The sequence below is a fragment of the Peromyscus eremicus genome, chromosome 5 (genome assembly GCF_949786415.1).
Source record: "Peromyscus eremicus chromosome 5, PerEre_H2_v1, whole genome shotgun sequence".
In the NCBI taxonomy this organism is placed as follows: domain Eukaryota; kingdom Metazoa; phylum Chordata; class Mammalia; order Rodentia; family Cricetidae; genus Peromyscus; species Peromyscus eremicus.
This window is the reverse complement of record NC_081420.1, coordinates 7,891,445-8,012,672: the sequence shown is the minus strand read 5'-3', so window position 1 is coordinate 8,012,672 and position 121,228 is coordinate 7,891,445. Positions and strand designations below refer to the sequence as shown.

The 121,228-nt window shown below is 48.0% G+C and overlaps 1 protein-coding gene across 4 annotated transcripts; it reads right to left on the bottom strand.

Annotated features, from left to right (window-relative positions):
• Positions 1 to 39,209: 39,209 nt before the first annotated feature.
• Positions 39,210 to 103,894, bottom strand: LOC131910903 (core histone macro-H2A.1). 4 transcript variants are annotated; one of them, XM_059262830.1, is made up of 9 exons: positions 103,718 to 103,894; positions 94,891 to 95,095; positions 70,443 to 70,549; positions 69,823 to 70,020; positions 62,566 to 62,676; positions 54,425 to 54,515; positions 50,073 to 50,162; positions 47,812 to 47,986; positions 39,210 to 39,375 (listed from the first exon to the last, which is right to left on the bottom strand). In XM_059262830.1, the coding sequence occupies exons 2-9, from the start codon at positions 95,060 to 95,062 to the stop codon at positions 39,210 to 39,212; spliced, it is 1,110 nt and encodes a 369-aa protein (XP_059118813.1). In that variant the 5' UTR covers positions 95,063 to 95,095; positions 103,718 to 103,894. The 4 variants fall into 4 exon arrangements, with proteins under 4 accessions (XP_059118813.1, XP_059118814.1, XP_059118811.1 ...); XM_059262831.1 differs by having other exon boundaries at positions 62,566 to 62,673; positions 103,718 to 103,893; XM_059262828.1 differs by lacking the exon at positions 54,425 to 54,515 and adding an exon at positions 56,115 to 56,214 and having other exon boundaries at positions 103,718 to 103,892.
• Positions 103,895 to 121,228: the final 17,334 nt, after the last annotated feature.

Below are 121,228 nucleotides of genomic sequence, written 5' to 3'. Positions count from 1 at the left end.
GGTCTTACAGTACATTTAATGTGATAGAACTCTGCCCGTTTAAAGCTTCTTTAGTTTCTGTCATCATTATAATTCTAATTTTCCATACACAAGCCTTTCATATCTTCTGATAGATTTCTAGGTATTTTGTGTTTTGTGTTGTAAGTTGTATTATTTTTCCCACTCAGTGTTTACTATATGTTATATACATACATAAAGTACTATAAATGATAACATGATAACATAAAGTATTATGTTTTAAATATCTTTAATTGCTTGCTATCAGGATGTAGCAATGTAACAGATTTTTGCGTTTTGATTTTTATTCTGTACTAGAAAATTTCCCTTCTTAGTACTAGGAGCGGAGGGTGGGTATTTGGTATGTGTGCATTCTTTAGAATTTGTCATATAAACCATTTTGTCCTCAGGGCAGAGAGAAACAGTTTACCTTTTGCTTGCTGGCCTTCATGTCTTGTTTATTGTCTGTTGCACTGTAGAGTCCCTCCAAAACGGAGCCGGGGAGAGTTTGTGTCTTCTTGCTGTTCCCTGCCTTGGGGAGGGGCACTCTCATTATGCAGCTATTAAACATAACATCAGCGCCATTAGCTATAGTTTCCTGCATGTGCCCGTGGTAGCAGGCAGTAGCTAAGGTAGCTCCCAGAGGCCTACCTTCCTGTTTGCTTGCTGCTGTATGAGTTCTTTTCCTTTGCTGTTGGATAGACTTCCTGTCCTGCCTCAATGAACAGAATACAGCAAAAGTGATGGGGTATCAATATCAAGTCAAAACTCAGTTTATTCAAAGATTGAGACTTCCATCTTGGGGCTCGAGCTCTTTCGCTAGCTTGCTCTGTGGGAAGCTGTCCACATTGCAAAACAACTGAGAGTTCCTGTCAATGGTCAGTGGAGCTCAGGAGCTTACAGGGAACTAATCCAGTGACATCACGAAATGACTCAGAATGGCGCCCACTGCTCCTTTAATCTTCAGAGGTGGTTGAAAGCAGCTTCCACTCACTGCTAACATGACACTTGCGTCTCATCCACCACTAAAGCCACACTCAGATTCCTGACTGGAAACTGTGACAATATTTGTTCCTTGTTTCTTTTCTTTCCAGATGTGTTGTATAGTTGTTGTTTTTTTTTTTTTCATGGCAACTAGCATTGAATCTTGTCAATATGAGTCCATTGAGATGATTAAGCAGTTGCTAGCCTTTATTCTGTTGATATGGTATATTATATTGGTTTTCATGTAAACCTACACGGGCTTCTTATATAGTATTGTGTTCCATTTGCTAATATTTTAAAATATGACTATTATGTTTTTATGACAAATATTGGTCTGTGGTTTTCATTTTATTATTAAGATAGTTCATATACCATAAAATTCACATCTCCTAAGTTATACGTGGGAGTAGGATTTTTTGGTTGTGTGATAATTTTGTATTTAACTTTCTTTGCAACTACTGAATTGTTTCCACAGTGGCTCTGCCATTTTCATTCTTTGTCTCCATCCACCTTAACATGTGTTATGTCTGTCTGTGTTTGTTTGTTTGTTTTGTGTTTTGTTTTGAAACAGGGTTTGTCTGTATAGCCCTGGCTGTCCTGGAACTCATTCTGTATATCAGGCTGGCCTCAAACTCACAGAGATCCTCCTGCCTCTGCCTGCAAAGTGCTGGGATTAAAGGTGGGCACCGCCACCCTGTCTTTTTTTATTGCATCTGTCCCAGTGGGACTAAGAAACTTGTCATTGCTTAGAGTTGCTTTTCTCTAATAGCTAATTGTAGTAAGCATCTTTTCACATGTGTGTTGGCCATCTATCTATCTGTCTATCTATCTATCTGTCTATCTATCTATCTATCTATCTATCTATCTATCTATCTATCTTCTCTGGAGTTATTTATTTACATATTTGGTCTGTTTTTAAAAATTGGGTTATTTATTTTATTATCGAGTTGGCATAGTTCTTTGTGTCTTCTGATATATGATTTGCAAAATTTCTTCTCAAATCTGTGGGTTGACTTTTAATTTCTTGGTAATATTCTTTAAAGTATGAATTAAACATTTTGGTGGTACCTAATTTATTCATTTTTTTGTATCTATAGAGTCATATTTAAGAAACAAGAAACCATCATCCAAACAAAGGTCATAGGGATGTATGTTGAAAGTTTCTTTCAAGGGCTGTGCAGTTTTTAGTCTTACATTTAGATTTTTGACCCATTTCAAGTTAAGTTTGGTGCATAATATGAAGAAGGGATTCAAATTTATTATTTTGTATATAGCACTCATCCTCTAAAAAAGCTCTGCTTTTCACCCAGGGAGTTGACTTGACACCCTTGCTAGCTTTGGCAATTGCATCAATCTATTCTTTGTTACTGTAGTTAGTACCCAAGGGCAAGCTAATTTCATACAGACCAGAGGCCCCAAGGCATCCCACTGGCATGGGCTTCTATCTGGCCAGAGCCCTCTTGGTGCATCCCTCATGGTGGCAGCATGTGTGTGAGGAATAGATCACATCTCAAAACTGGATGCCAGAGGGAGACTGCCGAGCTCCCTTCACCTAAGCAACCCAAGTGTTTCCCTGTGTGTGCTACTTCTTAAAGGCACATCATGCCAAGGCTGCCTTTGGGGACCAGTCTTCCAACACAGGAATCTTTGGAAGACACATTTAGATATGTCCAAACCATAGCATCCTGCCCAAGATTCATGTCCTTCTCTCAATGCAAAATATATCCCATCCACATAGTCCAAAGTCTTAGCCATTCCAGTATTATCAAGAGTCCAATTCCAGGGCTGGGGGAGATAGCTCACACAGTGATGTGCTTGCCGCATGAGCACGGAGAGCTGAGTTTGAGCCAAGTGAAAACCTAAATATGATAGCAAGTGCTTGTAACTCTAGTGCTGTTGAAGCAGAGGCTCACTGACCAGCCAACCTAGTCTGTAACTGTAACTCCATCTCCAGGGGATAAAGTGCCCTCTTCTGGCCTCTGTAGGCACTGCACTCATGTGCACATATACACACCTATACATGCATGTAATTAAATATAAACTTTAAAATAAGTAACTTAGACTTACAAGAAAGTTGTAGAGTTGGTACTGACACTGTCTCCCTTACTGACATCATCCCCCGTGGCCATAGTACAATTCTTAGAAGTGGGGAACTAGTATTGCTCCAATACCATGAACTTAACAACAGACTTTATTCTGACTGTACAGGCTTTCCCAGGCAAGTCAGGAGAATTTTTGCTGTCACACTTCCTTAGTCTCCTCCTGTCTACTTGAGTTCTTCACTTGGCTTTTATGACATTAGATGGGCTATTCTGTGGCTCGTCTCTTGAGCTGGGGCTGTTTTCTCATGATTAGGTGGAAATTGAACATTCGGGGCAAGGGTTCCCTTTAAGTGCTAGGCCCCTCTTAGTTATCTACCTGTTAGTCTCATTGCTTGTAGCATTTAACACGCTCCACCCACTTGCGTGGTCTTGACAGCATTCTCTGCTGAAAGTTTCCATCTGTAATAAGTACCTTGGAGGAGTTATTTCGAGATTAGGCAAATCCCCACTGTTTTTAAGCATTTCTCTAATCCTGGTATTGTGGATCGAGTCTGCAGCAGTCACTGTGATGGGCCTCTGATACCTTGTTCCTTTTGATTGTAGTGATTGCAATTACTCTGTAAGGAAGACTTGTCCCTCTACCTCACTTTCTCACGTTCTCCTCTTATTATGTCAGTATTGACCCACATATGTTTATTCTATAGTTTATCTATTTATATGTGTTTTGATGCTCAAATTGTGTTTGCTTTGGCCATTGAGAATTCTTTGAGGTTGGTTTTTGTGACCCTGTGACCCTTACATGGATTTATCTTTTATTTATTTATTCATTTCAGGAGAGGGGTGTTGGAGATTGTGGTAACTGGTGTTTTGTCAACTTGACACAAACTAGGGTTGTCTGGGAAGAAGAAACCTCAATTGAGAAAATGCCTCCATCAGATTACCTGTAGGCAAGTCTGTGGTGCATTTTCTTAATGATTGATATGGGAAGATCCCGCCCACTGAGAGCAATGCCATTCCTGGGCATGTGGTCCTGGGTGGTATAAGAAATCAGAATGGGTGGTCATGGGGCACAAGAGCCAGCAGCTGAGGCCTTCACCCTGCCGGGCCTCTACCTACTGGGGGCTGGGATGATGGCTGTGGCACATGTTACCACTGAGGGCCAGTCAGATGTCTGAGGTCTGTGCTGCTGCTGGGGGCCATATTGATGCACTGCCACCTGAGGCAATGGTGATATCTGGGTCTTTGCTGCCACCAAGGATCATGTCTGGGCCCAAGGCCCTACTGTATCCAGGGTCTGCGTTGATGTTACCACCAAGGCCATGCAGATATCCGTGGGCTGTGCTGCAGCGGAGGCCATACTGATCTGAGTGGCCAGCACTGCTGCATGAAGCTATGTTGATGGCCATAGGCCATACTGCTGCTAAGGTCCTGGTCTGGGTCTGTGGTCTTACTGCAACAGGGGATCTGTGATCTGTGCTGTCACCAATGACCATGTGGAGGCCCATGATCCTGCTGACTCTGAAGAGCAAGGAGGCTGCTTTTGCTGTGATATGGAGATGGTTGCAGATGCACAGTTGAGAGGGAGGGATTTGGAAGGCTTTTGTGACAACCCCTACCACCTCCCCCAACACCCCCAAAAGGAACAACCTAACAGGAAGCCACCAAAGAGAACTCTTTAAAAGTGTGACAGAGGTACTGAAGAGTAGCTCGCCACAGCTGATGGCTTCTGGCAGAGGTGTGGGAGGGGAAGGACTCGGTTCTATTTGAGGAGCGCGCCACTAAGAATCTGACCATGCTCCAGGGAGTGTATAGATAACACAAAGTAGACTCTTTTATTGCTGTTATCATCATCATCATCATCATCATCATCATCATCATCTTGTGGGGGATCACAAGGTGGGGTACACATACAAGAACTGGGAAGGGATTGTGATCAGGGTGCATGATGTGATACTCTCAATAAAAATATTATGTGGGGGGAAAAAGAAATCATAATGAGCAGGCCACAGGGAGCAAGCCAGTAAGCAGTGTTCCTCCATATAATCTCCGCTTCAGTCCCTGCCTCTAGATTTCTGCCTTGAGTTAACACCCTAACTTTCCTTCATGATAGATTGTGAGCTGTGAGGTGAAATAAACACTTTCCTCGTCAAGTTGCTTTCAGCCAGTGTTTTATCACCACAGTGGAGAGCAGGCTGGACTAGGGATCAAATGCAGCCACTTGAGCTGACACAGGCCAGCATCCCCAGCCCCAGTCATTTAATGCTTCTTTACATTTTGGTACCACAAAATGCTCCAGGATCCTTTTTCCTTTTAAAATGCATGCTCTGTCCTAGCCCTAGAATGAATCCTCTCCTCATTTATTGTCTATGCTTGCTTATTTTAAATTGGAGAATGTACTTACAAACTAAGATCTGGTTAACCTATGTCCTGGTGGCTATTGCGATACTATTGTCTCCCAGTCAGTGCACAGAGCTTGGAATTACACGTGTGTACTAACCCATGCACACAGTGTTTGTATATTCTTATTTGCTTGTCTAATGGAATGTATTTCAATATTTGGTTCATACTGATGTTTCAAATTCCAATTCCATTCCACAGTATTCACTCTGACCACCTCATTTCCTCATTTGTGAAGAACCTGCTTTCCAATATTTACGATTTGTTCACCTCTAGTGTACATACAAAGTTCCTTCAAAACTGCCCATTTTTTCAAAACTTACAATTGGGAGATGCAAATTTGCTAATGATGGCACAGTATTTGATTTCATTTTGTTTTCTTTAGTTCCATAGCACTTGGTTAAAATGTGATTTTTTTTAGTAACTTGAGGTAGCTCCTTTCTCGCCTGTCTCCTTCATTATACTTATGCCTTCATTTCCAACACATTAACATCCATCACTTAGAATCTGTATTCCTTGCCGGCTGTCTTCATGCTCAGGTTGGTGTTGTGATAGAGATTGACATTGGGTGTCTTATTAGATAGTTCTCTACCTTTTTTTAAAGATTTATTTTAATTGTATGTGTGTACACACACTTGCATTCTCTCTCTCTCTCTCTCTCTCTCTCTCTCTCTCTCTCTCTCTCTCTCTCTGTTTCTTTCTCCCATGTACTTATGTACTCATGAGCGCAGGTACCTGCAAAGGCCAGAGCTGTAAGTCCCCCTGGAGCTGCCATTACAGGTTATTGTGAGCCCCTGATGTGGTGCTGGGAAATAGAATTGGGTTCTCTGAAATAATAATATATGCTCTTAACTGCCGAGCCATCTCTCCAGCTCCTCCGCCTTGTTTTTTGAGACAAGGACTCTCACTGAAACCTGGTGTACCTTAATTCGACTAGGGTGACTGCTAATGAGCTCCAGGGGTCCACCTGTCTCCACACTCCCATGCTGGAGTTACAGATGTGTGCTGCCATGTCTGGCTTTTTGTTTGTTTGTTTTATGTTTTCATGTGTGATGGATCTGCAAACTCAGGTTCTCATGGTCATACAGCAAACATTTTACCAGCGCAGTCATCTTCTAGCCCCTCAAAACCTATTTCTTATTTATCTGAAGCACTGTGCCTTTTTAAAATCAAACTCTCTCCATCCATCCCTTCCCAGGTCCAACCTCTGGTATGCATCATTCTACTTTCAGAGACCAGCTTCTTAGTGTCACACACATGGAGTGTTTGACTTTCTATGTTTAGTTTGTCTAACTTGGCACGGTCGTCTAGGTTCACCTTTGCTGCCGCAATGGCAGGGTCCCCCACGCCTTTTAAAACTGACTGCTTTCTATTGCATATATAACACACCACTTTTTTTATCCCTTCATCCATTGACAGACACTTAGGTTGACTCCATATTTTGGCAATTGTCTCATTGCTGTTTTAATTTAAATCATCAATCCCTGGTGATTAGTAAACACTGATAGGGAAAGGAGCCCCTCTTCCAACATAGAACTTTCTGACAGCCAGCTTGTTCAAGCTGTGAGGGCAAAGGAGGTGCTCAGAGCCAACTGCAGAACACATGGGAACCGAGCAAATGTCTCTTTCCCTGCCACTGCAGAGGCAGAAAGCACAAAGCCAGACCTGATCGTGAACTCCTGGCTATTCCTGGCCATTCCTGGCCTACTGAGAGTTCTCTCTCCTTCCTTTAAACCAGGTTTGACAGCTCTTTCCTGATTGGTCTCATTTTTTTCACCTTATTTGCATACTCACACTCAACCAATCAGGGCCTAGCTGGCCCCCTATACATTCAGATGCAGTGGACTTCAGAGCACAGAACCACCACAGAGCTTGAAGGGGAAGGAGTAGAAGGACCACCCTCAAGACCTGCCAGGGTCAGATTCATCAGTGTCTCCCCGCACCTGAGGCTTCCACCCTGGACAGAGAGCTGGTTTGAGCTAGCCTCCAGGATTTGACCTGAGGCTGCGAGAGCTGCTTCCACTCTCCTGTCTTCCTGACCTGCAGCTTCAGAGACCCTCGAGAGCTATGGTACTATTGGAGCTGTAGTGGCTCTCGACTGTTGTCCCACTGCTGACTGGGGTTCAAATCTGTTCAGCTGCATTGTCACATCCCACATGGTAACTGTTTAAAGTTTGTTTTTATCATTTAAAGTTGTTAATCCCAAACTGACAATAAAGTACTTCCTGTCTGTACGCTCTCTTCACCGTCTATCCACTTCATTTTTAGAGAGGGTAAGGCAAGGACCTAGTTGGGAGGAGAGCTAACTGTCTCAATGCTGAGCAGTTTGCACATACTTATTGGTCATTTGCGTGCCTTCGTTTGAGAAATATCTGCTCAGGTCTTTGCCAATTTTTTTTTTTTTTAAAAAAAAACAAGTTCTCTCTCTGTTTTTGTTTGTTTTTTCAAGACAGGATTTCTCTGTGTAGTTCTGGCTGTCCTGGAACTTGCTCTGTAGACCAGGCTGGCCTTGAACTCACAGAGATCCACCTGCCTCTGTGTCCTGAGTGCTGAGATTGAAGACGTGTGCCACCACTGTCCCGCTCAAGTTCTGAATGTATGTTATAGTGCTCTGTCCCAGGCATGATGTGGTTATTGCCATTTGAGCAAGAGCATCTGTGAGTACCCACATCAGACCCTCCGAACTGAACCCACTAACGTTCCCTGTGGAAATGGGGAGGACTCACAAGATGGCTCACAAGCCCCTCCCTGAGGAGGTGCGAATGATTCACAACTCCTCGGGGTGCAGGGAGACCGCTCTAGCCTCTGGGTTGTCCTTGCTCCTGTCCGTCATTCCTCACTTCCGTCCTGTCAGTCACCCCATTAGTCACTGGTTCATCAGGCTGGACGGGTGGGGCTGTTTCCTTGGTCTGTGGTGAGTGTCCTATCTGGGGTGGAGACATTTGTTTACATGGCTCCAGGGAAAAAAATCACGCAGTATTGTGGTGTGTGTGTATGTGTGTGTGTGTGTGTGTGTGTGTGTGTGTGTGTGTGTGTGTCTTAGTCCCTTATTAGAAGTGTTTACAAAGGTTTTCTCCCATTCTGTGGGTTATCTCTTCATTTTGTAAATTGCTTCTTTTGCTGTGTAGGGTTTTTGCTTGTTTTGATGTTATTTGATTTCCTGTCCTTGCTTTTGAGATCATAGCCAAAAGATGATCCTGACCACCATTGTGGAGCTTCTGCCTGAAGTTTTCCTCTAGTTGTTTTAGAGTTTCATGCTTTCTAATCCATTTTGAGTTGGTTTTGGATCTGATGTGGGAGAAGGGCCCATTTTCATTCTTCTGCATGTGGTCATTCAGCTTTCCAACACCATCTATTGAAGAGTCGGTCTTTTCCCAACTGTCAAAAACCAGTTGAGTGGACGCACACGGGTTTGCAATAGTCTTCTAATACTTGTTCTCACAGACCATGCACTGTCTACCTGTCCTTAGGGTTTGAACAGTTTGGTTTTTGTGTGTCTGGATGTGATATTCTTTAACTTTACTCAACTTGAAGTCTGTTTAGCTTGTTTATTCATAGCTTTATATTCTTTACCAAAGTTTCAAACTGAAAATACTTCAAGTATTTTTCCCTCTTGTACTATTGTCTTTTCTCTCAGGGACTCGAAATGACATGGGTGTTAGACCTTCTGGAATTACCACAGATCTCTGAAATCCTGTTCATATGTCCTTAAACTTTCCATTGTTTAACTTGGATAATTCTTTTAAAACTCCATGTTCATTTGTCCATTCCTGCTTCTATAATCTGCATGCTATTGAACCTATCCTGTGATCTGTAATCTCAGATGTTCAGTTTACCAGTTCTGAAGTCTGCATTTTCTTCTTCATTGTCGTTTTTATATATTTACACATCTGTTTTCCGTTCAGTCTGAGACTGTTTATGTTTATTTTATGGTGGGTGATTCTGTAGCTACATTTAAAAATCTTAGTTTGAGAAACTAAGCATCTGAGTCATCTTGGGGTTGATGCCCATTGATGGTCTTTACCCTTTGATAATTGCCAGATTTTTCTAGATATTTGCTATGTTGGGTAGTTTTGAACTCGGGATACTTTATAGTAAGTTGTGAAACCATGGGTTCTGTAAAATATTCTAGGTAACGTTAATTGTTTAGCAGACCATTACCAGTTAGGTTCAAGCTGCAGGTTCAGCCTTGCATTCTGTGACCAGCTCTTGGTCTGAGTAGGTTCTGTGCATGTGTAGCATGGGTCATGCTTAGGGGGTTGTTGGCTTATACATGGGATAATGGGTTGGTTTTTCTGATCGCTCCAGCTTCCAAGGCCCCCTCTTTTGTGGTCCTCAGACCTGGAGAATTCTGTTCTCTGTTTATTCATTTGTTTTACCTACTGATCCTCTTGTATGATGGGACCTATTCCAGTGGCCACAGAGAGAGAAGGACAACCTAAAAGGACTGGATCCTTTAGGGCTTTAGTGCCCTTGTTGCTGCTGCTGTCGGACTGGCCAATGCTCAGCACATGCTCCTCCTTGGGCATGGGATTCCATGGCACATTCCTCATGGTTCAGATGTTCTTTGGCATTGCTGAGGACCAGTGGCAAGAATTTAAAATGTGCCGAAAATCTGGTCTAAAATATGTTTTCATTTCTATGACCACCCAAGTTATGATCACATTAAACCAATGCTTGCCAGACACCACTGGCTACGAACTCAGGCTCTTTTCCAGGCAGGGCAGATGTGGGAGAGGTGAGGTTCAGCTTACAAAGACAGGTCATAATTAGGGCTGCAGATTGCGAGGCTGGAGAGAGCCCTGGCTCTACTTCTAGATGACCTTGATTCCCAGCACCCATATGGCAGCTCACAACCATCTGTAACTCCAGTTCCAGGAGATCTGATGCCCACTTCTGGCCTTCATGAGCACCAGGTATGCAAATGGCACACACACACACACACACACACACACACACACACACACGCATGTAGGCAAAACATCTACAGCCATTTTTTTTTTTTAATTAAAATCACAGACCACAAGGAATGCTGAGTGCTTTGTAAAGACTCTGACTTTGTTCTTGCGGCCATTACAATTGTCACCAACTTTCCTATGATACATCTGCCTGTGAGTCATCCATGTTCCTCTAAGTAGCTCTTACCCTTACTGCCTTTAAGTCACCCCAGTAAACTCATGGGTTCACTAAGGTAAATTTAGGTGAGGTCAAGTATTTGATCTGTCGCTGGAGCCATTTTTGAGTGAACAAATGTCTTAAGGAAAAGCCACACAGGAAGACTGCAGAAAGGGGGGTGGGGAGGAGGGGCAGGAAGAGGGAAAAGAAGATGAAGACGGTGCTAATGCTTCTAAGAGCAAATGCTTCTGGACCACGTGGTGTGTCCAAGGCCGTTCACAGTTTCTTAATCATAGATGACCAGGATGAAGGGCACTCTCCCAGCTGTATTTCAGAAAAGCCCAATGCCAGCTGGTTAGTGGTGGGGATAGGGCTAGGCTCCACGTCCTGAGGGGTAATCTTGCCACTCTCTTCGGACTCTGTCTAAGGATGGGCAGAATCTGGGTCCTGTTGGTGGTGTGGGTCAGCAATCTACCAGAACACTATCTAGGCAAGTGCCATCCAGGAAGGTACTAAGCCCTCTTCCCTCCTTCCCACCTCAGCTCGTTCTGTTTGGGGCATAGACAGGTTCCTAATAAAAGGTCCTGTGGGACGTGTTTCTTGGGCAATGACCTCCCCCACATGCTCTATGGATGAATGTACACCTTACATAAGCTGGTGAACGTCCTGGAAAGTTTCCGCTAGGCACTTTGGCATGACTAGTTAGTGGTGCCATTCAGGGGCCAGGCATGGTATGAGTGGATGGTTTTAGCTCTGGAACATTTCTGCTGGTCTGAGACTGTGTGCTGGAGTTGCTAAGATCTATACTTCAGTAACATATTTTGAAGGGGGAGGCCATATTCATATAACCCTATTCTAATGTACCGTCTTGTTTCATTTTATTATTGGCTGTCATTGTTGATCTTTTCTGTGCCTAATTTATAAATTAAACTTCATGTATGTATGCATGCATGCATGTATGTATGTATAGGAAAATATAGTACATACAATGTTGGGCACTATTGCGATTCTGGCATCTACTGGGGGTCTTGGAACATAACCTTCCCAGAGAAGGCAGGCCGACTGTATCTTCTCCCAGTGTATTTTTAATCATGTGGACAGTATCATTTGCAGAACAGCGGAGGTGTTCTGTAAGAGGCGGAGTGTGGTTAGAGAAACTTAGGTTTCGCTGGAGTCTGCTCTTACGTGGGAATGTTGGGTTGGCCACCCTTTTCTTCGTCTTCACTTCCCGGTCATTATGGGATGGTGAGTTTCCTCTGTCCTGGGCTCTCTTGAGGATGCACTGCCCTGCCACAAGCCTGGAAGCAACAGGCTGAGCAGCTGTGCCTCCAGACCCGTGAAGCCATGTGCCCAGGTAAACTTTCCCTTTTCTTCAAGTTGATACTATTGTTTGGAATAAATGGTGTTTCCCGCAGGCTCATAGCTTGGACAGGTCGTCCCCAGATGGAGGAGGCACTTCTCAGGGAGGTTGTGGAAGTCTACAGAGACAGACAGAGCCTAGCTGGAGGCAGTGGGTCCCTGGGGGCTCTTGGGGACACCTTCCTGCCTCGTTCCTCCATCTCCTGCCTGCCACCAGGTGAAAAGCACCCCCACCAAATGCTCCTGCCATGTTTCTCAGGCAACATGGGGCCCGAGTAGCCATGAACTACACTCTGAAACCACCTCTCCCATGTAAGGTGTCAGGTGTTTGGTCCCGTGGACAAGAAAAGCAACTTACATTTTTAAAGTGGCACCAGGACGGGGGTTGCCGCTGGGATGGAGCTGACAGTGTGGTTCCTAGGCCTTTGGAACTGATTTATGGGGCCAGTTTGGAGACGTTTGGAGCTGCAAACTGGAGAAGTTCTAGAATGCTGTAAGCAAAGCTTAATGGGTGAGAGTTCAGGAAACCGGAATGCTGGGAGGAACACAGACCATAAATAACCATGAGGCTCAGAGGGGAACAAAGACTCTCCTGGGAATCTTTCTTTACCCAGGGATAATGAAAAAGACTCATATAGCCTTACAAGCATTATTTATAAGAGTTCTAAGCTGGGAACAGCACAGTGACCACCCAGTGACAAAGAGATAAACAAATGGTGATGGACCTATACTGTCAAATAGTGACTGATAAAAGAAATAGTCCTGCACACAACAAAACGGCTGGATCTCAAAAAACGGCCTGGGAGGAGGGGACTGGACCTGCCTGGACTGAGTCCTACCAGGTTGATCTCAGTCCGCGGGGGAGGCTTTGCCCTGGAGGAGGTGGAATGGGGGGTGGGCTGGGGAGAAGGTGAGGAGGGCTAGAGGAGAGAGAACAAGGGAATCCGTGGCTGATATGTAGAACTGAATTGTATTGCAAAATAAAAATAAAAATTAAAAAAAAAATGCTGAGTGAAAAACCCACTCATTGTATGGCCCCATTTATGTGAAATTCTGTGAAAGGAAGATTATAGGGGATTGGTGCGGGTGGGGGAGCGGAGGGAGAGCAGGGGCAGGGTCAAAGGCCATTAGACTTCCCTAACTGCAGACAGCATGCAGAGGAAACTTTTGGGGGACAGTGGAAAGGCTGACTGTGTATCTGTATATTAATTGTGGTTATGGTTACATAACTATATACAAGTACTGAAGTTAATCAAACTGTGTCCTTAAAACCAGCAAATGTTATTGCCTGTGATTTATACCTCAATAAATCTGTGGGAGAATATGTTTCAAACGTAAAAAAAAATAAAACAAAAGCTAGTGATTCCAAGTGCTGGTGGGTGGAGTAATTGGGACTGTCACACATTGTTTGTTGAAGTGTAAAATTGGGCGGCCCCTCTGGGAAAGGAGCTGGCAGTCCCTCAGAGTAAAGCACACGCTTGCCATATTCCATTCCCGGGTATTTATTCAAGAGAAATGGAAACATATGTTCACCGAGAGACTTTTACGTGAATATTAATAGCAGCTTCATTCATCAGAGCCTCAAACTTGGAATGACCCGAGTTTCATCAGTCAGTGAATGGATGGATTGTGGTACAGTTGCACAGTGAAATACCACTTAGCAATAAAATAACAAAACAAAACGCCCACACACCAACGAACTACTGACAAACACAGCATCCAGGGTACATCTCACCCGCATGCTGAGCAGAAGAAGGATGCTTCCACATGAGTCTCTGGAACAGACAGAACCATTGTCTGGAGTGAAGGAATTGGTTGTGGAGGGCACGAGGAAATTTGTGGAAACAGAGTGTTCCTGCTCCTGTCTGATTGTGTTGGATTCCAGGTATGTCTGTGTTTATCAAAAAAAAAAAAAAAAAAAAAAAAAAAAAAAAAAATACTGGAGACAAAGTGGGAACATTTCACTTTATATTTGAAAGAGAATTCTACCAACCAAGACCTGTCAGCAAGAAGTTTTAGTACATTATTAGAATGAGTTTATAACTTGGCATTATAGTTTTAGATATTCTGCACTAGAAACTGGAAACGTAAGCCAATTTTGAAAAGCCTCTTCAGTTTACTCTTTTTTAAAATTTTTTAAAATTTTTTAAAAATTTACTTTATGTGTATGTGTGTTTTGCATGTATGTGTGTGTATGTTTGTATGTGTGCCAGTGTGTGTGCATGCATGTGCCACATGTGTGCCTGGTTCTGACAGAGACCAGAAGAGAACGTGGATCCCATGGGACTGGAGTTACAGGTAGTGGTGAACCACCATGTAGGTGCTGGGAATCAAAGCCGGGTCCTCTGGAAGAGAAGCCAGTGCTCTTAAGCGCTGGACTGTGTCTCCAGCCCCAAAGCCTCTCGTTTGAAAAGTGAAAGACACAGCATTCATGAAGGATTTATGTCTCCTTCCACTTTAACACGAACTTTGCACCTTTCCATGGATTTTTCCATGTGGTTTTCCCTGTAAGGAACAGTGACTGTGAGACAGAAAATAGCAAGAGCAGGAGCACCCTTCCACCTTCTGGAAACAAGGCCAGGGCTTAAGTTCTCATCCAGGGCCTCTAGGCTCCGTGCTTATCTGTTTATTGCACACACAGGGAACTTGAAGCTTATTTAGATAATATCCGTGGAAGCTTTTTTTAAAATCCCTGTTATCTTAATGATCTAGTAATAGTAATTTTAAAAATGGTTTCGCTCTATCTAGATAATGGATTCACTGGCCTACTTTGGGGATGAGGGTGGCTCAGCTGTGCTGTCTTCTGCAATGGACACTTGTGGAAGGGAAGGAACAGATATTTATGGCGTGCTGGGCACAGGCTCAGCTGTCATATTTAGTTCTCTTCTTACAGCTGGTAGAGCCCCAGTTTAACCCTGTAGCTGAGGGTCAGATCAAGGAAGCCTTGTGGATTTTTAAGTGGTAAAAAGGGGGTTGCAGTCTGGGATCTTCCTGGCCGGTGGTGTCTCTGCTGCACAGCGAGGCAGATGCACTGTGATCCAGAGGCAAGCAGGAGCGCAGCCTCTTTCTTCCCTTAGATCTGAGGTGATGTCCAGCCTGCCTGTGACCGTGACATATGGCAGCTGATGGGAGCCCTGGAAACCCCACGCCTCCATCCACCATGCGGTCAGCAGGGTAACTCTCTGTAGCCGCCGTGGAGAGTCTGGGTGAATCTGCCCTCGTCCGGACACACTCTGCAAAATATGAGCCTCCCAGCCCACCTGAAAGACCCCACAATTTCCTTGTGAAAAGGCCAACAGAAAGTTCCCAGCGTGTGAAAAGCTTGTGTTACCCTGTCTCCTATGAAGCATATTTTACACTGGATTGAATTTCCCTTCTTCATGCAGGAGTCAGCACCAAGCACAAAAAATACCACCAAAAGTAATGAGTATGAAGAACACGTTGTTTTAGCCTTAAACGTTTGGGCCAGGCAGCAACCCCAGGCAGGTGTGCCACTCTGTCAGGATCTGCCCAGGTCCCTGGGCTCCTGGTGGGGCAGGGAGTTAGGGCTGAGCAGGACATTTGTAAGACAAAGCAATGGCTTTTGTGTGTGTGTGAGGCTGGGGGAGGTTCATGGCCAGGTCACAGCGCCAGCCTTCTTTCCTGGGCCACAGCAGCAAGGGCCCCCCGAGCTGGAGCAGCCAGGGCAGGGGGGTGTAGGTCTTAGAAGGCAGGGCTGCAGCTGCTGTGTTTGGTTTCCGCTTAGACCCGGGGATTTAGATAAAAGGGTTGCTTTTATTGATTGAGAGGACTGGGGGAGGGAAGGGCCCCTAGAATCAGCCTTCGCCTTTTTGTTTTTCTGAGCAAACATTTATTGAGCATTTACTATGTGCCAGGCACCCTGCCAAATACTTTTCATGCATTATCAAGTTTAAGCCTCACGACAGGTCTGCTGTTATGGTCTCTTTTCAACTCAGCAGACGAAAACCTCAGAAAGGTTAAGTATTCTACCCAAGGCCGCACAGCTTATAAAGGGTAAGGAGAGTGGATCCAAGAGCTCGCTCTCTTGGATGGATGGCTCCCTTCTTTCTGCCCCACCCCAGTCCACCTGCTGCTCTGTCACCACAGTGACCTGGGAACTCAGCCCTGTTGCCATCAACGGCTCCCTTTCCTTAGCTGCACAGCAGTATCATCTGAATTTGGCCTCTCTTAAAACGTCCCACCCAGCCACACTCTTTCTTTGTCCTCTGAGTTGAGTTGATGAGTGGCATTCTTGTGACCAGGGTTTGTCTCACCACTGCCAGGGGAATTGGGTGTGCAACTAGCTTTCATGGAGACATCTTCCTCTTTGCCTCCTTTGCTCTTAATGCCAAGCTACTGCCTGACTCTTCTCTGCCCCCTCCCCTTCCCTGCCTCATGACAGAGTCAGGACTGTCTCAGACCCTCTCCCATTAGCTTGGTCCCCATCCCTATGGGGAGGGCCTAGCTCAGTTGCTATTCCTTGCCTGGCCATAAAAACACATGAAGAAGCTGGCCAGTGACTAGAGGTGAAGATGTTGCCTATGCCTTCTGCAAGCTGAGTGGACTGTGGAGACTGAGGCAACAGATGACCCAAACAACTACAGGCTGGGAGACGGGGTGGGTTAGATCCTGAGCTGAGAATTTGGTTCACTCTGCACAGTCTACCGTATGGACAGCTGAAGTTATCAGAACCACATCACACACAAGCACAGGGCTTGCTGTGACATGCCAGGTGTTACTCTGGCCAATAGAAAGCCAGTAGGGCAAGGATTAGCCAAATTGAGATCACAGAGACAGAAACACATTTGATGCCACTTGCTGAAATGAATTAGGACCCTGGCTGGGTGTTCAGGTTGCAAAATCTCTCAGAGGTATTAGGAGAGATCAGTGTTACCCACTCTAGTTAATGAGCTGACAGTGTTGCCATGGAAACCCCTCAGGTGCATCCTAAGGGAAGAGCTGTCTAATTTCCTTGATGGGTTCTTCTGGAGCCTCAGTTTCCTCATCTGTGACCTGAAGCCCTAGCAGAGCATCAGAGCAGCTCACAGGTATTCAGAACAGTGATCCCCCAATCCTCATCCCAGTACATAAGCATCTCCCCAAGTACGAGGTAGAGAGCAATCCTCCTGTGTATTGCTGCTAGCCGCTTGCTTTAGATAAATAGTTTTGGTAGTTGAGGAATGTGATCTGCATCCCAGGCACAGGTTGATCTTACCCTTAGAAGCCCTCAGAGAACAAGGCAGGGGTAAGGGCTGGTCCTCGAATTGGCGATGGCGATGAAGCAGCTTGGGTGGTGTTAGAATGTCATCTGAGCCACAGACAAGGCCCACAGTTGGCTAGCTGACCCCAGCTCTGTGACCACCAAGGGCAAAATGGGAATGTGGACAGGAGCTTGGGCTTCTGTCAAACGGACAAGCTGGCTCCAGATTCCCTATTCCTCACGTGACCTTGAGTGAGTTGCTCAGGCTGGGCAACCTTTCTGTGTGTAACGGGAACTTGCACACTTATACTGTGGTGCCCTCAAGCCCCAGGAGGGACCCTGGTGGTTAGGTTAGAGCTGACACCCTATAGGAAGTGGATCCTCCCAAACCTCTCACCTGTACAGTGCTGACCCCAAAGGACAGGTTCCTCCACTAGGTGGGTCCTGGGCTCTTGGAGCCTCTTCTGCACCAGAGACACATGGAGACCCTGTTAAGACATCTCGTCCATTGTTCAATCAGTCAGGCTAATCTGCCTGCCCCTCGATAAGGAGAGCGATCAGGTTTCAGGGAGATTTTCCTGGGATTACTTCTAGTAGCCGCTCAGTCTAGACAGGCCTCTCAGTTACAGGGGTGTAGACAAAGGAGAGAACTGGGAATGCATGGGCATGAGGTAGCCACAGATCCCTTCGGACGCCTCCTCCTTCCCCTCCTCCTTCTATCTTGATCTTCTCTTCCTGGGAGGCCAGGCAGGGAGGAAACTGGTTCACTAGCCTGGGGACTCTGGTCAATCTAGTGTAGAGTCCTGAACCCACACAGTGTGCCAGCCCAGCTGCCTAGAAACATCCTAAAATGTTCTGTGGAGCATGCACTCTGTCTGGTCACTGGAGTCTTCTTGGTGATGTGGTGATGCTTGCTTTGCCCAGTGTGCAAATGAGGTTGGTTAGGCACACAGCGAAGGACCAGAGCTGGAAGGGGGCAGCAGTAGTGTTGTAGCAGTGTAAGGCTAGGAGGGGCACCCTGACCACCGACGCCCTGCAGGACGTATGTTGGAGAGAAATGCTTCTTCTGGTGGTGGTTCGGAGTCAGGCTGATGTTGAACTCACAATCCTCCTTCCTGCCTTAGCTTTCAGAGTGCTGGGATTGTAGATGTGTATGGCCACGAAATATTTCTGATATACTGCACTTTAGCACAACTATCTTGTCCCAAGAGGATCTAGGTCTCTAGATGGCATGTGTAGTTCATCTGCATACCTCCATCCTCGGTTTTAGCATGACTTGGCCACTTCCTTGTTCAGGGCAAATCATTCCTGACATCGGGATGCTCACGTGGGGAACTGGCAGAATATTAACCCTGCTTTGATGTCGTGAGAGTCACCAAAGAGAAGTAACTAAAATGAGTTTGGAAACTGTAAAGTGCTGTGCCAATGCTTGTAGTCCGGTCTTTGTACCACCAGCCCCAAAATCATGACACAGAGACTTATTATTAATTATGAAAGCTTGGCCTTAGCTTAGGCTTGTTTCTAACTAGCTCTTATAACTTAATTAACCCATTTCTATTCATCTCTGTGCTGCCACTTGGCCCATGGCTTTTACCTCCCTCCCACCCCCGCATGTCCTGCTTTCTCTGTGTCTGGCTGGTGACTCCCCCTTTCTTCTTCCCAGCTCTCTCTGTCCAGAGGTCCCTGCTACACCTCCTGCCTAGCTATTGGCCATTAAGCTTTTTGTTAAACCCATCACAGTGACATATCTTGACACAGTGTAATTAAATATCTCACAACAAATGCTAGTCACCAATTCCTACCTGGCTGCTGTCACAGAATAGGCTACAAAGGAATGAATGAATGAATGAGTGAATGAACGAATGAATGAGGCTGGCTGTCCTTCAAAAATGGGATTGGAATATTTGTCTACTCCCTTTTTCAACCTCCCTGCTTTTCCTGGCCCTGAGGAATGTGGGGAGCAGCCCTGATTGCCAAGTACCCCTAGGGATGTCATTCTGTGATTATAGGAGACAGTTTCTTGAAGTCATGAGCAGGGCACACATCCTAGCCCTCCCTTGTGTCCTGGGGACATGCTCTCTGCTTGAGGTACTGCTGTGACCAGAGAGCTGGGGAGGGGCCTGCTCTTCCCACTATTTGTAGCACAGCTGGGAGAAGGGCCTTGAGAGGGCATTGTCTCGGTACTTCCACTCAACTTTGTGAGGCCTGGGGGCAGGAAAGGAGGGGTCATGAGATAGACAGGTAGACATGGCTATTCATGTTGGGTTTGAAACAGGGTCTGATGTGATTTTGCATTGCTTCCATGTTCTCTCCACATCCCCTTCCCTCTGCCATGCCCTCTCAGAGTTTAGAGGCGTGGCTCAGGAGAACAGGTATGGCTCATTTAATGGATTGGATTTCTCCAGAGTAGCAGCACCCCAAACTGTAACAGAGTGAACCACCCTTGCTTTTCAGTAAAGGTGACTTCCATGTCAACATCAGCTTGGTTTTGAGGGCCTCAGATCAGAGTCTTGGTGGGCGGAGACTGTCTGGTTCTGCACACCCCTCCCCTGGACGACACAGGCACTAGCCTGTGCACCGCCCACCCCTCCCCTGGACGACACAGGCACTAGCCTGTGCACCGCCCACCCCTCCCCTGGACGACACAGGCACTAGCCTGTGCTTGGCACACTTTGTGTCAGGTGGAGCAGAGCAAGGCTAAGCTGGGGGGGTCTCCATGGCAAAGGCTGCTGTGCAGATGAATGAGGCATTCAAAGAGTCTTGCGTCTCAGTATACTGGGTTTAGGGCCTGGAGAGATGGCTCAGTGGTTAAGAGCACTGACTGTTCTTCAAAAGGACCCAGGTTCAATTCCCAGAACCCACATGGCAGCTCACAACTGTCTGTAACTCTAGTTCCAGGGGATCAGCTGCCCTAATATAGACATACATACAGGCAAAACAGCAATGCAAATGAAATGAACATAAAATAAATATTTAAAAAGACCTGGGCTTACCTGCCAGTTACGTGACAGGCAAGCCAGCCCACCTCACATTGCTGCTTCCTCGTGGTGGAATGGAGGAAAGTAACAGGGCCTTGAGCTATGAGGCCACTAGAGACTCTTCTGACTTGGGGAGGATGTGGGAGGAGGCCACCCCTCAGGAAGGGTTTGTCTTGGCAAGGTTGAGGACAGGAGCTTTGGGCAGGACTGTGAATCCATGGGCAAGGCCTTCACTGTGAGCTGGGGGCAGGAAACAAGGAGAGGTGCATTGACCTTGGATACCTTGACTTATTTCATTTTTACAAAAGCATTAAAATCACCGCTGGGCTCAGAACAGATGCCAGTTTAGCCTAAGCATGCCTTCCTTTCTGTGGTGGAAAATCAACTCTTTACCAAGCCACGCATAGCTGTGCCCAGTAAGGTGAGCAGTAGGGTAATGAATTCTGCATGTGCTTGTGGCTGTTGAAGACCTTAGGAACACCTCCGGATTAGATGAACCATAGCCTTTCCACGGTCAGTGGGTGAAGACAGGTGGAAACCATGCCTATGGGTGACAAGCAGTGACACTGTAAAAGGAAATGCATGAGGACCTGAGTTCAGATCCCCAGCACCCACATGAAAAGCTGGGCATGGCAGCACCTGCTTGTAATCACAGCACAGGAGTGGTGGAGACAAGAGGAGGGGGCTTGCCTCAGGCCTCCACTGTGCATGCACGTACACACAGGTGGGTGAACACCTGCACACACATGAACATGTACATACTTATTCACACAAAATAGACAATGTTAGCAGCAGTTTTATCACTTTCTTCTGTAGAGCCATGAGTCAGCCACCTGGCGACTTTGGGCCTCAGTTTCCCCAGTCTTCCAGGTAGCGTGATTCTCAGTCCATCTCCCAGGGGCCTGATTGGAGACTGTGGAAGTGTGTGCTGACTGTGGTCAAGTCTGCAGTCCCAGCCTGATGAAGAAAGATGGTGTCATGTGGCTTTCACTGGCAAGGTGGGATTTGTGGGATTCAGTGCTTAGCTTTTAGGTTTCTGCACTTTAAGGTGTGGGCACAGACAATGACTTTCTCAGGAAGACTCCAGTGGCTCAGGAAATAATAGCAAGACAGGTCAAGTGGGATTGCAACCAGTTAAAACGGAAACAACAGGAGAGAGGCAGCCTTCAGAATGAGAGGAAACCTTGTCATCTGGCAGAGGACTGGTATCTAAAATATATAAGGAACTTCAAACATCAAGCTCCCAATGAGTGAATATGCCAGCTAATGAATGGGCAAATGGGCTGAACACATGATTTTCAAAAGATGTACATGTGGGTGGCTCATTTGTATGTGAAAGACTGGTTCAGTGTCTTTAGCTGTGAGGAAAATGTGTATCCGAGGTAGGTTGGCATTCTGTGTCATCCAGGGAGGATATAAGGAAAGCAATAACAAATGTTGGGGTGCATGATGGGAAAGGGCCACTTTTACACTATTAGTCCAGGCACTATGGAAACCAGTATAAACATTCCTCAAAAAAATAGAAATATCATATAACCCAGCTATGCTCTTCCTAGGTACATTCCTAAAGGAAATAGTCGTGTACCAGATACAGCAGCATCTACACTTATTGCAACATTAGGCACAATAGCAAATTGAGGGAATCAGTCCATGTGTTCATCAATGAAAAATGTGGGATATCTACACAATGGGGAACTATTCTTCCATAACAAAGAATAAAATCATATTGTTGATGAAACTAGATAGAACTGAAAGTTACCATGTTAAATGAAATAAACTGGACTCAGAGAGACAGATGTCACATGCTTCTCTTATGTAGCTCTAGGTGGTAGGGAAGGGAGAAACGTGCATATAAAAGGCAACTTTTAGGGTAAAGGATTTGGAAAGGGAAAATAAGAGAGAGTCATGGGCCGGGCGGTGGTGGCGCACGCCTTTAATCCCAGCACTCGGGAGGCAGAGCCAGGCGGATCTCTGTGAGTTCAAGGCCAGCCTGGTCTCCAAAGCAAGTTCCAGGAAAGGCGCAAAGCTACACAGAGAAACCCTGTCTCGAAAAACCACAAAAAAAAAAAAAAAAGAGAGAGAGTGTCATGGGGGTAAATATGAGTTAAGTACATTATATACATGCATGATGGGGTCACAACAAAACTCATTTTGAAAATTAATATACAAAATAATGTACATGTCAAATAAGACAAGCGTTTAAATGTTTCAAGAACCCAAGCTCTTTATAATCCATCGGCCCTCCCTCCTCTGTCCCCTTAGGTGGGTCGGAGCTGGCAGAAGTTCGTTTGTTCTCTCTGAGCTGCCCATCATGACTGCTCTGTGTACAGTTAACGGCTTTGGCCCCTGTACTGTCCATCACCTTATCTCCAGCACACAGCTAGGAGGCAAATCCTGAAATTAACACTGTTTTATAGTGAATAAGCAGAAGAAAGTGAGATAATTTACTCCAAATCACCAGCTGGAGATAGATCCCCAGAGTCTCTCACCTTCCAACAGCGCCTGTAAATCAGTAAGAAACATTTGGCCTTTCTTTGAGTCTTTCCTTTCTCAATGACTCAGTCAACAAACCATTCTGCCCTGGGACGGTGGGATGAGAAGCTTGGAAACTTCTCTCCCCTGACACTCAATAATAAAACTAACAAAACAGTAAAACACAATTGTCCCAAGGCTCTAGAAGGAGCTAAACACACACTTTTCTGGTAAGACTGTGAAATGGTCCAGCCACTTTAAAAAGTTTATTTCTGAAAAAGTTAAACCTAAATTTCCAGTCTAATCCACCATCCACCCTTAGATACCTACCTGTGTTGATTTTCTCAATTCTTACTATTACAAATTACCACCAAGAGGGTGGCTTTAGGCAATAAAAATGTATTATCTTACAGTTGTGACCTGGAAGGTCCTATAGGGTCTTCTTGGATCAATGTGAGTGAGCAGGCTACATTCCTTTCCAAGGCTTCAGGGAAGATCTTTTTCATTTTCTCTGCCAGCTTCTAGAAGCCACCCTGAGTCCTTTGGCTCCTGGCCACCCTTTCCAACTTCAAAGCCAGCCCCGGTAGGTCGAGGTCTCCTTATGCCCCATCACACTGCCTTTCTCTTCTCCACTCCCCCTTTAAGGATCCTTGTGATTATACTGGGCCTCCTCACATAATCCAGATAATCTCACTTCCTTACAGGCAGCTGATTAGTAACCTCCAGTATATGTGGATCTTAATTCCTTCTTTCCTTACAGTATGATGTTCACAGGTTCTGGGGATTAGAGCATGAGCATAATATAAAACAATCCAGATCATCTTGCTTTCTTAAGGCCAATCAATGAGCAGCCAACACATGCCCATTACTTTGCCAACCACATTACCCAAGATAAACAAGAATGTTTCCTCTGTGAAGGCTTGTATGAGATTGTTCATAGCAGTGATATATATATATATATAATAGCCACCAACTGACAATAACCCAAGTGTCCATCAGCTGATTCCTGGATAAATGAAGCATGACATCCATTAAGCACAGTGTGATGTCATAGTAAAAATGAAGGGGCTACTTACAAGTGTCACAATATGGATGAACTTTGAAAACATACTGCATGAATTACATCAGAGAGAAAGCACAGCTAATGCACAGTGTCTTTTATGTGGGATTTCCCACAAAGGCAGGTCTACAGACACGGTGAGGGGACCTGTGACTGTCTGAGGTGGAGAAGGTTGTGGAAGAACACTCGGGACAATGTGGAGGAGATAGAAGGCGTCCAGAGCTAACCTGGGATAAAGGCTACACAACTCAATGCATTCAGTTACAATTTTCATGTTTGTTAATACCATAGTAAACAATTTATAATTCACTTGAGCTTTAAAACTTTGGTTCTCAACCTGTGGGTCATGACCCCTTACCCCTTTGGGCACTCAAATGACTCTTTTACAGGGGTTGCCTAAGACTATCTGAAAACAGATATTTACATTATGATTCATAACAGTAGCAAACCCACAGTTTTGAAGTAGTGATGAAAATAATTTTATGGTTGGAGTCACCACAACATGAGGAACTGTACTAAAGGGTCGCAGCATTAGGAAGGTTGAGAACCATTACTTTAAGAAACTGCATTTAAGCAATCCAACCACACAGTAAGGCCAGGCTGTAGGTGGCTGTGTGGGGCAGCAGCCTGGTGCAATTAAGAATCTAGTTAGGAGCAGGGATATGACATTGTGAGTAGAGTGCTTGCCATGCAAGTGTGGGGACCTGAGGTTGAATCATTAGCACCCATGTGAAAAGCTGGGCACAGTGCTTTTGAGTAATCATAGGGCGGGGACGTAGAGCAGGGGCAGCCTGGAGCTCACTGGTCAGGTAGCCTTGCTGAATCAGAGAGCTCTAGTTTAGAAAGACTCTGCCTGGAGACCTGGTGTTCACCTTTGATCCCAGCACTCAGGAGGCAGAGGCAGCTTGATCTCTATGACAGCCTGGTCTGTGTAGGAGAGAGAGAGAGAGAGAGAGAGAGAGAGAGAGAGAGAGAGAGAGAGAGAGAGAGAGAGAGAGAGAGAGAGAGGAGAGCGAGAGCATTTTCCACAAAAGCAACACACTCTTTGGAGAAGCACTGGTTCCAAGGCTGGGCAGGAACAGTTGAACCCTCATTATTAACAGTTCAAGGCATCTCATTATGGAAGGCGTGAAGGAAGGGCTTAAAGATGAATGAGGTTTTGTAAAAAGGCGAGTTGAGTGACTTGAAGAGCTTCTCCCTGGTCCAACCTGGGATGTCTGAGCATCAAAACGTGTTGTCATGGTGATGGGTTAAGGGCCGTTAACTATCAGTCCCTCATGCTGTGCTGTATAAACTTTTATACACTGTTTCTACACTGGTTAGTCACACATGGCCAGAGTTTCTCCATTTGTGCATGGGTCCAGCTCTCATAAGACCCTAGCCTGTCCAGCCTTCTCAGGACCTGGGAGCAAGGTGTGATGAGGGACAAAATCCTGGAATAACTATCAGTGGGGAACACTTTCCCTGTGATGTCCCTGGGCTTAGGACGGATGACCCTGGTCTGGGAAGTTGCTCTGTGAAGTTTGGCCCACCACCCACAAATACATACTTACCATCCTAAAGCTGAGAGTTAAGTTCCTTATCTCATTTTTCGTGTGGTATTTGTGTTGGCCATTATCTTCAGAGAAGCCTTGGACAGCCATGGAAAAAGGGGGAGATTTTTTGTATCTACTTTCAAAGGCCATTCCAATAGTGAAAAGGGGTTAGGGAGCTTGGGCAGAATCAGGTGTGCCCTTTCTTGGTGGACCTGGTTTGGGGTTTAGGCTGAGTGTTCTCTTGGGAATGATAGCAAGGGCCTGTGCTTCCAGGAGAGGCCCAGAAGCAAGCCTACATCACCGAGTGGCAGTTTTTGTTCTTTCCCCAAAGCACAGCTGTTGTAAGCCCAGGAGGCTCGGCTTGCACGTCCTGTGCTGGACTTCCAGAGGCTCCCTTGCCTTCCTCGTCCTCAGTCAAATGGGCTTGAAGAGCAACCTGCTCCCTGTGAATCCATCTGCACCAGGCCCTGTGGTAGGAAGCCAGGCTAAGGGGTAAGTGATCTGGTCTTTTTTGTGAAGAGAATTAGCTGATATATTCAGAAATTGTTCCTTCTTTTTCAGGCCAGTTGGAGCCCCCAAAGTTTCCTCTGATAGGATAATACTCACAAAGCCACCTGCCTTGCAGCTGTCTTCAATAAACAATGTATTGGTCTCCATGTATAGCCCTAGAGAGGGAGCTCATTCCAGGCCCAGCTCAGAGCTCATCTTCCCTGGCACCTTTATATATATAAAATCTTATTAGGTCTTTGGGTATTTTCATAAATGTGTGCAATGTATTTTCAACACGTTCACTCCTGCCTTCTTTCTAACTCTTCCCAGATCCACCCTCATCCTTCCCACTCTTCAAATTTCATATCCTTATTTTCTTATAACCCACTGAGTCCAGTTTCAGGGCTGTTATCAAGGAGGGGGAAGAAAAACTGAAAAGCGGAGGGGTTGAGAAGCCACCTGCCTCCCTGGCATTGCCAGGAGTCTGGTGACTGCTTAGGAGCATCCCTCTGTCCTCTGCATCTCTGTTTCCCTCCTTTCCCCAGACAGTCTCTGTGACTCCATTTATGTCTGACTGGTACACTGGTTTGGACTGGACTCAGCCTTTAACTTTTTTTTCTTGTATTTGTGTGTGCATGTAAGCACATGCATACATGTGTGTGGAGGCCAAAGGTCAACACGAGATGTCTTACTCTATTGCTTTCCACCTGTTTGCTGATTGGCTGGACTGCCTGGCCAGTGGACTCCTGTGACCCACCTGTCTCCACCCACCCTGGGAACTGGGTTTGCAGAGATGTGCCACTGTACATGGCATTTTATGTGGGTGGTGATGATTGCGCTTGTAGGGTAAGAACTTCACTGACAGGGCTATCTCTGCAGTTCCTATCCCAGCTTGTTTATATGGCTAACATTGATGGGTTTTTGCTTCATTCAGAAACAAGATGAAACTATTTCACAGACTCCCTTAGGATATATGAATTTCACAAAGATGACTAGCAGATAATTCTTAGAATTTGAAAAGGGATATCAGCTTCCCAGAGATTTCCAGGTTGGGATACAGCAGAGAGATGCTAGCTTTCAAGAGGGATGCTAGGTGGCCCTGTCTGGGATGCCTACCACCCCTGGCCCTCCCTAGCCAGACAGCTTTGGGTGCCCTGGCCTCTAGGGAGCTGGTATAGCTAACTATCCAGGTAAGAGGGTGTTTATCTTCTGGAGCAGATGAAAAAGCAGTAGACTGACTCCCTCGAGGCCTAAGATCATCATAGTGACCCTGCCTCCTCAGGAGAACCAGCACTAAATCGTGACGCAAGCTAAGATGCCCCACACTTTCTCATTTGCTTAGGAGCGCGGCTCTTTCTCAAGCCAGGGAACCTTTCCATTGGTGTAACCAACGCCTGCGGCGGCGGCGGCTAACTGAGGAGGAGAAGGCTTTATTTTGGGTGCCAGCTCTGGAGGTTTCAGTCTGTGTTTGTTAATCTCATTGCCTGTGTGCCTACGCTGAGGCTGCACCTCGCAGTGGGGCAGAACCCTTACTCACAGGGGGCACTGGGAAGCAAAAGAGAGGAAGAGATCAAGATACTATAGCTTGCTCCCCAGTGACCCGAAGACCCCCCCCCCCCCCGCCGTTAACATTATCATCCACTACTAACCGCTTCATGCTGGGGGAGCCCTCGGTGTGTGGGCTTTTGGAGAACAAAATCTAAACCATGGTGCTTCCTTAGAGAGGTGTTGGTGCTCTGAGCTACTGTGTATTAAGGACTCATTTCATTCCAGGCACATCTATCATGTCATTTAATCTTTACAGCTATTTCACAGTGGCTGGGTGTGTCTCTGTGTATAGGTAAGTTATAGACTCCGAGAAACTAAGAAATGTACCCCAAATCACAGTTAGTAGAGCACAGAGCTGGAAGCCAAGCATGGCTACCACTGACGTGATGACATCATTCTTGTGACTTGCACATGGGAGCTGCCTAGGACAGATGAGTGAGTGGATGGCTGTGCACTAACAGCTACAACCCACCCCTGAGGTGTTCCTAGGTCTCAGCCATCAAATCCTGACTCCGATGGGCTGCCAGGAAGGCAGGTTGCGTCCTCCAGGACTCCCCCCAAGGTGAACAGTGCCCCAAGCAGTCTCCCTGTCCCTCCCAGGCAGGTAGGCAAGCATCTTTGGAGGTGGACCCCCAACCTGAAGGGCGAGCACAGGGCTGCTTCGATTTAAGGGGTAAGTTCAAAGCAAAAAGGAAGCTCTCTTTAAACGGAAGGGCAGCGTGCGTGCTGGGGCCGAAGGAGGATGGTGGAGAATTCCTAGTAAAACTTTACAGCTTCCTGCTCTCCCCTCCTCTCCATCTTTAAGTCATGAAAGCCATGCATCTGGGGGGCCGTCTTGCTCAGTGAGGGCAGGAATCACCCAACCCCCCACTTTTACCAAGCCAGGGTAGGGCCTCCAACTTCATCAGTGCCCATCCTCTACTTTCCGAAGTATAGGCCATCTTCCAGCCTGGGGTGACAAAGAGCTGCCTTGAGGTGCCCACAGGAACTGATGGCACCTACTGCCCTTGGCTGGCTGGGCTGCGAGTGGGCAGAGGAAGCTCAGCTGTTATCCTTTTTATGTGTATTGACTTAGTAGAGTGCAAACATGTTAAAAGTTCACTTTCTCCTTTATAGGAGTCTATAAAAAGGCTCTTAAACCGGAGTCCTAGGGCTTCCGCAAGACAAATGTAGGATGAGGCCTCGGGGAGGTGCTGTGCCTCCCTCTGCCCTTTGCAGAGCTGTGGGCTGTTCCAGTGTGCTGATTCAGGCCAGAGCCTGGGTGCATGCCTGGGCCTTTCCATCACAATGGGTTCATGCCAGTGGCCAGAGGAGCCCAGCTGGGAGACTGCCTGAGGCTGGCAGGCTGTTCCTGGTGAGTCCTTGGTGACTCCCTGGGTGTGAGTGGGAGCTCTGTGGTCCAGGACTATTTCCTAGACCCATTACAGGGCCAGTGGTTCTGAGTCGCTAAACAAGCTGGTGTCTGTGGGAGAGGAAATGTCTTCTAACAGAGCGACAGTCCTCAGCAGTCATCCTGCGGGCGACTGGGACCCCCGGGCGGCCTACAGTAAGAAGGGACACTGAGGCGCCTGGAATGGAGAAGAGGGCTCCTTGTTTGGCTTTGGGAGCCATGGGGCACCAGGTGCCTTGTTCTTCGACAGCGGAGGGAGCAGGTGAGAAGCCCCAAGGTAGCACAGAGGGTTGGCAACTGCCAGAGCTCTTCCGGCCTTGGTTTCTCCACCTGACATCTTGGGAGTGGTCACTTCTCTGAGTGCTGGACTCGAGTTTGTTACAAGGAGACAATCAAATCAGAGGAAGGGAGCTGGAGTGGAGGAAGTTTCCATGGCCCCGAGGAAGTGGCCGCTGACAGTCTCCTCAGGACTACCCGGCATACACAGCCCTGAAGCCAGTGAATAGCACTCACTCTGCTTAGTAAACAGCTAAGATGGCTAACAATTGAGGCACTGGGTCCCTAGGGAGTCTGGCCAGGCCCCTGCCCTGCCTTCTTCCCTGCTGTGTGCCCTGGCTGTGGCTTGAAACAGGAACACGAGGCACCCCTAACCTCAGACACATGCACTGGCATCACCTGAAACTTTATGCCCCTCCCAGCTCCACGAACCTGACCCCTGAAGAGGGCTGTAGCAGAGAGCTGAGTCCACTGTCTCTGCAGGGGGACTGACCCAGGTGAACTGCAGAGGAGCAGGTCGTCTGGGGACCTGGGGGACCTGGGTGAGCATTGACTCAGGGCGCCCCCTCACAGCTCCAAGGCACGGATGGTATCTATACGAAGAACTTGAGGAGACCGTGGCTCCAGAGGAGTGGGATAATGCAGAGAAGGAAACACATTCACACTGTGCAAATCCATTCAGAACGCCTGCCAGCTTTGCAGCCAGGCCTGGTCACTCCACCTGGGTCCTGTGGCCTCCTGGGTCTGGACAGTAGAGGTGTGTCACTAACAGGGAAGCCCTTTTCAGGAGTTGGACGTGATGGTGGGTGTCTGGCATTTCTGTGTTCCTGGAGCACAGCAATGTTGTGTGAGCATTGCTGTTTCCTCTGTTCTGGTTCTCACTATTGTCACGTTTAGTGGCTCAGCATCATTTGCTCATGGAGATGCCCTGACTGGGACATTTGTTCCATTTTCTGAATCAAATGACACAGAAAACTCAGGATGTTATTCTGGTAGGCGCTGTGGACTTGGTGTTCTAGAATGGAGCTGCTCAGAATAACTCTGTCATACTAGAGATGCTCTGTCCTCAGTGCCATCAAACTGTGGCACCCACTGACTATGCGTGGCCATCACATGCTTGAAATGTGGCTAGCGTGGGGGAGGAAATGAATTAATGACTTCATTTAATCTTAATTAGTTTAAATTTAACCACATGTGATTAGCGTCTGCCATATTAGCCAATACTATTTTAGAATGTTCTTTTTCAAGCTGGATATTGCTTGGCTGCTCTGAGCCATGACAGTGCCACATGGAGTGGGGCTCCAAAGTGTTCAGTCCCTTTGGCATCATACAACAAAGGTGGCTCCTAATTAGCCCGTGGTTGGAATAACCACATGGATGAGGTAGCTGCTCCCAACAGCCTGGTCATGGCTAGTCCGGGTGTGAGCCTTGACCAGCACACAGCTTCTATCCTATGGGTGATTAAGGAATGAAAGCAGTTCTTACTTCTAGGCCATTTGTGACCAGCACTGGACCACCAACCCTACACAAGAGGGGAGGTGACTTTTCACAAGATCTCACAGTGGTGGCTTAGGTCTTCACTCTCCTAGGAGTTCCTCGGAACACAAACCGAAAGATCAGCCAGGCCTCCCCTGCAGCAAAGCCAGGACATGGGGACTGGAGGTCACAGGCCACAGGACACCATCCCTCTTACTTAGGGCTGCTATGTGTCCATCCACCTTCCCAGGCTTCCCAGTGAGGAGACGCGTGTCCTTGTCCAGTCATCTGTTTACTGCAGGGTCCCCTGGTGAGGAGTGGCCAAGGTGGGAAAGAGCTTCCTGTTTGTAGCCATGGCGATGGTGGCTTCGAGGAGCTGATGACCTGCAGAGTGGGCCAGTCCCCCGAGAGTCAGGGCAGCTTTGGAAGCTTTCCATCTCTGAGCCTTGATCTCTGCCACTGTGTTGTCTCTGACTCTCAGTGACATCCTGTGGCATTTGTTGAGAGCACAGGCCACACCCCTGGGCGCATCTCCGTGAACCGGCTTCCCGAAGCGCAGCGCTACCCTGAGTTGGGCAGGGTGCAGAGTGGGGTGGTCCTGCTCCGTGGGGCGGGAGCTGAAAAGGCCTTAATAGGCACATTGTCCCCGTGTTTCCAGAGTGCCGCCCGGCCACTTCCTCACACGCTGCGTGCTGGATGAGCTCATGTCTGAGCCTGTGAGCAGCACAGAGAGCTGGGCCTGGCTGCCGGGAGGCCCTATGGCCTGAGAAGCCCTTGCAGGCTGAGGCTGGCGGAGTCCTGAAGCGGAACGTTGTAATGAGCGACGCCGACTGGATTTATGGGGCTGCGCACATGGGTCTGGCCTTCCTGCGAGGGCCTCCACATGGGAACAAAAACAAGTGCTGGCCCAAGTGTGGCGCGACTGGGTCTTAACAAGAGTCTACTAATTACGGGAAGGCCCCAGCCAGATCCCCAACCTGAGGAGGAGCAGAGCACAGGGGCAGTTCCTGTCAGCCTGGGCTCTGCTGGAGTATCCTGTCTCTCTCTACCCAGGAGACCCAGAGCATGCAGACCATGGTGCTTATTCACTCGCTCTGCAGCCTCAGACATGGTACTGAGCTCACCTTCTTCTCCTCATTTGTCCTCATCTGTAAAATGGGATCCCAGCTTTTCAAGGCCAATGGAACGTATTGTCTCAGAACAAATAAGAGCTAATTTCAGAATTTGTCATTCCTGCCTTGAATTCTGGTTAGGCCAGGTCCCTGTTCTGTGGCCTGCACAAATTGTTTTACCTCTCTGATCCAAATGCGTTACCTAGAAGACAGAAATATAAGGAATGGCATGCAGACTGGTTAGGAGGCTGGGGCGTTGTCTGTGGGCTCTGCCTACACACAGTGTTCACACAGTGTATAGTCATGTCCCTATGCTGTTGATGTTGTTTCCAACCTAGGAATAGAGGTGGCAACTGAGTCCTGTGGTGGGCTCTGAAAGGCCCTGCTGCCATGGTGACAGTGCTCAGTGGTGTGATGGTTAGGGAAGCAGAGGTGGGACACACTTCCTGCCAAGAGCCCATGGAGACCTACCTGGCCAATCTTGCTATACTGAGGGCCACAGGCCCCTCTTTTGGATGAGAAAACAAAAATAGAAACAGAACAAAACAAAAGCAAACAAACAAAAAATATGAGGAGCCAGGTACTGTGAGGCAAGCTGCAGGACTGGACCCTCCTGTCACATGGTGACCTCTGAAGAGCCTCCTGACACAAACATGTATACAGTCACCAGGATAGGCTGCAAGTGGCCCAGCAAGGACAGCTGTCTGAGGCCAGGGCCCTGTCTTGTAAAATGGATCTACCCAGCTCATTGGCACACGAGCAAAGGCTCTCTCTGCTGCCACGGTGCCAAGTCCTTTCTGCAAGCATTCCCCGTCATCTTCCCTGTTAGGGCTGTGCTCAAATCCTTTCCAAATCTGGGGCCAGATCAAGCAGAGGCACCAGAGGCTGGGAGATCAAGGCTGTAGTATGTAGTACGGCCAGAGGGGCTAGCCTCCACCACGAGTGCACTGAAGCTCGAGTGTCAGAACTGGGCTGGAGTGTCAGGAATGTCCTTAGGTATAAGCCTGAGGGAGTCCACATTCACCCAAGCTACCCTGGCATTCTCTGAGGCAGGCTCTGTGCCCACTGCTCCGCCTTTGCATACTGGCAGTGATTTAGATAGCCCCATCATGCTCAGGCCCTTTGGACAAGGCACGGAGGGTGTGTCATGTGCAGGGCCCTGTCTCTGTGGAGGGCAGAGTCTCCTTGCTTACTCAGTATTGTGTCCCCAAAGCCTAGTACCAGGCATGGCCCACAGAAGTCAGGGACCGTGTGCACAGACATAGTTGAGAGTCCAGTGGAGGAGGCAGATGCACAGGAAAGGGACGGGCTGTCTGGCAAACAGGCTGCTGCGGCCAGTGGGTGTGTAGGGTGGACTGAGAAAAGGCATCCTTCCAGAAGGGAAGCATTCCTGGAGGATGCAGGCAATGTCCAAGGAGTGGAGACATGCAGGGTTGAGCAGGACTATAAATAAGCAAAGGTCATGGTATTCCTTGAAGAGCTGGTGCATGCAAAAGGCTGGATGAGCAAGACATGCGGCCCTTCTGGAGTCAGGTCAGGCACAGAGTGGTATGGTATCTCTGGAGAGATCTGGAGAGAGGTGGGGAGAGATGCAGCCCTTTTCCTTGGTAGGCCTCAGGTGAAGGCAGCTCCCTACTTCTATGTCTCAGTTTATGTAATTATGAAACAGACCCTGAGCCTACGTCTTGGGACCCTGTGAGGACTTCAGTGGCAGTGTGTGTACATGTGTGCTGTGTGCTGGAGGGCCCAGTGAACATGATGGTTTGTGCACTGGAGACACACTAGGAGGCAGAAGAGAGTTCCAGAGTTGGCCTTTGGGAAGTGATGTCCCTTGGATGTGATACTAACGGAATCATTAGCACTCTCTCATTCATTTGGACTGGCCCACCATTAACTCCTAGAGCACTCTTAGGGACAGTGGGTCAACAGTACAAACACTTGAACTGAGTGGAAGTCCTTAAGTTCACACGGCACTTGTCCCTGTGGTGTTTCCTTTAGTGTATGCAACCAGAGGACCTCAAGGTGAGACCTTACAGCCAAGACCTCTGTGGGACCTAATGAGGAGCTGCTCTGTTTCAATTATGCGAAGGGCCTTGCCTTGGACCGTTTGACTGACAGCTCATTACCCTGCGGCCGTTTTTTGGGTAGTGGAATTTAATCTCCCAGCTGAGAAGCAAATCAATTTGCCCATCTGCCACAGCTGAGCCTACTTTAACTCAACTCTAATTTATTCTCCTAAGCTTAGGAAGCCTTGTTGTCTCAAAGTGCAGCAATATTAAGTTTCCCAGGCAGCTTGGGCTGGGGTGCACAGGCAAATGTTCCAGAGTGTCTCATCTGGGGTCTGGCTGGGCAAGCCATGATGGCCAGCTGGGGATGTACCACCAGCGAGGGTCTGAAGGAAATGGATCTCTTGCCCATTAAGCCTTTATGGTGTGTGGGGAGTGTGGGGGGGGACAACATATCATCTGATGGTGCTGAGATAAAAGTCACCTGCCCAACGGCTCAGGGGAAGAGAGGACTCCTGTCAGCAAGGCACACTGGCTTTCTGCTTTCTGCATGTTCGAAGCCGCGGTATTCTGTACTGTAATCAGTACAGATTTGGAGAGCGTCGTTCTGGTACCCTCACAGCACAGATATAAACCTGAAGACAAGTAATGACTTTTGACCTCTGACATTGGGGCAGCTTCCCCTTTGCTCAGGAAGGCAATCAGAGGACCTCTTGGCCAGGATGCATGGCACCTACCGTGTATATACTAGGACATAGCCAGGTTGACATCAAATGCATGGGAGTCATCACAATGCATGGCTGCTGTGGGCCGAGGAACCCAGCCGACTCTGTTTAGAGTCTCAGGAGACTTGTTTGAAGTTTTTCAAGGGATTCTGATGACAAATCTGCAGACAGTTGTGGCCACTTCACAGAGCAAAATAGGTCCAGAAGGGCACCTCAGAAATCGTAGCTGTTTGGTGGGAGGTTGCTCCCACTGCTGCTCCTCTCGTTCTGAAGATGGTTGTGTGCATGTCCCCCAATTCTGTCCTTGTCCAACCAGAAGGCTCCGGAACCTCCTATGTATGTATGCACACAAGTATGTGTAGGCATGTGTGTGCATGCACACATGCACACACATGAGCATAGGATGGGGATGCTGAGTGGCAGCAGAGGAGCCACGTCTTCTGCGGAGGGAAGCAGTGTTTCTGAAACAGTTCCTGAGTCCGACAGTACAGCCCCTGCTGGGTTGCTTTCCAGGGGTCAGGGAGAGGCCAGTCTATTTACATGCCTTTGCCAGGAGTGCAAGGGGTGTCGGGGCCTGGGATTAATGAGCAGTGTATTGCCTCACCTGTTGGGAGGGTCATGTGATATGATTTTGATATGAGGGGCCCCCAGAAGCAAACATGACAGGTCACGTTATACACCGAAGAAAAGCCCAAGCAAAGGTGGTCCCACCCCTGGCCATTGAACATGTCCCTTTCTTCTCATTGGGGGGGGGGGTCAGGCCCCCTCCTGCCCCAGCACCCTCAGGCAGATTGTACCCTCCCTGCAAGGTGGCCCCAAGGCCAGCTTCTAAGATAAGGTTGGCCAGCGGTGCCTCAGGGAAAATTAAACATCATGGTTGCTAATGAGGATATGGGCCAGGCTTTGCCTCCAGGACCCCGGGGTGACTGCCAAGCAGCCTGGATGGCAAACAAGGAATGGAGAAGCTTGCTGGGCCCCACCTTCTGAGGAAGGCTGAGCAGACAGTCTAGGAGCCCTGGGACCAGAAGGTGTAGGCTCTGGGTGAAGCAGGGAGATTGGTACCCATGTCGCTGCCCCCCCTCCCCCCGCCTTAGTGTATAAGCTGATTTGTCTGTCAGGGCTGGTTGCAGCTGTGACCCAGCAGTCACCTGACCCTGAATGGAAAGGAATTTGCCAAATGCTGAGACTAGGGTGCAGAGGTTGGGGAGGCGTGGCTACCATGTTGGGAGTAGGCACAGGTCTGGGTCTTCAGCAGAGGGGCCCAGGGTGCCTCCTGCCTGGAGCTGAGGGAGCTGCCCATGTCCCACTTCGCTCTCTTGACCGAGATTCCAACCTTTCCTACCAAGTCTAGGGCTAGGTTACATGTTCCGAGAAACTCTTCTTGAGCCTCCCTTATCAGAAAGCAAAGCTCACTTCTTCATATCCATTGCTGGACAGAGGCACTGCCTGACTTGCCTGTGTGACAGGCCACCCAGCAGAGGCCTCCATCATAGAAAGTATTCAGTAAATCCATGTCAAGCACTAGCTTGCTCAAATACACATTTTTAAAGTTTTATATGTATATGGGTGCTTTTGCATGCATGTGTCTGTGAACCAAGTGTGCCTGGTACCCAGAGGCCAGAAGGGTGTTGGTACCTCTGGAACTAGAGTTATGGACAGTGGTGAGCTGCCATGCAGATGCTGGGGATGAAACCTAGGTCCTACCCAGTGGCCACTAGAAGAGCATCCAGTGTTCTTGACCACTGGGCATCTCTCCAGCTCCTTCAGTACACATTTTGACTCATCTTCCATGTAGCAGGCTGTTTCCGGCCCTAAGGCTGACCACCCAGGTCCTTCCAGTGAACAGAGAAGCCATGCCTAAGTGCAGAGCAAAATAATGGGCTGATACCAATGGAGAGTCCACCTGGAGCAGCTCTGGTACAGTCAGGCAGAGCTGGGTTCAAATTCGAGTTCCCTTCATAGCCATGTGGTCTTGTGGGAATATGCTTCACCTCTATTTCCCTGTGCGTGTAAAGACCCTTATCGTCCTCACAGGCATGCTATGAGAAGCAGGATGTGTATGGAGGGATGTCCACTGCTGTTGTGGTTAGTTCAGTCCCCGCTGGAGCAGTGGGATCTACTAGACCCCAGGGGCCATTGGAGGGCTCGTGGAAGAGGCTGCTAAGAAAACCATGGATTTTTCAGGGTAGCCTTCCACCACCAAGGGCAAGTGAGGGGGCAAATTTATTTTCTGGGGCCACTTTGGAGTACAAGAGTATATGGCCCTGAAGTCTGGATGGAGATGGGGACTCTGTTCTGTGGCATTCACTGTCACTTACCTGTAGCTCATGGCAGAAGGATAGCCTGGGCTGCAGGGCACATCGAGTGCCCACACGTGTCCCCTCATAGTAATTTATATGCACATTGTACTAACTCAAGCTTGGTCTTCTGAGTGGAGGCAAATGTGTGTTTTAAGAGGTTCCTTGTAGATACATTTCTTGTATTTTTGGTTGTAAGCCTAGCCTTTAACAGCTAGCCATCTATGCAGCCCCAATAGATGCATTTCTTAAAAGCAGCGAGTCTCCCCCTACCCCCACCTTCAAACAAGAGGCTGGTGGCAGAGAGCACATTTTGACCCATTTTTAGAAACCAACTAGCTGGTTTACAGCTGATGGGAATCTCGGGTGGCCAGCTAGGCCTTCCCCGTTTCCCTGCAGTTTCTTTAGTGCACACAATCCCAGGAATCATTGTACATTGGATATTCAAAGTTTAGAACCATTTAGGTGATTTTGTTAATTCAGGCAAACCTTGCTAAATGCAGTGGATTCTTTTGTGCTGTTACCATAAAGGACAGAAACTGCCTGCCCTTTTCTCTGGTCCCTTCCCAATCCTTTGGGCGACATCTAGTGGAGGGTCTTCAAAAACTCTGCATGGCTTCATTGGTATTGCTCCCAAGGTTAACAAACCTAAGTCTCAAAGAAGGCACTTAAACCTTGGCTCCCACCAAATAGCTACGATTTCTGAGGTGCCCTTCTGGACCTGTTTTGCTCTGTGAAGTGGCCACAACCGTCTGCAGATTTGTCATCAGAATCCCTTGAAAAACTTCAAACAAGTCTCCTGAGACTCTAAACAGAGTCGGCTGGGTTCCTCAGCCCACAGCAGCCATGCGTTGTGATGACTCCCATGCATTTGATGTCAATCTGGCTATGTTCTAGTGTATACACAGTAGGTCCCATGCATCCTGGCCAAGAGGTCCTCTGATTGCCTTCCTGAGCAAAGGGGAAGCTGCCCCAATGTCAGAGGTCAAAAGCCTGTGTTCCCAGCTGGGAAGTGGCCAGCAGCAGGCCCCGCCTTCTGATGTGATAGCAAGCAGCATGTGCAATGTTGCCCATGAAGGACTCACAACAGTGCCTGGCACACAGCAAATGCCAAGACTACCAGCAAAGAGCGTCTCTACTTGTGCCCCTGCAGTGGCTACATGTAGGATTGATGCTCTCGAGGATGGAGCGGCTCCTGGAAAGTCCAAGCTCCTGTTTTAAGATACATCCCCTTGGAAAATCAGTGCCAACCCAAGTCCCACTCTAATCAAGAGACAAGACAAGCTAAACCCAGCAACGATCTGGTTAAAAAAAAAAAAGATTCCGAAGAGTAGAGTTGGGAATGTATTGTTCAGGTCAGAGTTAGAAGTGGATGTGTCTACTGCTCAGCCTGTCTGTGAGACTCCCCTTTTCTTGAGACATAGTCTGTACAGCTCCAGCTAGCCCCTATTCACAGCGCTCTGCCAGCCCTTGCCTCCACACTGTGATTCAAGGCATGTGCCACCACACCTGGCAGAAGAGGTCTTATGTACGTCCACGCTCTGTAGGGTGCTTCATATTTCTTCATGGTTCTACCTGCTCTTCTGGACGGACACTTCCAAAAGAAATGTGAGACAGCATCTGTGCTTTTAGGCAAATTAAGTCACAAGCACCCATGAAGCAGAAAGTGTCTTGTGTTTCGCTAAGGCATTTTAGACCCTTGAGTGGTGGGACATCCTGGAACCTTGGGAGTGGCAGAATGTCTTTGGGGACCCTCTTGCCAGGGACCCTCTTCGGGGGTGTGACCAAATGCAAACCAGCAGAGGGCTTGAGGCTTCAGTTCTAACCACAGAGTCCAGGCATAAGTCAGACAGACGGGCCAGAAGGGTAGGAGGGAGTTGGCCCAGAGTCCGAGGCCATGGGCTCTGTATCTGCCACTTCCGTGTCTGTGTGGCTTTGGGGACACTCCCTTCCTTTTCTGTGAAATGGGGCTGACACCTCGACCACACTCAGGAGATGTGAAGCTTTCTACATGAGTTCTCTACTCACCCCTCGGGCCAGCAGATGTCCAACCTACTGGCCAAGGTACAGGGGCTAGCAAGGGGCCTTCTGGGCTACAGGCTGCCTGGGGAGACCCACATCCTAGGGGGACTGGCCTGGGGCTCACAGGCACAAGAATGCAAAGCATGCCAGTCACAACAGTTTAACGTTTTACTAAATCAAGTCACACAAATTTCAAATTGCAAATATAATTAAGGACAACAGATTCAGTTCTGTTTTTAACATTTTTCATTTTCAAATCTATCATTAAGACAAAAAGTAAACAAAAGTTAGGTCTGTTGCAAATTTTATGATTTTTCTTGAGGGAAAAAAAAACATTATAGTAAAAAGAACGCCACTGGGTATACAGTAAAGCACCACAACACACGTTACAAACGGGCTTCCTGCTGCTGGGACACAGGAGAGGGACCGTCCTCCCCACTGCTGTGTTAATCGGGATTTCATTAAAGTCAAACTATAAAATCCCCTAGGTTAACTAAGTCAGACACGGTCTGGATCGCAGTGCTTAACAAGGACAATGCCGACTATCAGTGCTAACAGAGAACATTTTAGAAGGCCCAAAACAATCAAACTGGAAACCAAAACCTTATTTTCCCTAGATGAGTGAAACAAAACGAAAGGAGTCCCACCTCCCAGTAGAGCAAAGGGGGTTTTTTTCTTTCCAGTTGGAGGCAGGGGACATGGTCGGTGCTGGCTCTAGGGGTCGCTGGCCTAGTTGGCATCCAGCTTGGCCATTTCCTGCACGTAGATGCCTATACTCTCACTGTCAAAAAGCACAAAGTACACAGTTTTGATGGAGGAGGACATAGTGGACACGAAGTAATTGGAGATGGCCTTCAGAATGAGCTGGGCCGCTGTCTGCTTCGGGAACCCATTCCTGCAGGCGAGAAGAGAGCGGTCAGCACTCAGAGCATCCACAATGAGCCCACCTCAGGCTTGCCCTGCACCTCAGGCTTGCCCTGCACCTCAGGCTTGCCCTGCACCTCAGGCTTGCCCTGCACCTCAGGCTTGCCCTGCACCTCAGGCTTGCCCTGCAGGGTCCTCACTCTGGGATGGTGTTTACTGAGCCCTGGAGGTGTTCATGCAGGAGTGTTAGAAAGTCCCTGTGGGATACATTGAATAGGAAACTGTCATGTACTGTTTGCACTTGGGAGTGAACTCTTGACCAGTGTGTGACCTCCCTCATCTCAGAGCATGGTCAGCTCAGGTGTCCTTGTCCTGAGGAAGACTGGCTCTGACACAAGGACAAAGAAGAGCAAACAGCCCAATGACATTAAAAACAGAGATCTTGAGCACAACCAGAAGCCAAACCATTTCTAACCAAGGTTACTGTTATCCCATGCTATAAAAATGGCTGTGGTGGGAATGAGACACCAGAAGCTCACCCATGGACACTGCTCAGAACTCTGGACTCAATGGGGAGCTACAGCTAGGCTGCTTTCGTGGGCTCCTCAGCAGATCACTGCTGACTCCTTTGATATCTGTGCTGCTTGCTATGAACTCGGTTACATTTGCTTGCTCTGTGAGGCTTCCAGAGTAGATTTCTGCTGGATGTTGCAAGCACCTGGTTTGATGTTTGCTGTCTACCTGCTGCTGGCTGTGTCTTCTACTCCTGCTTGCTGCGTGCTTAATAAGCAACTCATTCAAAACCAAAAGTATGGCTCTTATAGATCATCATCCAGACAGAACCATCCACTCACAAGATAACGGGCAATAACCAGGCATCCGTGGGCACAGGAAGAATGTGATATAATCTTCACAGGGAGGCATGACCCAGAGAACATTCTAGGAAGGTGGCCAGTAAGAAGTAGGAAGCTGAATGTGCATGAAGTGGTCGAGGTGCCTAAGCTTGTTTCTTTTTTCCACTGTCCCTAGAACCACCATTAGAGTCCCACTGCTGAGTATCAGTGTCAGCCCATCATGGCGAGGGGTTCTCTGAGTGGCTCTGGCCTCCAGTTGTATGGCACTCTTATGGGGTTTCATGGCACCAAGGGCTGTTGGTCCAGAGACCATCTCCAAACTGTATCAGCTAATGTCACAGCAAAGGACATGGCAGTCACTATCATGCAGAACAGAACTCTGGGCCAAGTAGCCTCTTGACTTCAGGATATCACTGAAGTCTCCAAGTCAGTACTATCCTGTCACTGATGTGTAGTTCTACTGAAAACGTCATGCGGAGCTTGGAACTTAGACTATGAACTCAGAACTTGGAAGCTCAGCACCGATGGGTCCCTGTGTGCCCGAGGCTGTCCTGGTCAATACTGCATGCGCACCTATGGGAGTTGCAGTGCACGGGGCATGAGGGGTGGTGTGCACGGGGCGGGGGCTGGCCTGACCTGGTGGAAATAGCCTAATGCTTTAGGGCAGCTTTCATGTCCATGCTTCTGTTCACTGTTCCTCTCTGGGGGGGGTACCTGCTGCTAGGTGGGGTGCCCTGCACACTTGAGATGAGAATGTGTTCACAGCACTCCCGTCCTGCACTGTGTGCCCCTGACACCAACCCACCTGGAGAGCCATATTCTCCACAGCTGTTTGTGCTCAAGGTGTCACATGGCCATAGGAAAAAGCTCTCTTGGGACCTATCACCTAGGAGACCAGGGCAGTTCCACAGACTTCAGGAATGCAGCTCATTCTCAGAGGGCACCTCAGGGTATCTTCCCAGCCTCTGGGAAATAGTGAGGTGTGATAGGGCTCAGGGACCCTCTACACAGCACAGCTCAGAGCTCCAGAGACAGTCTGGTTTCCTCCCAGAGTGGCCCTGGTGCTCTAGCTAGGGTGGAGGATGGCAGGGACAGGACAGAAATAAGGACTACAGCGAGGCACCCACGGCGGCTGGCTGCCTCAGATCTGAGTCAGCTGGGCACAGAGGGTATGCTGATTGGGACCGCTGGAGGAGGCAAGTTTGACTTTCAGTTGTGGAGAGCCTGTTCTAACAGTGCAGGCCACAACTAACTTTGTGTGTCCCTGTGTCCTGTTGGAGCCTGCACTCAGGCCCTGCGAACAGAGTTTGCTGGAACAGGCAGACCTCAGTGCATGGGCATGACCTGGAGAGATGGGAACTGAGAGCTGGGGGGAGCTGTTCTCTGCATGTGAGGCTGCCTGCCTGTGTCTGTATACCTGCTCAGGTGAGCAGAGCGGGAGGGTCTAGGAACTGCCTGCAACAATTCCCTAGCTGGGTCACAAGCTGACCCTGTGTGCTCCGCCAGCTGGGGTGCTTGGCTTCCAGCTCAACCTTAGCTCCACCCAGTGCATGCCAAGTGGAAGTGCTGTGATGCAGATAGATGTTGAGGTCCCAGCCTCTACCTGATTGCAAGGTCAGTCTACTAGGTGCACTACTGGTCACTCCTCACTGGTTCAGTGTTTACTGACAGACCCTCAAGTGCTTTCTAGTTCTCGCCTGTGGCCCTTGAAAGGGGTATGTAACTGTAGGAAGGGTCCTTCCTGTTCCTGTGTCCTATGTCTGAACCTGTGGCTGGTGCTGGCATCATTGACACCTTGTCATGTACTCCTGGCTGGGCTCCACCTGGAGCTTTCCCTCCCTCAGGTCTGCGGCCACTCTTTGGGAAGCATGCTCTACATGCAGGGAGCAGGGCAGGACTCGAAGAGGTTCACACCAGCAGCATCCACCCCAGCATACTCTTCTGCCGCTTGGTGCATGTGAACCTGTGTGTCCTAGGAAGCCACACCCTAAAGGAGCAGCCCTGCTGAGGCCATGGAGACACAGTAGGAGGCAGCAGCAAGGTAGGCCCCTTCCCTGTGCTGCCAGCACAGGGGACAGAGTGGATGTGTGAGATGCTGACATTCCACACACCATCCCTGCAAAAGGTGAGAGTAGCCGTAACCACACAGTGCCTTGGCTAGCTCCTCCAACAGCACATAGGTGATCTGACTATACGCTGTTACCTCAGGGCAGAGGCAGGGCAGCTGAGAGCTGCAGACTTCTTGGCCGCACAATGATCCCCGTCTCTGTGACTTGCCCAGCCTCTGAAGGCAGAGCGCAGCACAAGATAATGTGTTATGCATCGGGGGATGGGGGTGGGGGGGTTGGCCCAGGCTCCCACTAGGGATAACTGGTCTCCCAGGATCATCCTAAAGGTTCCTGTGGTGAACTACTACCCCAAACCCTCAGACAGCTATGACCGGATGCCCGCTGTTGGCATCATAGTCACTGTAAACACTGCTGGCCTCAGCCTGCCAGAGACATGCCAAGCATGAGCTTCTCGGTACAAGTACTGCCTGAGTTCCCATCTGAATGGCCACTCCAGTCTCGCCAGGTCTCTGCCTTCTTCTCTAACTCAGGCGAGCTATACAGACTTGAGAGGGTTCAAGGCTTCTGCTGTGGATGTAGATTCGGGCTTCAACGGCTCTTGAGCAGCAGGATGGGGGCACTGGTTTCCTCAGGTGTGATGAAGATGAGGAGATGCCGCTAAGGTCACCTGTGGTTCCCTTCCAGACTTCCCCTAGCTCACTTGGGCCTTGTGTTCATAGCACCTCAAGCTCCTCATGCAGGGCTGACCTGTTTTGCCCGTCTTGGGCCTCGTTGGCATACACTAGAGCCATGTGAGCTCCCCTTGGGTCACTACTGCCATGTCTGAAGCACCCTTTCTCCACATCTGGCCCCAGTCTCCCTAGGCTAGTGCAAAGGGATCAGGTTAGGCAGACATGGGATGCTTGTCCCAAATGGGTCCATGGGAAGCTGGATTCAGAAGGGCCATATCTGGGGGTGAGTTCCAGCTCCCCAGTCTGCTGTGAGCCTCACTAAGCCTCATCACCTCCAAGGGTGTAAGGGCCATTGTGAGAGCAGGTCAATCGGAGACCCCCCAAAATATAAGTCATCAGCCACATCTCAAAGACAGAGGAGACCAAACAGGTATCTTGGAGGAGAGAGAAGTAGGGCGCTCTGGGTACTGTGGGGACATGGCTGCCACCTACATGACCATTCTGCTAGGGTTAGGTTTCTTGTACCATGCTGCTGTCTCCAGGGCTTTCCCACTTTCCCACATTCTCTGTGGCTTGAGTGGCTGCCTGTGAAGCTGCCCCAGGCTACTTCTTGCCGAGAAGCCAAGAGCACTGAAATCCAAGATGTTCAGAGGATGGCAGCAGCTCCTTTATCACAGCTAGAGGCCAGCAGGGGAAGAGCCTCTCCCTCCCAGCCTTCCAAGCAGGCCAGGGAACTTCATGGTGGGCTCTGGTTTTTCTTTCTAAAGCCATGCCTGGGTACCGGACACTGCTGTGCCCTGGCAGCCCAGGCAATACACAGTGGGCATGTGGGCAGGGGTCCTGGGCATGCAGAAAACATATCGGCATGCAAGGGGTCCAGCCTGCTTGACAGCAAACTCCAGCTCCACCAAGGATGAGCTGTGTGACCTCAGGTGCATGCCTTAACCTCTAAGTTCGCTCTTTGACCGGTGCATGGATTTAACAGTAGAGATAAAGCGGCTAGCAGCGCCTGGGGCTCTGTGAATACCCATAAATGGTGTTTGAAAGGCACGAGCTTTCCTTCCACGCTCATAAATCTAAGGGAGGAGTAGAGCAGCCCCACCCCCAACTAGTGAGTCCCTGTGTGCTGCCCCAAGAGGGGTCCCTTCCACGTGTCTAACAGCGCAAGGTGTGACCAAGACCAGGGTTACAAGAATGGGATCTCCACTGGCTCCAGTCAAAGCCGGGAGGTGGCAGAAGCAGGCCAGCACCTCGGGGGGGGGGGGGGGGGGCGCCTATCAGCAGCCTCTCCGGGAAAGTTCTCCCAGCACGTCACTGTGCTTGCATTCCACCTTGACTTCTATGCCAGAGACACTGGATGCCACAGACAAGCCATTTTATTTCCCCTCTTAACCCCTGTGATTTACTGGCTGGCCTGATAGAATCCCATTCTTTCCCATGAAAGCAAGGGCAGCTGTCTGGTGGCTGTGGACGAGGTCTGCCTGACAGATGTGGCCAGGGAAGCCGGCACATGTGCTGCCCTTGGCATTCCGCCCTTTAAAAGCTTCCCATTGATTATTTTTAAAAACTTTTACTCCATGAAAAATGTAAATAAGTTTGTAATAACAGATGTTCTTTTATGAGAATTACTTTTATGCTTCAATTAAGAATTTCCCAATAGCCATATGAAAGAGCGTGAAATTATTACCTCCAAAAAAGGTTGCTATTGCCTTGCTCTTCAGAAGCACCTTTCATCAGGGCAGATCAAAGCGCATCCGAAGCATTAATTAACTGAGCCTCAGAGCCATCTGTGAAGAAGGGTAGACCCCATGGCCTCGCTTATTAAGGAAGGCCCAGAACAGAGAGATTGATTCATTTACCAGAGGTCACACAGCACAGTAACATAATGCCAAAGAACATTCTATGGGAGGTAGAAGCAATAGCATGGCTGTTTAAGCTCTGATCCAGAAGCACTTTTAAAATGAAAAACCAAGATCTTGACTCTGCTTTGGGAGGGGTGGGCACCTGTAGCACATGCAATTCTGTGACGTGACTAGACACTTGTGTTTGCAGACACCTGCACAGCAAATGGAGCGGCCACTGGGAAGGTTCAGCCCTGTTGTGTTCTGAGACAGGGTAGGGGCTCACTCTACAGCCAGGCTGGCCATAAACCTGTAGCGATCCTCCCTTTCCAGTCCTCCAAGAGCAGGTATTACAGGTCGGCCATCACACTCAGCTTTCTGGTGCTGACTTAAAATGACATCTACATATGGTGTCAACAGAAACTGCAGTGGGATGTGCAGTCAGGGGGCCCAGCCACGCACTGCACTTCCCAGGGACTCCCAGCTCTGCTAGGCTGAGCTCCTCTTCTGTGTGGCACCTGCAGAGCATGCTAGCAGGTGTGAGCAAGCTGCAGACACAGGTGTGAGTTTTCACTCTCTTCTGCCCGGGGGGCCTTCAAGCTCATCTACACTGCAGGTTCCTAGTTCTGGTCCTTCATCCAGAGGTCCAAGAAAGACTACCCGTGTAGACAACACTGTAGGCTGGGGGGAGAGAGAATCTGCCACAGCTCCTGGCCTGGGAGGGGTGGCTGGGATGGGCTCCGTCTGCCATCACAGTGGGAGCACCAAAGGCTCCAGAGAAACAGGGTCAGCAACAGCCAGAGACTGACCATGGTGGAGTTTAAGGTGTGAGATCTCAGTGCTACCCAGAAAGGGGAGCAGGCCCCTCTGCCCTCCACAGTTCATGTGAGGGCAGAAGGGAACGTTTGGTAAGAGCTGCGTTTAACCTGCAGGGCAGAGGTTGCCTGGAAGGACAGCACACTATGGGGCCCAGCCAGTCACTGCCCTTATCCCATCCTGCCTCGGGTAGAGGAGGGACAGGAGCCTCAAAACTGGGATGGCCTTCCCAGTGAAGGCAGGTGCCCCATCCGGACACACCACTGGCCAGTACAGACACCCAGCTGGGGCTTCTTGAGATCTCAGCTCCCAGCAGCTAGAGCCTCTGAAGTGCTTTCCCAAGCTGGTAGCCGAGAGGATTCAATGTCTGAGGTTCTGAGGCAGCCCTGCCCCTCTCCACAGTGGAGTCTTGAGATGCTGCAACAGGAGTTTCTATGCCTACTTTTCAGAGTGAGGGCTTGTTTCTATACCATTAGTCAGCTGGTGCATGGTGGATCCAAGACCTGACCTCAGTTAAGGAGAGGTGTATAGCTAAGTCCGACCTCTACACTCAGCTGCAGAAGGCCAGGACTGTCCCAGTACTGGTCCTCTCATTTTGAAAGTGGGTCTCCTAAGTTCACCTGGGGTACATGATGAGCAGGAGCTGGTGCAGGGCCTAGCCCCAAGTGCTTGTCTTTTGATATTTTCATTCAGCCCCACCTTGTATCCACCTCCCCCACAGCCAAGAGGCCAGGCATGTGTCAGGGGTATCCATGAACAGAGGCCTAGAGAGGCCACTGTGTGAAGCTGTAAAGGTGAATGAAGCCTGGACTGCCTTTGGAGACCCTAATGTGTTGGAGATGTCAGAGTTGTAGGATACCTGTCTAGGACAGCTGCTAATAGGGAGTGGAACCAGCCCAGGAGAAAGAAGTGTGTTGTGGTAAGAAGGCTAAAAGGAGTTGGAGATCTGAAGAGCAATTAGACATCCGACACAGAGTTTGGAGTGTGCCCTGCTGGTTTTTGGTTTTGCATTGGTTTAGTATTTCCTCACTATGGTCCCTTTCCTCCCTTTCGGGATGGTAATGTATATCCTGTGCCATTACATGTTAAAAGTATGCGATCTGCTTTTTGATTTTGATTTTACAGGGGGTTACAGTTAAGAGAGTGCCATGTGGCTCAGAAGAGACTTTGGACTTTTAAACTGGGTTGAGACTGAAGGACTACAGGGACGTTTGAAGTTGGACTAAATCCATGTCTGCATTATGATATGGCTACAAACCTACAGGGGCCAGGGAGTGGGATGCGGGAGTTTGGAAATGGCCCCCATAGGCTCATGAAGAATGGCACTATTAGGAGGTGTGGCCTTCTTAGAGGAGGCGTGTCACTGGGGATGGGCTTTGAGGTTTTAGATGCTCAAGCCAGGCCCAGTGGCTCTCTCTCTTCCTGCTGCCTGTTTATTCAGATGTAGAACTCTCAGCTACCTCTCCAGCACCATGTCTGCCTGCATGCCACCATGCTTCCCACAATGATGACAATGGACTGAACCTCTGAACTGCAAGCCAGCCCCAATGAAATGTTTTCCTTTATGAGCTGCCGTGATCAAGGTGTGTCTTTGCAACAGCAGAACATTTACTAAGACGGGGCTTTGCCCAAAAGTCTGTATGGCAATCCAAAGCTGAACTATCATATAGTTACAGGTTTCTGCTGGAAAGTTCCTTCTCTCTCTCTCTGCATTCCCACTCCTGATTGAATCCACCTGAGTCTTAGTGCCCCTCAAGACCCTGTGAGGTCTATCTGTAGACTTCTCTGTGATGACACTTGCTGTCACAGAGTTTTAGATCTTTCTAAGTCTTCATCAGCACACCATATTTTTTAATGATTTTTTTTAAATGTATGTGTATGTATATCTGTGTATGCTACCTGCATATAGGGGCCTGCAGAGGCCAAAAGTGTGTTACTCTGAAGCTTGAGTTATAGGCAGTTGTAAGCCACTGCAGGCGGATGCTGGGAACCGGTACCCTGCAAGAGCAGGAAGTGCTATAAGAGCCAAGCAGACTCTCTAGCCCCAGCACCCCACTGTTTACCTTGGCATTCTTTTGACTGTGCTTCAGGCGGAAGCAAGGCTTGGAGGCAGCCTCAGCAGACCTTGCCTCAGGTGACAGCTCTATGCTCAGGGGCCATGATCGCAGAGCAGAAAACACACCATGACTGACATGGTTGCACTCCTGTGCCCATACCTGCCACTGCCAATGGATGGGAAGGCGATGGATTTCAGCTTCCTGTCATCAGCTAGGGCCAAGCAGTTTTTCACTGTCTTTTCCAGAAGTTCTTCACACTTGTCTGCACCCCAGACTGGACTATTACAGTGAATCACAAACTTGGCGGGCAGGCCATGGCCTGCACTAACAGCAGCTGGAAGGGATAAGAAGAAGCACATGTCACAGGAGGCCAAACCCACACCTGCTCACCTGCTCTCTTGCTCTAGTGATCCCCTAGCTGCCTCTGTGGGCCTGTGTCCAAGGAAGACTGCAGTCACTTCCATTCTCCAGCTCCTACACCAGCTTGAGCTGGGAACCCTCCTCAGGCATCTCCCTACTCAGACAGCAGCACTTGACTTACTGCTACCAGGAGCTGTAGAAGAATGTCAGTGAGTCCCTCTGCCTCAGAAGCAAGGCGTGGGCTTTACCCATCAGTTCCACTGCATGTCAGTGAGTAACTGTGTCGGCCCTCTAACTTCCTACACACGGGTCACGCAGCCTGGGGTTGGAGGCTTTGAAGCAGCAGCAGCCTGGTTGTGTGACCTGATCCTGGCCCCAATGACAGAACAAGATGGGCTCTTTAGGATGCAACTCTTCCCTTTCTTGAGGAGGGGCCAGTTTCCAGACACAAATCTCCATGACTGTCTCCTCCCCTTTGTGACATCTAAGGGTACAGCCTCAAGGTTTTGCCACATGCATGAGCTATAAACAGCCTGATGTCTCCTGGAGCAGCTCTGGAGCCAGCACACTTCAGGGGCTGCTACAGGAAGACACTCAAGTTCTTGGTTTGCTTGAGTGTCAAAGCCTGTTTTGTTGAATCATCAGCATTGTCCCCAGGGCCCTGTTAAGGCCACTCTGTAGGGTCTCATGGTGCCATTAATAGTTTTGTAGGGCTGTGCTCACTAGGTGCACATGCTCTGGGCTAAAGGGCTGACATGAGCCCTATGGTTAGGAGCATTTGAAGTTGGTGCTAAACTGAGTTGGAAAGGGCTAGAATACAACACATAACAGATTAGCTCTGGGCAGAGGGAGGTTTTGCTCTCCTGACACTTTCCTAAGCCAGGTATAATCCCAGCACTTGAGAGGCTGGGATAAAAACATCACCTGAGTCCAAGTTTGAGACCAGCTTGGATAACAACAACAAAATCCTAATAGCTTAGAATCAAGACCAAAAAATGTTATTAAAACAAGCAAGAGTAACCTGAACCATTCTAAATCTAACAGCCTTCCCACAGTCACAGCTCTGGTTGTGACTGCCTCCCATCGGACCACATCAAGGGCCAAGGGGCACTGGTGGGCCTGCAATGGGAGTACTGGGAGGAGCAGCCAGCAGCCCCTGCTGCAGTCACCTTCGTCCGTGGCCACCCTTGTTCAAGGCTGGCCTAGGTGGGGCTGCCTACAGGAGCTTTCCACTGGTGCTCTGCACATCGTGCCCCTTACAGGACAACAGAAGAGGCATGGCGCGGATCAAAGTTCCTCCTTCATTGCTACAGGACCATGACACTAGTCCAGGATGCATATGACAGTGCATCGCTGGGCAAGGCCGGCTGCCTCTCCTGAGAGGACTTCTGCAGACATTATATATAATTACTAATGTCCACATTTAGTCAAGATTTACTTTTGAAACAGAAGGCCTTGATAAAATAGGCATCCAGGATTGCATAGTAAGAAATGAGGAAGAGGAGAGTCTGTCTTCATGCACAGCAGGTGCCCCTCCCCTTTGATGGACCTAGGAAGCCCTGTTCTTCAGACCTGCTAACCCTCTAAGATCCCCAAACTCGAGCCCTACTCCAGATTTCAGCCCATCCCCCATGGATGTCCCCAGCTTTTTTCTTCCCTCTCCAACCAAGAGTGGTGGTTACGGCACATGAGCAACAGGTGTTTGTGGTTCCCGTTAAAAGCCCAGTGGCCGAAGAGGATGGCTCACTAGCGGCCTTGCAGGTGGCTCAGTCTCACCCTCGATTGTTCCCAGCTCTCAGATCTGTCAAACTTGGCTGCTGTAATTCCTTTGCGTTTGAGATGGAGACGCCAGACAGGAGCTACTAAATAATTTTTAAATATGAAGGTGGTTTTCAGGAGGCTTCAGCTGCTGACTATGCACAGGCTGCGTTCTGAGTGGTCAAGCTCACAGGTCTTCCAGCTTGTAGACAGAGCGGCACTACTATATACCCTCAACTCTCAGCTCTTCCCTAGTACTATGCAAGTCACACTGGATGAGCAAAGGGCCCTTCCCACCTTACCTCCAGCTACTTCCAAGGGCCCGTTCTTTTTCCGAAGTTCCAGAACAGCTTCTACAAACTCCTTGCCACCCTTCTTCTCCAGTGTGTTTCCTAGGCAAGGGCAGGGCAGGGTCAGAGTGCCACCCCTGTCTGTGGCACACAGACACTCAACAGGTCACTTGATTACATTCTTTAAGTGGTCTGAGCAGCTACATTTTCACAAAGCTGCAAAACAGGACCTACGCTTTGGCTGGTCAGAGTGTGAAAAACCTAGAAAGGATTTGTCCTTGGACAGTGGCCACTAGGCACCACAGTTCTTTCTGGCTTCTTTTGCTGCCCCTCTCTCGGGGTGACTGAGGTGGGGACACCAGAGATATGAAGGCGGCGGCGGCATCTGTACTTGGCAAACATGATTGGCAAACACGCCTGGCCTGCACGACTCCCACTGGCATGAGAAACCAGGTGGCACTGGCTTCCGACGGGTCTGCTGAGGCCTCTTTTGGGGAGAAGCCCCAAATAAGGCGGCCTGTGAAACAGTAGCACACACTCCTCCTATCAGGCAGCCAGGACTCCCGGGAGGAGGCCAGGGAGAAAGTGTTCCCATTTGGCTACCTCTGGGTCAGCACTACATGCTTAGTTCCTGTTTTGCAGCTTTGGTGACATATGTGAATTAAATAAATAGAAAAAAGAAAGAAAGAAAAAATGGTCTCAGACAATATTTTCTTAATTACATTAATGATTCAGAATAGCTTTAGGGAAAGGAGAAAACATCAGAAGCAGAGCTTAAAGATGAACTGGTACTGCACAACGCTTGGGAAAGGATGACTTGGCTGCTTAGGACCCAACTTTAAAAAGGCCTTTCTGAAGCCTGGACACTTGCTATGAAAGCCACGATGACCAGCACCTGTGAGAACTTAGGCTCCACAGCTCATGTGGGCCACCTGCAGCAATCTCAGCTGTGGCAACAGCAGCTTGTCAGGTTCGTCCTGAACCGAGTCCTAGTCTTCCTTAAGCTCTGGTTCCTCAGTTTTGTGCATTTCAAAGTCCTTTTCCTTGAAGAGGATGAAATACTCCCCTTAAGATTCACCACTTATCTTGGAAAGCCTAAGTGCACCTGGGCTGGTCAAGGTCTACTGGAAAGTACCAGCCCAGAACAAACTGTCTTAACAAAACCTGTCTTGTGTACATGCATGTTCCTCGGATGTTCCTAACCCTAGGAAGTGTCTGGAAGCACTGTCACAGGTGAGACAGACCAGGGCTACTGGCAGGGACTGAACCATCACTGTACTGCAGAAGTCAAGGTGCATGGATGAGAGCGGTGGGCAGTCCACAGCCCGCAAGGAGTCCTCAGCTAAGACAGGACGGGGCTTGAGATTCTCGTGGTGAGATCCTGTGTCTGTCCTCAGCAGCTCAGAATGCTCTCATGCCTTTTACCTTCCTGAAAGCACCCTGAACTTTATGTGGCTCAAAGTCATTCCAAAGACTTTCACCTGCTGCTACTCCACGTTTATAGGAACCTTCAGCACCAGAGTGGCAACTGAATGTGCCATGTGTCTCAGGGGACCACTCCAGGCCTCATGTCCCCACTCTACCACTCAAAAGTAGATACGGCCCAGATGGGAGACCCCCATAGAGGGTCAGTTCCTCATGTGGCTGAGGAAAAGGAGTGTGGGGTCCAAGCCCATCCGTTCATTAATCTAGTCTTTCTTTTAACCTGTGTCGAGTGTGAAGAGGGACGGATACTCTGTGGTTACTGTCTAAGGCTCACATTCCCTCACGTCTCCTCTGAGGTGAGGACTGAGCAAGGTGGGAAATAAAGTCAGTACTTCACTTATGAAGACCACTGATTCCCTTTAAGATATAAAACATTTCCTAAGAAAATAGGCTGCTGATAATTAAAGGTGTTTTATCTTAGGAAGAGTGTTTACTTTAAAACTTTTACTTATGGTTAAATATTGCTTTAATTAGAAGTGCAACTGCAAGCTGGAAATACACTTAATGCATTTCTCAAACTTAAAAACTGAACCCTAGGTCACAGGCAATCAACCCAGTCAGGACTCGACTCCTACACACACATATGTATGCACATGTTCATGTAGACACACGTGTACTTTTTAACAAGAAACAGGCCCATTTTCAACCATATTGTCAACACTCTTAATGTGAGGCTCTTGATTTTTAGGATCCACTTCAGGGTTAATCATAAAGCAATCGCTGATTTGCCCCCAAGCATAAACATGTGTTACTCCCATGAGAACAAGAACATTATTTCATGCTTAGAAAGCAGGCATAAGTATCAGTGTTCAAAACAGCCTAAGCAAAAATTTAGGCTTGGACAAATGTCAGGCTCAGCCTGTGGTCTATTTCACTGTTAGAAAGAACTTTTGATGGGTAAAGTTAATCACAGGGCTAAGCATTCCTGCACTCGAATCCCTTCTTCCAGCAGTCTCAGGACTCAGGAACTCACACCCAAAGTGCCAAGTGCAGCCATTTCCTCCCAGCTTCTTCCTCTCTTCCCTTCTCTCACATCAAGGTGGGAGCTGGAACCAATTGAGGCCATGCATGAATCTGGATTATTATTGTTTTGCGATTGTACAAGGTCTCTGAGGTCAGTACTAGTTTGGACTGGATCTCTAGGCAGAGAACAGAGGTGGGTGGGCTTTGGAAGACTGGATTCCCGTCTGGTAGTCTTTCCTCCTGCTGAGGTTTTCCTAGCTGTGACAGTGATGGTTCCATGACCTTGTTCACGCTGTCTGACGAGCCACAGAAGACAGCAATCTCTGTGTATGTCAGGGTGGAGTGTCGGTACTGGCACTACCCAACAAGACCAGTCCCAATCGGGGAGGCCACAGCTCGCTCTGCATGTCACTCCCTCACCGGCTGCAACCCTGTCTCAAAACTTCTATCTCTTCCCCTATGGCCAGTTCTGCCGACTAGGAGCCAGCCGTCCCTCGGGCCTGAGTGAGACACTCTGCCCGGGGTCTTCAGAGTCTCCACTGAGTCCAACACCCTGGATGACAGGATGATCAGGCTTTAGGCATTCCCAGCTAACAGGACCAAACCTGTGCCATTCACTTATTGACTTTTCTCCAAATAAGTACTTCCTCCCCATCAAGTTTTTATTGAGTTGAGAAAGGAAACATCTTTCTTTAAGCCGCCTTCTTAGGAGGGGATTTAACTGCCTGCAGCCTGGTTTCATTCTGGCCTGGCACACTTGCCAACTATTCACTTTTCCATCCATGTCTGAAATCCAAATTCCCAGGAGAATCATCAGTGCAAACTGCAATGTCTGAAGCGAGTGTGAGAGCAGACTGTGCTGGTGGCACTGGGCCAAGTGGGGCAGTCCAGTCCTAACCTCTCTGCACCTAGTGCCCAGGACTCCGCAGGCCACCCTCCAACACCACAGGACTTGGTGCTGACTAGGAATGGCATCGTTCTCTTTGGAAGCAGCCTTGGGGGCCACACTCAGAACACTGCTTAGGCCCTGCACACCTACGTTAGATCACAGATGCACATAACAGTGAGGCTACCAGCAAGCACAATCCAGGAGCAAGACACCAGACACGGTGCTCTGCCTACTCTTCACATAATCCTCATTACCAAGTAGAGACAATGAGGCATGGAGGCTTACAGGACTTGGCCAGGTCTTCAAACTGGTAGAGACTGAAGCTAGGAGTCCAGTTCCTCCTGGGTAGGGAATGCCTCCTCATGACATACCCTCAGGGCAGAGCTGAGTCCTGAGCCCACACAGGGAGTCTGCATCCCTCTTGCTCTCACCTCAGCCACACTGAGGAACAGCTGCAGGGGAGACCCAAGTGCTTTCTGTGTCTAGCACAGTGCTTCTCAAGTGCTGACCAAGAACAGCTTATTAAATACACCTTCAATCTGAAACCCTCCATGTGGGAACACATTTAGAAAGGGTGACGACCCCTCTGTGTGTCTGAGCTGTGAGGCCATTCACAAGAATGAGCATGCTTCTGACATAAGAAAGCGGGGTGGGCACAGAGCCCTGTGCACAGGAGTTTGCCTCTCTATTCTGATGAGGGCACAGAAGTGGCCCTACCTGCCTGGAACTGAAACCTCCGGGAACCCAGTCTCCAACAAAGCTATACCTCGGGAGGTGGAGAAAGAAACGCTGCTGCCGAGCCAGTTTCCAAACCAGAAGTGCCCACGGGGCAGCTGCATGATGCGCTGGCTGGAGGCCAGCTGTATTTCTCCAGTTCACAACCCAGGGACGAAGGCCCCGGGAAGGTCAGGACGGCTGGAAGTGTGAAATGAATGCAGCCTGCGTAGCTGTCAAAGGATCAAGCTGTCTGCGCGGCCGCCGACTGCCCATGCACACACACACTCGGCAGCACCCAGCTCGGCATTACCTACTTCACCACCGATGTAGAAGTCAGTGTTTGTCGGGTGAACGACAGCATCACTGTCGATGGAGGCAATGTCAGCCTGAACAACTTGCAACTATAACAGGTAAACAGATGTAGATCAACTGTGTTGGACCGAGACCCACGCACAGGCACATTTACTAATGCCCCAATGGCAGGGCTGGCCTACCTGGTCGATTCCAACATATGAGCCCAAGGGGCAATCAGTCCACGCAGTGTGCGCACATGTGGATGGGAGTGAGGACAGGAGGAGGAATATCAAATGTGACATGTTTAAATTAAACATTTGAATGACAAGTCAAAAAAAAAAAAAGAGAGATAAACACACATGAGATCATTTCCAAAGATCAAAAGAAATAAAACAACGGATGCCCCACTTCACCCTGCAGAAGCCTGTCCAATGCTGGCCCCCCACTGAGTAGGCTACAGAAACATGGCATCTGCTTTGAAAACAGGTGGACTGTCAGGCCAACCACAACAATGAGTTTCTCCATTGCTCTGTAGCAGTCAACTTGGAGGCTTTGATTTTTCCTCTGGCATTTACCAGCTTTGCCTCCCTTCAAGTAACAGCAAGAAACCAGCCCAGATATATGTACAGGGTTGCCTGTTTTTTTCCCCCTGAATGGGTGGAAGTATTTTTCCAGGCTCTTCTCTTTTCCCAGCGAGTCCTTCCAGCATACTTTGGACAGACTGTTGGCATTTACGGCCTCTGCCCTTTTGTTTCACAGATGGCATCTGCTGAAGCACGTGGAAAACAAATCCCAACCCGGGCACTTCGCTCCTGTCTGTGTGGGTGGGAGCGGCCCTTGATGAGAACCCCATCAGGTTAGGACAAAGGCAGCTGCAGCTGGGAGCAGAGGGCACGGAGAACAGCCTGTGGTCAGTGTTGGAGGGCACTGACCCCGGAGGCATCCGACGAGCCAGTGTGCCCTGGCAAGGCTATACCCAGAAGGGTACTGACCATGCCTTGAGCTGACAGTTCCTCTCATGAGTGAAACCACAGAGTGGGGACACCTGAGGAAACCTTTCAGCTTGTGCTGAACGTCTGCTCTCCTTGCATGGGGATAAACTCAGAGTCTGCCCTTCTGAGTAATCTCCTCCAGCCACAGTGAATGCGGGTGGCAGTCAGTCACACACTGCACGGAAGCAAAGGCTGAGTGAGGACAAGAGCTTCTGATTTGCTTTTGAATAAAGGACAGCTCCACGACAAAAATCTAGCTTGCTTTCCTTCACACACTCTGAGTGTCATTCTAGCCAAAGCTGAAATGGAGAAACTATTGTTTTGTAGTTACCTGAGATTTTTCAGCTTAAAAAATAAATAAACAAAAAGGAACGAAAACGAACAACAAAAACAAACCAAAAAAAAAAAAAAAAACACAATTTAAAATCCCTCCCAAGAAACCAGCAGCCAGTCTGATCATTATGGAAGAGAATTTAGATGGTGATGTATTTGCAATCCAGGGGAAGTAGCCAATCACAATCGATGAGACATGAAACCATCTCCATTTGGAGTGGCCTAGATAGAGTCAGTATTTAAGGTCTACAACCAAATGCTAATCAAGGATTGGGGATTTGCCTTGACCATGCTTAAGTCTAGGCAAATTAAAAGCCTAAATTCTGGGTTCCATAAATTCTCATCTGACAGCTGGTGGTGCCAAACCCCATCCCCAATTACCTAGGTCATCTTTAAGGTCAATGTCAGCATTGGTAGGATTGATTATGGCCTCCACCTCAAAGCCGGCTAAATTACTGATTTCACTGTGAATAAGGTTCAGCTGAAAAGAAAAGCATGAGGTGGGAAATAACAGGAGAGCCGGCAAGTTGCAGAGCAGTGAACCCTGGACACGGGTGAGGCGGTGATGCTCACAGTGCACCGGGCACAGAGAGAAACAGGAGCCGCTGGAATTGTGGATCTACTTCAAACAGAAGACTCCAGTGCCACAGACTGCTAGAAGCAAGCTAGGCGGGGCATTCAGAACCTGCAGATGTTGCTTAGGGTGAAAGGGAAGCACAAGCCGCGTGGGCCTGGGAAAGAGCTGGCAGTTTTCCTGTAGAGGAACCAGGGTGCTCAGTGTGGGAGGAGGAGGGGTCCTTGTCCTTGGGCACTAAGGCAGTGGAGAAACCCTACCTGGCGGTGTGTACACCTACAAAGTGCCACTGTCTTGCAAGCGTTTGCAGATCTTTAAGGCTTCTTCACCACTGTAGCTGCTGGCTGTCCCTCCCTCCTTCCATCTTGCTCAGGAATAGCAAAGAGCAAGAATGGTCTGTTGCTTGGGGACATTTAATTTTATGCGCCCATTAGTCACACAATGTTGGAGTTCTGGGGACACCTGGCGAGAAACCCAGTAGTTCTCCAGAAAGACAATGTGTCTTCTTAAAAATAATGTCACCACACTGGTCAGGTTGCACTGAGGCTGATGGCTGGCTTGCAAATACCTTGCGTTGTGTCTGCCCCATCAACTGGGTCTTTCTGAAGGGCCACTGACCTTTCTCCCACTGCTGCTCTGTTGCCATGGCAACCCTTGGTCACTAACTAAGAGCAGTGGGTGCTGGATTCGGCTGTCCTGGCCCTGCTCCCGCTTTTCTGTAGGTTCAGGTGTGGCTAAGCTTGCATGTTCACAGTCTCTGTCTTGTCATCACTTGTCTTCACTGATGTCAACTGTAGCATCTGCAGCCCACAGACCTGCCAAGACCTAGGCTTAGGGAGTGCCTGAGCCTGCAGGGGGCAGCAGGACTGAAGCCCTGTCCTGAAGTTCACTATGGAGGGTATAGATGGAGTGCAAGCCAGGGTGGCTCCTGGCTATTGAGCCCCAAGGTGTTGAACTTCTGGGGCCAAACATTTTGTTTTAAAGAAAAAAAAGGTTGGTAAACTATATGCAAGAGAAATACACCCCCAAATTTCTGATCCCTAAAAGCTGCTAGATTCTCAAAGTCTAAAAGTCCTTTGGGAGAAAGCAATGGTAGAAATGAATGTGGTTGTTCGGCCAAAGAAAGATACAAAGAAGAAAGGCCCAATTTCTACACCGGGGCTTTCTCTTCCTAGCACCTTATGGTGATTTGGGGGCTAGTCGCATCCCCAAAGCAGCAGAAGAAAGTCATCAGGTTTCCTTATCAAGCTGCCTATCAGGGGCTCTTGGTCCTAGAGGCAGATGCACTAGGCCCTGGCTGCTCCTTCCTGATGGGAGGAGGGCAGGGTGGGCACAGACTCCAAGGAAATGCTACTCATAACAACAAACTAAGCCAATATCCCATGCCTCCACCAACCAACCAACCAAATCACACTGTGAAAAGGCAAGAGGTTGGTAAAGGATAAAACGGGAAAGGAATCCTTTGCTCGGTGTGGCATGAAGGTGCACACATTTAAGTATCTACTGGATGATACGTTGAAAAGTCATGCAGGTTTAACCCTTAAAACTTTTTTTTTCTAATTGTATGGTTATATTCAGTGGAGAAGCAACTGTTTTCACAGGCTCTGATTCTACTAGCCAGGAAGCATCATCCTGAGACCATCAGTGGCCAGCCCTTGACTGTTCTGGGGAGCAACACCTATGTCCAGGGAAATGGGCTCTCTGGGGAAACCTTTGCTGAAGGTAGGAAGCAGCTGCAAACAGAACTCAGTTCCTTGGAGAATTCCTAGTCCTTTCTGGCCTCATCACTGATGGAAAGCGTTCTTGAAAGTAAGGACCAGTGCACCTCAGGAGGCCTGTTACTTAGTGCTGGTAATTTCCAGCTAATGGAGGGCTGACAGTCTCACTCACATCTAAGCATGAGGCTAATGTTGGGACTGTCCATCTGTGCTTATGTGTCAGGGCACAGCATGGATGTTCAGACCATGGCACTGGGCTACAAGACTCTGCTGCTGTTATAGAATGTACACAAGCATGAAAAAATTAAAAATCCTCTGGTCTACAGCGTTTGGCAGAGACTGGTAGGGAAAGAAGAACTGGCTCACTCTTTGTAAAGAAGAACAGGTAATTACCTTGGCTTGGGCAGGCTGAACCAATGGCAAAGGTCATTAGTGAGATGACCATCAACAGAAAAAAAGACACTAGATAAGAGAAGAAAACCCAGGAACACAGTGCATATGGGCTATGTGTGCATAAGCCCCGAAAGGACCACAAGGTCTAGTTATCCACACCTGAACCACCATGTCCTGGGCCAAAACAAGAATCAGTCAGGATAGGTCTCCTCTCAGTCAAAGAGCATGTGAGTACAGATCATATGGCAGAGGAGAGGGACTTGTATTACAAATCAGACTGCCAGAGAATTGTGGAAATTCCCAATAGTCCGGTTTCCCGGGAAGGAGGAGATCGTTAGTGGTTTCAGTGCCTGTGTAAAGTGAAGATTAAACACTTGGGTTTTACACCATGGCATGAGAACTTCAGTGCGGCTGTGTATCCTCGTGGCTGCTGCAGACAGAGTACTGGGTGTTGTCAATAAGAGAGCAGGAGTGTGTCCTTTTGGCTACAGCTGGAACAAAGGGACTTAGCCTAGAAAACTGCAAGGTCCCTTCCCCCACAGGTGACTGATCATTCAGCTCTCAACCCTGTGGTACCTCTCCCTGACATCTATACCCAGACCTCTCCTAGGGTGGTTCTGTCCCATTTAGCAATGAACATCAAACACCATCAGATGTAACTCTTGGGGTGAAATGAACATCTCCTCTACTGTAAGGTAGGATTAAAGGAAATGCAGGCTCAGTAACTGGGCCCTCGGCCAGGCTTGCACTCCAGCAGCTGGAAGCCCGTCTGGCCTTCCCTAGGTGGGGAGGTCGGGAGAGTGTTGGCCAATGATGGAGAGAAGCAAGCAGCCTGTTCTATACCCTGACCTGACCTAGCTGGCTGAAGGAAATGGTACAATCCCTTTTAAAATCGGATTGGAAATTCAATTTTAAGACATGTGGGTAGTTATTACAGATCTTTTGATTGGTGTGTTGGGTCTACCTGTAACTGTCAAACTTTGGTGTCATTCACAACAACAACGAGGGACGCCTGGGCTGGCCTCACTTTCCTAACTTACATCTAGAGCAATTCTTTTCCTGCCCTCAGAGTCCACTTTCCCGTGAAGGGGAATGGGAGGGAGTTGTCTTCAATAGAACATCTTTCCCAGAGGCCACAGCAGGCCACTCCTGTCTTCACATCTGTGCTGTCCCTTATCACCCATGTTTCTAGCCTGAACCTTCCCAGAGCCTTGGGCCTAGGGACACCATGTGGTGGGCTTCTGGCCAAGCAGTACTCCAGAAAGACATGGACGTCCAGAAAGTGCCAGAGGCCAGGGTGGGCCGTGCCGCATGACCCCATCAGCATTCCCTGCTCTGCTCAGAGGCTGGGCGGTGGTCTGAATGGAGGGATGGAGATGAGAACTCCCTCTCTTGTCAACTTCCCGCCCTCAGAAGAAGCAGCATGGGTCAAAGGGAATTCCCAGACCTGCTGCCCGGGCCTATAGCACCTGCTACCATGAGTCTGATCAGGGACTCAATTACACTCCGCCTAGCCTGATCTCCCAACTGCCTCGAATACAGCTTCTACCACAAAACCACCACCACTGACAGAGACAGGGATGTACGCACTGCAAGTGGGTTTTGTTGCTGCTGTTGTTTTGTCTGAAATAAACCATGAGGTCCTCAAACGGCTAAGGAAAAGCCAGGTCTCAATGGAACCACACGGCAAAACATTCGTGGATTCGGGCTCACAGCACTGTTTTCTTAAAAAAAGGAAAAATATTCAACCATGTGTGTGAACATGGAAATCACAGTCACAGGTTCTCCTGAGACTTCAGTCTGTGAAATGCATCATTAACAACAATTAGAGCCCAGGCTCCTAAGCCCTGGACTGGTTCCTTCTGTGAGCAGCTTAGCAACCAGGCTCACAGGGCTGGGGTGGCCCAGGGTCACCTTTCTCACCTGCTTGCTGTATTCGAGTGTGCTTTCACCGTCACAGATGGGACATGAGGGGCAGAGAGCAGGTTACCACAACCATATTCTAAAGAACACTTTCAGAAACGTTCAATGAAACCCAAACTAAAGCCCGAGCCAGGCTCCAGCGTGCTTTGTGTGACATGGACTCCCACCCACGACACTACATGCTAGCCTGCTGCCTGACAGTCAAAGCCAGTAAGTGGCCTGGAAGTGCTGCTTCGGAGTGTGTCCTGGATTGCACTTACTCTGCCTCTGGCTACAGGAGTCGAGAGCTCTTGAAAGGATAGAGCACCCTAATTTCTCATGTGGGTGCCCAGGCTGACCTGAGATGATGGAGGTTACTCAGCCTCTGTTTGCTGATTCTGGGGACCTCTTCCGGGGAGCGTGAGTGTCAGCACATCCTGCTGTACACACACTCAGCAAGAAGGGCGGTTTCATGATATCCAAAGACTGAAGTGTTTAAATGTGCAGAAAGTGGATCAGCATTCGGTGCCTCTGCTTAGGGCTGCCCATTCTACTCTGGGTTCTGTCTCAGTAAGTCTTTATCAGAAGTCCAGATCTCAAACAGGCACACTAGCTTCATGATCTAGCCTGATGCCTTCATTCTACTCATCAGACCATCTGCAAATTATTGGAGCATCGATACTTTTCTGTGGCTTTCTGAACCCCTGCCAGCCCTGAGAGGGACAGTTAGTATTAAGAGATTTACAGTGTTTACCCTGAGGTACTCCCTCTGCAATCAGAGCAGAAGGATCTGAGAGCAGAGCTGCACAGAGCAGCCACCTACGGCCCTGCAGACACAAGCAAGGTATCCTTAGCGAGGCTCCAGGCAACACCCCAAATGTGGACGGGACCCCTCTTTCTGAATCAACAGAGCAACAGAAGGGCGTCTGTGTTGGCACATGGGACTTCCACGGCTGGGTACTCTCATACTGTTTGCAAGTGTGTCTTTTGTAGTGAGGCGAATGTGAGTTCCGGCTGTGGCTGCCTCTGGGATGGCAGCAGAGGGAAGCAGAACCAGGAGAGGCCGGGGTGGAGGTGACTAAGAGCAGGGTGGGTGAGGAAAAAGCTGGCTGTCCCCAGAAACTGAGCCGTGCTCCCTGCTCACTAGGCCTCCCGGCCCTAGCTAATCATTCCTTAGGGAAGGAGAAGATAAGTGACTAGTCTTAAACAGCAGAGGGATTTCACATGTCAGTGGCAACTGAGGCAATGTGATGGGCATTAAAGGTGTGGAAGTAGACCCAGGTGTTTGCCTTTAGTGCTGAGTAGAAGTTAAACTTTCAAAGCCCCAGACCTTAAGATGACAACTAGAGCTGCTGCTTTAGAAAAATGCACACAAAATACAGATAATGGTTACACAACGTAAACAGCGATGGTTAGATTCCGGAACAGTCACCGCAGGAATTGCATCATGAGAGCCTGAGTGCAATTAGTGACAGAAGAGGGAAGGGCTGGGGACAACTGGCAATGAGTGAGCAAGAAAATGGTGTCATTGTGACGCAAAATAAAACTGACAGTGAGGACCTAAAAATGATGCAGCTTCTAAACCATTTACACCACCTTTAAGCAAACGGACCTGCAAGGTCAAATTCAGTCCTTAAAGATTTTTTTTAACATATTTTAAAAAAAACTGAGACAAGTCCCACCCCTCTTTTAATCAACTCTCATTTTCAGGTCTTAAAAGCCTTTGCATCATTTTTATTTTCAATAAAAGTGAATCAACTTTTACAAAACCATGGCGTCCTGGCAAAGCTGCATCACTGGGACGGCTGAAAATATATTTATTGCCCATGGTTAAAACAAACAACTGGCTCGAGGAGTCGCCTGGTGGGTCAGTGAAGAAGCCCCTGGTAGGAACAACCCAGCTCCCTGGACCAGATCAGTGCCCACCAGAACCTGCTGGACAGGACTTCTCCCCCTGTACAACCCATGCTACCTGAGGACTAGCCTCCTCCAGAGCACCTCCTCACCTAGGCTGAGCCCAAGGGTCCTCTTGCCTTCTTGCACTACCCTCTCCCCTTCCTGGAACCTGCCAGAATCCCCTGACCCAGCTTGGTGATTCTATCAGAATTCACCCCTCCCTGGGGCTACTTCCAAAGCCACTCCCCCGAAAGTTGGTCTGTCCACCCTCTGAGCTGAGTGGCACCCAGGAATCTCAGCCTATGGCCTCTCCCAGGGCCCTGGAGCAGACTGAGGGCTGTCTGCCTACCTTCTGGCCAAGGAAGAGGCTCTTGGTGGAGAGGACGGTGAAGCCATCCGCAGGAGCGCCCTCTGTCGTACTGTCTGCGCTGGCCGCCTTGCTGACTTCTCCCTGCTTCTTCTTGTACAAATCAGAGAGTTAGAACATGGACCATCGGGCAGGGGCCACACAACTCTGTCCTTCCTAGTAAGGAGGCAGCCCCAGGCCTCACCCACTACCAATTCAGAGGGCACAGGAAACAAAACCACTGGCATGTCCCACAGTAGAGGTTATGACTTATTTTGATAGCCCTGAGTTTTATGAAAACATCTTAAATTGTATTTTATTACTTCTAGTCTTGAAAATGACCTTAAAAGCAAACCTAAATTTCCAATTATTTAGAAGAGAATCATTTCATAAATTCAGAATAATATCTCTTCACTAACGGTTTTTAGGTATCTCCCCTTTTTAGATATGTGCACGTGACTCAATTTGTACGTGACTTATTGCTAGAGGCTCACCCTTGTAATCCAGTGCTCAGAAGGCTGAGGCAGGAGGACTGCTGTTAGTTTAAGGCAACCTGGGCTACATAGCTGAGTTCTTAGCAAGCTTTAACTACGTGTGAGATGGCGCCTTAAAACAAAAAAGAAGAAAGCAAACCGTTTCAGGTGACAGTAGTGGAGGTCCTTTCCCATCTTCCTCCCTAGAGCTCGCTGTGGAGAAGGTCATGGGGGCCACTGTGTCCCCACCCCACAGTGCCAAACTTTAACACACTCCCAGCATCATGCAGACTAAACTATGTGTGCCTGGAGATCCTGAGGAACTTCCAAGAGGTACAGGGCCTTCCTTCCATTCTCGGCTTTCTAATGTACTTCCTTCTACCCTCGGTCCCCCTTCAAAACCCTCTCCTTTCACTGCCCAAGGAAGCGGTAAAAAGGACACATGGCTCTGGGAACACATACTTTAAGGTGAAAGGTAATAGAAATGGATATTTAGCTTGTATGTGGATTGTCGACATTCAGATATTTTATAAGATGAGGACAGTGGGAATGAGGGGGACTTTTAATTAGACGGTTCATCTTTTTTCTTTTCCCTTCCCCCAGATTATCAGAGTACACTGATCCTGAGAAAGGTCCAGTGGGAGAAAATCAAGAAGATGTGGCTGAGGCAGAGCTCAGTGACAGACACCTGCCTAGATGATGAAGAAGGGTGATCTTGGACAGTATGCTCAGGACAGGGCCCGTGTCCTGGTTAGTAGCAGCCTCCCGTGCATTAGAAAAATCATCTACTTTTGCCGACTGCTTTAGCAGTGAAGACGGCTTTGGCAATGATATAGCTGACTTTCCATAAACTAAGTAAACTAAACCCACAGCTCCGGGGTTTTGAGACTGGACAAAAGCACTTATCAAGAAAGAGAGCCAGCAGAGTTATACTCCGATTCTCACCGGTTCATTTTCCTAATACTTGGAATTCAACTGACCTGATTCATGGAAGAGAGCCAGGTAATCAAGAACCGCGTGGGAAGCCGCGGCCTCTGGTGACAGACTTTTGGAGAGTGAGGAAAGAAAGGCCGACAGAGCATCCACAGGTCTGCTGTTTTCAGCCCCATGGTTTCAGCAAAACTGAAAGAACGTCTGAGTTCACAGCTGGAGACCACTGAAAAGCCCTGCAGTTTGTCAATGTCCCAATGTCAGCTGCAACTCAGCAGTGAGTGAGGCAGGCTGACAGCAGGGAAACCTGGTGAGGGAGGGTGCTTAGGAACACCATGCTGTCTTGTAACTCACTTGTAAATTTGATGGGAGACTGCTAACCTGACCATTTGTACCAGGAAAAGAGAGGACAGAGCGACAGAGTTGCTGTAACAAACCTCTCTGCTCTCATTTTATCATTCTAGGGAGCAAGATTTTCAGAGTTTTTACAGCTTGTGCTACAGAACAGGATGCTGACCTTCATCTCATCTGAGCAATTCATACATCTTAGGATCCTTCAACCAGCTGGGGAGGAATCATTCATCCTACTAGGAGATGCTTTTCCAATAAAATTTCATTTTTTCTCTAAAACCTTTAATGCATATTTGGTTTGATTAAATCTATATTATTAAGTTATCTTGAGAAATGTACATCATTTAGTATAAGATCACAAAAACTATTTCAAATGAATTGAAATATACAGTGTTCTGCTACGAACGTCACTAAAACACTAAGCATAAAGATACATCACATGAGGTCAGTGAAACGGCTGAGCAGAGAAAGGCACGAACCACACAAGCCTGGTGGCCTGAGCTTGATCCCCAGGACCCATGTAAAAGTGTGGAGAGAACTGAACCTGAGAGGTTGTCTTCTGACTTCATACTCAAATGGTGGCACAGGCACACACAGCAAAGGCACGCACGCGCGCGCACACACACACACACACACACACACACACTTTAATAAAGCATTAGAATTAAATTCTGTAGGGTAAGTGAAAGAAAGGTAAGTAAAAAGATATAAATTTTCCAGTGTTAGTAAACTGTTTTGTTGTGAATTTGTATAAACAAGAGAGACAGAGAGACAGACAGAGAGAATACTAAAAATAACTTTAAATTTCTTATGAAGAATCTGTCAGACTTTAAATGTAAATGTATACAAAGCTTGAAAATTCTCTCAGGAGCTTGAACACCACTATTCTAGTCAGCACAGCATCACTCATAGAGCGATTGCTCAGTCTGTGGCCAGGAATGGGGTGCAGGTGTCTCCCTGAGGGTTAAGCAGATAGAGAGAAGCACAATGCCTTGTAAGAGGTGAGAAGGCCTCGTGGACAGTGTCAGACATCCACTGTCAGGGCATGTTTCTGTGGACAGTGTCAGACATCCACTGTCAGGGCGTGTTTCTGTGGACAGTGTCAGACATCCACTGTCAGGGCGTGTTTCTGTGGACAGGTGTCTGTGGACAGTGTCAGACATCCACTGTCAGGGCGTGTTTCTGTGGACAGGTGTCTGTGGACAGTGTCAGACATCCACTGTCAGGGCGTGTTTCTGTGGACAGTGTCAGACATCCACTGTCAGGGTGTGTTTCTGTGGACAGTGTCAGACATCCACTGTCAGGGCGTGTTTCTGTGGACGTGACTGGCTTTCAGCAGTGATTTATAGAGATTGTGGTAGCCCCACTTACCCTGCAGTGGGTGACTTTGCAGTCCTCTACCATCAGAACAGTAGGATTCCTGCCAAGAGGCTGGCCCACGATCATAGGATGCACTAGTGATAGTACTTGAACTTGTAATTTCTGCATTTGAACCCTGGCTCCACTAGCTGTGTGACCTGGGCAAACTGAAAACTGCTTGCCTTTCCTTAAGACTCCTCACTTGGAAAATGGAACTGAGGCTGGCGACTCCTGACTGAATGAGAGCAACCAGTAAGTGCTGCACAGAGAAGCATCCATTCTGCAGAGAACTTAGGCCTTTGTGAAGCAGCAGAAGCCCCAGGTTAGCCCAACGGTCTGCATGCAAGAAGCCACCACATTCAAATCATAACCATGTGAAATTGAAGCACATTGCCTGCAATTACAGAAGAAAAATGCCTCTTCTCTCTTAAAGTGGGGATACAAGGGAATAGATTCTTCTCTGATCAAAGATTGGGAGAAAATCTAAGCAATCCCATGTAACTCGAATGACTGTAAGATTTTCAGACTCTTATTTTGTTTGGTTTTTTTTTTTTTGGTTTTTCGAGACAGGGTTTCTCTGTGTAGCTTTGCGCCTTTCCTGGATCTCACTCTGTAGACCAGACTCTTATTTTTACATAAATGCAAAAGTGCTGTATATTGGTGATGTAGAAGGCTGCTCTGAAAAAGGATAGCAGGTCAGAGTCAGTCTGGAGTCACATTTACACTCCTGAACTCAGTATTAAATAAGATGGAGCAAGACCTGCCAGCCAAGTTCACCTATGCCTCATCTACTCTCCATCAGTCAAAGGTCAGTGAACTGTCAGGGTGGCAATTCCTCATAAGAATCAACTCTTTTTTGCTGACATCCCTTAACACTGTGGTTCTCAACCTTCCTAATGCTGTGACCCTTTAACACAGTTCCTCACGTTGTGGTGACCTGTAACCATAAAATCATTTCATTGCTACTTTATAACTGCAATTTTGCTACTGTTATGAATTGTAAGGTAAATATCTGATATGTGACTCCCAAAGGGGTCACAACGCACATGTTGAGAACCACTGCTGTAACAGACCATTAATCACTTAATTTGCACTTTGTTCCTCAGAAAAGAGGCACTCACCAAAATCAGCCTGGCCTTTTGGCAGGCAGTGAGCAGTAAGCACACCTTCATCACCTGGGGGTGGGGTCTTCACACAGGAAAAGGGTGGATTTGACAATGCAACAGAATGAGAGAATGGCCCAGGTCAGGTCAGGGCAGCTGCAGCTCCCACCATGACACAGGCTGTTTCATGTGCTTTGCATGAATTCTCTTTTAAGCCTCCTAAGTTCCCTGTGTTGTAGCTTCACTTCATAGATGGGGAAACTGAGCATCATAAGAAACTTGCCAAGAACACACAAATGGCATAATTAGAATATAGCCAGGTCACAGACCCTAGGCCTTCCACTTTTGACACTACACTACATTGCCAAAACAGTGACTTAACGTTTTAAACATCTAGGATAGAAGGGTTTCCCATACATATATATATATATATACATATATATATATATGTATATATATATATATATTTTTATATACAGACTTTCTAAAAAGTAGGTTAATAATTCATTATATAATGACAGTGATGGGAGCAAGACCTTTTTTTTCTGCCTCCAAACTTACACACATTACCTATACAAAAATATATTATGCAATATCCCCAGAGTCACTGGTTGTAGGCTGGAACAGACCCTGTCATTTTATGGGCTAGGGCAGACCAAGGCAGAGAAGGGAGCAGACTTTCCTGAGGCCACCCAAGTAGGCAGAGCCCAGGGCATAGCCAGAGCTCCGGACTTGAGTTGCAGGGTTTTCTGTACCCTCTGACTATTCCCACCGTAGCTGCCTCAACTGTCACACTGGAGATTTTCAAAACCTTCAAATTATACAGAATTGAGGGAGGAAATTATGATTTGGATGTCAAGTGCTGACACTTGAAAAACACCAACTCCCTTTCAGTGCAAGTGTTTTAGCATGTCTCTGAGGTGAGGTGCGCTGCGCATGCCCCTGGAAAGGTGATTTTCAGCTTGTTCCACAGCAACATGGAGATGCCAGGTCCTCCACTGTTGCTGGGAGCTGACACAATTTACATTAAACAAATGTTTTGAAAATTAGCTGTTCACGGTTCCAATTTCAGCCTCCCCCAGGGTTTAATGTCAGCCAAATACTGGTACAGTAAGCAGACAATGTGTTTTATTGTGTGGAAGAAAAACAGACCACCATCACAGGCTCCCTGCTTTTGTAATCAAAGGAGAGGTTGAGTGTTCAAGTGATTATTGACATATGGTTATTAGGAACATAGCTACTAGGGACTGGAGCAACACACACACACACACACACACACACACACACACACACACACTCATATTCACACACACATAAATTCACTCATGCCACACACATACAAATCCACTCATACACACCACACACACACACACACACACAATATATATATATATATATATATATATATTCGCACCATACACACTTGCAAATACACACATTCACACAAATACACTCACACATTACATACATACAAAAATACACTCATACACACACCACACACACAAATACACTCACACACACCACATACATATACACACATCACAGGCACACACACAAATACATACATCACACAAATCACACACACACACACACACACACACACACACACACACACACACACACACCACAGACATTCAACCTATGACAGAAGACTAGGGTGAAGGGGAGCAAGGCTTGGTCAGGTTTGCTGTAGGCCCTGGCATCTCAAGATCTGTTCAGATAGCACAACTTGAGTGCGTGGAAGAGGGTAAGGACCAAGCTCAACACATAGTCCACTCTGCTGTGCCAGCACCTAATTCCAGGGCCTTGCTGTGGGCAGCCAGGCCCTGGGGTCCATTTTCAAGGGAGAGGAGGCTTGGCTTCTCTGTGCTTCTTCTGACATTCCAAAGGGCCGTCCTGGCACTTGTCCTGCTTCCTCTGCCCTGCCCTTCCTCCCAAGTGCAAACAGAAAGAGGGAAGGGAACCTCTAACCTGCTCACTTTACAGGTAGCAGAAATGAACAAGGAACATTCTGTGAAGTCCTGCCCTGCCTGCTCCACCTCCTCCAGATCTCCTGAGCAAGGTAGAATGCAAGTATCTGGAAATACTAGCTGCTCGAGGTCAGGGTTCTCTTTCCAGGAATGTGGAACAATTCTGGGCCTTGGAAAGGTATTTATTTAGATTTTGATGTCATGGCAGTGTTGTTTGCACTCACAAGTGTGTGTGAGGAGACAGCACCTTCTCCCCAACTAACACCAACTCCAAAACAGTGTGAACAGATGGGGACTTTTTTGCCCTTTTCCATCAAAGTAACTCTGGGTCATGCTAATGAGAGGGTTTGCCTCTCCACAGATCAGCAGAGTAATCCACATTACTTTCCAGTGAAGCTAGGTCTGTGAGAAACTGCTGAAGACTGTCTTGACTGAAGCAAGTGTTCCGAATGACAGCTGGTCTGGAGTGCTCCTGCTACAGCACACCCAAAGGAGGACACATCGCCATGGCAACACAAAGAGACTGTACAACTCAGCATCAAAGCCTGCAGGCACATGGCCACTCTGAGGACTGTATGGTGGCTGATCTCTGGCACAAGGAAACCTTTCCAAAGGCTCTCGCATCTATGTAGGAGACTAGGTATAAAAGGTGTAGGGCTGGGCTACCACCCACCTCCAAATGCTCCCTGGACACCCACTACCCATCCCCAAATCCCAAGAGGTTCAGTCCTCCAACTGTGGCCAGGTTCCATAAGACACTCTTTTTTTTTTTTTTTGGTTTTTCAAGACAGGGTTTCTCTGTGTAGCTTTGCGCCTCTCCTGGAACTCACTTGGTAGCCCAGGCTGGCCTCGAACTCACAGAGATCCGCCTGGCTCTGCCTCCCGAGTGCTGGGATTAAAGGCGTGCGCCACCACCGCCCGGCCCCATAAGACACTCTTGACTAGCCAGTGAGTTGGACTCCCACATGTTCCTGTCTCAGTCAGTTTCCTGATGGGGATCAGCTCTGAAAAGGGCTGGGAGGTCCCCTATGACCTTACTTATCCCATCCCACACATCCCTCCCAGATCCCATACCTTAGACTTCCGGGCCCCTTTTTTGCCTCCTGTTTTCTTAGCCACTGGCTTCTTCTGGGATGGAGACTTGGCCTTTTTGGCTGGTGGAGGCGTGATGATGGCTTCCAACTTTCCCTTGGATCCTCGCTTCTTCGCTAGCAACTCAGGATGGATATTCGGCAGCACACCCCCACTGGCTATGGTGACTCCTTTTAGCAGCTTGCAGGAAAACCAAAGTCACAGGTGGTGAGCCACACCACCCTACTCCAGGAGTACCCTGACTCATTCAAGAAGTCAGCCCTGCTCATACGTATCACTCTCTGAGCTGGTTCAGCTCCTACTTCTGTGGCAGCTACAAGCATAGAGACAGGACTCAGACTACACAGGGATAGACTCCTTGAGTCCTCACTTGGTTTCAATTTACACTGTCATTTCTCCCAGGAGAGCCAAGCACCCTTGTCATCTCCCGACCCCACTCCCAGTGAAGCCCCAACAGATAAGAAGCTGCTCGAGGTCTTGCCAGCCACCAAAGCCTCTAAGGGTAGTCCGAGTGTGTGCCAGCATGCCTGGGGGCAGGCTGGAGAGTAAGGGTAGTCCGAGTGTGTGCCAGCATGCCTGGGGGCGGGCTGGAGAGCCCATACCTGGTTCAGCTCCTCATCATTGGCCACAGCTAACAGGATGTGCCGGGGAGTGACCCGTCCCTTCTTGTTGTCTCTTGCTGCATTGCCAGCCAGCTCCAGGATCTCAGCTGTAGGGCAGAGAAGAGCATGTGGTCATTTCAGGGCATGCGGGAACTCACATGCCCCCGTACCCCAATCATAGTGCAGGAATGGACACAAGAAATGGCTGGTTCAGGAAGCAGCTAACCAGAGGTAAGAAGCTACAGGGATGTTTTGTAAGCAGTACTTCTGGGAAAACCAGGAAGAGATTTAAAAGAAAAGGTGGGCAGGGTTAAAGGTTCCACTTTTTGTTTTGAAAATGAAGAGGTTGGGAGGGATGTGGACCAGTAGAAGGCCACTGAGAAAGTACATGGTGGGACTACGATATAAATCCAGCTCTGGCTCCCATTTCCCAGAATGAGCTGTGAGGGGTGCTTGGAGTGGGTGTGGCCAGAAGGACACAATACCTGCATGTCTGGTAATGCATCACCCATTTGTAGAATTCAAGGGGAGGGGGCTTGACATAGACAGCGTTTGAGAAATCTTTGATGCTTGAATCAAGGAAGAACACCTGCACATTTGGATTTGAAATCAGGAAGCTGTGACTAGACTCATAAGGTCAATGTCACAGTAACACAAAACAAAAGGTGGGGATACTGTAGGCTGAAAGGAGCCAGAGGCAGAACCAAAGTCATTCTGGAGGCAAGTGAAGAGGTCTGAACATGGGAGTCACACCCTAGGAACTAGCTTTCCTAAACTGGACAGTAGCATGGCCAATCTGAAGGGAACAGTCTTGTTCTTGAGGAATTTATGCTGTGGCTAGAGACAGCTCAACAGCTAAGAGCACTGGCTGTTCTTCCAAAGGACCTAGGTTCAGTTCCCAGCACCCACATGGCAACTCACAACCACTTGTAACTCCAGTTCCTGGAATCTGACATCATCTTCTGGCCTCTGCTTGTACTGCATGCACACACACACAAAATGAAAATAAACAAAAATAAAAGAGGAAATTCATGCTGGTATTTGGGAATGGAACATCTTGATGTTGTCTTGAGAGCACAGTGAACACAGCAAAGTGTGGCAGCTGCTGTTACATCTGCATGTGGTCAGAGTCCCTCTTTCCAAGGACTCCTGTCCTTTGTAACATGTACGGACCTGAACTTTACAGACCTCAGGTGACATGTCTAAGTGAAATAAGCCAGGCACAGAAAAATAAATGCTGTAAGAGCTTACTAAGATACCAGATCTAAAGAAGTTTAATTTAGAAGTCGAGGCTGGGGTGGGGGTGCAGTGAAAGGGGAAAGGATGGTCAGAGGGTACCGAGATTCAGTTATATTTTAGGGAAAGTCTTAATACGTGCCCAGAACGGAGACTACAGTTGATAATACTATGTATTCCCTAATCACTAACATATATTTTAAATGTTCTCCAAACCTAAACACAGGAATATGAAGGACAAGTATGTTAACCAGATTAACTACTTAGTCTACTAAGTATGCACGTTCCAAAGCAGCACTGTACCCTGTACTATATAGATTGTTATTTATCTAGTAAGAATAATACAATAGTTTTTCCAGCATTTTGTATGTCTAAAATTTCCTCAAAGCAAAAATCATGACGAGGAATAAAACAAGACCGGGAGGCTGAGTATAACCTGTGTCTGATGCTTTTGAAGTCTATTTTCCTGCCCTTCGAGGCAGTCTCACTGGGTAAAAAGACAGATCTTCCACCATTATCAATGGCACTGGGGAGTGCCCTCTGGCAAGAGATCCTTCCCAACTCCCTGCTCGGCAATACAGTTCCCTTGGTAACCTGCCCATCTCCTTGTGACTCCTCACTGTCTTTATGAAATGTGCAGACTGTTCCTGAATGTATCAACTGTTGCCCATGCTGTGGGTCTGCCTGTGATGCCCTTCTGCTGGCACTAAACAAGGTCTAATATTCCAGTTATGCTATATGTTCTAGATCACCCTGACAAAGCCAGTGCTTGGGCACATCTTGAAATAAGCAGATAAACTGGTAGCTGTGTGGAAACCAAGCCTGAAACTTAGGATACTCAGGGTTGTCTATGGTGCTTGCTTTGAGACACGGTCTTACTTTAGTCTCAGACTTACTAGGTAGCCAGGATAGCCTCAAATATGTGACTCTCCTGCCTCAGTCTCTTGAGAGCTAGATGGATGCATGCACTACCACACTTGAGATGGTATGTACATTTTTGAGATTAACAACTGAGCCCCACACAAAAACTTGCTACCTATGTGTAAAGATGAGTGTGCTTGGCTCCTCATGAACACTTTCGTAATGACAGTGGGGTAGGGGAAGGGAATCAGTCACACCTGGAGCCACAGGTCACCTTCCCTAACTCCAGGAAATCATTCTGCTCAGTCATCACAGAGACCAAGCTGTGTCTGAGAAGGGATGCAAAGGCACTGAGGTTCCTGTCTTACCAGCAGGAAGGAGATCAACACGAGGCTACACAGACCGGAGCTCTAGAGAGCAGGGCTGCTGGGCTTCATGCACAAGAGAGCCCCAGTGTGAGGCAGGGGGACTGGCCAGTACCTGCGGGCACTAACTGGAGAAAGGCTTACCTTTCCACCTTAGCCTCACAGGCTGTCCTCCTCCAACCTCAGTCCAGCACAGTTTCTCAGGATTTCGAGAACCATTCTCCTAAAAGTTCCCTATAACTGTTCATAGGCCCTCTCTTTCAAACGAAGAGGTGACCTGTAGTGCGTCAGACACAGGGGTCACGGATGCAGAAATGCCTGCTTGTGGTCCAGTGGAGCCTCAGACTCCTGTCCGTGTGGTGTAGGTAGCACATCCTCCCCACACACAGCTCAACAGTTAGCAAAGCAGGTACCTGGGGCCCACAAGAGCAGACCCCGGCAGTAAAGGGCAGAGAGCAGAGCCTACCAGAGCAGTCCCAGGGCTGGAACTCAGCACTCAGGACGGCTCAAGAGTGGCCTCTGGCATCACGGAGCTGTGGAGCCATTTTTAAAAGCTTCCTAGCGCTAGCACACTCCTCTCTTAAGCCTCTCCCCCTTCTGCGGGGCTGTAGGGAGGAGGACCCTTCAGTATGGGGAGCCAGAGCATGCAGACAGCGGCTGGGAGGTTACAGTCTGCTGACCCTGGTGTGCTAAAAAGGCCTTACCTGCTCATTATCTAAAACAGGGAACATACAGGTGTCTACAGTGGTGGACTGTTTTCCTAAATCCTTAAGCCCACCCACCCCATGTCAAGCAAATCATGGGGGAGCAGTTTCTAGAGAAGAAGCCTGTTTCCTTTTCTTGCAGGGGTCCCAACAGAAGGCCTCCCCAGGCAGAGGTGGGGAGAAGGAGAGGTGTGGTCTCTCTGGGTTTTTGACTTTTTTTGTGTTTTGATTCTCTGGGCAGGGAAATGATAGAAATGAAGATGAAACCCTGAGTGGTGTGGGCTGCTGGCTTAGGTGGAAGAGGCAGCATGTGAGGAATGGAAAGAAAGCAGCTGAGTGCTCCAGAAGCAAGCACCACAGGTCAGGGGGCACACTGACCCCACAGACCCGAGGACACCAGCTTCCATTAGCCTGCCCCAGGTCTGATTGTGGCTCCAGTGTCAATGGCTTTAGTTTTCCCTTGGGAAAGTTCAAGGACGCCTTGCACGTTGCCAGTTCAGCTGGATTGAGGGATGCCAGCCTGGAGTCCTGCGGGAATGGCTGTGAGAGGTGAGGTGGGCGGCAGATCAAGCAATGGGATCTCCTGGGAAAGAGCAGGGTAAGGGTGTCACTCTCTTGCCTTGTGTACCAATGAGCTGAAGTCCAAGGCTTCCTTTCTGCAAAACCCAGCAATGTGCACAGGTCGAGATGAATGTCCAGCCCAGGTTCCTACCACCAAGGAGTGGGCCCTGGACTCTGCAGGGAGGAAGCAGGCGCTGTACCCATTACAACAGTAAGGTGGGGCTCGGAGAGACTCCAACGCACTGGTAAGTACTGTAGCTTGTTTACTCTCGTGTTTTTCCAGATGGATAGTAACCATAGGAACACTATCATCAGGGGACATACAAGACAGAGTACCTCCAAGACACACCTTTTACAAGAAACATGGTCTACGCCCCGATCTGCCTCCACACTGCACTGGGCAGAGGACCTGGGCACTTTACAACAGTAAGAAAGACAAGGACACATCCTGACTGCTAAGGAAGCAGGAACCACACTGTGCGTTTGCCCCTTGCTGAGCAGCAGGAATGCCCTCTGCCCTTCAGCCTAGGCCCAGTTTTAGAAACAGCAATAAAGTAAAAGGTTTCCTGGCCAGGAGAGGGCTGCCTGCTGCATGGAGAAGGAGAGATACAAACCGCCAACCGCTCAACAAGACAGGGTGGTTCCTGCCTGCTCTTCAGGGTACGCTGGCCTTTATACACGGGGAGAGAACAGCTGTTGTGAGGCTGTGACGGGGTGTAAACACCACAGGAGAAGGGCCTGAGGTCTGCTCTTCAGAATATGACCCTCTCCTTGGTAAGTTACATAGAGGGCAAAACCATGGAGGCCCTGAGCTGCCGGGCAACTCCTGTGGCTGCCTCTCCATGGTTTCTGGGGCTCAGTCCCTAGACCCTTCCTCAGAGTGCTAATTAGGAGCTACATCCCGGAGGCTACAGCCAACAAAATAAAAGGGAACCTCTGAGAAACCATGGAAGGTTTGCGATGGGAGCCTTAGGAGGGAAGAAACAGAAGCCCTCTCCAGGCCTTCACCCCTGGAACATTCTTCCTGGCCAGAGACAAGCTAACTTTTATGGCTAATGACCAACACTGGCCTGGTTTGGGGCCCAGAGTGCATGAGGTCAGGTCCAGAGGGGATTGTAAATATGGTAAAAGTTCCCCAGGCAGAACCGCTGCGTGAGGCTCACTGCTGGGTACTTTGGTAGCTGGTTCTTTTAATATTGTTTTAAGATCTGACTTGAAAGACACCCAAGCACCCCACTCTCGGCCAGGTCTAGCAGTAAGACAACCAGAGAGCAACTGGCTTGTGGTGGCCAGGACTGGTGAGGTGGCCATTTCTCCTCAGAGCCCAAATCTCCCAGGCCTCGGTGAACACGACGGTTTTAGGGCACCATGACAAGATTCCCACGGCCTTGGACAAGGCCGGGACTTGTCAGCCATCTCATCTCTGGGACAGCTGGCTGAGCAAGAACGCTTCTGACAGCCCTACCTCTCAATTTTACCCCAAGCCCAAAGGTTCAGAATCCAACCCTCCCCCTCCCCACCACACAGCATCTCGACTGAACCTACCCTGCGATATGGAAGCATTTCGTCTACCTTCCTTCAGGGAGATGAAGTCATGGCTTGCGGAATTAGACTCTAACAACTAACAGGTGATGTGGTGAGGCTGAGCCAAACTCCAAACACAAACCTTGCAAAAGGAAAGAATCTGGGGCTTTTATGGAGCTGTTTGAAGCATCTCCTCTAACAAAAGAAAGATTGAAAGTAACAATCAGAAATCAAAGAAAGCAAATATGCACATAATCCCAAGGAGAATACCGATATCTACTACAGAGCCAAAACCATGACAAGGAATCTGTTTACTGTATTTCTTTTGAGTCCTCACCCTCCACTGACTTCACTAAGTTCAGAATTGGGACACCACTCTAGAAGGCCTTAACCCAATCAACCCCAATTGGAGGGTGACTGCTAAGAGCTTCCTGTGGTCTGACCACACCATGGCCCTCTCCAGTTCTCTCAGTGACCCGGAGTGTCTGCTGCCATGTCCGCCACATGTCCACTGCTTTTCAGGTGTGGAACAGCAGAGACTAAGGCTGGCAGAGTTGTCCCCTTGGTGGAGCTCTGGGCCACAGCAAAGCTCCCTGTTGTTGGCCTGTCCCAGAGCCCACCCTCAGCTGGCCCCGGGCTCTCAGAGGAACTGGGTATTCCACAAAGAAAGGGCTATGCAGGCATTGTAGACAGTCCGTCTGTGTTGATACAAAGACTTTTTAAGGTGAACCACCCACCGCTTCCCACAAGGCCCACTCAAGCTCATCCCTGCTGTCGGCTCTGTGAACCAGGTGGCATCTGGTCCAGTCCCACAAAGACTACCAACAAGGCAGAGCTGTAGCCTACTTTGGGAGTCTCTGAAGTACGTTCCACTGGACACTCATTCTTCATATGTCAGAGTCACATGCATGTTTTGAAAAGACATGCATATCAACAGAAGAGACACTTGGATAGTTGGCAAATATCGACTCTAACCCGCCTGTCAAGGCCAGTGCTTGAGCAGCTCCAATGCCAGGAACCCCTCCTTCACCTTTGCAGATGGAAGCTTCGACTTCCACCACCTCCAGTTGGCCTGCAGCGAAGGGCAGCAGCCATGATGCACAGTGGCTGACCAGGTCTGCCGTCAGATGTGGAGATTTGAATCTTAGCTCCTGTGACTGCTGTCAGCCATGGCAGACAATACCCAGCCTCAGTTTCCCACTCTATAGAACAGGATTGGGGTTACCTCAGAGGTCTGTAAGGGTTGAGTTACTAAGTAAAATGCTTAGTAGATGCTGTAAATGTAAGCTCTGTGTACTAAGGCTACAATCTCCTCATGAAGAAGAGGGGAAGGAGAAGGAGGGGATGAGCGAAGGGGTGGTGGGGTGGAGCAGGAAGGGGAGGAGTTAGCAGTAAGGCAGCCTTGATTACAAGGGCAAGAAACCGACTTCCTTCTCCTGGTTTCGCCATCTAAATAACTGGGTGGACAGACGCGTACGAAAAGCAAAAGCAGGAGAAAAGAACAGAGAACCTGGTGTCTCCTCCCCAGCAGTTTCACCCTTTGCTGTCACACTTAACAGTTTACATATGTTTGAAAAATGCACTTGAACTCTATTAACCTCTGTCCTGCCAGACCTGCCTTGACAGAACACAGCACCCCCAGGCAGCCATGCGGGCGGGCTCTGCCTTGGGATGGGGTCTGGGACTTTCATCTGACCCCAGCAGGGGGCACCATGGCAGGGCAGAAGCAGGGCCAGCTGCTGGGGCTACAGAGCTGGGGGAGGGGGAGGGAAAGAAGGCGGTCTAAGCCAACCTGTTCTACCCGAGCCTCTGCAGCACCAATCACTTACTTCCAAGGTCTCCAAATTAATTTACAAGGAAATGGTTAACGTGTATGTTTGTTTTAATATGGAAAACCACAGCCATTTGTTCTTAATTCAGCCCAAAGGGGTGAACAATCAGATGTCTGCTGAAATGAAATGATTTAGAACATAATGTAAAGAGGAAGTTCATTTAAAAAGCCCCTACTTGGTACCACTTTCCAGATGGACTTCTAAAGGGAAAACCAGGCGCAGAGCAGCAGACTGCATTGCTGTGGGGCAACAGCTCCGATACACACTCACACTCCGATACACACTCACACTCCGATACACACTCACACTCCGATACCCACTCACACTCCAATACACACTCACACGGGCAGCATGGCTACGGGGAATCAGACAGAGATAAGTCGGGGAAACACAGACAGAAATCAAAACAGGAGTGGGCGCAAAGTGGCGCTGCTCCACGCTGTCTCACCGTCTCAAGTGCCTTAGACACTGCCTCCCAGTCTGCACAGCCTTCTCACAGCAAGGCTGCAAGCACAGGGAACTTCAGGTTGCTCTCCATGGCGGACTGTTTCTAAAAGAGTGGCAGAAGCAGCAGAGTGCCACAAAAGGAAGGACCCCAAGAGGGCCTGCAGCTCCCGGGGTCACCCTCCACTATCACCAACTTGGTCCTGGCAGTGGATTCCTGAGGTTGAGGGTCGCTGTCTAGGCACATCTGCATATGCTCTACATACACCCAGCACTCCACTCTCCCCTCTTTGAGGGGCCAAAGAAAGGACATTGGTCCAGAAGTCTCTTGCCCTCCACTGTGTCCCCAGCACCCCAGAGCAACACAACCTTGCACACTGACTGCACAGGCCTTCCATCTGAGGCCAATGGGGCTCCTCCTGAGGCTCTTGGCTGTGCAGATGTGTCCCTAGCAACCTGCTTCTTCTGCAGCTGCCAGCATAGGCCAGGTCCTTCCTGAAACCCCAGCACAGGTCACTCCAAGGACCACACTCTCCTTGTCCTACCATTTCCCACTCACGCTCTGGACTCCTCTCACCCTTGGCCTTGTACCAGTCATCCTCCAGTCGTCTCTTCTTGCTGCAGGACCTCTGTTTCCTTGCCCCACACCAGGCCACAGAAGTGTCTCCATCCCCTGCAGGTCCTTACGCACACTCTGACAGTTACATGTGACTGTTCTAGAGCCTGCTCCCTCAGGCTTAGCCTTCACTAACAACGAAGACTGGACATACACTAGTCCTCCTGAGGTGATCGGGGCTACTTGAAACAAGGAAGTACCAAGTGGACTAGCGGTCCTGGTGCCCAGTCCTCTGCACTGCTGAGGACTCAGCCCCAGAAAAGCCTGGAGAGCTGCTCTCTGGGGAGATGAGCTGCTGTGCTGAGTAGCTCTTGGGTGGCCTATGGATTCAGTGCGCTGCCCAGTGTAAAACATTTCACTGGTGCCTTGCACAGTTAAGAGTTCAACAAACGGCCGGGCGGTGGTGGCGCACGCCTTTAATCCCAGCACTCGGGAGGCAGAGCCAGGCGGATCTCTGTGAGTTCGAGGCCAGCCTGGGCTACCAAGTGAGTTCCAGGAAAGGCGCAAAGCTACACAGAGAAACCCTGTCTCAAAAAAACAAAACAAAAAAAAAAGAGTTCAACAAACATCAAAAGCACTTGCCTGATACTCAACAAATATCATGACAAACCAGTCTCTGAACCTAGACGAGAGACCCGTGGGGCCTGAGGCAGGGACAAGAGGGTAAGGCAAATGGTGCTGCCTCAGGCAGGCTGGCCTCGCTTTCTCAGTGAATGCAGGCACTGACTGTCAGCACACAGATTTATAAAGACAGCAAACAGGTGCTCACTAAAGTCTACCGCAGCTCCCAGTCACTACAGGAAAATCAATCACAACCAGGAAGGGCAGTCATCAGCCATCTGCAGAGGGCCTGGGTTTCCAAATGGCTCCAGAGCAGCCCCCTACAGACAGACAGGTGTAAGATCACACCGCGAGAGGACACGGACTGGCCAGCCCAGGAAGCTGCTGAAGCAGGAAGCTCTGGGGACCTGGGAACACACTTTCCAGCCTCTAAATGGATGATGCAACTGCCTGGTAAGGAAGTGGCTGGGGTCGAAGAGAAGGTAGAAAGGGAGGGATGGAGGGTAGGAACTAGGGCCAGAACAGCAGGAGTGGAGTGCCTGGCAAACCCAAGGAGGGATATGTCACCTTCTTGGCAAGCAAACCTGGAGGGGACTGTGGGAAGAGGTCAGACAGAAAGGGGGGAGGGGGCTCAGTGTGATTAACACTGTTCTGTTGGTCTTGCTGCAACTCATTATAGCTCTGAGAAATTCTTTTTTGTTTTTATGGTATTTAATTCTGGGCTGACTAGACATAAGAACCAAGAGAGCAAGAGTACTGTAAATGTCTCTCACTGGTCACTGTCATTTCAGTGGGAAATCTTGGAAGAGATAACACATTAATTCTTACCTACTTCCTTCTCCTTCCTGTAAGTTTTCAGAAGCATTCCTGGTGGTGATATGCAGATAGATCCTGGGGCCCTTTAGGGACATCTATTTTAACCCACTAGATGGCTCCTAGCGGCTTCTGCTGCTCATGGTGCAGCTGACAGACATTGGTGGCTTTTAGGAGCAACAGGAAAAAGCAGTCTGTGTGAGCCTTCTAAATTCCTCCTGTTTGCTAGCAATGCTGCCCTGTCAAGTGCTCCTCCTCACACAGCTGTGGCCCACTGCTCTCAAGTTCATCCTGATTCTGCTTCGTTTGAAACTCTAGGGTCCAGAGTAGCTCCCGAATTTCCCGGCATCACGAACCACCAGCACCCCGCTCCCTCCTGAAGCTCACCAGCTTGCCGAGTCTACTCCTTCAATAAAGAAGTGTTCCTGTAATGCTGTGGATGCCAGGCCCTGTGCTAGGAGCTAAGTGTATTACCCGAGAGACAGGAGAGGGAGGCACAGCCCCTACACTGAAGTCACAGTGATGGCCTCTGATATGGTTGACACATGGGGCACTCCATACAAATCCTGACTCCAACACTTAGCTTGTGCACGTGGTCAGGGCTCAGGGAATCTTTCACAAGTAGGTTATTCCAGATGAATTACTGAATGAAAGGCCTGATCATTGGTGTGGTCGGGAAGTGTGAGAGGAGAACCTACGGGCTGTTCTCCAAGACCCTGGCCTGGTTTCATAGATTAGAACACAGGCTCCGGATACAGTGCGGACGAGGACAGTGGGAACACAGCTGCCTTCCCAGAGGAAAGAAGGCCGAAAGTAAAGACTGAGCTTGGGTAAGGGGTTCAGGGGGATAGGGGCTGATTAAAGACCCTCAGATCCTCCCCACTAAATCAGCCTGTGTCTGAAATGTGACCATTATCCTCTTGGTGCACTGATTTTTTTTTTTTCATTTCATTTTCTAGATTTATTCTAGAATCCCAAAGGAAAGACTATCTTCACAGAGTCCATATACAAAAAGCAAGGGAGAAACTGTAGACAAAGAGTGAGGAGAGATGCCAGGCCTTACTGAATATCCTTTGTGAGGTGAATTTTACCAGGGGAACTCTTACTTACTAAAGAAAGTAAATTGGACAAAAGACAAGGCAACACATACCACTAGGTACGAGAAACCACTATGAGGGCAAAGTATGGAACAACACAGGCTAATAAAACAGAAAAGGGGTCCAGAAGGAGTCCTCTTATCCTAGGAAGTCATGTGTGATCGAGGCAGCACCTCCAATCAGGGGAAAGATGGGGTCTTCAATTAATTGTGCTGGGGTAACCAGCTTTACCAAATGAAACAAAACTAAGGTTGATCTTTATCTTACACCATACATCAGGATAAATTCCAAATGCTTCAAAGTAAGAATATGAAAAATGACATTTTCCAATGGTGTGAATAACTACTCCCCGCCCATTCTCACACAGGTGACCCTGATTAAAGTCAGTGGTGTGCAAACACAAAAAGCTTCAGCAGAATCGGGCGAGGAATGAGAAAGGGTAATAAAAGTGAAAATGCATGTACACATACGAACTGTCAAACAATACATATGGCTGGGGCAATGACTCAGCAGCTAAAGGCTCTTGCCGTGGGCTTGATAAAACCGGAGTTCAATCTTAGGAACCTAACTCCCAAAAGTTGTTTCTGACTTCCACACGTGCCATGGAAGCACGCTCATGTACATACACACACACACACACACACACACACACACACACACACTATAGTAAGTATAAAGTGTGTGTGTGTCCTTCTGAACAGTGACTCAAAGTCCAGCAGAAATGGACTAATGAAGACATCATATCAGGAGCTGGAGAGATGGCTCAGCAGTTAAGAGTATTGCCTACTCTTGTAGAGGACCTGGGTTCAGTTGCCAGCACCCACATGAGGCTCACAACCATCTGTAACTCCAGTTCTAAGGGACCTGACCTCCACTGTACACACATAGTATGCTTACATACATACAGGCAAAACACCCACGCACATAAAATAAAAATAAATAAATCTTTTTTAAAGATTTTATACAATTATTTAAAGAATATAAAATAACTAAGTTTTTTTAATATAATAACTGAAAATGAAGTAAAAGTAAGAAATTATTGTGGTGGTATTGTGTTCCCCAAAATATTGTGTACCCTAATACACTTATCTGGGGTCAGAAAACAGAACAGTCACTAGATATAGAGGCCAGAAAATGGTGGCACACATGCCTTTAATCCTATCACTTGGGAGGCAGAGATCCATCCAGATCTCTGTGAGTTTAAAGCCACACTGGAAACAGCCAGGTGTGATGACTCATGCCTTTAATCCTAGGAAGTGATGGCAGAAAGGTATATAAGGTGTGAGGACCAGGAACTGGCTGGTTAAGCTTTTAGGCTTTTGAGCCACAGTTCAGCTGAGACTCATTCTGGATGAGGACTCAGAGGCTTCTAGTCTGAGGAAACAGGATCAGCTGAGGAATTGGTGAGTTGAGGTGGCTGTGGCTTGTTCTGCTTCTCTCATCTTCCAGCATTCACCCCAATACCTGGCCCCGAGTTTTTCTTTTTTTAGTAAGACGTTTTAAGATTCATGCAACAAATTATATTAAAATCAATAAATAAAGACAAGCTAACATTTTTAAGAGCTCCAGCGGAACTTAGAGAAATCGGAGTATCATAGGTAAAATGTAAATGCTGTGGCTTGGCCTGGGGATGACTCTGTGGCAACAGCATTTTCCAATCTGATAACCCATGTTCAATCCCAGAAACCACAGAAGCCTACAAGGTGATGTGCAAGATGGGGGGCAGAGACCCGAGGATCACCCAGAAGCTTCCAGGCCTAGAGTACACAGGGAAACAGCAGAAAGGAGACCCAGCCTCAAGAAGAGATGGTGCAGACTGACTCCCAGAAACTGTCCTCCCCAGAATTAATAAGCTGGAAGACTCAGAGGGCACTTACCCTGATCAGAAGTGCTTATCTAGAACGTGCAGAAAGAGATGGGGAAAAAATAAGACTAACAGAGGGGGATGAAACACTAATACATGTTAAATCTGTAATCTATAAAGAAAGACTGAGATACCGTCAAGTTCATAAACAACCTGAAGAGTATTTACCATCAACAGACATGGATCCCAGGTGGAAAAATGCACATTAAGGTTGTGCCATGCTTTGTGAAACCAAAAACATTTCAAGATGCTATAAGCTCCTCTTGACCCAAGAAAAACAGACCCTTAATGTAGAACTTGTCTGTTCTGCAGACAGTGGTGGCATAAATAAAAATGTCAGATTGCCACTTTAAGAGATATCATGAAAGGGAGTGGGGCAGAACTGAAAGAAACAACTGGAAAGGGGTCATTTCAGGGTCAGGTAGAAACTCCCAGGAATCTACAAGGATGACTCCAGCTAAGACTCTTAGAAATTAGAAATAATGGATACATAAACTGAACTGGCCATCTTCTGTGACCAGGCAAGCCTTCCAGTGGACACTAACCCAGCCACATAACCTTCCACCTACAGTCTGTCCTGCCTATGAGATATGCTGGGGTAAAGGTGGCACAGAGATTTTGGGAGTGGCCAACCAATGACTGGTCCAGCCTGAAATCCATGCCACGAGAGTGAGCCAACCCCTGACACATCTGGAGTGCCAGGACCCAGAGGCTGGCTGGTCCAGAGACCTAGCATAGAACCAAACAGGACTGGGAAAAAAATGTCAATGTAATGATGCCTAATGATATTCTGCTATTCCCATAGATTGGTGGGAACTGTCATCAGAGAGGCTTTATCCAGTAACTGATGGAAACAGATGCAGAGACCAATAGTCAAATATTAGGCCTAGCTTGGGGAATCCTGCTGAAGAGCGGGAGGAAGAATTGCAGGAACCAGAGGAGTCAAAGACATCACAAGAAAACCCACAGAATCAACCAACCTGGGCTCATAGAAGCTCACAGACAGAACTGAGAACCAGGGAGCCTGCGTGGGACTGACCTAGGCCTTCTGCATATATATATATGACAGTTGTGTAGCTTGGTCTTCTTGTGGGACTCCTAACAGTGGAAGCAGGGGCTGTCTGACTCTTTTGGGGAGACCCTCATACTGGGTTGGATTCCTCATACTGGGTTGCCTAGCCCAGCCTTAATACAAGGCAAAGTGCTTAGTCTTACTACAACTTGGTATGCATGTTTTGTTGATATCCATGGGAGACCTGCCCTTTTCTGAATAGAAATGGAGGAAGAGCGGATGGGGGGATGGGAGCAGAGGGGAGGTGGGGGGGAGAGACTGGGAGGAGAAGAGGGAGGGGAAACTGGGGTCGAGAGAGAGAGAGAGAGAGAGAGAGAGAGAGAGAGAGAGAGACAGACAGACAGACAGACAGACAGACAGACAGACACAGAGAGGACACAGAGAACCTTCATGATCACTGAAGTTTTTAGGCACTGTGGTTTACCTTCAATAAGGCAGAGATTTTCAACAAGTATACAAGTATGTGTGAACATCTATATAAACAATTCACCTCAACATAGACGTTACACTCTTGGCCAAAAACAAAACAAAACAAAAAACAAAAACAAAAACCTCAAAATAGACCACAGATCTAACTGTAGAGAATAAAACCCATAAAACCCCTAGCAGGTAACAGGAGAAAACCTAGGTGTCTTTGGGTTTGATGAACCCTCAACAGGCCATCTGTGAAAGACAGAGCATCTGACAGGTTAGCCTTCATTGAAACTCAGGAAACACTGTCAAGGGCTGGAAATGAGCTCAATGGCAAAGCATTGCCCAGCACTCATGAGGTCCCAGGGTCAATCCCCAGAACCACATTAACAAAGAAAAGAAAGAAAGGACGCCGTCCGGAGGACCAGTGGGGTGGTATTCACCTACAATCTCAGCACTGGGGATGCTGAGGCAGGAGGATTCTGAGTTTAAGCTCACCCTAGCCCTCGCTGACATAGATACAGAGTGATTTCTAGGCCAGCCTGGACTACAGCCTTCAAACCCGGGGGAGTGGCAGGGCGGAGTGTGGCGGCTCATGCCTTTAATCCCAGCACCGGAGAGGCAGACGTCTGCGAGTTCCAGGCAAGCCAGGGCTCCACAACGAGACCCTATCTCAAAACAACAAACTAAACAGACAAATAAGATAAATAAAGTCTGATATAAATGTTGTGATCCAACCCTGGGCCCTGGAAGAGAATGGGGATCTGGATCAACTACTTCAGAGTGCCCAGGTCCCATCTGCTCCTGGACAAGGCCATGGACTTTTTAGGAAAGCCTGATTAGCTGGTGTAATCCCTAACAACAACTATGCATGTCTTTATACCCACAGGTCAGTGTAATCTTCACCCCTCATCAAAGAAACTTCCCTTTGCAACAGAGAAACCACAGGCAATCAAAATGCAGAGCTGTGGAGTCCAGACTGAATGGATACATCTACAAAGCACTCTTGCACCTAAGGCTCTGGAAACACTGCAGAAAAGGGGACAAGAAACTGTAGTAAGAGCCAGAGAATGGGGAATTTGCCGTGTCTCCTAGTAATGTCAGAAGCTACACCCATCGTCTCACGACTGCCCAGCCGAGAGCTGAGCAAGGATGGTACCAATGGACACACCAAGGTGGAGAGGGAAAAACCCACAAGGCCTGGGAGCAGGGGAGGCAGTCTTCACCAGGGAAGAGCACACAACTGTTTGTCCAGTACCAAACGGTCAGCTCTGAAAACATACATACAAGTAACATATGGACTGAGCAGGTTATAGTTAGGAATATATATGTAAATAACATATCCATATTTGCATGCAGTAACAATGAAAGAAGAGGCCATGAATTTGAAGGAGTGTAGGGAAGGTTTGGGGGGTAGAAGGGAAGGGAAAAGTAATTATATTATCTCAAAAATCAAAAGTAAAAGACAGGAAGGAATAAGGAAGAAACAAACTAAAGCCATTTCAAGGGCTCTTAGAACTCAGTCTGGGAGCTCTACAGGTGCATATGCAATGGAGGAAGCCCTGCTCCACCTCCACATCTTGGGCGAGGCCTACCCTTGGCTTCCAGGCTGTTCCCTCTAGCCTACAGCATACCCCAAGGGAACCCATTAACTGCTGACAGTGCTCAGTTAGGGGAACAGTGCTGAACTGATTCTTGTCCAAGGGTTCCCTGGAGTCATCCATCCCCTCAGGAGATGAGGGGCTGAGGTCGCAGGTGGCCACAGCTCCTTCATCTCCTTAGTCACTTGACAGTCCACTCTGTAAGACTGTGCACCATTCTGTAATTTGTTAGCAAAAAGAACACTGAGAGTTCACATTAGTGACAGCCAGACTAGAACTGTTCACGCCTGCACACAGAAGCTGCAGCGCCAGCTGCTCCCTCTGGTTGCTGGGATTGCAGGTGCGTTTCAGTTTCCTAAACTTTAAACACAAAACCCTCACAAAGCCAGACAAGGAAACAGACCCGAACACCCTCTGCACTTTAAATTGCAGTGGCCAACTTTCTTTTTGTTGTAACCCTGACTTCTTAAAAATTTTGGCTTCTCATTTCTGTTTTGTTTTAATTTAAGGAAAATGAGGTTGGTATTGGCCTTTCAGGAAGTGTCATGCGCAGTCATGCACACAAGGGATGCAGGCATTCCGAGGGCTGTGGAGCATCACAGAGCCCAGCCTGAATAGATTCCTCTTTCACTATATTTTTAGCTGTGTTAGTTCAGGACACACTGGGGTGTCCCAGAAAGGAAAGCACAAAAAAGATGTGGGCCTCATTTCAAGGAAAGTGACAGATGAACTAACCGCAGGCCCTGCCTAAGGCAACCTTCGGTCTGTATGACCTCTTCTTTTCCTCCTCAGAAGTGGCAAGTGTGATCGCTGCTGGCTGCAAGGCACATCTGTGTAGCAAGGTGTGCTGCTAGGGAAGTGTTCTCTCCCCCTTCCCTAAGAGATGGGGTGGGAATGAGCTGTGGCGTATGCCACATTTAGCTGGAGTTAGAGACCAGAAGTCACATGGTGCATGGGTGAGGACCACCATTTTGTTGGCAGACCACCGGTTGGCAGGAAAACATCTAGCAGTCATTGCCTTGTTCTTGGGTTGTGGTACAGGCAGGCCCAAGACCTGAGCCTTGTTCTTGGGTTGTGGTACAGGCAGGCCCAAGACCTGAGCCTCATTCAGGCTGAATAGTGGCCATCAGATCACCCAGCGGCGGGGACTGCTTTCCAAGTTAGGAGCTAGACCTGAAACTTCACAACCATTAGTCAGTGCTGACCTGCAGCATTGACCATGAGAGGACACGGGAAGGCTCTGGCCAGGGATGAGATGGGAGAAGGAAGACCAAGATTAGAAACATGGAGGGTGGGGCTTGGGAAATGGAATGAAAAAGTAGGGATTAGCAATATGCAAATGCTGTCTTCATCATTGTATACATTTATAGATTTGACCCAAGCAAGACAGAAAAGCCACAGGCCACCACCTTGTCCTCCTACAAGATGCAAATAACATTATGACACTAGGTTTTTAAACAGCCCAGCTTTGAGTCCAATCAATGGTCCTGTAGGGATGGTCTATCTTGGTAGCTGGTAGTCAGCATTTCCCAGTCTGCTTAACTACATGATACCCTTTGCTAGTGGATTTCCTTTTGGTACACAGGCTTAAGTCTCTAGAAAGTTAAATACAGAATAAAGTGTGTGATGAGATCACATAACAGGGTATCTAGACAAAAACAGGAAAGTGGTCTGATCACGAAGAACGAGGCCTGTTCTCTCAGGGCTTGGGCTGAGAGGCCACAAAGGTTCTTCCTTCCAGGGCAAGCTTCTTGAAGGCAGAGCTCATGTCTCCAGTCCCAGTGCAAGAGTGATTCACAAAGCATGAGCACACAGCCTCCCAAGGGAACTAACTCAGATATTTCAGCACCATCTACATTATGGGTTCTCTGTGGAGGAGACCTAGGTGTTCCTAGGTCCAGCTTGGAGAGTCAATGCCAAGCCAGAACAAAGTTCTGTCTTTAAGGTGACACTCTGTGTCTCCTAACTTAACTCTCCTCAGATGCTACCTTTTCTGGGCTTGCTGTCCCTGACTGTGTCATGGCAAAGCTTTTCTATAGATATTTCTTATTTTCATTCTCTCTCTCTCTCTCTCTCTCTCTCTCTCTCTCTCTCTCTCTCTCTCTCTCTCTCTCTCTCTCTCCCCCTCCCCCCCCCCCCCGCCTCTCTCTCTAGTATGGATCTGGTCATCCCCTGATTTTAGCCACAGACATATCATCACTTAAATGTCACCCCACACCAAGGAACTCCCAGGGGAGCAGAAGTAATTACCCATGTCTTTTCTAATTTTTTTAAGATTTATTTATTTTATATGTATGAGTATTTTGCCTATATGTATGAGCACCACATGCATACCTGTGCCCTTGAAGACACCAGATCCCTGATACTGGAGTTACAGACCGTTCAGTTGTGAGCTGCCATGTGGTTGCTGAGAACTGAAAATAGGTCCTCTGGAAAAGCAGTCTGTGCTCTTAACCTCTGAGCCATCTCTTCAGGCCCCAAGTCCCATTTCTTACATCATACTTCCCACTGTTGACACTGTGCTGAGCTCAGGAGAGGCTCTATGGTTTTCTGGGACTGCAGCAAGAGCCAAATGTCCTCCAAATATCACTCATCATAAAGTTCCCCGGTGAGCTGGAAAGACTGCAGTTAAGAGTGGTTGCTGCTTTTACAGAGGACCAGTTTGGTTCCCCGCATCCACGTCAGGCAGCTCACAATTGCCTATAACTCCAGTTCCAGGGGATCCTATGCCCTCTTCTGGCCTCTGCAGGCACCTGCACTCACATTCACATACTCTCCCCACACCCTATACACATACATATATACGCGATTCAAAAAAAAAAAATCTTTTTTTTTTTTTAAGGTCCCCAATACTATGAGATCAAAGATGATGGCTGGGTAGAATCTCCTTGACTAGCTCACTGTCCCCCATGTTAACACTTGTCTTGTTCTGCTGCTGATTGTGTAATATGAAATGCAAGCTACATGTTCTAGAAGCAGTATCAGTATACACAACACTCTGAAGAGGTAGGGCTGCTCTGATCTCTTGGCTGGGAGACCAAGAGCCAGGAGGCTATAGCAAAGCTGAGGCACTCCAGGGACATGCAGACGACTAGGCCTGGGAAGGGCTGGGCCAGGCTTTGACCACAGTGCAGGGGTTTGGAGAAGAAGGCTGTTAGACCCAGGCTTCTTCCAGATGCTCCTGCTCACTCCTTTTAACCTCAGCAGGTATCTGACCGGGCTCCTCACCCAAGAGCCAGAACCAACGCCAGCTTCAGAGCAAGATGCACTACCACCTCCTCACATCCCCCCATCCTTAAGAGGAACAGGAAAGACAAGATGCATGGCTGATCCAGAAAATACAATTTCCACAGGGTGTAGCCATGCTCCTAGCCTCTGGTTCACAGGGCACCACCAGCTCAATACCTTCCCAGGCTGGTTTGGCCTCAGCTCTGGCATAATTGGCCAAGAGCTGGGCCCTCTCAGCTCCTCCATAGCCTGGAAAATCCTTCACATTTCCAAGAACTCAAGACACAGGGGACCTTCAGCACCAGAAGAAAGAGTTTGCCAAGGATGTGTCTTGAGGTGTCCAATGATGGAGGCTTTCAGAAGAGTCCAGCAACAGTTCTAAGACATCCTGTGGGTGCCTGGAGAGACTAGGTCTATGGATCAGTGGGAGAGACAAGTCACAGTGGGCAAGGACAGCTCCCCTTACCATCCTTAAGGGAAGTGTCAATCCAGTCACCTCAGAATAGAACTTGTGGAGACTGCCTACCTCTCTATGTTCTCCTTTGGCACACAGAGTACACCATCATGAGGACTCTGCAGCTGCTCCTACCTCTGCCTTAGAGCTCACTGGGACAGGGGCTGGGTTGCTCATCTTACAAACAGTAAAGCAGCCCTAGGTCAGAATGACAGTTAATACTGTCAGCTTGGCAGGACCTAGAATCACCCAGGAGACACACCAGGGCATGTATATAAGGGAGTTTCTAATTGGGCTAATTAAGGCAGGAAAGCCTACCCTAAATACAGGCAGTAGCATCCTATGTGCTGGTATCCCAGACAGAGTGAAGAGGAGAAAGCAAGCTGAACCAGCGTCCATGTTTCCTGACTGGCCACAGTGTGAGCAGCTACCATCTCCTGCCACTGCCTCCTGCTATCAGCGACTCTATCTTCAAACTGTGAGCCAGAATAAAGGTTTTCAAGTCATTTAGTCAGGGTTCTTGTCCCAGAAACAAGACTAACACAGCTGGTCACTGAGGGACCCTCCTGTGTCTCCAGCAGCCCTTCCAAAGGAAGGAGGCCAGCTCATCTTTCAAATGGACATCCCCAATGCCATGCCTGCCATGGTTTAACTTCCCCCGAGTCTGGGCCATGCAGAGAAGGCAATCTCTCTGCAGGGTGCAGGAAACTAGACATACAGAGCAGTTTTAACAACATCCTCAGGAGACAGTTTCTGATACCTGCTCAGTGTCCCGCTTCTGTCTCCCAGCACAGGTGGTCCTGTCTCATCATCGCCTGTCACTTTCCTGTACCTGTTCTGGAACAAAGTCCTCTGGGGTGGGCTGGGACTGTACCAAACACATCACAGCCCACGGTGAGGATCTGCTAGGTCAATGAGACTTCCCTGCAACACCTGCCTTGTATCACAGCACAGTATCTGATGCTCATCTTGACTAGACTCCAAGATGATGGAAGGCTGATCTCTGCTTTCTTTCTATACTTTCCTCATGCCTGAGTGTGGGACTAGCACCCAGCAGGTGTGGAGAGCAGGGGAACTGACCGCAGAAACTTCCCCCAGCTCTTACAGTATGGCCTGACACCAAGGCCCTCCCGAGGCTGTAGTGATATTGTGTTCCCCAAAATATTGTGCACCCTAATAAACTTATCTGGGGTCAGAGAACAGAACAGCCACTAGATATAGAGGCCAGAAAATGGTGGCACACACGCCTTTAATCCTATCACTTGGGAGGCAGAGATCCATCCAGATCTCTGTGAGTTTAAAGCCACGCTGGAAACAATCAGGCATGGTAACTCACGCCTTTAATCCCAGGAAGTGATGGCAGAAAGCAGAAAGGTATATAAGGCGTGAAAACCAGGAACTAGAAGCATTTGGCTGGTTAAGCTTTCAGGCTTTTGAGCAGCAGTTCAGCTGAGATCCATTTGGATGAGGACACAGAGGCTTCCAGTCTGAGGAAACAGGATCAGCTAAGGAATTGGCAAGGTGAGGAAGCTGTGGCTTGTTCTGCTTCTCTGATCTTCCAGCATTCACCCCAATACCTGGCCCCAGGTTTGTTTTTGTTAATAAGACTCTTTAAGACTCATGCTACACGAGGCCTATGGGGACATCTCCTTCCAACCCCCTAAAGTTTTCCCTGACGGTGAATCTCTAGGCCCAGGGTTGATCAGGCACCCCTTTGCTCTGCTCATGCCCATTCTGAACACAGCACTTACTCTGGATAGAGCTCCACAGAGTAGAGCCTGTTCTGCCCCATCACTGTGTTCTCATGCAGAGCACAACACAGTACCTGGCAAACAGTAGGTACTCAATAAGTGTGCAAGATGAGTGAGAAAAAGTCTTCAGTAAAACAAAAGCAAAGGCAGAACAGAAAGGGGAGTTGGTCCACCTCTCCTTTCACTAAGGACCCCAAAGCAAGACTGAGAACAGGGAGACACCTAAAACTTCCAGCTACCCCTGCCTGTCACATTCTGACCCCACAGACCGAGTGCTGGGACCCTCTGAGAGCAGTCACAGTGCATGCAGCAGTGTTCTGAGGGGCTCGCTGGACACAGCCCCTGTGCCCATCGGATGCTTCTCCATCAAGAAACAGGATACAGGGACCTCACAGGTGACAGTGCAGCGCTGACCACTGTATTCTCCCGAGTTACATGGGCCAGGCATGTGATGGGCAGTGCCAGGATGTTCATGCCAAGGACTAAAGCCGTGTACAGGCAGATACGATGTGTATTCAGTTAGCAGCAGCCCTACTGGAAGAGCTTTATACAACAAAACATCGCACACTTCATTGGGCAAAGAAGGCCTCTGCGCTGTCCCCAGTCATGGGCTGCCCCTGCCGACCTTCTCCATTATGAGCACCACCACGTACGACCATAGCAGGAGGGAGCAGCGTAGGCGCAGCATGGTCAAGGTCTCCAGAACCATGCACAAGGATCTTCACCTCGGTCTCCTAAGTAGTGGGCTCAGATCCGTAAGGAGACAGACACAGACGAGACACTTCTACAGATACCCGCGGGGCGATAGGGAGCAGCTGCCTGAGATAGGGGAGCAACGGTACTGTCCCCTCACACCTCACTAACCAAACACAAGAAGCTCTGGGGAAGAAATGAAACTCAGGCTGCATTTAACCTACTGAGAGCGTCTGTGGCAGCAGGGGGGCATCGTGGTGTGAGGAGGCCAAGACAATGGCTTTCCCATCTTGCTCTAAAGAAGCTGCTATGGTACCCAGAGAGCAGGGATAACTGTCTCCATCTGAGCTGTAAGCAAAGTGGGCCCAGAAAGGTGAAGTGACTCAGCTTGGTCACAATGTGTGTAGAACTATGGAGTCCTCTGCTTTCTATCCAGTCACCCCTCCCGTCCCTCTGGCTGACTGCCGACGCTGCCCATTATGCCCAAGTCAGCTTCAGTTACCAACCTGATACACCTGGGAAGAGGGAGCCTCACAAGGAACTGACTCCAACAGACTGGCCTGTGGGTACATCTGGGGCATTTTCTTGATGGCTAATTGATGCAGGAGGACCCCCCCCCATACTGTGGGCAGTGCCATCCGTGGGCAGGTGGGCCTGGGCTGTGTAAAAGGAGCTGAGCACACAGCTGGAAGCAGGCCAGGAGGCAGTACCCCATGGGCTCTCTCTTCAGTTCCACCCCAAGTTTCTGCTGTGGCTTTGCCTGATGAAGGATCATAACCGGGAAGCTAAATAAACTCTCTCCTTCCACCAAATTGCTCTTAGTCAATGTTTTACCACAGGAACCAAGAAACAACCAGAACCCTGGGTACTCCACCTAAACTCTAGGCCTGTTTCCTCATCTAGAGTGAGAACCATGCCCAGCCCACACTAACAGGTTTGCCACCTGTGAGCACATTTCCCAAGCAGAAAGCCAAAAGTCCCAAAATATGTGTAAACGCCTCATGACTCCAACAAAATGACTACTTTTTAAAGCTTGATAATCATGAGAATGTCGCCTCCCTCGTGACTGTGTCTGCTCCAGGGAGGCCTGAGATTTGCCATGGGGAGAGGTGTGGGCAATGCGGGAGCAGTCCAGCAACTCTGCTACTAGCTGTGCCAGTTCAGAAGAGGTGCCCTGTCTTGCTCAATCTCTTCTTCTCTTAGAGGAGAAGCAGCTACAAGAATCACGGAGCTACTTCCTAGTACCCAGGAAGCTCACCCTACTAATAAGTGCCATTACAAAAGACAGCAGCATCTGGGCCTTCTGGGCCCCTTAAAGGGTATGTGCAGACTAGGCGTGTCCTCTTACGCTCTGAGGCCTCATTTTCTCTTCACTAAAACCAGGGACAGTATGTGTCCTTGCCCAGCTGGTCTCCTGCAATGGGGCCACAGTCAGACCTGTCCGAACGACCATACGGTGGCTGACTCCAAGACCGGGACAAGCAAAGTTCCAAGTGAGACTTAAGGCATCCCACTGAGCTCAACAGCAAGAAAACCTACAGAAAGCAATGAGAATGTGGAACAGGAGCTTAAGAACCAGCTTTTCTTCCACCCAGGGCCAGTCTGAGCATTAAAATGAGCTATGACGAGTGAAGAATTACACACCAAGTTAGGAAATCATGAGCCAATCCTGATCGCACAAAAATAAGAAGGGAAGGGGAGTGGGGGTGGAGAACATCTGATTGACAGAAGAAAGCCACCTAGGATATACAGAATGAGAGAAATGAAAAAAAAAAAAACCCTCTATTTTATAACTACCATGATTTCAAGGTCATCCTCAGCTCTGTAGAGTTGGGGGATAAGCTGGGCTACATGAGACTTTGTCTCAATAAATAAATAAATACTAACCCAAACCCCAACTCCTTGTTCAACATACCCACCACAGTCTAAGGGCTCTCTAGGGTTAAGATCATCCTGGGAGACTAAAGACGCTGGCTGAAGGATAGCTGTGGTAAGAGATGTGTAGAAAGCTGGTATCTGCCACTTCAGATGAATGAGGGACAGGACAAGCCCACACCAGAAACAGAGAGTAAGAGTCAACACCACCCCTGCTTCGCCTGCAAAGCAAAGCCAAAATCTCCTATCACGAGAGCAGCCCAGACCGAAGAACATGTGGCAAGATAAGTGGCATGGATGCTTTAACATGTCCGTGTAATGGGAGACTAAACCTGGAGCCCTTCAAGATGACACAGGACAAGGCAAACCTGATGGGTATGTGCAATCCAAGATACTGAAATGGATCCTGAATCAAGAAAGAAACCTGCCGGGCGGTGGTGGCGCACACCTTTAATCCCAGCACTCGGGAGGCAGAGCCAGGCGGATCTCTGTGAGTTCGAGGCCAACCTGGGCTACCAAGTGAGTCCCAGGAAAGGCGCAAAGCTACACAGAGAAACCCTGTCTCGAAAAACCAAAAAAGAAAGAAACCTGAAGTCATAGATGGCGTTATTAGGGTAACTCTGAAAACTTAAAAATGAGGTACCTAACTGCCAAAAATAAATACAGAAGAGTCAGTGCACAAAAATGTGGGGAAGGGGGCCAAGTAATCGAGGTAAAATGTTAGCAACTGGCAGATCCAGGTAAAAATGATTCTTGTTCTAGTCTGTGACTTTTCCAGAAATTTAAAGAAGCTTCTTTAAGTAGGAAAAGATCCTGTGAGTCCTTGGCAAGCTCACAGACCCACCACATCCACCCCACGGTGCCACAGCTGGCTTGGGAACTAACCTGTCAGGTATTCCAGGACAGCAGCCATGTACACAGGTGCCCCCACGCCAATCCGGTATTTAGGGTGGCCTTTTTTGATGTACCGCAGCATCCGTCCCACAGGGAATATGACTCCTGCCTTGGCTGACCGGGAGGTCTTGGTAGATTTCTTCTTCCCACCACGGCTCGACATGGCGGTGGCCCCAGAAGCAGATCAGCAAGTTCACTGTGAAGGTAAGAAGCACACAGTCAGGGACACTGGGGACAGCTCACTCCCCATTTTCCAGGTACAGACGCGGCAGGCAGCTACTGAGTCCACTTAGCCTGCCAAGTCATTTATGTGCTTGGAAAGAGCTGAGTCCTGCAAAGAGAATACAGTTGTGTATATTTTATCCTGTGACATCAATTTTATTGGCCACTTCCATTTAAATGTTATACTGACAACGACTGCTCTTAAGTGTCTTGCCTTTATGCCTCATGGTGTAAAAAATAATAAAAATAATGGGATTTCCTATTATGTTCTACACCTCTTTAATAATTGTATTTTTATGTACTTGAGACTGGAATAATAAATCTGCAGTAAAAAGGAAAGAAAACTATGGTCTTCACCTAGAACAAGGACATAAAGCCAAGAGGCTGGAATCTGTAATGAAAATCGTGTTCTCTCTCTAGGACCCTGGCCTATGACAGGCAAGAGCAGTGAGGAAAAGCCAGAAGCCACAGGTGGCAGTTGAAAGAGGCCTTCTGAGCACATGCGGTCCACTGGGCTGCCTTGGAGAAGAGCGTCGTCGCCGGCTTTGCTTGTCCACTCCCACCACACAGCCCTTGCCCAGAGGATGTTCCTCAGCTGTGACTGGACTCGACTCATCCCATGTTAACCAGGTGGTCACAGGCATCTGCAAAGTTCTTCCTCACTAACTGCTCTCCTCCTCCTCTCTACCCTGCAGGCCGGGCAATCTTGTCACATCCATATCTGAATGTGTCCCAGCCCTGATCTAAGAGCTTACTAAGACCACCACAAATCCCAAAGTAAGAAAAATCATGATCCTCGGCCACCACTATGCAATGCCATAGAAATCCAGGCCCGCCACACAAATCTAACTTGGCTTCACATCACTGTGAGTTAAACTCCGACACAGAGATTCGTGGGGTACCCCACAAAGGTCCTCCTGCTTTTCCTCTTCACACATCTGCACTGACTCGCCCCGCCCCCGCCCGGTCAGGCCTCCTTTGTCCCCTTTCTCTGTGCTGTCAATCATCTCTGACCTACTGTCCAGAATCTCAGCTCCATGAGCTTCAGGCCACAGCAGTGATGGCCCTGATTCCAGCTTCTCCTACAGACCACAAATGGATGGAGGGCCGAACCTGCACTTGTAGGGTGGCAAAGGCTTACATGAAGTGTACACTATTGGAACTTTGCTGGGCAAAGGTGGTCCCTGCCCTCCCAAGGTGGCGTCGAGAGAGATGATTAATAATAACCTGAGAGTCACTTAAATTATAAGTGAACAAATGTAAAACTGGAGTGTGAAGCCAGTGTGGGGTGCTGAAGGATAACTGTGAGGGATACCGGGTGATTCTGGAGTCTCCCTGATGCAATCCTATTGCTCACTGAACCAAATGAACAGGTCTCCAGATGCTAAGACTCTGAGGTCAGGCTCCATGATGTGTGGGCCTTCCAGTTCTAAAGACTGTGCCTATGAGCACAAAGGCCCCAGGGCTAGGAGTTCTTGTTATTCTGACATTCTTTAGCTTAGGGGCTGTGGTCCACACTAACATCTGCCGGCTAGAGACACAGCTGTGAGGGCCACAGACAACAAAATTCCTGGGCATGCTGAGGCAGCCACATTGCAGCAGAGGTAAGGTAGCTCCAGCCGCTGCCAGGAGCCCTGCACTGTGCCATATCCAAGGTCTTAAGGTCTTGGGACAATTAAAGAGGGTCAGAAGCAATGAGCTGACCTCTGTGGCAACACTGTTCCAGGACACACCATGCCCAGGTACCTGGGCTCACTGAGCATGCAGTGTGGGTGGCACATATATACCTGTTTGCAGAGAGTTGTCACTGATTCCTATAACCTTTGGCTTAGCAAATGCGTTTCACAGACCAACAACCCAAGATCTTCAGAGCTTTTATTGCCAGTGTCTCTCCCCTCTTTCGGCAGGAGCAGCCTGTGGTCAGGGGTGATTGCCAGCAGCTCAGCACCTTTATGACATGTGCACAGACCAGCTGTTCCCCCAGAAGACCTACAGGTGTATCTGGGCTGCCTCTGTGGACCTGCCAAGTCCTACACATGCTCACTCTTTAAGAGTGATATTCCTTCTGTTTCCTTCTCTGACAGTAGCCAAGGGTCTTTATACAAAAAAGCTAAGGACACTCTGTCCCTATGTCAGTGTATAGCTGGCTACCAGACTCCTATGGCAAAGGCCCACGTATCAGTCCTACAGGCACCTTAAGGTTCTCTGGGTCTCTAGGCCCCCTCAGTGGCAATACTGTACACCATACAACCCAAACAGGTGTAAGTGTGGCCCCTATTTCCTGCTGGCCTCCAGAGCCCCCAAGTAATAGCAAAGTTTTGCCCAAGCCATCTGCAGAACTCCCCCACCCCTCCCTCACCCGCTTTGCATTTTTACCTCTCATTGTAGCTAACCGCAGGCTTTCTCCAGACCAGAGCCGCTTCTGCCTCCTCCCCATCTCCTTGAGCTCTGAGAAAGCATCTTTATCTATTTCCACAGCACTGTTTCCTGGTATCCTTGCTGGCTCAGGAGCCCCGGGCCACCTCTGACATCCTGTGCCCATCATCACCCTGTTTCTCCCACCTGGAATGTCCTCTGCTCTCCTCTTCACACACACCCTTCTCAGCCCTGGCCACAGCCAGAAAGACCACTGCTCCACGGTTCCATAGCCTTGCGTCAGCTCGTGTATGTGCCTGCGCAATTCAACTGAAATGCAAGTAACCACTGCTCATCACATCCCCAAAGCCACTGTGCTGGTGAGGAACATGCCCACATCTCATCATGGTGTCCGAGGCTTCACTAACGCAGCAGCCCCTTGGTTCTGCCATGGCAGGTGGGTGGCCGTGGTTCTGTTACACTCGGCTGTTCTTTCTGCACTTCTATCTACAGTTAGTTCCCCAAGCTCTGAAAGAATTCTAAGGCCTGAGCCTCCTCACCGACAGCAGTGCATGGTGGGCTTTAAGCATGCTTTGCCCAATTACTTCCTACCTGCAGTCTCCAGAGAAGCCTGTGTATGCGGGCCAGGTCCTGCCTGCTCTGAGGTCTCTGGTGTATGGGCAGCTCCAGCTCAGCTCTACTGTGGGGAAAGTGGCCATGGGAGAAGAGGCTATAGATCAGGCATCGTGATCTATAATGAGTTCCACACCCGACCTGCTTCGCGGCTCTACTAGTGGGCATGTGGCCTCATTCAAGTGACTTAACCCCTCTGAACCTTTTGTTTTCATATGTCAGTTAGAGATGATGGCAGAAAGGACCTTCAAGGATTGGTGGGAAAACTGGTTGAGTGTGTGAGTAAGGGGGCTGACACCCTGAGCCACTGCTCAACTGTTACCCAAAACACAGGACACGTAAGACAAGAGACAGCATCTCCTTGCATGATAGGCCTTAGACAGACACTTGTCCTGATCAGGGCACTATTGCTAAGCTGCCATTAAATAAGTCCCCACAACTTATTTCTCACTCATAACAATTCCTGCTATGCTTTACACATGTGACCCCCAAAGGCTCACATGTTAGATTAGTCTCCATTTTGGGGATAAGGGGTATCGACTTTAAGAAGGGGGGCTAGTGGGATTCCAGTACTGGCTCCTCCAGACTCCTCTGCCTCTTACCATATGATCATGATATGATATATGACATGACATGATATATGATATGATATATGACATGATATATGATATGATATATGATCATGCTCACCCCACCCCCAAAAGCAGTGTAATATGTGTCAGGAGGGTCTCATCTGAGCTAAGCTGAGGCTGGCACCATACCCACGAACCTTCAAAACTGTGCACTAAGCAAATTTCTTTGTAAAGGTACCTAACCTCAGATAGTTCGTGAGAGGAGCAGAGAAGCAAATACAGGTCCAGGGAAGGTTTCAGTGACTGGCAGTCACATCTCTACGTCGCCTAGACCCAGACCCCCATCTCTGACTCTGCCATCTTTAGTGCCTCATTCCCAAGGCTGCACGGAACGGGGACATCGTGGAGGGTAACCCACGGATTTTTAGGGGCTGGGTCTCAAAACAGGTACACCACCACTAATCATGATCCACCAGTCAGAACTTGGCCACGCATCTATATGTAACTACAAGAGGGGCTGTGAGAGGCCATATGACAAATCGGTTTGAAAGCTGACTTTGAAGCCATGGTCTGAGCAGCAAGTGTAACCTGTGTCCTACATGGAGCCTGACCTGAGGGAAGGACAGTCCTACAGTGTGGACAAGATGACTTTCCAAGCATTCGGCCTCTTCTCAGCACACCACTGCTGTTGACCAGAGAAGTATCTCTCTCCTTGCTGTGCTCACCATCCAGGAGGGCACCCTACTCAGTCATCCAAAAGGATCCATCCACTGAAGGTCCCAAACACTCTGAAGACACTAAGAATGTGTCCAGTTACCACTACATAATAGCCACTCCTCTGCTCTCACCAGCCTAGGACATGAAGATGCTACCACCCATCCTAGGAGACTCTGGTTCACATCCCTGTACTCTGGGTTATTGGTGGTCTCAGTGTCTCTGAGGTTTCCTATAGCTCTGGGTATTTAGACAATAGAAATTTAATCTGGCAATAAGTTTAGAGGTGGTGCTTTGGGAAATGATTAGGATTAGGCAAGGTCAATAGACAGAGTCCCCATGACTGAACCTTGGTGCCTTTAAAGGGGGAAAAGAGTTTAAGACACACACACACACACACACACACACACACACACACACACACACATACATACACCCTGTCCTCAACACTCGCTGCACTGCATCAATACCTGTTTTCTTAGCTGTCGCGGTGCTCCAAACCATCTTCCTCTGCTCACCACTGTAGCCCTGCTTGCTATCTGGTCTGTGGCTGTTCATTTGCCATTACAGTGAATGTTCTCCCATCAATAGAGAACAGGGCAGCATGTCCAAAGGCCAGGGACGCGGAGCCATGGCTACTGGGACATCAGGAGCCTTCTTTGGGGTTATTCCATATATGCATTTGTCAAGATTCATTTGTCAAGTCACTGTGAAAGCGGAGACCTTCAAAAGTCAGGGAGTTTGCACTACCTTGGGAGTTCCCGGAAGGAATCATGCCTTGATAGCTGAGACACAAGTCACACAAAGGGTTATGACCGTGACAATCTTTGACCCTGTTTACCTTTCTTCTCAGCACTATTCTGACTAATTCCAGCCAGAGGAAACTGTTCATCTTCTTCACACCTGTAAGACACTGGCCCACTGATGCTATAGCAGAGGCAGCCTTTACCAGGGGTGACCAACATTTTTACTAGTACAACATGAAGATGGCATCTACAAAGTGCTGGACCATATTCACACTGCCCTAGGATGCATACAGCCTGCAGGTTGTAGGCTGTACATGTAACCAATCAGGGCATTCAACTCATGGGAATGATCAATTCTGAAGATAGTGACTCTGAATGAAGTTATTGGTTAGAACTACTAGGGAGATGTGTCAGAGAACCTGAGTCCCAGTCCCAGGCATGGAGGAATTTGAGCTATAAGTGCTGAAGATACTATTAATGAGGGCCACCTGCTACAGTCCCTGCAGCTGAAAAGATGCCTGCATCCACATGCAGGTCACCTTCCTGTCAATGTTGGTCACGAAGGCAAAGCAGAGCCACTCCACTCTGAAGGGCAGGATGGCAATCCTGTCTGCATTACTCTCCTGTTTATTCCTTTCCTGCCAGAATATTAACAGTGGCACTGTTGTCCTGTCCCCAGAGACACGTGGCTGCTACACGACCCAAGCTGCACTGCCATTGGTTCAGAACAGAGACCAGTCTTTGTACTCGTCAATCAGGAAAAATCTCTCTCCATTCACCAAACACTAAATGAACCATCGGCAACCAAAGGAGGGACTACAGACAGAAGAGGTCCCAGTACATGTATGCTGCTCATGTGTCCAGCTTCCAGTGTGGAGGAAAGCAAACCCAAGTGTCATTCACAAGCAGGAAATGGCTTGTAGCTGGAGCCTGAATCTTCACCCTTGAATGTGCACCAAGGTGTGCCTCCTGCCTGCATGGAGGGACCAGCCCTGCACTGTAAGGGCAATGCTGCCACTTGCTTCCTCTCCCCCATAAAGGTTGTGCTAAATTCCAAGACAGCTCCTCCAAAAAGCCATTAGAAGAAAATGTGACCTTAAGAGGGCAGGAGCCCAGTCAGCTCAGCGTCTGGACACTTCTGGGTATTTGCTAAGCAGGTGTCCCAGCTAAGAATGAGAGACTGACCACTGTTCTCTCTTGCTCAGAGCCCTTGGAGGCTCCTGACTGCTCTTAGGATCAACTGTGGTTCTGATGAGGATTCCTTGTGATTCTGCCTGCCTGTCCCCTATCCTGAAACTTTGGCTGGACCTCACAGGTCCTCTGCTGTTGTCTTCTACAATCTGCACATGTGGTTTCTCAGGCATAAACACTTGCCCCCATCTGTCCTCCCTCGTCCAGCAAACTCCCCCTTGATTTTTCCAGGACAGACAGAGCTCAATCCCACTAACACAACTGCCCCTCCTCCACTGGTCTCCTTGGAGACACCCACTTGTTTGCATCTCCTACAGTCGGTTCTCCAGGGTAAGGCCTGGGCATTTCTTGCTCATGACTATATTCCCATTACCTAACCCAGAACAGATTCTTGGGACTAGTGAGTGCAAGACACCAACCAGGCAGGGTGCTCTCGGCAACAAGGCGTTGGCCTCTTTGGAACCAAGAGTTGATCCATTCAGGTGCAAGCATTCAGAAGAGCTGAGGCAGGAGCCACCACCCATAAGCATACAGATTGAGGGAGGGGCTCAGGATAGGTAAGGGTCCCACCCTCACCCTTTCCCATGTCATGTTTCAAGAATGGGCTCTGAAAAGCCCATCAAGACAAAGGCTACTGCAAATCTCTGAACATCACACAGAGACTATCTGAGTTTTCCAGTTTATTTATTTATTTAAATAAGTCTTTAATCGACCTGGGGCGTCATCAGCTTGTCACTGGGGGAGGAAAGAATGGCTCTTTCTAGGATTCAAGGAAATGGCAGACTGACCTGTACCACTCCTTGACACTGACCAGCGAGGAGGTTAACCACATGTGAATTTCCAGACAATTCTCAGTATAGTATAATGTGAGCTCTTCCTGCCTCATCGTAAGTGAGCACCTGCCAGAAACAATGGCCACTCACCCCTCCCCCACACCTTACCTAGGGATCAACATTGACAGCAACAAGTGAAACCCATGGCCCTCAGTCCCAGCAAACCGAGAAAGGGGGAAAGTCGAAAGTCTCAGGAGTTTCATTATCCTTAAAGAAAAAACCCACAAACTGAAAAAGCCGATCTACTCAGAAGGGTGTGTGAGCCGAGCCGCTGCTGATCACTTGCTCAATTGTGTTCAGGGTGTATTAGTCCCGGTAGCAGGCACCAAGTGTCCATTTCAGAACTAATGGTAACTGTGACTACACATCGGGAACCCAAAGGTGACGGGAGGGTAGTATAGAGTTAGCCCTAGTTTGTGCTCTTCCGCTCCAGCACAAAACTGCCCCAAACTGGGACTCCCTGCAGCAAAGTCTAGAAACAAAACACTTCCTCTCTTTTAACTGTAAAACCTCAAACCACAGAGGTGTCAGCAAGGAAGAAAGTGAGGGGGAGAACCCCTCTAATTGTCTATTCTTCTAAGCTGTTTATTGGATCATTAAAACCTTACAAAGACTTCATAATGATTGCAATTGTTGGAGCCAAGGTCTGTCTCAACTGCTTGTACAAGTCACTCACTTTCAAACTCAGAGAACATGTCCCCTACATTTCCTCTAAAAGACTCTTTCAAGCGATCTTCTGTGCAGCAATGAGAGTTATCAGCGGTCTCTGCGGGCGTGGGGACAGGGCTCATCATCTTGCACACCTGTTGTCAGGTGACCCAGCCTGCAGCATCCCGCGCCTTCCATCTCCACTCACCCCCCCCCCCCCCGAGACTCTTCTCAGCTGTCCCTCTGCGCGCGGGGAGCCTACGGCCTTCCGGAGTCACCTTAAAATAACACCTCCCCACCACAAAGCAAACAAAAGGCGAGCGAAAGCAGCGGGGCTTCCATGGCTCCTCTCCAGCCTGCCCCGGCCTGGGATTCGGTCCGCGAGCGGTCCCCAGGCCTCCCCTGCTCAAGGCCTCGCGGTGGGCCCCCTCCAGCCGGCCACACAACGGCCCAAGGCTCGCGCCCCACTTATTGTGCCCGGGAGGACACGCGCGGGCTGGCGGCGCGCGACCAAGTACAACTCCGAGCACAGACGCTCCGCGCCCGGGCGGGCCGGCCGGTCAGGGCCGCGGGGCCTCGGTGTCCTCTGGCCCGTATCAGCTCCGGCTGTACCGCCAAAGGAGGGACCCGATCAGCCCCGTTCCCACAAAGCGCCCCGGCGGGGGCAGGGGTGCGTCTCCAAGAGAAGTTGGTTTCCGGGTTTGCTTTCCGAACAAAACCACCCGGACCCGCGCGCTGCCCGGGCAGGCCTTTGGCGGGCTCCGGGCAACCCGAGGACCCGGGGCAAGCGCCCGAGCTCTCCCGGACGCCAGGCAGGGCCGCTGCGCACGGCGGCGGGAGGGCGCTCGGGGCCCAGACGGTGCGGACCGGCAGCCTGCGATTCCGAGGCCCGCGCGGCACTTACCGGGCGGCTGCAAGGTGTGGGGCCCGAGCCCTGTCGGCCGCTCGCGCCGCTCCGCTCCGCACTCCTGCCGGCCCGCCCACGCCTCCTCACTTCCCGCCCGCGCGTCCCGCGCTCGCGCCCTCCGTCCGGCTCCGCTGGAACCAGTGAACTGGAACCACTCGCGGCGGCCCCGGGATTCCCACAATGCACAGCGCGCCGCTCGTCACATCCCTTCCCGGCCTCGCGCGTCCGGCCACCCCTCCCCGCGCTACCCAGCGCCCCGGCCTTGACCCCGGCCTGCGCCGGGGCCCTGGACGTCAACGACTCCAGCCTCGGGTGCACCTAGGCCTGGCGGCTCGCCCTATCCCCAGGCATCGGTCCGCGCGCGGGAGCTGCAGGAGTCAGTCCTCAGGAAGATGCTTGTGCAGAGCGCAACTCAGCCTGTCTTCAGTGAGCACCTACTGTGTGACTTGCGCCTCCCCAAGCCCAGTGACGTCGTCCACAAAGACGGAGGATAGTACGATTGCTGTTATCAGGGATCTTCTTCCCGATCAGTGCTAACTCGCTACGCCTCAAGCCCGCCTGCTGTCTTTAAATACAAGCAGTATTCAAGCAGCTGCCCGCCCCAAGATCAGCGCCTGCATCTCACTCCCTGGATCAGTGGGGTTCTTCACAGCTGGCCTCAAAAGTCTGGGCTCGCTTTGTTCATGGAATCGGTTAGCTACCTCCACTAAGCAAACGTTTGTTGACTATTGGCTCTAAGTGGGGATTTGCAGTGACACTTTTATTACGCATTTATTAAGGAAGGGGAGCAGACAGCCAGAAAAAGGACAGCAAAATCCATCTACAGAACTAAAGACTCTCCCCCGGGCCCAGGCTGCACTAGAATAGCAGCAGGTATTTGGATTGGGACCCTTACTTTAACAGCTGAACCAGCTCTCCACCTTTTACGCATTATTTTAAAGCCACGCAAAGCACTAATACCTATCTATCATCCACGCATTCATTTCAAGTAAATACCTAGGATGTACTTTGCACCATGCATAAATTTGGGTGGTGGATATGAAATGGTGAACAAAACAGGCAAAAAACCCTGCCCTCCTAGGGTTTGCAGTCTGATGGGGAAAGAAGGGCAAGAGACAAAGAAATCATGTATTAAAGGGTGTAAATTCTGGGAGGAAATGAGGTGGGAAATTAATAGGGAAGGTGAGCAGCGGTGTGTTTAAGAGGCAGTCTTGGGGCTGGAGAGATGGCTCAGTGTTTAACAGCACTTTATGCGCTTGCAGAGGACCAGGGTTCTGTTTCCAGCACTCGTGTGGTCCCGATAACTCCAATCCGGGGATCCGGTGCTTTCTTCTGACATCCGTGGGTACCAGGCACCATGTGGTGCAGATACACACATGCAGGCAAACACTGAAACAGTAGAATCCAATAAGTAAAGCGATAGCTCAGTAAGAAAGAAACTTGAGGAAAGGCCTGAAGGAACAGAGGGAGCAAGCAAACCATGTAGTTACTGGAGAGGAGTGTTCTAAGCATGAGGCTCTGAGGCAGGAGCATGGCTGAAACTATTATGGACCAGAGTATGAAAATGGAGTTCAGAAAATGAAGGGGAAACATGTTAGTCAGACTTTCTGTCATTGTAACAAATACTTGAGAGGAACAATTTAAAGAAGAAATTATTTATTATTTTTTAACTAAATTTCAGAGGTTTCAACCCACAGTCCATGGCTCTAATGAGTAGGGCATATAGTGAAACAGAACATCAGAGTGGCAGAGTGCATGGCAGAAGCCACTCATCTCATGGCAAACAGGAAGGAGAGAGGGAGCCAGGACAAGATATACTCCAGTGGTGAGCCCCTGTACCCTAATTCTTCTCACTAGGACTCATATCCTAAAGTTTCCCAAGCTTCCTCAAATAGTGTAACCAGCTAAAGACCATGCTTTCAACAGTGAACTTGTTGTAAGGATGGGCATTTCATATTCGAGCTCGTAATACCTACCCCTGGGTAAAGGTTCAGGGTCATCTCATAATGCAAAAGGCAAGAGTCTCCATGGTCTTAATATTCCAATGTTGTTCAAAAGTTCAAGCCTAAAATCTCAAGACTTGAGGCAAATTCTGAACTGTGAGCCCTATAGCAGTGGTTCTCGACCTTCTGAGTGCCCAGGCAGCTGAAACCAGTCCAACATGTCTCTAGGTGCCTTTGTGTGAGCAGGGAACATCTGAGCACACTCGTGTCAAGGGAAAGTCTTCCAAATGAGTTTATAAATTTGACACCCTTCTGCCTACAAGCCTGGGGTCTGGCCAGTATCTGAGATGCCTTCAGGTAACTTTTCTGTTGTTCTAATACAAAGCTCTTGGCTTCTCCTTACTAGACCTGGTTTATTCAGGAACTGTCTCTTTATCAATTTTTGTTTGACACTGACTTTTCTCAAACCTTTCTTGTTTGGTATTTTCTCTCAATCCTCACTGTAAACCTGGCTAAAGGCATCGAGTAACACCCATGCCACACTTCAGTGCTGTCTTTCATCCTCCTCCATCAGATTAATTTATTGTTTAAACTCATTTTCCTATGTCCCAGGATACAGACAAAATGTAGACCCAGCTATTTGCCAAAATGTCATTCAGTTTCCAATGAAGTCCTTGTTGTCATCTGAAAGCTCACACGCACCGTTTTTATCATCCACATTAATATCCATTCTGGTCTTCTGAGGTCCTACCAGGATCTTCTATTAAATTCTGCTTACAGAAGACTAGGGCTTGTCTAGCCCACATCTTCAAACTCTATATAATTCCTCCCACGATCCAGCTCTAAAGGCATCTGAACCACATAGTCGGAGTACTTCTCATATATCACGTTTCTGTGTTGGCCATATTGTGACCAAATACCTGCAAGAAGCAAGTTAGGGGAGATTTATCCTGACTCACAATTTCAGAACGTCAAGGCAGAGAGTGCATGATGGAGCAGCTCACATCATTGTACCCACGAAGCAGACAGAACTCCTGCTGGCACTGGCCTTCTCCTCCTTGCTTTTATTCCATCTGCACTCCCAGCCTGGGGTAAGGCGCCACCCAGATTCATTAATTATTATTATTAATTATTCCTTCCAAAGATATACTTTATAATCTAGATGCTTCTTAATCTACTCCAATTGGCATCAGGATATAATCAAGATTGGCCATCGTGGAAAGCGACAGGAGAAAAGCTGAGGAAATAAAGATGCGTCGAATTCCAAACAAAACATTCAGGATGCCTAGGAAGCACATAAGGGAAGCCAGAGGGCTGACCCCCTTTGTCGCTTGATCCCCCTCAGAATCCCTGGGCAGGCACCCTCAGTTCTGCAGAGGCCACCCTCAGTTCTGCAGGTCAAGTTAGAGCCTGCACTTCTCAAGAGGCCATCTTGTGCCACCTGCCCCCTGTCCCCAGTGTGCTGTTCATGCAGACTATAATAAGAGTATAGTAGCACACTTGTGCTGTGTGGTGCAGCAAGCCTTTCCCTCCATCTCTCCCTTCACCTTGGGCCCCACCCTCTATGTCAGCGATCTGCATCCTTCTCAGCCTGGCTCAGGGAGACACACAGCTGCCTCTCTTAATTTTTAAAGACTTTGGGGTTTTTCCCCATTTGCAAGATAAATGTGTGTTTATCATGGAAACTAGAAAATAAAAGTGCTCAAAAGATAAATATCACTGTAAGCACTCACTGGGAAAGAATGTTCCCCCTTTGAGCAAGGAGCAGTTTGCTGAGTTACATGGGTTTGCTAAATCTGCTTCATATTAAACGTGTACAGTTTTCCACTCCAGTGCTCAGCACCTGCTTTTAAACTTAATGGTCCTTCATGAGCATTTTACCAGAGAGTTTTCCTATAACCACAGCTCTCAAACTATGTGGATTCAGAACCCCTTGACACTCTTAAAAATTGCTGAAGACCCTGAAGAGTTCTTGGTTATGTGGAGATATATGCATACATGCATACATACATACATTCATACATATTTTCTCTACTAAGGTCTAAAGATGTAGCCCAGTGATGTATGGTTCTACATTCAAGACCTTGCACTGCCAAAAAAAAAAAAAAGTACCATTAGAAACTAAATTAAAACTAAGAAAAAATAAATATTCAGCAAAATGTTCATTTGAAAATGTTAGCATATGTATAACACAATAATGCACTGTTACAAAAAAATTGTATTAACCAAAAAGCTAGCAAGAAGAGTGACATTGTGTTATAATTTTCAACTCCTATTGGGAGCCTGATTTAATAGAACTAGATTCTGGTGTTTTCTGTGTTCAATCAGTTGCTATATGCAGTTTTGATGAATCAGCTTTGTGCATATAGATGTATATTTGGAATAGAGGGTTTAAATAGTCTTTTCAGATACTTTTTTGATGCTATATTCAAATTCAATAATATCTTAAGGATTTATTTATTATTTTATGTGTGTGTATGTGCCTGAGTGCGTGTGTATACACCACATAGAGATCAGAAGAGGGCATTGGGGCTCCTAGAACTGGAGTTACAGGCAGTTATGAACTGCCTAATGTGGGTGCTGAGAATCAAACCTGGGTCCTTTGGAAGAGCAGCAAGTGCTCTTAACCAATAAGCCATCTCTAACTCTAAAAAGTAACTCTAAAAAGTAATAGTTTCTTACAGGTTATTGCAATATAGAATCTAGAACCAGTGAGTCAACTTTTGATGTTAGGTACACTACAATGCATTGGTCTTATGTCTGGAAGGGACCATTTAGCTGCACAGGATTGGGTCATTTGGAAAATGCAAGCTCCTTGAATTATGCAGTGTTGGCTTTCTGACTTCCTGTAAGCAGTTCATTGCACACACTGGTACTGTACCTGTTCATGCCATACTCACCATAGCTGGTTTTCTTTCTGTTGCTCTGGTAAATACCATAGCCAAAGCAACTTGGGAAGGAAAGCATTTATTTAAAGGCTTATACATCCATGTTACAGCCCATCATTGCTGGAAGTCAGAGCAGGAATTAAAGCAGACTCCCAGGCTCTCATTTAGTAACCTTTTTATACAACCCAGGACCACCTTGCCCAAGGTGTGACTGGGCCCTGCTTCATCATTTAGCAATTAAGAAAATGCCCCACAGACGTGCCCCAAGCCAACAGAGGCAATTCCTCAACTGAGGTTCCTTCTTCCCCAGGTGACTCCAGGTAAAGTTGGGAGAAACCTGCATGCATCTCATCTGAGGGTTTTTTCAGTACTGGGAAGTTGTCAGGTTCATGATGGCAAACAAATGTTTCAAATTTGTATTTTTTCTTGAAAGCTCAACCAGATTGTTGGAAACAGTAAAGTCACAAATAACTGGTTTGTTCTTTTCTGTTTAAAAAAACTTTATCAAAAAAAAAAAAAAAAATCCACTCAGGAGGCAGAAGCAGGTAGATCTGTCAGTTCAAGACCAGCCTGGTCTACATAGCAAGTTCCAGGCTGTAACACTGTAACAGTGTATCTGTCTTTTCACCAATGCAGTTTGTTTTTGTTTTGAGAGAGGATCTCACTATGAACCCCTAGCTAGGATACACTGTTACAGCCTATGGACACTTCCTAGATACACTGTTACAGTCTATGGACACTTCCTAGATACACTGTTACGGCCTGTGGACACTTCCTCTTGGGGAATACATACATGGAGAGGGCGGTGTCTGGACGCTAACCCCCCCTGAAAAATAATGCTGAGGCCTGCGGGTCTTTATAGACCTACAAAAATGTGTTCTTTTAAAATCAGAAAAAATTGAAGGTCAGGTCCTTTTTTAATTGAAAAAAGCAACATATAATAGACATTTGTCTTCATGACAGCAAGATCACAAAATACAATTTCTTCTTTTCCCAAAGGATGAGGTTCACAAAGGCACAAGTGTCTATGTACCAAGAAAGCACTACAGAGTCCTGCATCATTGTGCCAATTTGAAATGTGTAGTGAATGACGTAAGCACTTTTTCTTGGGGTGATCATCCAAGTTTGTCAGACAGCAAAAGCACCTCATGCATGTTTCTCATTCAGCCACAAAGAATTTTTTTTTTTTTTAATTTGTCTCCAAGGGTCAAGATTTAGTCAACTTAATACTTTTCACTGTGACATCAAGAGCACAAGGAGACTGGCTCTTTCCTTTGTGAAGACAGGGAAATAGTGAATCATATTCGTTCAGACTACCGACTTGTGTTTACACCACGGTTTTGCTACTTTGTACAAAGATCAACAATGAAAAGCCAAGTCATGTCTCAGAACAGTGTTGACTCTTCAGAGCCCAGGAAGGTGCTGAGCGCATCCTGGGGTAGAGGCCGTTGTTTACTTAACAGATCTGCTGTGCTCTTCCCCTCCCTTTCTCCTCCTAGTCTGCCTCAGTTTCACCCTCCGATCCAAAAAGGTTTGACCACTTTGATGGGGCAAGAAGTGTTGAGGACACTGAGGGCGCGTAACCCCACCCACTGGCTAAATACACCTTGACTTCTCTTATGAGCAATCTTATCACCTGGGCTAGAAGTCCTTTAAAAGTGGGATCTCTGACACTGCTTCTAGGGCTGTATCCCCAATACTCAGACGTGCACAAAACACATCTTTGAAACCATTCCCCATGTCTGCAGGAAACAACCTCCTTCTCTTGGGTTCTGTGTGGAAGGCCAGAGTGGGTCTCCAGGACACCAGAAAGGTGTATGTGCTCAGAGAAAGTGGGTGGGACAACCAGGAGAGAGTGACAGACCTCTTGATCTTCGGCCTTGTTCTGTCTGCTCTTCCCCTCCTCCTAGCAAACTGAGTACTCCCTTCCACCCAGGAGAGCATTTAATTTCTCCTTAGTCTCTTACCCATCAACTTCCCTCTCCATCTGACACCTTCTCTGGTTTTCTAAGACTCAACTCCTTATGTTTGTTAAGCAATGAATTCCCAGTTAGGGGAGGAGAGACTGAATGTTTACCCTTAATGAAGAGTAACAAAGAAGCCAGGAGGCCGCCTGGGGTGTCTATGGGAAGGAGGACAGACAGTGTTGCCGGTCCTTTTGTTGCTTACAGACTTTTCGAGATTGGAATGGGGTTTTGCCCCCTAGGTGAGAGCTGGGCTGCAAACAGTTTGAAAGATTCTGCATCAGAACAGCTGTATTTAGAATGTGGTCCACAGAGCACTCTGGGGCCCTTTCCTGAAGTTTGTTCCTCAAAATTGCTGTTATATTGATAAGAAAGCCTCATTTGCCTTTAAAAAAAAAAAAAAAAAAAAAAAAACAAGCCTGTTTTGCAGTTGACAGTGAGATACAAAGACCTCTTGAGTAAACCTGGTACTTAGCACAAAGCAATCTAAACAAATGCCTTGGGCTTCTTCACTTCCTCTCTTTCTGCCCTCTCTCTACCTCCTCCCCCCTTACACACACACACACACACACACACACACACACACTTTTACATAAGAGCCAAAAAGTCTGTAATCAAATACATTTAGAAAAGTTTAAAACGTCTATCTTCTAACATGAACTTTGTGTGTCTTCCCAAAGTGTAAAATTGTTCGGGCATGACATGTAATAGTTGATATGTGCTGTGTATCGATTTCCTCCTAGATAAAGCCTTCCACCTTGGAGGGAAGTTAACACAGGATATTCTAGAACAGTGGTTCTCAACCCTCCTAATGCTGCAACCCTTGAATACAGTTCCTCATGTTGTGGCGACCCCCAACCACAAAATCCACTTCCACTCAACAAGTAAACAACTCAAAGTTTTCAGGAAGTCCCTGAAATAGACCAGATGTACTAGGCCTCTCCCTCCCCAAGCATATATAAGCAGTAAGGGCTGCTGAGAGACACTTTCAGTCAAGCTGAACTGCTGAAAGAGATACTCTCCAACCTGTTGAGCTGCCTGTAAGTTGTACAGTGATTGCCTGTCAGTTGTACAGTGATTGCCTGTCAGTTGTACAGTGAGATCCAGGTGTCCCCCTTTCATGAACCCTATCTATGGTAGGAATTGGAGCGGAGGCAGCTTTGGTGGTGCAGCTGCTTTGGAGCCATTTCTGCTTCTCTAAGTAATCCCTCACCCAGACTCCTGTAAGTAACCCAAATAAAACTCATTGGTTCACCAAGTTGGACTCTGGTCTGTCACTGGTTTCCTATTTGTGGTGAATAGACATTTGTTTGTTTCCCTAAGAACACTGTCACCCAGCGGTATGACTTCTTGATGACATACATTGTATAGTGTACAATAAGGTCAACTAACATTTTAAATATCTGCATAACTTCTCCAAATTATGACTGTATGATGTCACAAAATTATATGTAGGTGAGAAGATCCATTCAAAGTGCCAGATACTTCCATGGGTTTAACATCATAACGTATGTGACGTTAGTGACCTGTTTTTAGATTCTACAGGATCTAAGAACTCAACATTCTACAGAGTGTTAAGAACTGGCCATTTGTCAAATTTGGGTATAGAGTCAGACAATGTGCACAATGATCTGAAAAGATTATCCTCATGCTCCTCTTTTGATCTTATTAAAAACAAAACCAAAGGCTTTAGATGGGGGGAAAAGTTAAAAATCAAATGAGTGGACTTCTGGGTGAGACGGTGAATGAGAAGCTGCCTTCAAGTGATCTGGTACAGAAAGTCAAAACTACAGAACGTGAACCCTTCCAAATAAAGGGGGGAAGGAGCTTCTGGAATTCACAAAAGGAACAATGACAGGTCACTGGAAAAGAAACACAAAAAGATACACAGGGAAAAGTAAACCTGGCAGAACTCAGCGGCAGCCCCTCGCTCCCTGGTCTGGAAAGCAGAAGCCTAATCCGGAAGGTGAGCCAGATGCCCCGGTGAAAACAGACTAGCAGTCCTGGCCCGAGGACCGTGCACAGCCTGACAGGCTTCAAATACAAGTTCAGGTTTGGGTGAGACAGTGGTTCCTCTAGAGACCTGCCACAGAGAGTCCCGTTTCTTCATTTCGTGTGACTCAGTGTGGTGGCCAGAAACCACCTTGGAAGTGAATCTGCTGTTTCAGACTGAGATATTCCAAGGATATGAGAACAGGGAACCACTACAAGTCAGGGAGCCTGAACTTTAACCTGCCACAGCCCCAAGATGAGAGACAGCATTTGGGGGCAGCTATGGAGAGTGAGGAGGACAGACAGATAGATGCTCACAAACCAAAGGGCACACGTGGCAAGAGGTTTGGCTCAGGCCAAGAAGTGTGTAAAGACTAGCCCACGCCCAATGCATCCTTCCATCGGGACAGTTAATGCTTAGGAGGACTTGAGTATGAAGGCCGGTCCCCGCTGGCTCAGATCTCAATGCCACTTGCTTCTAACACTCAGGATATGCTTGGGGCTTTAGCTACTCCAGGAGTTACAGAGAGGAGTCTCAAGAGGGTGAGAGAACCCAAGTCCACCAACTGCAAAGCTAAGTGTGGCCAGCAGAGGCCCCTGGTACACAAAGAAGGGAAGCCACTAGCGTGAAAGGCAAGAATCCACCAGTGCGGCTCTTCCCACCCCACAGCACATAACTAGCAGTCTCTAACTCTCTAGAAAAATGACACAATCACCCTGTTTCCTTACTAAGACCTTGCTTTCCCCTAGCCCCTTCCCTACACTTTTACTGTATTTTTTACATTATCATATTTTTACTATGTTTTTATTTTTTAATCCTCCTTCATATACTCATGTGATTTTTACTTACATAAATTTTTCGTTACTGAGAAATATATTCCTTCTCTCTTCTTTCTTTTTTCCTTAGGATTTTCACTTTGCTATGGTGGGCAGGCACACGTGGAGGTCAGAGCACAACTCTGTGGAGTCGGTTCTCCACTTCCCCTTTCACGTGGGTTGTCTGTCAGGCTTGTGCAAGAACTTGGCCCGCTGAGCCATCTTTTCTCCTTATTTTGTTCCGTCCCATGCTCCTTCCTTTTTTTCTCTCTACTGTAGTAGTATTTTAATCTACCTTATTTTTTAAACTATTATGTTTTGAATTTTTAGCCCCATCCATCTCATACCTACCTAATTTGTGTGTGCATGAACATGCGTGTGGATGTGTGTATATGTGTGTGTACGTGTGTGTGCACACATGTGGAGGCTAGAGGTCAGTGCAAGCTGTCTTCCCCAGTCAATCTCTGCCTTAATTTTTAAGACAGGGTCTCCCATTGAACTAGGGCTCACTGATTCGGCTAGATTCGCTCACCAGTGAAATCCAGGCATCTGCCTATCCTCACATACCCCTAGTGCTGGGGTTACAAATGTGCATCGCCCCTCCTGGCTTCTACATGAGTGCCGGGGATTTGAACTGAGGTCCTCATGCTTTTGCTGCAAGTGCTTTGCTGACAGAGCCATGTCCTTGGCCCCGAGGTTTGTTTGGCAGTTTTCTCATCAGGAAATTATTTAGAACTTCTTCTTTCTTTCTTTTATATTTGTGTTTTCTAATCTCTTACTCTTTCCTCTCCCTCTCGTAAGTTCTTTCCTTAGTCCCTTTCCTCTCTTTTTCCCTTTCCCTGTTACACCATTCATTTACCATTTCCACATGTACCTTAAATAATCATTAACTGTGTAGACTATTTTATATCAGTTTTGCAGTTTGGAGTTTTGTGGTTATTAGTGCTTTAATTGGTACTTTGTATTCCTGTATGTCATATGGTTTGGTGATGTCTCTATTACAGCCTCCCCTATTATCAACCCTCACCAAAGCCATCAGGAGTTACAAATGGCAAGCTATTCTGACATGTCGTGGTCACACAAAGACCATGGTTTACCATAGTTTACCATGGTGTTACATATTGCCTGGGTTTGTACAAAGGTCTAGTGGATGGTGTGTGGCTTCCACGGTAGCTTCATGCAAGTGATTTTACTGCCTAAAAGTCTCTGCCTTTGGTGGTATTGTGTTCCCCAAAATATTGTGCACCCTAATAAACTTATCTGGGGTCAGAGACAGAACAGCCACTAGATACAAAGGCTAGAAAATGGTGGCACTCACACCTTTAATCCTAGCACTCCAGAGGTAGAAATCCCTCTGGATCTCTGTGAGTTCAAGGCCACATTGGAAACAGCCAGGCATGGTGACACACGCCTTTAATCCCAGAAAGTGAGCCTTTAATCCCAGGGAGTGATGGTAGAAAGCAGAAAGGTATATAAGGCGTGAGGACCAGAAACTAGAAGCATTTGGCTGGTTAAGCTTTCAGGCTTCTAGCAGCACAGTTCAGCTGAGATCCATTTGGATGAGGACACAGAGGCATCCAGTCTGAGGAAACAAGATCAGCTGAGAAGTTGGCCAGGTGAGGTTAGCTGTGGCTTGTTCTGTTTCTCTGATCATCCAGTGTTCACCCCAATACTTGGCCTCAGGTTTGATTTTATTAATAAGACCATCTAAGGTTTCTGCTACACTGCCTCTGTCTATTACCCTTCCCACTTCTACTCTCCAATGACTGGCAACCACTGATTTTTTTTTAACTGTCTCTGAGGGGTCCACTTTTCCAGAACGTTGTCCACTGAATTCACACAAAAGGTAACCTTTTTATCTTTTTAAGATTTTAAATGTTATGTGTATGAGTGTTTTGCCTCTAAGTATGTAGCTGCACCATGTGCAAGCAGGGACAGAAGAGGGCATTGGATTCCCCTGGAACTGGAGTTACAGGTGGTTGTGGGCCACCATGTGGGTGCTGGAAACCGAACTTGGGTTCTCTACAAGAACAGTAAGTGCTCATAACCTCTGAGCTATCTCTCCCTCTGAGCTATCTCTCCACTCCCCAAATAAATTCATTTTAATGAAATCTATCTTGTAAGTTACTTCTTCCATGGATTGTGCCTCTGGTGTTGTTAGGGTGGCCACCAAGCCCAGGTCACTGAGGCTTTCTTCTCTAATATCATGCAGGAATGTTATGGTTTTGTTTTACATTTCGATTCTGTGATCTGTGATCATCTAGTGTAAAGGGTCCAAAGTCTGTATATACATTACTAGGTTATTATCTTGCATGTGTGTCCAGTTGCTCCAACACTGTATGTTGAAAACCTTCTCTGTATTAAATACCGTAGGCCTGCAGCAAAGACCAGTAATCCACATTCATGTGGATCTGTCCCTGGGCTGTCTGTCTGTTCCTCACACTCAGCCACATGTCACTCTGTCCTAACACCAGCTTCTCGTGGGTGTGGGATCCTAGTTTCTTCCTGTTGCTTACCAAAGCAACGTAAGGGAGGAAGGGCCCGTGTGGCTTCTTTACATGAAGTCTTGGGCTTGCGTGGGTCCTCACCTCTGCTCCTCCTCATCCTGTGCTGACCGTTCTGGGGCTTTCACTTCTCCACATAAACTTTAGAATCAGCTTGTTGGTGCCCTCAAAATTACTTGCTGAAAATAGAATTTGGATGACTATTCTCTTTTTTTTTATATTTCTTGGAAGATTTTATATTGGATCAGTAGAACTGGATTCATTCCCTGTATATAAACTTGATGGAAATTAGCAGAGCTGTCTGAAGTTTCTCTTGGTGGGAAGGTTTGAATTACAAGGTTTATTTTTTAAGTATTATTTAAATGATCTATTCATATGTCAGCTTGTCCCAGGATTAATTCATTTCAATTGAATTTTCAGTTACCCAAATTAAAGTACTAAGATTACATGCTTTCCTATTTTAATCTAGTACCTTTTTCAGTTTTGATTTATTTTTCTTTTTTCCTTCTGGAAATAGAGTTTTTCTAGCCTAGGCTGCCCTTCAGCTGGAGTTACAGCTGGTTTTGAGCAGCCATGCGGGTGCTGGAAATCGAACTTGGGTCTTCTGTAAGAGCAGTGAATGCTTTTAACTGCTTTCTAGCCCCTAGCTCTTGGTTACTTGTAAAGTATATATTTAACATTTGGGCATGTCAGGATTTTGATGTTTACTTCTGGCTTCTATTATATTCAGAGACTAATCAACAGATCATTATGAGCATTGAAAATTGTTGAGATTCTTTTTGATTGAGCATATGGCTCTCTTCTATTAAACATTTCATATGCACTTGGCAATAATTTGAATTTTATTTTCACTGGAGATATATTTTATATATCAATTAAGTCAGGTTTATTAATTTTATTTTTCAGATCTTCAATGTCCTGGCTGATTTCTTGTCTTTTTTTTAAATTATATTGAGTGAGGTATGTGGTTATTGATTTGTCTATCTCTTTTAGTTCTGTCCATTGTGATTGTGGCTTTAGATACATTAGCATTATATATCTGTGCATGCTTTTTACATATAACATGCTTTGCATATTACTGCTATATTATTAGTTATGTACAGGCTAGGACGTCATAATGAATTGTTCCACATCATTATGAAACTTTTACTTTTCTTCTTAATAATGCATCTTAAAATCTATTTGGTCTAATATTAGAATTTTTACATCTTCTTTGTTTAAACTTCGTATTGAATTTCCCCTCTCAAGCTTCTTCATTGCTAAAGGGATTCTAGGACAACATGGAAATGGGAACGTTAGCTCTGGGGAGTCAGTGTTTTTCAAAGGGAATCACTAGTAATTATTCCCAGCCTCCAGGCCTGGGAGAGACTGCTCAGAGACACAGCCCTCCTCATGTATGTTCCCTCTTCTCTTCCTTGTCTCCTTTCTCTATGTAGTTCCTGTAAGTCTTTGCACCCTGAAGGACTCTCCACTGATGCAGCAATCCAAATTAAACCGAATCAGACTGAATTGGAAAAGCCCAGGTTTAATGGGTAAAGCATTCCTGGGCCTCAGAGAGGAGACCAGGACGAGAGACCATGTGTCTGTTTTCAGGGATGCAGCTTATATACCTTGTGGGAGTTGTCTTGAGCCTCTCTGGGGGAGGAGCTGTATTTGGTGGGCTTTGAAGGGACGGGTTTGGGGAAAGAGATGAGGGAGGGGAGTTGAGGTGGATCTTCCACCAGAACATTCTAGACTCTTTGGGTATAGGGATGCCATGGTGCCAGGGGTTGAGTTGGAGCTCTCATGCAAACAGTTCTCTTGAGGTCGTATCTCCTGGACTCATGTCAAAGCCTCTGCCTTGGGCTACCTTTAGGAAACCTACCCTAAAATTCCCTTGTTCTGGAGCCATAGAGACCCCAACTGAAAACCCGAGGTGCTTATTAAATACTCTCCTGGTTGAAGTGTCTTGGACCCTGATCCAGTGAATGCTTGTCAAAGGTTCTGCTTAGCAGCTGGGATATATACTGAACTCTGAATTCCCCATCTGAAAGGACCGGTATTGGCACAAGATACCTCAAGACCAAGTTCTCTGCACAAAGGAGATTTATTTGCCCCCAAGGGACAAAGAGCAGGGAACCAGAGATGAAGTCAGAAGAGAGAGGACAGAAAAGGAACAAAGGAGAGGGACAAAGGACTGCCTTTGGATAGAGAGGAGACAGATGTGGCACATGGGCAAATGGCAGTTTATAAAGGTAAAAGGGGAAATCGTGTTAGAATGAGGTGTTTAATTTTGATTATTAATTAGGGCAGCCAAAAGGGGGCTTTTGATTTCTGGACTTTAATACTTCAATAGCTAGACTTTAGTAGTCATCCTCAGGAGGAGGAAATGGCCAAATAAGGGACTAGACCATGGTGGCTAGCTTTAGGAATGTAATCTAACAGTTTTTAGCAAGGAAGAGGAAACAGAGGAAAGGCAAGGCCTTCCAGAGCCGTGTTTGCCAAGCTGGGACCTGCTGGAGCCCTTCACCATTTCTCCTCCATCTTGCTCTACAAATCTTCAGTTGCTCTTTGCTGCTATTAAACAGGCCAAACTTTTCTAGGTATTTTTAGCAAGGGTTCGTTATGGGGGGGGGGGTGAGGGGGAGCAAGCTCCCATTCCAGGAAGCAGAACTCACAGCCCTTGGTTTTACTGGAAACCACAGGGTGATGTGGAAGAAACTGTTGTCTTGAAGACTCTTGCACACCCCAAGCTCTGCCCCGCATGTATGCCCCCCCCCCCACGTGTTTTCGTTTTCCAACAGCTATGTGTTTAGATGTCTCAGCAGCAGTGGCTTTAGCATAGTTGTTCCTTACCTCCTGCAGCTAAATCTTCCAGCTGCTGAGTTTTCATACCTGCAGGAAAAAAATACAGGCAGGAAGGAGTAGCTCTTTGAATAATGACAAAGGAGGCAGAAGTGGGAGCCAGGAGTCGGAGAAGTCTTCTTAGCTATCCCCTTCCCATTACCCAAGGACCACGTCGCCATTCCACCGGGTTCCTGCCAGTGGATTCTCTCCATTTCTTTCACATCAGTTACTATCTGCGTTTGCTGTTATATAGTATTGCCCCCTGGCGGTTCAGGACTGTCAGACCCCATAGTAAGTGAATCCAGAATGCGGCTGGTCTGAGTTCTCTGTCAGTGATGGGGAAGATAGAATTTTTTTTAAAGATTCAAAGAATAAAGGACAGGATATGCTGCTCTTAATGTGTTGTGACAGCAAATTTCTCCCTGTGGAGTCACAGCTCTGTCTGGTGACCTGAGAGCCAGACAGGAACTCAGTCTTGGTAGATCTTTGTTGTTGTTGTTATTTTGTTTTATTTGGTTTGGTTTTTGTTTTGCTTTAAAAGTCTGGGGCAGAGAAACGGCTCAGTGGTTAAGAGCACGTGCTGCTCTTGAGGGAGACCTGGGTTTGGTTCTCATCCACCTAAATGGCAGCTTCTATAACCCCAGCTCCTGGCTATATAAAACCCTCCTCTAGCCTCTGAGGGCACCAGGCACACATGTGGTGCAGGTACACACATTCAGGCAAAACCTACACAAGAAGTAAAGATAAATAAGGCTTTTAAAAAAATCAATAAGCGACAGGTTAAGAAGTCACCATGTTTCCTTGGAGATTTAAAAATATTTTGGGGGCTGCCTCTAAATTGAAATGATGCAAACAGCTTAGAGAATAGGATGTGCCTAGTAAGGAACCAGCCCTTGTATGATTCAGGAGGCTTTACCGCTGTGCACCTCACCCAGTGTATTTCTTGTTTGTATAAGTGTCTCATTGTAGGTTTTCCCGGTTGGATTATTCTCCTGTATGGCTCTCCTCCTTATGGCCTCTTGGGAGCCCAGGCTCTTTCCATTTCGTGTCTCTATGCTCCTCTAGCACCTCAAAGAAGTTTCCCAGTAGGTTAGAAAAGGTAACTGAGGCTGTACAAGACAGTGATACAAGCCAGACTCGGAATTCACATTGATCACTTGTGCCCACTTTAAGCATTCTATTGGCCAGGATCCATTGTATAGTTGCACGTGCCTGCAAGGGAGGCTGGGAAATGTAGTTTAGTTGGTTGTTCTGCAAGAAGAGTTAAACAGTTTGTATCTCCCCACGCCCACCTCTCTCTCTCTCTCTCTCTCTCTCTCACACACACACACACACACACACACACACACACACACACACATACACACACACACACACACAGAGACAGAGAGAGAAATCCTGCATTCTAAAGGGAGGAAAAGTAATGTCGTGACTTCTGCCAAGGTTCCCGAGATGTTCTTGCCTCTCACTGTGTTTACTTAAGCTGAGTTGGTAGCTATATTGGGTGGAGTTTGTTTTCAGCTTCTTTATCTAGAAAGAAGAGAGTTTTCAAACACAATGTGGATTAGATTCCTGGTCCTGGGATCAGTCCAGCAGACAATATGGCTTTTAAGTACATCTTAAAATGGAAACTTGAAATAATATAAAAACATAGAAATATAAGTATTGAGCTCAGAGAATTTTCACTGTGTCAGTATGGTCAGCTCAAGAAATGGACCATTATTCAGTTTCACAAGCTGCCCACAGATGTTGTGGAGGAATTGCTGGTGGTGTGTGTGTGTGTGTGTGTGTGTGTGTGTGTGTGTGTGTGTGTGTGTTGTATATGTGGTGTGTGTGTGTGTGTGTGTGTGTGTGTGTGTATTGTGACAGAACTGTTGGCACATCATTGGGACCTTTCTCTGTCTCTCATTAAAAATTTTCATACACTCTATTTTTATCATGTTTTCCCTCCCCCAACTCCTCCCTGACCCTCCCAAGTGTCTGTCAGACTTAGTTATATGTATCACACTGTGGTCATCCTCTCAGAATGGCTTGGGAGCACCTAGGTGAAAACAGATTTGATCTGAAGCTTAATCCATGCCAATTACATTGATTTCTGTTCTTCTCACTATGTCTGTCTTCATCCCATCTCCACTAATATGGTAACAATCAGTTTCTCACAACCAAGAAGCGTTGTCTGTGTGAAATCCAGAATGATCTTGTGGCAGCTAAATCTGAGTTCCAGTAAGGAGCCAATTGGTGTAATTGTAGATAGAAAGAATACTTAGAATACATAGAGTGCTTTTTCTCTTAATTCCCTAGAAAACAGAGGATAAGGTCAGACTTCAGAATTCCTTAGCCTAGGCTCAAGTACTGGCTTACCTACATGATCTTGAACAAATGATTTAACCTCAACTGAAAAGCATAGATGAGAGACAGTCTTATTCTCAATCCATGCTGCTTTCCTGGAAAGTTTCCTGGACTCTCTTGCAGCTAGGGTTCCCAGGTAGAAATAAATTCCTCTTAGTGATCTTTCTTGTCGGATTTTTGGAAGGTAGGATGCAGACAGTAAGTCTTCTTTCTTCTAAAGAGTTTG

What these genes read in the sequence shown, in the direction of transcription:
- LOC131910903 (XM_059262828.1), bottom strand. Translation starts at nt 95,062, where the DNA reads ATGTCGAGCCGTGGTGGGAAGAAGAAATCTACCAAGACCTCCCGGTCA. An exon ending in ATGATGAGGAGCTGAACCAG is followed by an intron (nt 70,021 to 70,442) that starts GTATGGGCTCTC and finishes TTTTCCTGCAAG; the next exon opens with CTGCTAAAAGGAGTCACCAT. An exon ending in AAGGGGCCCGGAAGTCTAAG is followed by an intron (nt 62,677 to 69,822) that starts GTATGGGATCTG and finishes GATTTGTACAAG; the next exon opens with AAGAAGCAGGGAGAAGTCAG.